Below are 144,179 nucleotides of genomic sequence, written 5' to 3' on the forward strand. Positions count from 1 at the left end.
ATTCTCTCCTGGTGGTCGGACACAGTTCACATCCTGAAAAAAGAGGGGAAAAAAACATTTAAACCTTCCTGCTTTTCCTCAGATTCCCTAGAAATCAGATGGACCCAATCAGCACTTTGTCTAGTGATACGATGATCACATTCTCCACAGCTCCCTGTCATTATAGGGTTCTTCATTAGATGCTCACATGTGCGCTCAACATGCCCAAACCCAATGTGCTTGGTAGGCATGGCAACATGTGGAACTTTGGGTGCGGTCTCCAAAACCTTTTGTTACTTTTATTTCAAATCTTGCCGACTTCTCTGCCAGCACCGCCTTGTTTTGGCTGAATCGGCAGATAATCGCTTAAATATGTGACGTTTAACATATCATTATCTACTGTGTGAGAGGCTGAGTGACACCCCTGATGAGATCTGCGTGCAATTTGTTGTTCGTTATTACTCCAAAAGGCGGCGTAATCAACAGCAGCAACAGTGAATGATCAGGATCTAACAGATAACATGTGCTCTAAATACACAGAGAATTAAATAAGGACTTTTTTTTTCAGTTTCATTTCTCTGTGTTTAGCTTGTTTTCTACTCTCCTCTTTTTTTTTTTTGCTACTTAGGGGATAGTTAATCCCTCCACATCCTCCAGTTCAGCCAACCCAATCTAACGTATTCTCTCTTTGTGTTCAATCACTCTCGTTTTTCTTTTCTTTTCTTTTTTTTTTTCTTCTCCGATGCTCGACAGCTGGCTGCTCTTTCCCTCTTTTTCCTGTGTCGTTTCGCTTGTGTCTGCTCCTCCCCCCATCCCTTGAACACACACTGTTTTTCATTGTTAGAGATGACAGCAATGATAACAATGCGAAAGAACCACAACTCACACACTCACACACACACACACACACACACACACACAGGCCCCGGAGTATGAGAAACGAGAGCAGAAAGAGAGAGAGAGACTTCCTTCAGGTGAACAGATGATATGGATCACAACAAGAGACTGAAACATAAAGTTGTGCACACACTTGAAGTTGTAGTAAATATTAAAGTGAACCAACAGTGGTTAACATATAGAATAAGCTACCTTTAGTTGTGTATGTATCTCTGACTCACTGTCCTGTGTTCTAACAATTTCATTTCCCGTTTTGAAGCTATAAGTTCCTCACATACACACACACACACACACACACACACACACACACACACACACACACACACACACACAACGCTCCACTTTGAGAAGCTGCAGAGGAAGATGTTGACGTTTGCACATCATTATAACATCTACATATGCATGTGTGTCACTCGCATAACCCCCCCCCCCACCCCCTTCCCCTCCATCCCCCACTTTTTTTTCTCCCCCCCCCCATCTCCGTTCTTAACCTTTTTTCCTCTTTCTTACTCGCTGCTGATGCAGAATAACAGGCCTATCACGCTCTGACTGTGGCCTTTCAGAAGAGGGAAATAAGGTAGTCAACCTCAAACAACCCGCCTCCTGTTGACCTTTCTGTGTTGTTACTGACAACCTTGCTTTCAATTGTGGAGCTGGAGGCTGCCACTATAGTCTGCCTCCGGTGTCACTTAGATTCAGCATGCACAGAAAACACGTTAAGTTAATGCCGAATCCACTTGAAGTGTTAGTTTTTTAACCAAATAGTTGTTTCTAAAAAATGCTTGATTCTAACATAAAAATAATATTAAAATAGTTCATGCGGCGCAATAATATTTTATCCCTTTAAATGTTTCGTTTTAGGGATGTTGAGATGTGCCAAACTAACCAAACTCTGTTCACAAAATGCTTATTTTTATCTCTAGTTTTCCTCTAATGAAAGATTGCCTGTTTGTCAGTGCTCTGCCTTTCTAATCATCTTCAAAACTCATCCAACATAAATGTAACATCTTATTTCTGTTTTTTAAGACGTATCTAGATTTAGAAATGTTTCGAAAACTGGAGAAAACTACAAACTAAGTAACTAAACTCTGCTGACAAAATGCCTTTTATTTTTTATTTTTAGTCGTCGTCCTCAGTCAGCCCACGCAGGAACTCTGTTTGGCAGCGATGTAATGCCTTAGCGACGCAGATTAAAACGGAATCGAACATAAAAGTAACAAGTAGGTAACAAAACTCATTTTGGCTGCGGACATTTATTTAGATTTAGTCCCAAACTGTAACAAAACTCTGGAGGAAAAAAAACTCTTTTTGTGTCTAGTTTCAACCTTAGGGAACAGTGTGTCAATACGGATAATAACTGAATCTTACAAATCTCATTTCTGCTTTAAAGATTTTTTATTTTTTTAATTTAGAGGTATTTAGAAAACTTGCCAAAACTAACTTAACTCTGGACTAGTTGTCCTCCTCAGCTAGGCCATAATCCCTCTTTAATGGATCCAACCTAAAAGTAAGATGAAGTTAACACAACTCTTTTTGGCTGTAAAGATTTATATAGATTTAGTGCTATTAATACAACTATCCAAAACCATAAGAAAACTCTTGAAAAAAAAGCCCATTTTTATTTCTAGTCCTCTTATATGGATCCAACATTTGAGAACAGTGTGTCAATGTAGATAATAACTGAATCTTACATATAGGCTAAGTAACAAATCTCAATTATTATTATTTTTAATTTAGAGGTATTTTGAAAACTAGTAAAACTAACTTAACTCTGGACTGTTTGTCCTCCTCAGCTCAGATTCCCCCTTTGGTAGCGGTTTACCTTCATGGATTTAACCTTAAAGTAACAAGTAGGTAACATTTTGGCTGCAGACATTTATTTAAATGTAATGTTGTTAATCAAACTATCAAAAACCATTAGAAAAAACCTCTTTCTATGTGTAGTTTTCCTCTCATAAAGGATCCAGTGTGTTGATGTGAATAATAACTGAATCTAACATATAGGCTAAGTAATTAATCTCATTTCTGCTCAATTTTTTTTTTTTTTTTAAATTTAGAGCTATTTAGACACTAGTCAAAACTAACGAAATTCTTCTGTCCTACTCAGCTAGTCCAGGATCCCCCTTTGGCAGCAGGGTACTAACTTAAGAATAACAAGTCGGTAACAAAACTCTGTGAACATTTATTTGGATTCAGAGGTGTTAATAAAACTATCCAAAACTGTAACAAAACTCTTGAGAAAATGCTTCTTCTTACTTCTAGTTTTCCTCTCTAAAGGAAACATTTGAGAACAGTGTGTCAGTGTGGATAATAACTGAATCTTACATATATACATAACAACTCTCATTTCTGCTCTAAAGATTTATTTAAATTTAGAGGTATGTAGAAACTTGTCAAAATGAATGAAACTCTGGACTAGTCAGCTCAGGAACCCCTTTAGGCATCAGTGTGCTTTAATGGATCTAACCTAAAAGTAATAAGTAGGTAATAGAAGTCATTTTGGTTTCATAAGTGTTAATAAAACTATTTAAAACTACAAAAAAATGCTTCTTTTTTATTCTAGCATCCTTTATTTGGGCAACAGTGACTTGATGTGAATAATAATTGAATGTAACATAAAAGCAGCAAAGAATTAATATTCATTCATTTTTTTTTTGGCAGCTGTGTGCCCGTGTGACGTAGAGGTGCAGCAGGACTTGATGTTCCACCCATCCTCCTTATCAACCTGCTGCAGACCTCTGATGCGGGGCTGTCTGCGACCTGATACCCCCCCCACCTCATCACAGGAGTGCTGGTCCCAGCTGAGACAGATCTCATTCCCACCTCGGACCCAGAAGTTATCACACGCCAGACGCTCGGTGGTTACATCATAAGCACAGGAAGCGATCACACGCCGAGAGCCACGCCACTGTCTTCCTCCTTATCTATGCAGGTATTTGCGTGTTGTGTAACATTTGTGTTTTGAGTGATAATCACATTGATTTTAAGGGTGTGAAAGTTGGACACTCATGGTTGAATAATTTCTAGATACTTAAAAAGACCCACATAAAAAGAGTTTACAGTGTTTTTAGTACCAAAGTCTTTTTGTTACTATACTTCCACCACAGCTCAACAGAGAAACACTAAGAGGGAATTTGATGCTAAAAAGACTGTAAATGTGTCAGATATCACTTGATATGACTAACTCACACTGCTGAAGCTGAATAGAAGCTGATCATCTACTTTTAAATGACTGTGTGCACACACTGTGGATACAGTCCTCCATCACTTCCACTGAAAGCACATTTAACCGTCATATACTGTTCGTTATCTGACCTTCACCCTCATAATTAGCCACATTTCAGAACCACAAGTCCATAAAAGATCCTCATCAGTAACAGATCAATGTGTGGTTAATGCTTAATGAAGCTTTTAGAGAGCAGAGAGAGTTTATTCTTTAGATTTCATTCTTTTTGTTTATGGAGGTCCTAGTATTAATGTTTTGTTGTTTTAAATAAATAAGGATCAAACACTCTCAACAAAAATGTGTATCAGCTGCACAAAAATGGTTTTAAAAAGTTGAAATATTTCCAATTTTTGTATATTCTGGGTCACACTGGGTTAAGTCAAAAAGAATAAAAGTGTTTAGGGTGTCGTTATCGCTCTAAAATGTAAAACTGTGTCAAAATTTAAACCCTGAACAGTACAAGGCTTAAAGGGGAAAACTTCTTTCACTGCTCATCTGGACACCTGACTGTCAACCTTTCCTTTCTCATCCTAGGAACCAAATGTAGTCTCATCCTATGACTCAGGCTCATTAAAACATCACTTTTTTTTTTACACAGTTATAATAATAAACATTTTTTAAATGCTGACCCAAACAAAACCCAGCATGAAAATCACATATGTCCACACCAGGCGTCAGTGCCTCATCTGTGTGTGCCACTGACTGGTGTCTTTCTCTCTCTCTCTCTCTCTCTCTCTCTCTCTCTCTTTGTGTCCCCGGCACCCCCACCCCGCCCCCCAAAACCCATCTAAGCTGTTTATCGCCAAACTCTGCTAATGTAAACCGCCCATCTGTTTTAAACAAAACACATAAAAACACACACACACACACACACACACACACACACACACACACACACACACACACACACACACACACACACACACACACACACACACACACACACACACATAGTCATTTCCCACCACACTATACACCCCGAAAAAGAAGGGATTGCTGGGTATTCTGGTGGCAAGGAAATACACTCCAGATGTGAACAAATTATCCCTCGTACTAATTGCCATTGTGTTCGCTGATGCTGATTTTGGATCACTTAGGTTTGTGTAGATGGGGCGGAGGGAGCGCTTGCCAGATTCTGTGTGTGTGTGTGATGATGATGATGATGATGATGATGTTAAAAGAAGAAGTAAAGGGGAAAAGGTGAATTGGGATGACACTAAAAGAACTATCATGGATCTAACTACTGTGTGGAGCCATAAGCAGACAGCTGTTTCTCCTCAACGCCTGATGAAGGCTTTATTTAAGGGAGCCCATCACTTTCTTCTGTCCTGTCATCAGAACTTCAGAAAGACTGGCTTCCTCGTCCCTGGCAGTGCATCTAATCAGGGCTGATTAGGTGTGTGGTATCCAGAGACATGCAGGGGAGTGGCAGCCATGCTGTTGTGCTTTGCCGGGCTGGGTTTCTGCCATCGGTTCCTATAGGCGTTTCGGTGCCACGGCATGATGTGGCGTTTCATAAGATAGTTAAAAATCACTCCGCCGCTCACTCGAAATAACAGACCACCACACAGCTGTAATCAACCTGACTGCGGTGGCACCGACCACACTGCAATCCAAATAAACAAACAAGGGCATAATGAAAGAAGTCTCTCTTCTTTATGCTGGGAAGTCACTGCACCTCATCCATCTTCAACCTTCCTGTCTCGCTATCATCTATTCTGAGTCCAGTTACTGTTTATTTTACAGCATCCTCAGATGAAAAGTTGCAAGGAGAAAATGAGCAGAACTAGAGAGTGAGGACTTCCTAGTTCATTTTTACATACTTATCATAGCATGAAAAACGTCCTGATATCCATCCATAATTGTTTTTTATGATGAATCGATTAAACGCTTCATATAGAATATCAGAATATAGTGTTTCACAGTGTAAGGTGATGTCTTTAAATGCCTTATTTTGTCCGACCAATGGTCCAAAACTCAAATATATTCAGTTTATTATGATTAAAAATAGAGTTCTCTGATTGGAGAAGCTGATATCAGATAATACTTAATGTTTTTAACAGTATCATTACTTGAATAGACCATTAATTGACTATCAAAATAGTTGATTGATTCTAATCATAGCAGCCCTACTGTCATTTATATAACTGTATTAATGATAGTGTAATAATGCAATGCAGGCCTCAGTCAACAGCTCCAGTAAACTGACAGGAGAGTGAGAAGTGAAGAAGCTTTTTCATATTTTATTATATTATTTTTAGGATGATATATAACTTAATCACTATTAACTCCTATGTGATGTCATATCTTGTTACATGATCATTTTCTATATAAAAAACCCTATCAGACACCCAACTTCATATCCTTCTTTTGATTTCCTCTTAATTTCTTAATTTATTTCTAGATAAATAATTATTTATTTTGATTTTCTAACATTCAAAAAGCTTTAAATTGTTCATTTGTTTTCCTTTAAAACAAGTTTGATGTCATAACCTTCATATTTGTAGTTTTAGAGATAATCTGCTACAAAGGATTAAAAATGTATCAGTAATGAACTTGTGATGTGTTAATATATGCATCAAATATTAAGTCTTAATTCTGATTGGAAATTGCATTGAAATAATTTTCAGCAGTTGAATCAAATGTTTGAGAAGCTTTCCTGTTATAAAGTATAAAGTCTCATATTCAGATGTAATTTACCTGAGTGAGTAATGATGGTTTATTTTTTTTAAATAACATCATGATGTCATTTGAACATTTTATCTTGGGCCTGTTCATTGAGCTACACTTTCCAACTTTAAACATTTCATTGTAAACAGCTGATTCATTGTTTTAATAATTAAGACTTGTTATGGAACATTAAAGAAGGTGCCTTTATAAATGTAATTTTGCTGAGTAAGTCTTTTACAAAAAACTTTTATAAACAAAAGATTTTGTAAGCAAATAATTAATCTAAATGTTTATATTCATTCATTTCCCACGTTTCCTGGGTTTAATCTTAAATTATTGCCATTTTTCATTCCGAATACTTTCATAAATTAATGTTTACTCAAAGATAAAAACTTGATTGACTTTTTAAAGCGCAATCATGATCATAAACGCCTCCCTGCTCTTCATCATAAACCAATTATGATTTTATGGAGTTTAAATGCTTTAACACTCGAGCCAATAAAGTCTCATTCATTTTCTGCGTATCATATTTATCATTTGAGTTATTTTGCATTTAAACCGGACTGCGACTTCACAATAAACCCTCACATTTAAAAACTAAAGTCCGACCAGTGCAGGATGAAAATAATACCTGTAGATTTTACCTCTCAAATGATGACAGTCCTCACACTTTGATGTGTGTTTTATTCGCAGCTTGTATGATATAAAGCTTCTCTATCATCTCCACACACTGTGTTCACCACTGTGCAGCGACAGGTAAAGCCTGACGTGCTTTTGGAGGCATTTCCCGTGAACAACAGGCATTTTCTAACTCCGCTTCTCTTTATTGAACACGCCAAAAGGCTTTTGGTGCTTTCACGCTCGGTCGGAAAAGTCGCAATTATGAAATGAGGAGTGATTACCAAGCGAAATATTAATAAATATAAGCGGAATGATGCATGATACGCTACTGAGTCTTTATTTTGAAGTCAGGCATCAGCTAAATTATAACTTTTTAAACTCAGTTTTGATGATAATTCAATTAAAACACCTAAAATCCTGGCGCTCTAGTTAGACTTACGCATGATTCAAGTTATTTGAAAAATGATTCAACATGCATATAAATATATATGTTTTGTTAATGTCCATTAGAGTGTATCATTTGAATGCACAGACAGGATGTATTTTTTTTAAAATCTGCATCATTATAACATATGAGCAGACGAGCAGCCCTTGAAGGCAGCATTATTGAAGACTCTTGCTCCCCCACCCCCCATACTCACTCTCTGCACAAACACGTTCACCCTGCGGGCTTGGTGGGGCTGTTTGAAGCCTGTGGAGGGGCTGGGAAGAGGTGCCGGGGGGTTAGGGTGATGAGGAAACGAGTTGATGTGCCCTGGAAGTAATTCTTTCACCCCCCCACCCCACCCCCCTCTCCCCTCCTCTCCTACACCCACCCTAACCCCACTATCCCCACTCCCCCCTATCCCCTCTAAAAAATACGCAAGGTGGGAGAAATGGGACCACCACCACCACTACCACCGGCAGCCTTTAACACGTGGGGGACCCTGGACGAGCATCCACATTCCTGCCGATGGGCTGAAAAAAATCCTGCTTTTTTGCATCTCTTCTTCTCCATGTTGTCACTTGCTGACGCTTTAAAAAAAAAGAAAAGAAAAGAGAATGACATTTGAAAAATAATTAAAAAATAATAGAAGGCATGATTCAAGTAAAACGTTTTATACCATGTTATTAAGAGGTATTTTTTGATGATTTAAAGGTTGATATCTTTTGTTTATTTTTTAATGATTTTTTAAAATTAAGTACTTTTTTATGCATAGGAAAAAACTCCAATGTAACCCAAATAAACGTGAGTGTAAGGAAGTGATAAATGATGACACATTTTATTGCTATGAGAATGAATTTCCCCCCGTTTTTCTAAAAGTTTGTAAAGTCGTGGTGACGCATGCAGGCTGATTCCTGATCAGATGAAACGTTTCTTTGGTACTATTTGATCCAAAGTGAGTCAGTTAGTATTTCAAATGAAACAATCCTCACAAGTTACAACTAGAACAATCCATAAGTTTAAACAGTTATTAATATGAAATAACTGTATTTTTTTGTTTGGTTTCCATTCGGTTTCAAGGACAAATAATCAGAGTTCAACTCGTATTAAAACTAACAAAAATAACCCAATACGAATTTAACAGAAGTGACGCAATTTTATTTTGTAGGGTTGCGATCATTTCATATTTAATAATAATATAACTTAAAAGTAGTAAGAAGTATTTTAGGATTAAGTTTGGATACAGGCAACACTATGAAATGTATTTTAATAGTAGATATTATTAGATGGTAATATGTCATGTGTCAAGCTTTGGCTCTCTTACAGCAAATATTTATTATTATGATATTTAAATATAGTTTTTATGAGATCAAATAATAGAATGCGTGTGCAGGTGTATGAAGTGAATCAGTTGCTTGTAACTGGGAGGACTTGCTGCTATAAAAAAACAAAAAAAACCCCAAAAAAACAAAAAACAGTAAGCTGTCCCTGGTTGGAAAAAAAAAAAAAAAAAAAAAAAAAGTTTGTGAAAGTGGCCTGACGTCACACTCCCACAATGCTTACCGCCCCATAACTCCGCTGCAGCCTGAAGAGAGCCAGACACACTCTCAGGCCCCGAATTTAGAAAAATTATTGAAAAAAATCGGGAAAAATAATAAAACGACAGATCGAAGGGAGAAAAGAGCGGGGAGCGGTGGCGTGGGTTCACCCACGGTGGGTTTCTGGTCCGGTCCGGGATGGAAGGTTACCGGGGCTCCATGTGAAATTGACTAATGCGGTGCTGGAAACTTTTTTGGTGGGTAAACTGCTCGTTTTTTTTCTCTCCTGTAAGACCTCATAATGTAGCTGCACGTCCTCATGTGTGCATGTGTGCCTTTTTAAAACGCCTTTAGGAGCTTTCTATGAAACTGTGTGCTCCTGCTCACTGACACATCGATGTGCGCAACAGTTGAATTGTTATGAACGTGTTGTTACTATCGCGCAATCGGACTTTGCGTAATTTTGCGTATTTTTTTTCCTCTTTTTTTGCGGGCGCGTGGAAGGATTTTGAAGGGTATTTAATTTTTAATGAGTCGATCGCCTCCTCTCACTCTCGAGGCTTTTTTTTCTTTTTTTCCCCCTGCTCGATAAATATGTTGCTAATGCGAGTGTGTGAAGTTGTTAAACACGGTGCACTTTGTCCAGCGGCCCCCTCGCTGTTGACGTTTTTGATGTTCTTTGCAAACTTTCAAGCGATATGGCGAGTTTTGGAAGCAATTTCCGAATATTTATGAAGTGTGGCATGCTACTGCAGAGGAGAGGGAAATAGAGGGAAGGTCCCACGGTGTGTGTTAGTCTACAAAAAAACAAAAAAAAAGTTGCTGTTAATATGGAAGCTGTGCATCATACACTTAGATTGTTTAAATGAGGCGTTTTTATGATTGATACGACTGAATCAGGCGACACCTTGAAGCCATTGCTGCTGACTGCATGTGTATTTGTCTCCTGTTGTTTGGTTATCTTACTAATGTGATGTTTGTGGCTGATCGGATGTTTTGTGTGTGTGTGTGTGTGAGAGAGAGAGAGAGAGAGAGAGAGAGAGAGTGCTTTTCCTTGGAAGCGGGTAAATAACAACCCCAAGACCCCCACCAAAACGGGGGTGGGGGGGGTTGGGGTCAGAATGTGGGGGTTCGGTTTATGCACTTGTTATTGATAGCTGACTTGGCTGCAGGGACTTTTTCTTTAAACACATGTATAGTCAGTCTGGACTGTGGAAATAAACTCAAAACACAAGTTATGAAGTTACAAAAACTAACACAATAACAACACAACAAACTGTAAAAAAAAAAAGAAGAAAAAAAAAAAGAAGAAAACTGCTTCAACTTGGACTAATCATGAGTTTGCTGTTTGTGTACTTTCACTATAATATTCCTGTAATATCCAGGTGTTATTATCTAAATGAATACAAGCATATTATAGTTTATTTCCCTGTTAAACAGAGAGCACACACTCTGAATGCACTAAGTGATGTTTGGATGTTCTCATTACATCAGCTTTAAGCGGACATCCTGTGGTTGTACAGGAGCTACACATGTACATAGATCTCCACAAATAGAGACTCCACCTGCGCTGGGCTGATGGTAGAAAATGATGTCTGACATTAACACCACCTGTCATTTCACTGGTGGTCATTTTAAGAGATAAATGTGTGAGATGTTGAAGTAAGAAAATCTTGTTACATGCCTGGTTCGAACATTTTATAAATAGGGGGATGATCTAATTATCTGAATCATTCGTGTGGATAAAAGAGGTGATTTGTGTACGTAAAAAGAAGTAAATGATCACCTGAAGGCTGCAGTTATTAATATAGATGCACCACTAAAACTAACTACTACTTAAAGCCTTTAAAGTTCCTCACTACCTCCAAAATATTGATGTTAAAGTTGCCTAATGTGGAGATTAGATAATAGCGTGTGATGTGAGTTCAGGTGGGTTTTTCCATCCGCTTCACCCCTGCAGGCGACCACCACCACCACCACCACCACCACCACACAATTACTGCTGCAGCAGGTCAGACACAAGCATGTTCCATCAAGGCCTCCAGGCTACATAATAAGGAAATGGAAGTGAGTTTGTCACGAGACAATGCTTTTGTTGCTTGCCAGTCGCCAGTCGTGCAAGTTGAGACCCATGTGTTGATGATGTGTTGATACTCTCTCACTTATAACGGCCGTCGCGAGCGCCGGGGCGGCTCTCCACCGGGGGGCTTCGGCTTCACATTCGGAGCATTAAGCGAGGTTGTTGTTGTTATTGTGGTGCACCTGTTTTTTGGTTTTTTTTTTTAGATGCAGTGACAGACCTACATAGCTTGTCTAATTCGTATTAATAGTCATGCCAAGCTATAAAAGATCAGAGGTGAATTATGAACTCAGTGAGCTGTGATTAGTGGGAAAAAAACCTTTATAAGAACTTTTAAAAAAAATGAATCCATACATATGATTTCTTTTAACTTTCTCTTTCTCACAAACTTTCATCATTCATCCTTTATCTGTTTGTGATTATGGACAGAATTAAAATCACACAGTGCCGCCCTTTGCTTATAAATATTTTTTTTTCACAGTCGTAAACTGCTGATGATTTGTGTTATTTCGGTGCCTGAGCATTCTTCGCTGCTCTGTTCTCCAAAATATTTTCTGTCGGCTCCACTCAGCCAGCTTCTTCTCATTAACTTCCATGCATTGCCTTACATTACTTCCATGCCCCTGTGGTTGGAGGCAGCACGTTTCATGTTTGCCTTTGTGATTGAGTGAATGTGTTTGCCCGTGAGAGCTCGTGCACATGACCGTTTGGGAGATGTGCGCTCAGATGCATGTGTGTGTGTGTGTGTGTTTTTGGGAGCGTGCGCGGTAGATGAGAGCGTGCACGCGTGCCCCTGGTGTGAGCTTGTATATGTGTGTAAGAGAGAGAGAGTGAGAGAGAAAGAGAGAGAGAGAGAGAGCTGTTTTGGGTCTGGAGGGAGGTCTTCTCTCTTCTGAAAATCCCCCACAATTCTTTGCACCTCTGTGGGCAGCAGCAGTGGTGGTGGTGGTGGTGGTGGTGGCAGAAGAGACGGTGGCGGCGGCAGCAACAGCAGGCTGATTTCCATGAGAAAAGAGCATCAGTTGGGTTAATGGGAGGGACAGCCCTCTGAGGGGACAAATGGTAGTTAATAACCAGGGAAGAATCGGAAAAGCTCTGATCCCTTTCTTTGTACTTCTTCACCTTCTACAGACAGGGATGGGATGGGTTGGAGAGGAGGGGGGTTTGCAGAGGAGATGGGTGAGGGAACAAGGGACACTGGGTTCATGCTAGAATGGATGTTTTTTTGCTGAAGGGCTACAAGAAGATTGTACTATTTATTATTTTCTTAGGACAGCGGGAGAAAAAAAAAATGGGCGAGCTGAGAGCCTGAGAACGAAGGGAACGGAGTGCAGGGCATTGCAGAGGGAGGCAGCGAATATATGTGTGTGTGTGCGCGTGCGAAAGGGCTGCAAGTTTGTGTATTTGTGCTTTGTGTGTACTCACTTGTACGCCAGAGTGTTTACATGCATGTGTGCTCAGCATCATGGGACGAAGAGGCAAAGATTTATTTATTTATTTGTGAAAATGTGAGGTTTCACACAGTAGCCGGTCATTCTGTTTACCCAAAGAGAGGGCTGGATTGAGATGCTTGATAAACTGTTTGTGTGGGATGGAAGAAGAGGGAAAGTGTGAGAGAAATTAGGCAGGGATACAGAGATTTGAACATCCAGCCTTACAAAAGGCACAAAAATGACTTGTCATCAAACCTCAGTACTTTTTTGGGATGGATCAAATGTGTCAGTAGTATTGAAACGAGTATTGAAAACTGTCAAAAACGCTTATAACGTATAAAACGCTTGGTCAGATTCGTAGTCTTGTTTACTCAGATAGTTACTCTTATAAATAATATTTTATGTAGCTGAAGTTCTTGTACAGCTGCTTCAGTGTTTGATATTTACCATCCTTTGCCAGTTCTTTGTGAAATGAAAAAATGAGTTTCTTCTAATGAATCATAGTAAATGATCAGAAAGTATTGTTTTGGTGCCAGTATCAAATTTTCGAATATCAAAAAAATTCCTCTGATATCCAGCTCTATTCCCTCATAGCTTGGTTTATTTAATTGTGAGGCTACATCCAACTTAGGAGTTAACATGGACAGATGTTGATTTGTAATTGAAGTAGTTTTCATATATATTATATCTGGTTTACAGTATTTTATACACTACTAGTATACTGCCCGTTCAAAATGTGTCTGTTTGTAGCTTGGCCTGTGGTATTACTGCTTCAAAGCATAGAACACTTAATACTGTTGATGTGGGGTGTGAATGAGTACCAACATGAATGAACCATAACATTCTATTATACACAGATGTTAAGTATTGTAATAGTGAGTCAAGTAAACTAAAAGCTGCATTTAATACATAACAGAGAGCTTTTGAACAATTGAGCGTCCTAAAATAAAGTGGATCAGTCATATTGGATGGTAACATGTGCCCTTTCTCCTTTTCCTAGGAGCATTTTGAATTTTGAGAGGTCATTAAGCTCTTTGAAATCTGTAAAGTTGGACTTATTAAAGGTAAATGTTGCTTATTTAACTGAATGTTTAAATCAAAGGAGGAAGTAGGAGTCTCTCAGTCACTTCTGTTGAGTGTTTGAAGGTTGCTTATTGGTGCTTTAGAGCGTAACCAGCCACGAAACAATAAAAGAAATAGTGTATTTCTGTCATTCATGGGCTTTCTCTCTCTCAGAGAAAGCTTTCCATCGCTGTCTTTCCTCACCAGCACTGTCTCATTCGCTTGCTCTCTCTCTCTTTTTCTCATCTTTTTTTAAAACGATTCAGGAAAGAACAAAACCTAACTTTTACTGTTATCAAATGAAGAGAGGTGTCCTCCCTCGTATCTTTAATGGCAGGGTTGTACAGCTTTGATCGTGACATGCAGTCGAAGAGCCCAGAAGGCTCACTGACTCACTGCTTGTTTATTTAGAGTGTGTTATTATTGATGTCCAAATTTCACGAAATTTGACACTGCGCTTCCTCGGGTCCCCGGCAATACAATTGCCAAGTGTAAAGTAGATCAAATGAACGAGTCTCCAGATGAAAAAGACACGTATACATACAGACTGCCTTATAGTCAGAAAAACTTTTTCAAGTCATTAACACTGCGGATGTAATTCCAACTCTGACCATAATGTGGATTTAAATGGAAGAGTGGCGCTGTCCTTATTTCTGCTTTTTGACCCATGGCAGAAGAAGCTAATTAGCATTGTTTATGATGACAAATATTTTTACATTTTTCAAGAACTGCTCATCCAAACACTTTACACTACCCTTTCTTGGGTCCCCAGTAATACATCTGGCAGCTATGAAGTAGCTCAGATGAAAGGTTTTTGAGATATGTGAGGGACATACATACATACATTCATACATACATTCATACATACAGAAAGACAGATGGTGATTCCATGCTTTGAATAGAGATATGCTATAAACAAATTTGTTGTTGCACGGAAAACTACTGCGTAACTGACACTTACGAATCAGTTAGCTGAAACTATGACTCTTCTTAACTTGTGTTACTGTCATACTATATTTAAGCATTTACAAGTATCCCAATATTTCTAAATTAATAAGTTGAATCCATTTCTCATTTATTGCACTCTGCTACTTTCTCACGTGGCTGGGTATAACCTCTAGCATAAGGTGGCTAATGTTAGCTAAAGTTTGCAAACTTTAGATGGATATCACTGTGTAAGTGGGTCGTGTCTAGATGGCAATCCTAGATTTGTGAGGCTTCAAAATATTCTCGTCTTGCCAAGTTTGATCGTACATCAGCATTTGTAAGATGACAATGGGTGTGATAGCGCTGGGGTCAATTTCTGGTTAGATTTAGGCAGAAAAACCACTCGGTAAGATTCAGGGAAAGATCGCGGTTTGGGCTAAAATGATCCCTTTAAACGTGGTATTGGTTAAAGGTACTACTTCCTTAAAGTTAGACAACCTTTGTTGTCATGGGAGCAATAAGCACCACAACAATAGTAGTGACAGTTTTTTTTTAAAAGTGTGGTTGAAAGCGTGAAACAGTTGGAGAGGGGAAGTGAATAGTGGGCTCCTGCAGCAAAGTCCCATCATTTTACTTTATGCAAGTTAGGTACAAATCTCACGAGAGTTTTTGCATATCTAGGGGTCCCGACTAGACACGACTGAATTACTGACTGTGTGATTTTAGGACTCGTTAGCATCAAAGTTCATTCTTGATTTTGGAAATGTTATTTGACCATTAACTTGAGGCCCATAACTATGTTTTTCAGTTGCATCTCCCGGTCTCGAGAGAAATCTATCTCTATATCGGTTTCATTTGAAAGTCAGCCATTAGCTTGTAATTAAGGGAAATGAAAGGCAACGCAGTTTCTTTGTTTCCATCTTTTACATGACAGCTGATCATACTATACTATACTCAACATTTTCACGTCACCCTTTCACATTAAATGAACTGTTTTGTTTTGTTTAAAGGATGAAGTGCGCTTGTTGCAAAAACACGCATAAAACATCACTCTACCTCCTTTATAGCAAATACTGCGCTGTGTACATTTACTACATTTAGTTGGCAGCCATGACAGAGAGAAGAATGATGCTTTACTGTGTAACAGGACTGATTGAAAACAGACATATGCATGTGCAGCGCAGCATACATACACATACTCACATATACAAAGATATTTACAAGGCTAATTAAAGTAAAAAAAGAACCTTCACATTTTCATTTTTATTATGCATAGGCACAAAGTTAATAATACAGGCACACATGCTCTCATTTACTCACACTCTCGCAGAGGCTTTTTGGACCAGCGCACATTCTGACGGGTCCTGCAGTATGCCGGTCAGAAATAGTAAGAGGATGCTAGATGCTTGAACCACATACTGCCACTTTTCCTTGTGGATCTTTTTCTAGGAAGAGTGGGGCAGCTGTGGCTTTTCAGAACCTAGATCCATCCATCAACCAGCACCCATGGTTTACACCACACAACACACACAACACGCACACACCCTCTTTCCTCTCTCTCTCTCTCTCTCTTTTCGCTTCCCCTCCTCCCTCCTTCCTCCATTTCCATGTATCTTAATTTCTTTCCGACTTCTTCTCTTTTCTTCTCTCTCACACTCGGTCCATCCATCCCTCTATGTTTTGCCCTTCATCCATCCTTCTCTCCCAGACTGAGTTTACAGCCCCCGGGCCACTTCCGCCAGGCTGTCTGCAACAGATTTATTAATAGGCTTTTCTCTCTCAGCAGTAAACACAGCATTGGTTTAGGGGGTCGTCTCTCAGACACTAGACTTGTACTTAACCTTAGGCACCGACTGACTTGGGAATAGAGAAAAATATGTTGGTTTTTGAGATGATCCACAGCTGATTAAGTCATAACGGGAATGCTGGAAACGAACACAAGTAGGAAACAGAAATGACATGGAGTTGAAGAGCTAATAGGATTTATAGATTTGGTGATTTTTCAGGTTTGAACCTGGTGACACGAGAAGACGGGGTGCCATGTCACAAAGGTCATTTGGTGGATTTGATTACATACACGCCATGCAGTGTTGACCTCTTCTGTAATATACCTCAGTAATTGACAAAACAGTTTTCGCCGCATGGCCCACTCAAGTAGCTGATCGGGAGCTTTCGATCATATCACATGATTTTCATCAGCAGATGGAGCTGCTGGGTTTTAATGGAATTATAGATGCTCAAATTTCCATTTTTAACTGAGCACTTTAAGGACTCAGCTTACAAATTGAGATTTAAAAACCTCGAAAACTGACAAAACAATCGTAAACACCCCCTTTAGTTACTGTTGATTTTAGTAAGACAAAATCAGGCTATTTATTTGCCTGTTGTCATAAAATGAGAATGCTTTTAAATCTCGTATATACGCAGTTGATAGCTATGGTGCTATGCTAAAAGACTGAAGCTAAAGCTTCGTGTTTAGCTGCGTGTTTAGCCTTATGTTGTTCTGTTGTTGTGTTAAGAGCTTTTAGGTTGAGCACTAACCATTGTGTTTGGTGAAAGCACCTCAAGTAACATTAGCTGTGGTTGCTGGAGCATAAAATGACCCAAAGCCAATAAAAAGCAGGACAGAGCAGCTAACGTTACCCTAAACTATGATATAGTAGCATCCAGGACCAACTTGTGCCATTGTCAAGTTTTTTTAACTTTCAACTCCACTAAATGGCATTGGAAGTGTTAGCTTTAGGTTTTAAGCTACTTAGCCGGGCATACTAATATTTGTAGCTTACATTAGAGCAGATAAACACACTGTTTAAGCCATTCTTTAAGCTTTTACTCTCATATTTTTGGTTTTGAAAGGCTAATAAAACTCACCACCCTCCCAATTATTTATATATAAAATATGGCTCATGCTATACCCCCATAAATGCTAATTCAGCATGTGGAGATATCCAGAATCACCATTAAATAGACTTCATGTTTCCAAGGTCAAGAATTGTCAGTCTCTACCTGAGTAATAGTTCTAACTTTAAGAAGAAACCATTTGCAGACTTTCTACTGTGAGTCAATGTGATAAAAATCCAAATTAAAACAAAATATGATTATACAGTCTTGATATGATTTCATGTAGAAATAAACTTGCTGTCATTCCCTGTATATAGGAATTTTGTTGAACTGTCCCAGCTCACACGATCATTCCGAACGATGGAAATCCTTCAAGTTCATTCATGTCCAAGTAGAGGGAAAATTAAAGCTTTTTCAAATAGAACCTCTGTGTCAGTGTTTGCCAAGTTGATTTTTTACTGAGCCCTTTAAGAAGTAGTAGAGCAACTGGTCAAGTATCTGCAACACCAGCCAAATGAAACATGATCTCCAGCTCCACTGGCCTGTCACCATGCTGGATTGAATGGTCAGAAAAAAAGGACAGGACATACCTTGAACTATATACCGACAGCCTCGTGGTTTAGTATAGATGAAGCGTGTATCAGGCCTTCTAGAAATGTGACGTAGATATAGAAGATTACACTTTTGAGGAATGACTATTTTTTTTGATTTAATGATTGTGGAGATTGATGTTGAATTGAAGGCTTTTTGTTAAGAATTGTGTGTCAGGATCGGATTTACTACTAAAGAATGAAAGCAGGATAGATGTTTGATGAGATACTTCTAAGATAGTCATTGCTAAATTTTTGAGTACATTAAACTGGTTTAAAAAAGAACAATTTCCCCTGTTTGTAGTGCTGTTTTGTGTATAGAACAGGATACTTTATAAGTTATTATTTCTGCTTGTATACAGCTTCTTAACTTTGTATGCCTTTTTAGGGCTGAAACTTATAATTGTTTTCATTATTGAGTGATCTGTCGATTGTTTTTTCAATTATTGAAACGATCATTTAGTCTATAAAATGTAAGATAATAGAGAATAACACTGATCAGTGCCTCAAAGATATCCCATTTACAGTTTACAGTAAAATAAGATACTGAAAAGCAGCAAATCCTCAAATTTGAGAAGCTGGAATCTATAAAAAAAATTGTTCTTAAATAATGCCTTTAATGATTTAACTAAAGATTGATCAATCACTTAATCAGCTGTAATGTAGGGCTGAACAATATTGGACAAATATATATATATATTATATGACTAATAATGCAATTGCAATATGATTTTCATTATTCTCATTTTCATTGAAAAATATATGAAAATGATTATGGTGTGATGTTTGCAGGGGTCTGTACCAATCAAAGATGGGTTTTTGTGTCTGTAGAATATGATGTGTAGGCCTGAACATTTCACATTTCACTTTTAACAAATATTGTGGCTCCTATGATTTGAAATAATTGCAGTAGGCCATATTGTGATTTCGATATAATTTGGATTAATTGTTCAGCACTAATCTCATTTATTATTATTATGTATTATTTATATTATGTATTATTAACTATTCTGTTCTTTTCAATTAAAGCTTATAGGCACACATGCTGCATATAATCACCCTCACAGGAAGAAATACAATTGTATTGAATATAATTGAATATTGTAATTTAAGTTTATAATTATTATTATCATAAAGTGAAATAAAACAGAAATTCTCTGAGAACATTTTCAAGCGTATGCGACAGTGAACTAGTGCACATGTAGGCAGATGTTTTGATGCTACAGCTTGCGGTAGAGCCAGTTTCACAGGAAGCTGTGTCATACAGAGAACTTTGACTGATTCAAATGGCAAATGATCATGTGACTAAAACTGCAGCTACTGGTTGTTTTCATGATAGATTCATCTGCTGATTGCTTTCTCATTAAATGGATTAATCATTTTGTCTTTTTTAAATGTTATTAAAAAAAATATATTTCAAAATAAAACGAGAGCCCAAGTATAAAGTATGAAGATTGTTTAAATAATTGTTAATACTGCAAAAGAAGAAGTTAGTTAGTTCATCTATAGATAATAAATTGCTGATAATTATGATGCATTAATTGTTGAATCCAGGTATCAAAATACCAAAGCAGGGTGGTTTAATCTCCCTAATAATTGTAATTTACTTTTTAAAAATATTTAAAAGCTATTTATAGAATCCTTTAGACTCTATGAATTCATAAAAAAATCTTCTGTAATAAAGATTATTAGTTGCAGCTTTAATCATTTATATGTTTAATAGTCTGGTTGACAAGGTGACAGAAAACCTTTCCTGTTTTTAATACTATACATAAATCTTTGGATCTTAGCAGGTGACAATTTTGGACTCTTCTCCTAAATGTTGGAAAGTCGAGATCAAGCACGAGAACTGGGATTCTCAAATCTCTGTACTCTAAAGTTGTAATTTATGTCTTTTCATTTCCTCTCTGTTACCACAAAACTGTATCCAGATTTAGTCTCAATTCAGGGATTTTTTTTTTTTTTTGGCCTTTAAGCGGGAATGTTTTCTTGTTTGTAAACTAGGGAAGTGATTTGTTAAAACTGTCAAAAAAGAGCAAAAACCCCTACACTCAATCTGCATAATAAAAATGTATTAGTAGAGGTGTTGTGCTGGTGGAACACACTGGTACACATGCAGAAAAAGGGCCGATGCATGTCAAAGTGTTGTTGAGATTTAACACGTGACTCAGCACAGAGCTATGTGTGTGTGTGTGTGTGTGTGTGTGTGTGTGTGTGTGTGTGTGTGTGTGTGTGTGTGTGTTTTACCGGTAGAGTAATAGCTAGAATATGGACCCGGAGATGCCGATTTGTGAGTCAGCGAATGAGATGAAACCTGATCCATGTGGAGAGAAAGAGATTCATACATACACACACACACACACACACACACACACACACACACACACACACACAAATACAGTAGATGACTGCGGTGCTCCTGACTAAGAGCTGAAGTTAAAAAAAAAGGGAGCGGGGTAAAAGCGGGAGAAAGCAGAATGTAGCCTCAGTGTCTGATGACACATCCCTTCTTCCTTCCTCTGAAGTGATTTTTAATAACGCGTCCGTCACCCCGCCCTGCTCAACAATCCTCTACTCACTAAATAATGCCAAGCAAAACCTCCAACTCTCTTGGTAGACAAAGAAATTTATCCGCAGCTCACACTGAGTGAAATGGACTGAGACGCAGCACGAACGATGGGGAGTTAGAATGATTCTTGGTTTATATATATATATATATTTATACATGGGATGAATTTGAAATGACTGAAAATGAGTTGACTGATTAATTGAATAATTGGCTTCTTGGTGCAGCTGTTCCAGCCAAACTGTCGCTTTTTACCAATAAGTTCTCTAAAGTGACAAAACATTACATTTGAGTTGAATTCATCCTCTGACTTGTTTGAGCTTCACTTTGCAGAATGATCTGATTGTACCTTTGGAGAACTATTTGTGACATCACTACTAGTTGGGAGCAATCGTGGTCAACTTATCAGCCTACAAGTGTGATGTGGGAACTTGAAGCCTTCAGTGCATAAACACTGAAAATAGACTTAACAGCGAAGTAGGAGACATCTTGTGTCCAGCTGTTAAACTTTTGAAATTAGAAAATATTCGCATATTGATTTATTCTGGATTTATCAACGAGGTAGAAGGAGTAGATGTCATTTAAATAAGAATTTCTAACTAGTTAAATTCATTTTTTTTAATGGGAAAAAAAACATTATAAATTGTGTTTTATATATGATTAAACATTTGTTTTAGGGAGTGTATCTTACATATAAGATATTCCTGCTTACAGCATATCACATTATTCACAATCACTATCAACAATGATAGCTTTAGTTAGTCCTACCTAATTCTAAGTTGTTGTCTGTATCTAACGCCGCAAATTTAAAGCCGTGTAGCGTTTGAACTTTCGTTAACTTCCCCATGCGTATGAAAACCACCGAGCTTCCTTAAAGCTATATTAATAGATACAGATAACATACATGGTGAGCCGTTTCATGTGTTAGTAAAAGGACAGAATATTAAACAGCAATATAACAATAATCAAGTTATTACAAGGGAAATGTCCTTTTCAGCTTCTCTACAAAAACAAAAAAAAGTCATAAATGTGCCAAAATGAACTTTCTACACTGATTTTGATTGGTGTATATTCTCATTTCTCATTCAGGTAAATCTTATTATAATTTAGATCCACTGGATTATCATTCTGATAAGTAATACAATTAATATGTAGATATCACATATGTATGTTAGTTTTGCATCTTTTTTAAAAGTGTGGATTTTAGTTTCTTTACATATATTTATTTATTGCTGATATATGACATAAAATGAGAGGAGATTTAAAATGAAGTGTAACTTTATTTTATTTTACAATTCCAGGAGAGCTCTGTGTGCTTAGCTCGACTGATTAGCACCACCATGCTCTTTTTCTTTATCCTCTATCACCTGTTAGCTTCTCTGGTGTCGTCACTTGTTTATCAACCTGCATCCACCCTCTGCTCCTCTCCCCCCTCCTCGCTCACCCTTAAAGCTGTGTTTTGATCAGTTGCTGAGCCCCCCCCCCCGCACTGCATCCCCACCCCTCCATCTCCCCTCTTTTCTCAAGCATACTTCTCTTTCTCATTATTTCCTTCAAGTATACTCCTCTGTGCCATTCTTTTCTCCCAGCTTTGAATTTTTCTCCCTTCTCTCCACTCACCCTCTCTCTCTCTCTCTCTTTTTCTCTATCTGTCTCTTTCTCTCTCACCCCCCCCCCCCCCACCCCCCCACAGCCACTTACCAAATTTAACCCCTCACCCACTCCAATGCATTCCATCAGCTTCATAAACACACACGTGGTACCAAACATGTAACGGTACTTCCTCCTTCTCTCCTCCTTCTTTCCTCACATCTCTGCATCTATTCTCTCTCTCTCCCTCTCTCTTTCTATCTTTCCGCCCAAAGTCTCGGCGAACAACAACAACAAGTTGGAAAAATGAAAGTGGGGTGACAACTGCGAGTCCCCTTTCTACATCCCCTCCAGGGCCAGTGTGAAGTTTTCAGTTTGATTGAAGGCCTCTTTTCTGTGGTGTGCGGTGTGAAAGCTGTCCTAATTGAATGATAAAGTGCCCCGAGATGGAGTCCAGTGAATAGCCAACAATGGCCAGCCTGTGTGTGGTAGAGGGATTTTGGTTCACATCCAGCCTCTGCCTCTCTACTCCGAGAGGGGGCCTATTATAACACTCTCTGCTGGACTCGGTCACGTGACGCTGCCTCGCTCCCTGCTACTCACCCCCTCCTACCCTTTCTGTCTCCCCTCCTCCCCTCCCCTGTGCGGCCTGGCCAATCCAGTCACATCATCACCCTCCTCTTCTCTCTGCCGGTTTGGTTGGATGGTCTCGTTTTTCCAGCGAGTGACTTTTAGTAGCGGCTATCTCTGTGTATGTGTGTGTGTGTCTGTGTGTGCGTATGTATCTATTAAGTCAAAATGCTCTCAGTACTGTTGAGTCCATCCACTGCTGGGAATGTACTGATGGGAAGATGTACAAAAAGTATAAGAAAAGAACATTTTCTGAAGTTTTAAATTTAAAAGAAATCAGCAGGTTTCAAATCAAATTGAGAATCCCTGTTAACCTTTTTAGTTTCTGACCAATTAACATTAAGCATTGCGCACTTCCTGGTTACAGAGAATTGAGCTGTGTTTTTTTCTCCACAGGTTGTTTCATTGGAATAGTTTTTAGAGGTGTGAAAAAGTTGAAGTAATCAATATTTAAGAAAAAATGAAAAAGTTTGAGAAAATCTTATTTACTAAGTAAGAAACATTTACTAAAGATTTGCAGCCCTTTGAAAATTGTGTGTGTGGTTTCATGCAACATGTATTTGTATGGATAGATAGATGTATTTTATTGATCCCAAATTGGTAGATTATTGTGTAACAGCAGCAGGTTATCCAGGCATTGCAGGAAATACACAATCACAATAAAATAAAATAGCTCAATACAAGCATATAAGAAAAAACAGTAGCACACACTATAAATATAATCAAATATTAAATATAAACATAGGATAACATACTGTATACATTAGACAAGTGTGCAAAGAATTTTTCAAAGTAAAGATATGCAAATTCAACATGTGCAAAGTTTTATAGAAATTGCTCTGGTGTGTCCAGTAGGTGGTGGAGAGGGTGGTCAGGTTCAGCGTCCTCATCTCCACTACAATTTCAAAGGTGTCTGGTTTGCAGTCAACCGTGAAGCCGACCTTCTTAATCAGTTCATTAAGTCTGTTGGTATTGCTGGCTCCGATTCTGCCTCCCCAGCAGACAACAGCAGAGTACACTTTAGTGGTCACAGCAGACTGGTGGGAGATTTTCAACATCAGGATCTCAGCTTCCTCAGGAAACAGAGTCTGCTCATCCTCTTCTTATATACAGCTTTGAGCCTCCACCGCACCAACATCCTCTCCTAGAATACACAGGGGTTGTGTACAGTTCTCTTCCTTCTGAAGCTGATCACCATCTCTCTGGTCTTGACCACGTTCAGAAGCAGATGACTTCTTGCAGACCGCTCCACAAAATCATCTACCAATGCTCTGTAATCGCTTAAACACCCAACCGCTACAGAGTCATCATCAGAGAACTTTGAAAAGTGGCACGACTTTAAAACTTCAGAGGGTCCAGCAATGATTTCTACCTGTGGTCTCAGTTGGGCCATTGCCAACCTGTCAGCACGTTTAATGACATGAGATGTGAGGACAACTGGTCGATAGTGGTTGAGGCTAGATCATTGTCTTCTCGGAAACAGGAACCAGTCCATATAACTTTCACAGCACTGGTACCTTCTCCTGGTGCAGTAGGAGGTTGAAGAAGTATTGCGGGTCCTCAGAACCCAGCCGATACCGTCAAAGTCTGCAGTTAGGTGTCTCTGTTAGGTGGGGAGGGTGCTCCTTGTCTCACTGGAGGAAAGGCACTTCAAAGGTTGTGGGTTTGGGACAAAGGAGTTTGACACCAAGAGGGACTGAAAGGGTGAAGACGTGGGCATTGGGGTGTGTGGGGAAGGAGACAGCTGAGGACCGTGAACTGAACCAGTTGCAGAAGGGGTTCAGCTTATTTTCCCTGTTCAGGCTGCCCACTGGTTCTGGTTCCTTCATTGCAGTCCACATATCCCAGCTGTCCTGCTAGAGTTTGGCTTCTAGCTTCCTGCTGTAGGGGTCCTTGCATTCTCTCATCAGTTCTTCCCTGACCCCAGATCTGAAGGCTTTCTTCTTCTTTTTAAGCGGTACTTTCAGGTCACTGTTGATCCAGGGCTTGGAGTGTTCACAGTGATGCATTCTGTGATGCAGTCTCTCCTCCCTGTGTGGCTCACAAAGCACATCACTGTCTGTGGACTCAACGAGGTCCTGCAGTGCCTCATTAGCCTCCTGAGTACGCCTCCTCACAGTCCTTGTGGATACAGGCTGCTGTTGGACAAGAAGAGCATAAGCCCCGTTTCCAACTGAAGTTCCAGGTACTTTGGAACTAATCTCAGGGACTAAACTTGGAACTGTAAAATCCCTGTAGTGCAGTCCTGTTTGCATTTACACCACATCTGAGAAGCCAGGTATATCACGCATATTAGACCCATGTGAATTTTAAAAATAATGATATTAACATACAATGAAACAACAACACAGACTTGTCATGTTCTTTGTATTTACTGCTGAATGAGTTGGATGTAATGCATGAATGAGAAGGTGAAATGCAGAGTAGGAAAGCGAAACAGAAACTAAGAGCGTCTGTCTCCAAAATAAATCATCCGATGAGTGTTTGATGGTTATATATGTCTGCTTTAGAACGCAACTGCCGTGAAATATTTCAGTTATTCACTGGCTTTGCTCTCTCTATTGTTGTTCCTTCTCCTCGATCGACCACCGGCCGCGCTATATTTCTTTCTTGCTTGTGCTCTATCTCTTTTTTCTCTTGCTCCTTTCTAAAATGAGTCGAGAAGCTGACAACAATGCCTTACTTTACTTTTAACATGAACAAGAAATGTCCTCCCATTGTACCTAAGATGGTCCTAAATTGATACTAGAGTATTTCCTTGTTTAATGAATAAAGAAAAGCCTAATCCTAGTACTACCCCCTGAGCAGGGACTTTTTAGGGAGTAAAAACATTTACCAGAAACTTCTTTAGAGCTTGGTCACTCTGTTGGAAACACAGGTAGAGGTTCCTCTAAAGGTTCTTAGTACCTGGGGAAAGTTTCTGAGATTGAAACGTGGCTATGCTTTGGTGTGATCCCATCTGCCAAAGGGGGGGGGGCTGATGTGGGCTGATGTGTAGACAGCAATAACAATGGCGGACTAGAACTCCCTTTTGCAAGTAATAAGGATGCATAGGTGACGTATAGGTGCAAAGTATGAGGAGAGGATCCCAAAGGAGAGAATGGAATGGAGATCCATACAAAGAGCGGCCGCACCTGATTTATCACCGCAGACTGACCACTGCAACAGAGGAAAACGTGTCTGAAATTTCACATCTTAGCAAAGCAGGAGTCAAATCTGCAGCACAATTTTATCAGGCTCAGAGTGAGAGAGAAACTGTAGAAACTGTGAGTGAGACACAGACAGAGAGAGAGAAGAACGCAAAGTAAAAGATGTATTATAAAACTGTACTGGAGCTCTCCACTCAGTAACAAAGCCTCTTACATTTCAGAACATTGAGCTTTCTCTTTCCTGTCCAATGTGATATGAATCAAGCAGCCTGTTATATCTATTATTAATCTCCCACATTGATCTTTGTAACTCAAAGTCCAGAAACCTTTCCAGATGTGTACAACACACATCAAAACAGCCTGGCATTAGATGGTTCCTAGTTGCCCCTAATGCAAATCAGATGCAACTGGGCTAATTTACATCTGTAGTTTTAGTAAAAGTAAAAATTGCAAAGATACAAACTTGTGTGCACCTGTTGGTAATTTGAAACTTCAGTTTTACAAATATCTGCCATGATTTTTTTTTCTTGCATATTCTTTCTTCAATCATCTTCAGTAACCTCTTAAAAATAAGAGATATGTTTACTTCATATAAGATGGGTTCAATAGAGGTGTGATCACCTGTCTTGATGTTGCATATTAAGACAGTATTCTGTAAAGTTTGAGTTAAGAATTGACCAGTTTCTTCCAAAAGGCAACGTATGAACTCTTTTAATCTCTTGGGTCAGTCAGTGCTGATTTAAAAGGATTCATCTGCTGCTTGGTTGTTGTTCTGAAGATGTGAAGATGGACGGTTGATCTCCCATCCTTCCCAGCTAGATGGCAGCATGGCCACCAAGAATCCAATCAATACTTGTACTGATTTATATCAAGGGTCATTCTTACAGTATGTTCATTATAGCAGTGGTTTACAGAGTAGTTGGGTCGGTGGGTTTTTTGTCCTGACAGGGAGTAGTGCACAGTAGGCACAGATGGGGCCGAGGATGGGTGTGTAACGAGGAGCCGTGGTACGGATGCTGGACAATCTGTTAACTATTTTACCCTCCATCTGAAACCTAAACCTTTTCTCTGAGAAGGACAGACCACCCTCTGGCATCCCAGTCATTCAAATGAGTGTGTTTTTATCTCTGGGGGCTGGAAGAAAGGAGGAAGGAAAGCGCTGTGTTAAAATGTGTTAATGAATAACTCCTGAGCTCAACACTCCTTCTGCAGGGACTCCCCGTCAATTCTTTCTCAATACTCCCTCCCAACAAAAACCTTCTTTCTTTCGTTCTTTCGTTCTTTCTTTCTTTCTTTCTTTCTTTCTTTCTTTCTTTCTTTCTTTCTTTCTTTCCACAGTATGTGTTACACCTGTTATGTTTGCTCTCATATGATTTGCTTTCTATTTTCCCCCTGTTTCACGTCTTTATGGTAAACTAAGCTAACCGGACGTTGCTTCATATTTATTGATCTTCTCATCTAATTAACATCTAAGCACTAAGTATTGGAGTAGTGAAACATTTTTATTTTATTGTCTTTGTACTCCAGCATCTTGGATTTGATCATCAGATACCCCTCGTAAGAATCATAGCCCCCCTCAATTTAAAGGAGACAAGTTCAAAAAAACTTCAATGATCATTATGTTTAATATTTGGTTGTAAATCATTTGCAGTCAGTCTATGGCTAACATCTTGCTTTTTTTTTGCAAACTGGGCCTCTTCATGCTGATGACACTATATTTTTGCTTTTGTGAACCCGCTCAGGGTTTGCTGGTGTAGTTCTGTCTTTATAGTACTCTTCTATCTACACCCACAGTATATCCTGGAGGCTGTATCTAATCTGTAGTTGACAGTTGTCAAGTGATTTACCCATCTACATATTGTTCTGTCGTCCCTTATGCTGGTCCTCCATTGTGAGATTTTTTGCGGTTGCTGATCCCACCAGTTGTTTCTTAAAATATACCAAGCAGTTTGGTTTCACTTCAATGCTTCTGTTTTTTTCTGGTTTTCAAAAAATTCTAGTGTCACACTAAAAACCTTTGACTGGTTTTTACCAATCATCCATTACATGATTTATACATGTTTAAACTGTATCATTACCAATTGGGGACATGACTTTTGTCCTTAATCAACTGGTGTGCAGTTTGGATTGTGTCCCTGAAAGTGGCTTAAGTCATACACACACTCACACACACTGCAGTTCATTTTGACTCAATCTGACACACATCGGCCTTCTGCCAGAAATACTCACTTGAGCACATATATCTTGTAATTGTTTTCGGAGTTTAAAAAAAAAAAAAAAAATTATGTATTCACATCTTCAGTAGGAACAGATGGGCTTAGTGCTGAGTGCAACAGACTAAATATTGAGAGACAGATAAACATATGATTGGTTTCAGTCTTTTAATGGGATTTGTTGACAGTAAGAAAACTGCAGAATATCTTCAGCCTCATCCATTTTTATTTTCCACAACTACATATTGGTCACATATAATTATAAATAAATTAGAACACACGATTCAATATCTACAAAACAACATTTCTTTACTTAAATATTGATGTTGGCAAATCATGTGGTCATTGATTTATAGAGGTATTCATTATATTTATACAAAACTGCCAAACATTTTCATAGTTTTATCTTCTTTACTATGAAGATTTAGTGCTTTTCTCAGTTTTCTGTGATAGTAATTTAAATTTGTTGCCGTTTTCTGGCAAAACAAACTATATGAACATGTAATTATTTGGGCTCTGGGAAGTTATAATGTCCATATTTCATTCTCCACTGACATTTACAGTGAAACAAGTTGATCAGGAAGATAATGGACACATAGGACATCAATCAGAAATGACAATAATTGTTAGTTGCAGCCCTAATAGATACCTGTATAGCTGCCTGAGGGTTACGTATTGTTCACATACTGTAGGCTATATTTTTGGAGCCTCCACTTCCCTTGTGTCTCAGACTGAGTGGCAACAAAATAAAAGAATAGTTCAAAATGACGTGCTGTAAGTCGCTTATTCAAAAGTAACAAGAGAGGCTGAAAGATGAAGCTTTTCCTCTTTGTACTTGAACTGAAATTCCCTCACACGTACACCAGCGGCTGCCGTTTTGAACATCTTCTCACTTTTTCTGCCTCTTTCGCTCTGTTCCTGTCAGCTGCTTTCTTTCTCTTTTCATCTCACTCGTGTTATGTTGTGTGTTCTCTCTCTCTCTCTCTCTCTCTCTCTCTCTCTCTCTCTCTCTCTCTCTCTCTCTCTCTCTCTCTCTCTCTCTCTGTCTCTCTCCTGCTTGCTTGTTGCATGGCTGTCATCCGCCTGAAGGTGCCTGCAGCCTCCGATTCTCAGAATGTGATCAAGTTTCAAAAAAATTCAAGGAATGCAAACTGCCCACTGCCCATTTTTCAAGGCCCTGTTTATGCAAGAATGTTATTTTTACAAGTCTCTACCTTTAACCCCCGCCACCTCCACACCCCCTCCCTACACACACACACACACACACACACACACACACACACACACACACACACACACACACACACACACTGCTTTCCTCAGTTCCCCTACCATTACCCTGAACATCCTTTAAAAATACACATGGAAAATGGCTAGGAAGGGAGTGGGTGGGGAGGGGGAGGCATTCACCAAACAAGAAACAAAACAGAGGAAAATTAGCAGTAGAATGCAAGGGGATAAGGAAAGGAGAAAAAAAGTGGAAAAGGCCGTGTGGATCTATTGAAACCTGTAGATTTCTGTAAACAAAAGCCCGTCGAACAATGCCTGTTGTTTTAAGCGGAGCTGACGTTGCCAAACTTAGAGATTGTTTGTTGCTGACCCCATCTGAATCAGAGAGTGCCAGTGGCAGCCGGGGGAAACAAAAGTGTCCCAACGGCTGGATGGAATGGCTCAGACCACAGCCTGCATGTGTTTCAATCAGAGGCACAAAATAATCTCTGCGGTGGAATCTGTGTATCAGCCCTCTTATAGACACATTGTTGTTGTTTTTTTTATGGCTTTAAGACACTCAGTGAGTAGCACACGCTTGAATTTGACAGTATTGATCTCAATTTTGATTCAGTATGCAGAAGAATGGAATGATTCCTCACATCCAGATTTATGTAAAGTGCCAACGTTCACTGACAATACAGCTGTTTCACTTATTTTTCAATGAAATGCTGAACATTAGCTGCTTTCTTTGTCTTATGCGATGGTAAAGTAAATTTATACGGAAGACAAAATAAGCCACAGTAACAAGTTACCTCGCCTCTTGGAAATTGAAAAATGGGAAAAATGATACATTGAGAAAATATAAAATGAATCAATAATGGAATAATAATAATGAAATAACAATAATAATAATATTAATAATTTAATAATAATAACTTTATTTATATAACACCTTTCATACATAGAATGCAGCTTAAAGTGCTTTACGTTTGAAGCAGTAAAACAAGCGCAAACAAATACAGCACGTTAAAACCAACAGCAAAAGTTAAAAAATACATTCAAATAAATAAGAAGAGATAAAAGTTTTTTTTTTTTTTTAAATGAATCTTTAGAAGTAAGTGGTGGACAGATGTATAGCACAGGAGACTGGAGTTTACATCCTATCACAGACCTGCAATTAACATTTTCCCTTTTAGTAACCGACCTTAACCAAGTGTTTTAGTTGTGTAACCCTAACCATGCCTTAACTATAGTTTATTGGCCATAACCACATTTTTTCTATAATGTTGATCATACAGTAGCTGCCATGCACACGTATTGGAGAAAATTGAGACTTCTAAAAATGTTGAACATAAAAAAGATTGAGATTGAATATAATCTGGGGTTGTAGAGTCATTCGATATAGAAGTTTCTGTGTGGTGACAGAGTTGAATTCATAGCATTAAATAGAGACTCAACCATGGCAAATGCAAACCTACTGACTTCAAACTTCTCCACTATTATTATGGCACCAACTTTGATGTGCAGCTAGTACAATCGTAAAACAAACTGGGTAAACTGTGGTTCCATCTTGCAATAACCTGGACTGAAACTCTAATTTCACATATTTATCGAGCTATGTACACCGGTACAGTTCATCAGTTTGATGTTACATTGGAGTAATGTGCTAATTGTAACATATGCACAGTTAATATCCCTATTTGTGTCTAATCAGTGTATATTAGGATGCATACAGTTGTGCAGCGGAGTGTCAAATGCATAATGTTTATTTATGTTATGGGTCAAGGTTAGTTATGTGAAATAACCAGCACTTCATATCGTAATACATGAGTAGATATCCAGGACATTCCTAAGAACTAAAAGCATGAATTTGCTTGATGATTTAGAAAATGGGAGAGCAACAACACGGAGGTTAGGTTCATTGGTGTCTCCACATTGCTTGTAGGTGTGAATGTGAGTATGAATGGTTGTCTGCCTCTGTACTTTATGTTGGCCTTTTGATTGACCTGTCCATGGTATACCTGGGCTATTGTCCGATGTCGGCTCAGATTGGGTCCAGCTCCCTTGCGAACCTAGAGTATAAACAGCAAAGAAAAATGGGTGGGTGGATTTTCGAGTTCAACAATATAGTCCTCTGTGAGCATTTTATTTTCAAGCTCTGTTATATCGTGTCGATGAGCGTCTTATTTAACCACCTGCTCGTGCATACCGCCTGTTAGCGTTTCAGTTGTTTATCCAGAGCGTCAACTCTTCATAACACTGATTACTGAGGTGTGTTGGTAGCAGTTTGGAGATGTAGAAGCTTGTATATCTTGTTTTTTCTAAATCACCAAACCTCCCGTTTGTCCCAGCTGGCATGTCAGCCTTTAACAATAGGCATTAGCTTACTTTAACTGTCATAGGTCCAGAGATTTTTCTTTTTTTTTATTAGATTAACAGTTGTGATTGGCCCAAACCGGACTAGGTGGTGTTGAAAAGATTCCGCTGGTTTCCAGGGTAGCACTTTCCTATAGCTGCTGTGTGTCGTGCAGTGTGTTTTAACCTCTTTTAGCCAATTTTTGTTGGTTTTACGACTGCAATATTTGATTGACTCTCACTGCTCTCATAAGGGTTGTTTCCAGATGCAACAGGCAGCTATTATCACACTGTATGCTGCACCAAACAACAAACAGACAAAGTTACTAATCAGCTGGTAAACATAGTGGAGTATATAGCAGCGAAAGAGCTAGATATTTCTTCGGGAGTTGGTGGAGACCAAAACAAAGCTTAAAGGAGGGTGAATATCAGACTTATATTGATGTTTGGCTGGAAGCATGACTCACAATGAATGTTAATGTCAATGTGCTAGAGAAAAAGAGCTGTTACAATGCAAATGTTGTCTGAAAACACTATCAAACACTTTGTTAAAAAGTGTCTCAACGAATAGTTTGACGAATTAACCGATTTTCTCAAATGCTAAAACACATTCCTTGAAATTACACTCCATTTCCCCAAACTCTAAACAAAAGTGCATAACAGCACACTCATTTTCACAAACTTTCCACTCAAAACCATGTAATCTTACATCTAAACTAAACTTTGCCTTCAGACATCACACCAAGTCCATCGAATACATAAACAGTACAAAACAGACATTACACACTGGTGAGATCTATTCAAAACACTACAGTAAAAAACCTGTTACTGCAGTGATTAATGGCGCTTAATTGAATTGAAATTTAAATTGAATGGAAAAATTAAATGTACTGTAAAAATATGCAGCTGTTTAAGAATGCAGAAATGATGAATGTAAAATGATTGTATTCATTTACCAATGGAAACCAATACAATGCACATAAAGAAATATATCCCATTTAAAGTGAACTGATCCATGGCCTTGTTATCTATCCATCCTGAGATTGGTGTGTGAACAATCTCGACTTAGTGTTTCCACCTTTTTGTGTGTGTGTGTGTTAATTGGGTTCCAGCTGTGATAACTTGAGTTAATGATATTGAACGCTGGTTCTTTCTAAATGAGCCCATGAGTGAAAACAGGGGGATAGTGTTTACAGTTTTGGGGGAATAGGCCTGTCTTTTGGCAGATGGCGTCATGATTTGGAGTGTATAGTTAACAGGACCAGTTATAGTGTGTAAGTGATTAAGAAAAAGTGTAACAGATTTCATTTTTTTTTTTTTAAAGTGTAGGTTGTAGTATTTAGTCTCATCTACTCTAGTTTGTTGAGAGATATGTTCATAATAACAGGTTTTCTGATTTTGGACTTGTTATTACATCAGAAATAAATCTCTTATGGGTATAAGCGAGAAGGCAGCGGTTGAAAAAAGAGTGCATGTTTGCAGTGTCCGCAAAGGTTCTGCTCTTTTCACATGACGGAGAGAGAGAGAGAGAGAGAGAGAGAAAGAGGGAGCGAGAGAGAGAGAGAGAGGGAGGGAGGGCGATTGGCGTGACGCCCGCTGGCACTGTGCCCACATCTCCGGCTGCTGTGGAGCTCCGTGTCATGGCCAGGACTCCCTGCCAGAAGGGCTTTCCCCAGAATCACCCCTGCACACACACACATACACACACACATACACACACACACACACACACACTCAAACACACGTACACACATACAAACACACACACATGCACTCACTGACTCCTTCAATGCGCACACTTGCCGTACACCCAGTCAGGCTGCCCATGTGTTTAGTGTCAACATTTTGATAAAGCTCTGCCAAGCAAACAGTATATCCTGTGCTAATGGTCTTAATGGTCTGACTTGGCAGTTTTTCTGCTGCTTACCAATAAAGAGAATGAAGTGTTGCTTTAACTGGTTTTAATGTAAACATCATAAATATCTAAAGGCCTACAGGCGTTTTAGGGGAACAGATGCACTCGGTTAATGTGACCAGTTAAAATATCACTTATCTAAAAAAAAAAACGTTTTTTGAGGTTTTTACAAATCGAGACTTCATGTTAGAATCATTAATATCTTTTTATATAACATAGAGCATTATATAATAATATAATTTATATAAACATGAGTCATTTCTTGTTACATATATGCTCTACCTACAGTGGTGAAAATGACCTGTGCTGTACTTAAAGGTGCAGTGTAAAGGTGTAAAGAATGTAACAGTAGATATATATTTTTTCCTGGTATTATACACTAATAAAAACATACTCCTAAATATTATATTCCATTTCTGCCAAGTGTGTTCTGTTAGATGCCACTAAATTCCACACACTGGACTTTTTAAAGACCCCTCCGAGACATGTTTTAAGATGTATATCAATGTATATACTCTACTTAGAATCATCATTTTTGTCTAATATGGTCTTTAAGTTTAAGGTTGTTGTAATATTTTGAATGCATTTCACAAGTAACTGTAATATTGTAACTTTTGTAACTAATTACTACTCTGTAGTACTACAGTTGTACTTCTTCCACCATAGACTTGCACCCTTAAAAAGATCACTTCACATTTATATAGAAATGTTTCACATACGAACAAAAATGTCACATTAGTTGATGACGTTTAGCTTACAGTTAACATGATCAGACATATTTTTAAAAACGTGATAAAATCGTGTTTGTCAGCTTTACATGCAAACTTTAACATGTGAAAAATTACAATCTCACATGTGAACTGAAACAATAACATCTAATTTAATATATGACAATGTAACTTCTAAGAACTTCAAATTCACATATCCACGTATCACATATCCTTCCTCATTGTTTCTCAGAGAATGCTCAGGCTCACATGTTGATAGGTGATTGGTGAGAGAGATTCCTCTAAGTACAACAACCCCCCGACTGTTCTCTGCAAAAATTAGCGTTGAGAAATACATCCAGCCCTGTTGCTCTTTGTTTGTGGAGCCAGTTAATTTTCTAATTAGTCTCCACCAAACCCCAACCATCGTTAACTCACGCATGTGTGTTACCCAGATGTCTCTCTCTGATCCAATGGCACCAGCCTGGGCTCGTAGAGAGAGAGAGAGAGAGAGAGAGAGAGAGAGAGAGAGGTTGAGGGCTGAGAAAGATATTGATGATAATAATGACAGTTGTGTTGTCGATGATGATGATGATGATGATGATGAGGACTATCGCTATTATCTGCTAACATGACATTACGCTTTGATGTGGGGAAATGTGTGCCAGCTTTACGCACACACACACACACACACACACACACGCTGGAAGACTTGAAACTTGGACTGCTTATTTTGATAGGTGCTTCCCAAACGCGTGCCGTCTGTGGCGACCACAGCAGGAGACGGAGGAAGGGGAATCGACTAGAGAAAAGAGGGAAAGATGAGGCTCCCTAACGAGCGCAGGCTGATTTCGGGGTGTTTGGACTGGCAAGCAGGGGCAGAGAGATGAGGGAGGAGCGAGGGATGGAGGGTTGAGGAGATGAAGGAGTAGAGGAGGAGGAGGAGGAGGTCAGAACAAGTGTGAGATGAAAGAGGATTCAGTAAAACAATAGGACGTTATTATATGTATTTTTTAGGGAGTTCATTTGATGTATTTCATGGCTAATTATCAACAGCAGAAATGAATGAGCTTCAAATCAATTCACTTTCCTCTTTGAAATTGGAATTCTCCTCACTTTTTATGTAAAAAACAACAATTCTGTTATTGTGCATAAACCATTTTGGCAGATGTGCAAACACTTGGGGTTAGTTGTGTGCGTTTAGTGATTTAAGACGGCCATCTTTTTATAACATCCAGCATTGTGAGGCTTCATCAGGCTGTTATGTTTGTCTTCCAATGGGAAAGTGGAAACTAGGCTAATTGCTAGTTTGCCTCGCTCACTAATGTTTACACTGAATCCCACCAGAAGTTGCTTTTCAGCAGCGTCTGAGTCATCGCCCGCTCCCCGCAAACGCTTGGAAAGTCAACCCAGCTGCTAGGGGGCGCTATATGTCCTGATTCATTAGCAAAAAAATACATTTTCATTTCAGTGTGATTTAAGGTTTTTTGTCTTTTTGCGTGCTGTTTAGATCTGATGTTGTGCAGGCCTTTGAGTTCATGTAGGAAGTATAGGCAAGGACTTTGTTTATGTGTCTTTTTGTGGATGTGTGTGTGTGTGTGTGTGTGTTTGTGTGTGTGTGTCTGAGAGTGTGCATGACCCACAGTCACACTAACAGACACATTCCCAGTGTCAAATAGGCAGCGTGGACTCAGTGTCACCCCCCCAACAACCTGGCTGACCCCTGCATCCTCCTCACCAGCTCAACACAGCACACACACACACACACACACACACACACACACACACACACACACACAGTCGCATACACACACACACACACTGGACCGGATATGTTAGTAGAGCTTTAAGACAGAATACAATAGTTAATGTGTCTCCAACATACCTTCAGTGTTTTTTTATCTCACAGTACAAACATAAGCTGAAGCCCTCTGGCAACACTGTCAATTTGTTCCTCTGTTGTGACCCAAGATGAATGATTGATGCTTATTGGCTGTGACTTCACAATCTGTTGTTCTAGATCATGTTGTTTTGGTGATTTGAAGTTTAGCCTGAAGCATTACGAGTTCTTTTCACTGGATTATCTGTTGATAAAATGTTCCTCATTTCTTTCTTTTCTTTTTCTTTCTGCTCATGATAACTACAGTTCTTGTCAGTCAGGTAGTCAGTTATGTTATTTAATGTGTCATGCACATATTAGTGGTCAGCCAACATGGAACCAGAAATACAGTAGCAACGGTGACACATTTATCAGCCATGCACATAGCTACTTACATAAAGCACTACATTAGGTGGGTTTCTGTACATCTAATTTATGTGCATTTTCATCTAGAATTAGAATTAAAATAGATTTATTTTTTTTTTTAAATCAAAATATTGCAAACTGGTGTTTTCATGCTTGGCTGAGGGAGAAAGGTTGATGGATTGATATAGCAAAATGTGACACAGTGCAATGGAAACAGATTTAAATGTCCAGAATGTGTTTTTTTTTAATAGTTTGAGTTATGGCTGTTACTGTTTATTTGTCACATTTTCATTCTTCTGCAATAGTTTAAAGACCTCTGATTGGACAGTTAAAGCAATCAGCTGTTTGTCTTATTATTAACATAACAACAATGGATAAAAACCTGCATTCATTCTCTTTTTCTTTTACTGAAATGTATTTAAATTCAGGCAAGGAAAGGCAGCTTTATATATATGGTGCATTTCATTCACAGGGCAACTCAAAACTATAGGGATGATTAAACTGTAACAAGAAAATAAAGTATAGCAAAATAGAAAGAAAGAAAACAAAAAGCTAGACTAAAATATGAGAGTGCAGCATAAAATACACAAGCAATAAAAACAATAGCTGTAAAAATAGGTAACATTATGTACAAAAGTAATATAGGTGAGTCTGATATTGCTATTGCTCAATCATCTCATATTTATAATCTTATTATGTTCCAAAGCATCATTGCTGCCTTTAGTTTGTAGGTTATTATCACTGTTGTAACAGTGTCAGTTAAAGGGAAGCTGAGCTCAGAACAGCGGGGTGAAGTCAGGAGAAGGAGGCAGCGCAGCAGTGAAGGTGTTCCTTGGTGACAGTTAGATGAGCCCTGCCTTCTTCCCCCCCCCCCCCGCTCAGCACTCAGACCACAGCCTGGGCTATCTTTAGCCAGGACACCAGGGCAGCCACGCTTCACTGTATGGCCACATCCCGGCCCGATGTGGCCAGGACTAACTGCCGGGATGGGTGAGGGTTTTGGCGTAGCAGGGCCAAACTCATGCGGGGGGGGGGGACGCTTCCTCTCACCACCCTCCACCCCCATGTTCAGAGCTGCACCCTGGGTCAGAAAAACACAAGCAGGAGAGGAACTGAAACCTGGGCGAGGAGGGGTGGGAGGAAGGATGGAGTGACAGAGAGAGAGAGAGAGTGAGAGAGGTTGAATACTGTTGAAATAGACGTGAGGGTTTGAGCTGTGTGTTAGTGTACAGACCTCTCACTCTGCACCATATTTAATGCTGTTTTTCTCATTCTAAAATCAGATTTCAGTTTACAGATCTTTAACTCAATATGGAATCTTTTCTATTTTACACATTGCTGATATTTTCAGCTAAATATGAATATTATTGGTCTCTAACAACACGTGATTAATTAAAAGGTGTTTCTTTGTGGACAGATCAGATCCTATTAAAGAAAAATAGTCTGTTAAACTCCTGATAGTGATCTGATTCATAGATGGCTTCCTGGTGGTCGCTGTTTCCTGTCATCACTTAACTGTCAACTTCATTTTCTATTTGAATTTTTATCTCTTTTTTTTTTTTTTTGATCAATGGTCTATAAAACATCAGTAAATAGTAAAAAGAAAATCTGTTGTAATATGGCCCAGAGATGATTAGTTTTGTCTAAATCCAATGATTTTCACTTAATGATGATATGTAAAACAAAAAGCTAATTCTTACATTGAGCGATGTAGTATGCAGTATTACAGTAAAAGTACTGCAGTATTATGAGTGATGTAGTATGCAGTATTACAGTAAAAGTAGTGCAGTATTATGAGTGATGTAGTATGCAGTATTACAGTTAAAGTACTGCAGTATTATTGGTGATGTAGTATGCGGTATTACGGTAAAAGTACTGCAGTATTATGAGTGATGTAGTATGCAGTATTACAGTAAAAGTACTGCAGTATTATGAGTGATGTAGTATGTAGTATTACAGTAAAAGTACTGCAGTGTTATGAGTGATGTAGTATGTAGTATTACAGTAAAAGTACTGCAGTATTATGAGTGATGTAGTATGCAGTATTACAGTAAAAGTACTGCAGTATTATGAGTGATGTAGTATGTAGTATTACAGTAAAAGTACTGCAGTATTATGAGTGATGTAGTATGTAGTATTACAGTAAAAGTACTGCAGTATTATGAGTGATGTAGTATGCAGTATTACAGTAAAAGTAGTGCAGTATTATGAGTGATGTAGTATGCAGTATTACAGTTAAAGTACTGCAGTATTATTGGTGATGTAGTATGCGGTATTACGGTAAAAGTACTGCAGTATTATGAGTGATGTAGTATGCAGTATTACAGTAAAAGTACTGCAGTATTATGAGTGATGTAGTATGCAGTATTACAGTAAAATACTGCAGTATTATGAGTGATGTAGTATGTAGTATTACAGTAAAAGTACTGCAGTATTATGAGTGATGTAGTATGCAGTATTACAGTAAAAGTACTGCAGTATTATGAGTGATGTAGTATGCAGTATTACAGTAAAAGTACTGCAGTATTATGAGTGATGTAGTATGCAGTATTACAGTAAAAGTACTGCAGTGTTATGAGTGATGTAGTATGCAGTATTACAGTAAAAGTACTGCAGTATTATGAGTGATGTAGTATGTAGTATTACAGTAAAAGTACTGCAGTGTTATGAGTGATGTAGTATGTAGTATTACAGTAAAAGTACTGCAGTATTATGAGTGATGTAGTATGCAGTATTACAGTAAAAGTACTGCAGTATTATGAGTGATGTAGTATGTAGTATTACAGTAAAAGTACTGCAGTATTATGAGTGATGTAGTATGTAGTATTACAGTAAAAGTACTGCAGTATTATGAGTGATGTAGTATGCAGTATTACAGTAAAAGTAGTGCAGTATTATGAGTGATGTAGTATGCAGTATTACAGTTAAAGTACTGCAGTATTATTGGTGATGTAGTATGCGGTATTACGGTAAAAGTACTGCAGTATTATGAGTGATGTAGTATGCAGTATTACAGTAAAAGTACTGCAGTATTATGAGTGATGTAGTATGCAGTATTACAGTAAAATACTGCAGTATTATGAGTGATGTAGTATGTAGTATTACAGTAAAAGTACTGCAGTATTATGAGTGATGTAGTATGCAGTATTACAGTAAAAGTACTGCAGTATTATGAGTGATGTAGTATGCAGTATTACAGTAAAAGTACTGCAGTATTATGAGTGATGTAGTATGCAGTATTACAGTAAAAGTACTGCAGTGTTATGAGTGATGTAGTATGTAGTATTACAGTAAAAGTACTGCAGTATTATGAGTGATGTAGTATGCAGTATTACAGTAAAAGTAGTGCAGTATTATGAGTGATGTAGTATGCAGTATTACAGTAAAAGTACTGCAGTATTATGAGTGATGTAGTATGCAGTATTACAGTAAAAGTACTGTAGTATGCAGTATTACAGTAAAAGTACTGCAGTATTATAGTGATGTAGTATGCAGTATCACAGTAAAAGTAGTGCAGTATTATGAGTGATGTAGTATGCAGTATTACAGTAAAAGTACTGTAGTATGCAGTATTACAGTAAAAGTACTGCAGTATTATAGTGATGTAGTATGCAGTATCACAGTAAAAGTAGTGCAGTATTATGAGTGATGTAGTATGCAGTATTACAGTAAAAGTACTGCAGTATTATGAGTGATGTAGTATGCAGTATTACAGTAAAAGTACTGTAGTATGCAGTATTACAGTAAAAGTACTGCAGTATTATAGTGATGTAGTATGCAGTATCACAGTAAAAGTACTGCAGTATTATGAGTGATGTAGTATGCAGTATTACAGTAAAAGTAATGCAGTATTATGAGTGATGTAGTATGCAGTATTACAGTAAAAGTACTGCAGTATTATGAGTGATGTAGTATGCAGTATTACAGTAAAAGTACTGCAGTATTATGAGTGATGTAGTATGCAGTATTACAGTAAAAGTACTGCAGTATTATGAGTGATGTAGTATGCAGTATTACAGTAAAAGTAGTGGTTTGGTCCTCTGACTGATATATTATTATATATGACATCATTAGATTATTAATAGTGAAGCATCAGTGTTAGAGCAGCATGTTACTGTTGTAGCTGCTGGAGGTGGAGCTAGTTTACACTACTTTATATACAGTTAGCTAGTTTAGTCCAGGGGTTCCCAACCTAGGGGTGGGGCCCCTGCAAAGGGTCCTAAGATAGGACTTTTTCTCTAATCTTTGTTTTTTGCTGAAATATTGGATCATTTGAACATTTATTGAAATGAAACCAAAAAATGATGCTCACAATGATAACAGGGTTTATTGTGCAGGTTATTCATTTCTTTTATAAACATTTTGATGAAATCAATTTGAGTGAATGTGGAAGAAAAAGTTTAAAGTTTCAAATCTGCTGCAACTGTTTCTCTGACTTGTTGCATAGCAGTGAGCTGATGGCGGCCATGCTGCCTTCATCCTGCTGGTCAATGCGGTTAGTAAAGCATGACCTGCCAACCCCCAACCCCCCTGCCCTTCTCTCTCTCTCTCTCTCTCTCTGGAGTCACTTGACTGATGCAAAGACCCCTGACTTCACCGCTGCAAATGAGTCTCATTTTTCCCTCCCTTTTTTCGTCATCCTTTTATCCTTTATCCCTCTGCGGTTTACCTCGCTTCTGTCCCACACTAAACAATCCCCCCCGACCCCCCCTCCCCACCCCCCCCCCCCCACCCTCTTCACTCTCCGTTCTCCCCTGGTGTCCCCTATCTTTGACTTGCTGGTTTACTGGAACTTTCTCCCACACTTATCTAACCTCTTCTATCACTCCTTATTTCCGTTTGAAACCTCCTTGCTCGGGCACACTCCCTCTCTCCAGGTCCATTTTTAAACTGGCACCTTTTTGAAATGAGATTGTAATATTATTTTAATTAATGTTAACATTTGAAATGATGCTGCTGTTGTGCTAAATATACTTTATATGTATTTTTTAAACTTTTTCAATGATAAAAACATGAGGAAATCCTGTCAGGTGTATGCCAACATTTTATTTTATTCTCTTTTTTGTGTGACGATTGATTCAATTGATGAAATCGAAGCGTTGTTGAGTTTCAAATCAGAGGGTCCTGGCTTAAATAGGCATCGATTATTAGGAGTTAAAGACAAAAAAACACAAAACAGCTGTCATTAAATGCACCACAAAATCTGAATTAAACCAAAATGTGACTATAAAGTACTAGAATAACATTTTTAATATAATTATGTAAAACACCTGATGCCAAAAAACAACGTAAACGTCACCTTATATCAACACTAAGAAATAATCTGCACACTTGTCTATTAGAAAAGAGGCAACATGTGTTCTCATGCTTTTCTTTAATGCTTTCCATACATGACATTGACCGTCTCTTCGGTGTTTTAACTCATATGTTTGTGCAACATGTTCATCTCCCCAGAGCACTTCACAACCCCCCTCCCCTCCCCGGCTGTTGTCACCTAAGCTCCGGACGGTGAACTCACTTTCTATATTTAGGGTGTACATATAGTTTGGTCAAGAGGTTTCTGTCGCCGCAGGGTCCTGCCATGCAAACGTTTCTACAGCTGAGGCCGTTAAGTCCCGGTCTGGTCTGGCCCGGCCCGGTTTGGCCTCCGCGAGCTTCCATCAGCACCACAAAAAGCATCCGACCAGCTTTTTTATTTTTATTTTTAACTCTCGAACCCCCCTACTCACATGTTACCCTGCGTTGCTGCAGCGAGGCGTGGAAGGGGTTAATACCAGTCACTCAGCATGCGGGAGCCGTAGCAGGCGGGCAGGCAGGCAGTGCAGAGGCTGACCTCTGACCCCGCAGGAAAGGAATGTGGAAGCTCTTTCATCCAGGACAGAAACCAAAGACACCCGGGCGGTTGGAAAAGCGGCGGTTCAATTCTGCTTTCAGCGTTTTTGATTAGGGGAAGTAAGCAAGAGGTTCCATGTGAAATGTGCTGTGGAGTATTTGTCGTAGAGGCGTCAGCCATTTTGGAATGAAGTTCCAATCCTGCAGTTGCGTGTTTTGTTACTTTGTGATCGCTGCAGTGAGGGTGAAGTGTGATTAGCGGTTGGAAATGGCTGCAGTTGGGCTGTTTGTGCTGGTGGTGGAAAAAAAGCCTGAGTTAGAGAGCAGTGTGAGCTCTGACCTGTAACCCACGACTACCACTACACTCTATGTTTGTACTTATATAACAAACACTGACATTACTTCTCCTATTATCACAATACTTATATAAAGACCCTTTAAATGAGAGGATATAAAGTACTTTTTTAATATAAAATCTGAGTCTAACTCCATGTTATAGTTCATTTCTGTCTTTTATGTCATTTAGAAATGAAGCAGGATCAGTGTGAGTGTTGTTAATTGACTGTCTGTCATCTAATAGGACACGCCGCTCCTTTGATGGATGTTTTTGAAGCAGCTGTAAATATTCATACAAAGAGAAATATTCACATAAATAGGAGTTCTGTCCTATTCTGTCAACTCCAGTTTCCACCACGAGCGCAAAAAGTCTGATCAGCACCTTCGGATGATATTCTGTCCGCCAGGAGCCGAGCCAAAACATCACCCAAAACTTAACAGGGAGCATTTTGTTGTCCCGTATCACCTGATGAAGACAGAAATTCCAAGCATGTGTAGCCAGCATCCAATTTCTCTTCTTCCTCTTCTTCAAAGCGGCGAGGAGAAGAATGTGGCTACTTTTACATGTTGTGCAGACCGCTGGGAAAGATTAGAAAAGAGAGTCCATTTTCACTTTTTAAGTACTGGAACACGAATAGAAATTGTGGATTTTTTTAAGGATTAAGTGGAATTTAAAACAGATTTAATAGAAATACAAATAGAAACAATTCTACTTGGCTCTTGAAACAAAATGATGTTTTAATGACTGATCATTAATCATTTTAGTGAAACATGTTTTGAATAATTGCGCTTCTTACCCTGCAGTTAAGATTTATTAGCAATGCATGGAGGCCTTTCATCTGTTTCCTTAACATTTACACACTGTTTATATTCTACACCCTTGCAGTATGTTTGACCCGGTCTAAGAATCCCCTCATAAAAAGTGTTATACCACATTTTGAAGCACAGGTCTATTTAGAATGTATCATTAGCTGATTCATGTTTCAGAGAGCAGAGAGAGTGTATTTTTTAGCTTTTATACACCAAAAACAGCTACTATCACACAATATCATGTCCTATTTTACATAAGACATGAAAATATAACATAGCAATAATGATGTAAATGTATTTTATGTAAAGTGAAAATGACAAGAACTTTATGGAACTGTGGGGTTTATTGTATAACCATTAGAGCCATCAATCTTCACTGCTACATCATAAAAAGAAATCCTCATAACTACTATCGTATTAAAACTATTAACTATTCATTTAACTAAAACACATGTCAACAGATACGGGTCAAATTTGACCCAGAACAGCCTCAATGGACAAAAAATGTGAGTAAAAGAACAACATTTGGGGTGTTTTTACAGCTGTCAAATGTCAACATGGATCAAATTGGACCCAAACAGTATGTAAGGGGTTAAATATATCTGTTTTTATGACACTTATACTCCTATATGACTTTTAGGTCCCTTATGTCATCGGTATGATATCAGTATAATACCATATCAATGAGTTATTGAAGATGTTCCCCCGTTTACCTTGTGCAGACACAAATGATGGGTCATCTTTCTGTGAGACCAGCGGTTGAACATCTGGAGCTCATACTGTGTATCACAGTTGATCGTAGCTGCAGACTGATGGTGATGGATTTACTGTACAAACAACAGAGAGGGTTGACAGTGAGTGAGTGAGTGAGTGAGTGAGAGAGTGAGCCATGTGGAGCAGGAGCATGCGAGGGGGAAAGCTCAGCCACATTTTCATTGGTTGATTGATGCATAATGAGGAACATGCAGAAGTGTTCCTTTAGATAGAAATAACATGTCAAAAAGCCAGACCTGGTTTCATCTTTAACAATGTGTTGTATTTTAAAAGCTTGTTATATTATCCATTGTGTCAAATATTCATCTGAAAAGTAACTAAAGCTGTCAAATAAATGTAGTGGAGTAGAAAGTACAATATTTCCCTCTGAGATGTAGAAAGTAGCATCACATGGAAATACTACAGTAAAGTACAAGTACCTCAAAATTGTAGCTACTTAAGTACAGTACTTGAGTAAATGTATTCAGTTACTTTCCATCATTGCTGAAGATGAAAATATCACTACCAAATAACAGGTAGAAATGTAGTTTTGACTTTTCAAAGTTTGTAAAAGGAAAAACTAAATCTAACCGCTAAGTGCTGAGGTCATAAATGTGGCTAATTTTTTAGCTGAAAGATTTTTCTTTTCCTTTTCATGATTGGATATAAATACTGTGTCATTTAGTTATTTTGGAAATCAACCAAAGATGTCAGTTCATTTACAAAATGATGGTCCAACAGAGAAAGCTAGGGAGGAAAAAACATTCACTTAATGTAGCTCTCTTGTTTAAGCTAGCTATTAACTTAGCTGTTAGTAGTAGCTAGCTAAATGTTAGCATTGATAAAAGCATGATTTTGGAAAGGAAAATGTGTTTTTAGCAGGTACAAGTGATGTATAGGGAATGATTAGAAGAAATGATAGTTATGTACAGTATGTGTATATTCATATTATTCATAAATGTCTGTTGCAGTGAAGACATGTTGCACAGGTGTAAATCATAAAATCAATGTTAGCTGAATTCCATTTAGCTGCTTCAGTTTCAGAGTTCACTGTCACATTTTTTATGAGCTTTTTTTAAAAGCTTTTAAATGAAAACGTGAACACATTTACTCTCTTTTTTACATTGTTTTGCAGATTGTATTTAATTAAAATGCTAACATTCTATTATGAATATCAGTATTTCACATTAAAAGTCAGGTCAAAGCCAATAAATGTATTTGTCCCAGTATGAAACTTGCTTTCAGGAATTAACACCACTCTCAAACATACAATATGAGTCATTAGCTTTAAAATGACATATTAAGCACAGTAGCATTGTTGGACCAGAGGTGGTATTAGTTCAATCAAATAGATTTAATATGTATTTTATATGATATTTAAAAATGTGCTGTATTGACTATGAATAAAGAGGCATTTAGTGTGGTGTGATGGTCAGAGATGGAGGGTAACTGAGTTTATAGGGTTTTGTATACATAACACAAGCATATAGATACTGCATAGGTCATTTAGGTTTGCTCATTTGATTGTTCAGACCTGAGGGCATCCGTGTGGGAACTCAGCGCTCCACATGATCTGTCATAGTGTGTCCTTTGTGTTGGAGCTCTATATGGTTTATTTCTATAACTTGACGGTGGTGTGGATTCTCTTCATTGTACTATATCTGACTGTCTGTGTGCGCGCGCCTTTGTGAGTGCGTTTGAGCATGCCGGGGAGGGTGTGTACATGATGTTGCATTCGGCGTGACCAGAACTGTGTGTGTGTTGTATGTGCTGTTGTGTGTGTGTGTGTGTGTGGAGGAGAGAGGCAGGGCGACACGGCATGGTTCAGGCCAGGAATGTGCGATGTGGGTAGGCTGTACAATAGAGCCGGGCTCCCTGAGGGTGGTCAATGGGACGGGTGTCACCCCCCTGCACCCTCCCCGCTGGGTGATGACCACCACACAACGCTACAGCTGTCAGGTCCTCTTAACCACCGCTGTAAACACACATACATTATGAGAACAAACACACATGTATGCACAAGTACACACTCAGACAATCGTGGGCATGCATGTGCATTACATGAACACACACACACACACATATGAAATTCATATATAGATGTTTTTGCCACATGTACCAACCAGTGGATACTTATATGTATATGTATGTATGTAACATAACATAAGAAGCATCTCACAGCTCCTTCCTGCATATTTGCTTCTTTCTTAACTCATTGACCTCTCACACAGAAAGGATGCCATTACATTTGGAGTTGTGTGTGTGTGTGTGTGTGTGTGTGTGTGTGTGTGTGTGTGTGTGTGTGTGCATTCTGTCACATATACCCACATGTGTTTACGGTACTTATATGCACTCCGGGTTCACGTGACTGACTCTCGGAGCCCTGCTGACATTCAGTGTCGTGTCCGCTCAACCTTGGACTTAGCTGGTGTGTTAGTGAGCAGGGGTCGCAGAGGTCATTCAGGGTAAATAAGGGAAGAGAGCGAGTTCAAGCACAAGTTAACGTAGGTTGTGGTATAGTTTCATGAAGGGATTTTAAACTCCGAGCTCATTTTTCAAGGTTTAGTTGGTTTTTTTTGGTGACAGTTTTTCACTGTTGTTGTCGGGAATTTGTTGATTTAGGGTGACAGGTAGTTCTAGGAAGGCCTGAGATTGTGGTGTAAACACAGCTCACACAGCTCACCCCCCCCCCCCCCCCCCCCATTATCGGCCCACCCAACTCTCCTCCCTCTACCCTGGGGTTTGTGTGTGTTTCTGTGTTTTCCCAAGGATTACTGGAGCCTTATCCAGTTTCAAAACAAGTACATACATGTACACATGTCCACACACATACACAAGGCTGGCTTTGTGCAGCACGCTGTCACCTGAAGACATGTATGATGAGGGATGAGGCTGGATGATGATGCTTAGTCTTCAACATGAAGGATTTTACAAAGGAAGGTGGTGCTATGCTGTTTCTGCAACTCGGAATCATCATTCACATAACAGTTTTTTTGCCAATCAACTGCTGTCATATCAGTCAGTGTTCAGCGCCCCCTAGTGACCTCACAGGAAACTTGCTTTTGAAGTGGAATTTGCAAATGACACATTATGATTCAAGTCAAGCCAGTTGAATCCCAAATTTGGGTTATTTGTCTACATTATTGCATTGTCTTACTATTTTTTGCGAAAGCTTTAAAATAGAATCACAACGGAGTCGCATTTTTGTCGACTTACCTTCACGTGTCTAATGTCTGCTCTCTCTCCTTGCAGGACAGTAAAGATGCAGAGCAGTATTTCCCACTCACCGCCAACCATAGCTGTTGGGACTGGGTGAGGAGGAGGAGAGATAAAGAGAGAGAAGGAGAGGAGCGACTGAAGCAGAGAGTGAGAGACGGAAAGTGCAACATATGTGAAGGACAAGTCGGATTTGAATAAACAGGTAAACAAAAAAACACAAAAAAAGTGTTCAACGTCGCTCAAAAAACTTTTGAACAGTTTGAAATAAAGTTTTTGTATCTCACCACAGACTTTGGTTCACCTCGATGTGTCTGCTCAACCACTGGCCCTTCCTGTGAGTTGTTGGTCACCTTCTTATTTTGACAAACCCCCCCCTGCCCCCGCCACTTTCCACGTTGAGCCTGCAAGGCAGGGGAGCCACGAGTGGATTTTCATGGCAGCGGCACTCTAGGGCTGCCATGGCAGCTGCTGCCGCCGATGCCTCACACCGTTTTACCGCACTGACGCCGGAGGAAGAGGGACGACGGACTGCCGCCAAGCTGTTTGGGAGTGCCGCCCCGCTGCCACGGACAGAGAGAGAGAGAGAGCGAGAGAGGGGGAAAGAGAGAGAGAGGGAGAGGGAAGAAGAAGGAGGAGCAGAAGAGGTAGGGAGAGTGAGCGGGAACGAGTGTTTGGTGTGCGGGGCCCTGTTCGCCTCACAGGAGAAGCTCCGGCTCCACGTCTTGAGTCACACAGGAGAGAAACCCTTCCACTGCTCGCAGCCACACTGTCCCAAGGCCTTCAGCTCCAAATACAAACTCTTCAGGTACTGAGCATTAATCATGTTACTCAGTTCACATCCTTTAAATACAACATAAGTTATTCTCAAAATTCTCTTTAAATAATCTCTAATCAGTGATTCAGTGTCATTTGTAGTGATGAACCCACCTAACTCAGTCTCACTGCTCTCATAGTGTTATTTTTGGCCACAGCAGGCAGCAGTTTCCAGCCAAAAAGCTCAGAAAACCCCACTATACACTATCTGCTCAGCAACAAACAGTAAACAGACACAGTCGGTGACTAGCTGGTGAACATTGTGGAGCATTTAACAGCTAAAGAGCCAGATATTTCCCTAAGGAGTTGGTAAAGCAAAAACCGAGCTAAAAGAGAGTGAATATTGGACTTACATTCATCAATTGGCCAAAAAACACAACTCCAAATGTGCTCCAAGTTGCTTTGTGTCTGAAGTAAAACCTATCAGCTATATCAGCTTGTAAGTATATGTCAGTGTTGTGTTCACAGCTTGTTGTACTGCCCTGAAGTGGCCAAAAATGAATGCTAATGTTGCTTTGTGTGTGCTGCAAATAAGTAACTGTTTGCTAACACATTAACCAGCTTTATAAGGTGATAAAATGTCCATGTTGTTTTTTTTATAGCTTGTTTCACCCAAATGGTAAAAGAAAATGACTCAGATTAATTAATATATGAGGATGTTTGGCATGTGGTTCAAAAACCCATTAAATGCAACTGACTAGGGCAGTGTATCATTTAAAAAAAACGATACCAGTACCACTCCAAGTACCCTTAAAGTGATACTCATACCAACTGAGTACTTCATTTAATACTCATCACACATTTAGTGCACTTGCTTTTATCAGGTGTAACAGGTGTGTAGTGTAGACACACTTTAGAGCGTTTAGGTGGCATCTTAAACGTGCTTACTCAAATTCGCCACGACTTCACCACCACACACGGGTTGTAGCTGCTGTTTCAGTGGGCCAATCACATGTGGAATTAAATTGAAGAATGCTTGTGTTGATTGGCTGTGCACAAGTCCATACAAATAGTCCCATTTTCTAGCTCTGGGTGTAAAAAGGATCGATTGCAGGTATCGTTCGACGGAGATGTTTCGATACAAGTTGGTATCAATTTTCTTTGGTCGATACTTTAAAGGTATCAAGTACCGATACCCAGCCCTACTGCTGACTGTAAACCACTCCTACTCATTTATGTATATATGAACACAAGGAGTTCATGCCTCATGTTAGCATGCGTCGTACTGACAGACCGATTAACAAATCTGACAATGATACAAGGAATGTGTCATAAAAACCCTTCTGTTCACACTGTTTCTCTCATATTGTCCTTTGCAGGCATATGGCCACACACTCTCCACAGAAGACCCATCAGTGCTCATTCTGTGAGAAAATGTTCCACCGCAAAGACCACCTGAAGAACCACCTGCAGACCCATGACCCCAACAAGGAGGCCTTCAAGTGTGAAGAGTGTGGGAAGCACTACAACACCAAGCTGGGATATAAGCGCCACGTGGCCATGCACTCTGCCACGGCGGGGGATCTCACCTGTAAAGTGTGCATGCAGACCTACGAGAGCACCCCTATTCTCCTGGAGCACCTCAAGAGCCACTCGGGGAAGTCCTCTGGAGGAGCCAAGGAGAAGAAGCACCCGTGCGACCATTGCGACCGCCGTTTCTACACACGGAAGGATGTGAGACGGCACATGGTGGTCCACACGGGCCGAAAGGACTTCCTGTGCCAGTACTGTGCTCAGCGCTTTGGCAGGAAGGACCACCTGACCCGCCATGTGAAGAAGAGCCACTCACAGGAGCTGCTGAAGATCAAGACGGAGCCTCCTGATATGCTAGGTCTTTTAGCTTCGGGGTCACCACCTTGCTCTGTGAAGGAGGAGCTTAGCCCCATGATGTGTGGAATGGGTCCCAACAAAGACCCCATGATGGGTAAACCCTTCCCCAGTGGCGCCCCTTTTCCCATGGGCATGTACAACCCCCACCACCTTCAGGCCATGTCTAATTCTGGGGTGGGTCATCCACACCCGTCCCTGATGCCCAGCTCCCTGTCTGCGGCTATAGGCATGGGCTGTCACATGGAATCCCCTGGACCTATCCACCCACACTCCCATCACCACCACCACCATCACCACCATCACCACCACCACCATTCCCCTCCGCTGCCCACGCACCACCAGCCTCCGGCTCCCCAGCAGCAGCACCAGCCCCAGCAAGCCCCCAAATACCAGCTGGGATCTACCTCATACCTGCTGGACAAGCCCTTGAAAGTGGAGATGGAGAGCTTCCTCATGGATCTGCAGAGCGGCTTGCCAGGCCCAGTTCCCTCTGTGGAGCCCCACAATGCTGCTTCGCCCCCCAAGGATGGACTGGAGCCCACCTCGGGCCTGGCGGATGAGCTTTGTGGGGATCACCTCCTGTCCAAGAGCCCTGCGGTGATCGCTGAGTCTCTGTGTGCTGCTAACATGGACTTCTCCCACCTGCTGGGCTTCCTCCCCCTCAACCTGCCTCCCTACAGCGCCCCCATGAGCACGGGAGGACTGGTGATGGGCTACCCCTCATCCGCGACCCCCTCCTCTTCTTCCTCCTCATCTTCCTCATCTCTCCACGCTGCCGAGCCCCACGCCGCAGCAGTTGCCGCGGCGGCAGCTGCACCTCTTACCTCTTTGCAACCGCAACCTCAGGAGCAGCAGAGCTCCGGCGGGGGTCTGGGCCTCGGACCCCTGCACCCCCTCCCACCAGTGTTCAGCTCCAGCCTTAATACCACCACACTGCCTCGCTTCCACCAGGCCTTCCAGTGAGAGAGCCAGCCCCTCGGCCCAGCCTCAGCTCAGCCTGGATAATTCGGGCTGCGGTTCTTTACAGGGCCTGATCAAACAGTTGGAGAATTAGATTAAATAAATACACAAATGAACACATTGAAGCCTTAAATGAAAGCGCACAAAAGCTTTTGATTGAGCCTTAAAAGGAAGTTAAAACCCCTTTGAGTAAAAAGGAAAAGGTGAGAAAAGAAGTTGAAACAGCTTTTATTTGGGCTTTTTCCCCTTTATCCTATAGTTATAATGATGTATTAACCCATCTTTTTTTTTTTTTTTCAAAATTTCCATTTACCCTTTTTATCCCCCCTTCCATTCCCTATTTAGTAGTATAGAGGGCAGGATCAGTAGGCCAAAAGGCGTGGTACTGCATACTTTCTAAAGTAATAATATGAAGAAAAAAAAAATCAAAGATACATTTTTTAGTGAAGATTATCTGTCTTGTTGTGACCCAGAAAAAAATATAGTTTGAAGTGGATATTTTGTTTTACTTTTATTTTTTATTTTCCAAATGTAAGAAAGTGGTAGAATGTGTCTCATCTTGAGTTTTCGAACCACGCCCCCCCCCACCCCCACCCTCTGATAACCCAACCTGTCGTCATTAGTGATGGAGAGGAGAGAGACCAGTGAAGGAATGAAGAGAGAGTGAGTTAACTCTAAAAAAAATCCTTCTCTTAGGCGGCTGGGCCAGAGCCACAAAAAGCAAAAGCGACCCCTGACTTTAAAAAAAAAAAAAGTGCTCTTTTATTCATATAAGAAAAGTAAAAAAAATTAAGTTGGATGTCCCCTTTTCTTTTCTTATCAGCTGTAACTGATGCGCTCCTAGAGTCAGGTCAGTTTTAATGTCAATAAATGATAAAACACTCTTATCAGGACTGATTAGAGTCACACAAACATGGCCTTGCTTTTTTTTTTTTTTAAAGAAAGAAAGAAATGTGAAAAATGATGTAATATCACAAAACCTTTCCTCAAGAGAAGCACTTTTTTGTTTTCTTTTTTTAGCAGAAGGCACTTCACCTTTTAGGATCCTCCTCCAGAAACATTGAATTTTCTTCCCTTTTTGAAGGTTTTCACGGCTTCTAGACTTTCTCCTAACTCACCGCTCCTCCTAAGACCCACCTGGTTTTTTTTTATTTTCCTTTCGCGAAGGACTCTCCTTCCTCCAATATGTTTTCCCTTCTAACAGTTATCCTTTAAAAAAAACATAAAAATGTTCCTGTGAGAATGATATATAGCAGCTGCTTCTTCTGCTGCCTGACATATCTAAAAAAATCTATATTTTTTGGAATGAAATACAAACACATCTTTTACGCAGTCTTTTAAAAAAAAAAGATGTATCATCATTAGTAATGATGAACCCTGACATATGTGAATGGCAAAATAGAAAAAAACAAAAGATTTACAGTGACAGATGAGGAAAAAAAAATGTGTTAAAAGAATGTTATTGCAGTGTACGAAATATCTCAAAATGAATATTATAATTGCTTTTATCTCAGTAAGGTGTATTCTAGGTAGACGTATTAAAACTAAGTGATGATGTTTTTTTTTTTGATGTCTGGCAGGTTTACATTTTTTGTGTATCTTGCATTTTTTTTGATCAAACAATGGATGAAGTATTAGCTTTTTCCCTTAAGCTTTCTCTGTCATATCCAATCTTTACCTTTACATGTACTTGAGTTTAGTATAGAGGAATCACAACTGTGGATGGGAAATATCTACAGCAGGCTGTTAGTGGCTTAATAATCATAATTAGGATTTGATAGATAGTTTGTGTCATAGGAATGCTGACATGGATAGCCATTATCCAGCTGAATACCCCCCCTCCCCACCTTCACCCTGCTCTGTGATGAAATCCCACACCGATTTCAACTCAGAGCTCAGAGGTTTCCGACGTCTTGGGAGTCCTTTGGAAACCATTCACCACCAGCCTCTTTAAAAAAAACCTAAAAAAAAAAGCCCAAAGTTAACCCTAAGCCTCAAAGCGAAATAGGTGCTTTTTATGTAATGTTCTGTCTGTGGCACGACCGACACAACCGGCATACACGGGGGGCCGAGCTCCCGCAAAACATCTCATCATTCATTTTGCGTCTAAGTGTTGTTCCGGTCATTAAGACCCCCGCCCGGCCACGTTGATTTAAAACCAACAAGAAAAGAAAAAAAAAGAAGAAAAAACATATTAAAATACATATTGCTGCTTTTAGCTACGGTTGTGGATGGATGACAACTGTAGACCACTAGAAGATTTTCAATTTTTACTTTTTTTTTTTTTGTTTGTTTCGTTTGGGCAAGATGGACAGTGAGCTGAAAACATGCACAAACCGAACCGACAAAGTGTTCATCAGCCCCCAACAACCCCCCCCATCCCACCCCACCCCCCCTCATCCTCCTCCTCCTCTCTCAGCTGCTTCATATAGAGTCAAAGGAAAAGGGTCTGAAAATACAGCGATATCCGGAAAAGAGACGCGGTCACTGAATTTTTTCCCGGGCTTTGACATTCAAAGTACGAGTGACAAAACATGACTGACCGCATGACTCGGGGTTGTCGCTTTTAGTCATATATTTGTTTTGTTTGTTGTCATATGATATATTATTTTCTGTTTGTATAAAACAGGACCTCGAAAAACAACACAACACATCACCTCATTTTTATTTTTTTATTTTTTCTTACCAAAACCTGGGGAGAAGAAACTACATTTTTGCACAATTGCTTGTTACAAAATGCTACAAGTGCTATACGCTTTTTTTTTTGATACTGTAGGATATGAAACCCCCCCCCCCCACCCCCCCATGATGACGAGCAGCCATTGGCGCCTGTGTGTTCGACAGGTGAATATTCTCCCATAAGAGGAGCAGATAAAGATTCAGCATCAGCACTGATGTAGAAAAACAGTTTCCCTACAGTCTGACTGTATAATCACGACGTCATTGCTAAAATCTTAGATTTTATAATCCAAGTTCTGAACTAATTTGAAATATAATTTACTCTTATTAGTCTTTCCCCCTGGAAAGTCATTATTTTGATGATGACTCATAAAGTGGTTTGCATGATCAAATTTATTGATCCTAAATTAATTAGCTCTCGGCACCTTTGTGAGTATTTACAAGATATATTGAAAAAAAAAGAAAAAAAAAGCAAGATTCAAATTTGATCTTTATTATGAGCTTGCAAAAAAAAAAAAAAAAGGTAGTTTTTAAGAAAAACCCTCTTGGCTTAAGCCAAAATTTGTAGCAATCAAATTGAGCATTTATATTTTTGTAACAAATATTCATGTAGTCCTTTAAAAAAAAAGAAAAGGTAAGGAAAAAGCTTTTGGCATGTATTCAGTTTGTCCTCCCTGGGTTTCTGTGAGCTAATCTGAATTCTAGCACTTTCAACCTTTAAAAAGAGAGTATTTTTTCTTTTAAAATTTCAGCTTATATGTTCATATGTTTTTAATTTTGTATTGATCCTGTATATGTATGTGCCATTAGTTTGATGTGTAGACTTTATCAACCTTTATGTATTTCTCTTCTCCAAAAGAATAACAGTATTTTTGATAGACTTTTCACTAATATCCTTCGACATAAGAGCCCCCTGCCCCTTCTCCTTTGAAACTTTTTTTTTTTTTTGGTAACCAGCTTTGCCTTCTCTATCATAAATTTATCTAATCAAACTCTATAGCCGGGTGCTTGAAGAGAACAGCAACAGCATGTCTGTTATTGTGTGAGGTGGTGAAAAAAGAGATGTTAGTCATTAGTATCAAAACCACAACCTGCTATTGAAATGCTGTTGCAACAGGGAGTCATCTGCATACCATATGACTGAAAAACATGAAGTTAAAAGTGACCCCAAAATAAAGCACTTAAACATCACTGAACTCATCCCCGCCAAAAGGAAAAACTTTACGCTGATATGAGTCAAACGTGTGAATAGTGCCATAGTATTGCAAACAATGACAGTGCTTGTTTAATTGACTATCAAACGTGGCTTTAAAATTCATGTAACTAAACAGATGATTGAAGTGAAAAGGTCTGGATGTGTGGTCAGGTGGACAGATCTTATGCCCGTTGTACCAAAATAAAAATCATCTCATGCTTAATCAAAATGTTGACTCACTAATGTTAAACTTATAAGACAGTAAGTCAGAATTATGACTCACCTAATCAGAAATTTGAGATACTAAGTGTAAATGATGGTTTACTAAGTCAGAATCATGACTCAATAAGTTAAGAGATGCTCGAAACATTGAGCTACTATTTATTTCTTACTTTGTAAGTCATAACTTTGAATATAAGAATTTTCCTCAGTATTTCATAATTTAGACCAAGTCAATGAAAATGTTTACTATCACAATTTTCACAGTATTTCATAATTTAGATTTTTACTTGCTCATTATTTTGACTTAGGTTAAGTCGACATTTTGACTTAAGATTGTGACTTAGTATCCCATCATTTTTATTTTATACAGTATGTCAAAATCTAAATTTACTTTACTGTTAGTATTCTTATTTTTAACATGCATTATTTTTCATCAATTGTTTTATTTTCCTGGCATGCTCGAGCTTCCGTAGCTCAGAGATAACACAAAATGCTGATTGACTCTGAAACACTTGATATATATAAATATACATATATATATATACATATACATATACATATAAAGTGGATCCTCTCTTACCTCTGACAGTAATGTTGTTCTGTTCTTTGGCTCGGCTGTAGCTCCATTACCTCGACCTGCACCTACTAGGGATGCACTTATCCTCACCTTTTCCTCTTTACTAGTAGGTGCAGAACACAAACATTTTAAGGGAATTTGCTCATCAGTTTAAGCCTGAGAAAAACTGATTTGATTTTAATAATGCTCTCTTTCTCTCCCTCTCTTTTTTTTTTTTTTTGCTTTTACTAAGAAACTGGGTACTGTCTGATGCAGACAACATCCACATGTAGTTTTATATATTTCTAGCTTATTGTAAGTCTTGCATTCCAACCTCTTTGTGTATCTCGTTTAGTGACATAGCCCATTTTTATTTTTATCACTTGCTATTTCAGCCACTTCTGGAATAAAAAAGGTGAAAAAAAAGGTGAACGAAAATAGAATATTTGCATTCAACTACACTATTTTATATAGCATCAACTACAGGGAGAATTATATAAATGATGTGCTTCAGAGAAAGAAAGAAAATGAATGCTTTTTTTGTTACATATCTCACATGCAATCAGTTGCTGCAATGTAAAAGTGACAGATTTGTATATTGGTTGATCCAAAGAGATGATGAACACAACAACAGAACTATTGACTTATTGTACAGTACAGTGTATCTTTGAGTTGTCATGTGTTATGTTGAAATGATTAAAAGACAAACCAGTGGTTTCATACCTTCTTTGCATTATTTCTTTTAATTCTTTTTTAAGTTTTCCTTTTTTTTGTTATTACAAAATACAAAATCCACAACAAAAGAAAACAAAGGGGATTTTTTTTTGTACAGTTGAAAACATCTTTTAGGCTGATTCTATGATTTCGGACCCAGTGTTTGACATTTGAAGGTTTTGAAACCCTCATGTTTGAAAATGAAACAGCTGGGTTTTTTAATTTCCTAATCATATCCTGTGAAGTTTCTTGGAGAGAACTTTGTTATCTGGTAGAAGTTATAAAGTAAACAACATTCTGAGACAGTTATTGTAGGTAGAGCTTAGTTAGCAAACTTAGCTAGTGTTGATTTTCAGAGGAATTTGAATTTCTGCTCAATATAAATGGAACTTTCAATTCAAAACCTAACTGCAATTTTTGTGTGTATTTCAACAATTCTATTTACATTTTCTACTACATTACATTAAAACACGTAGAACATGTTGGCCATTCATCAGGCACAACAACACTAAGGGCCTAATTTACTAAGATCCCAAATAAAGGGTACTAAATTACGTGTGCAGTGCAATAGATTGCGTGTTTAGTTTGCGTGCGTTTTGCGGGTGATCTACTAAGAATAACTGTAAATGAAAACAGGTGCAACAAGGTGCAGACAGCAGTATTTAAATGAGGGTTTTGTGTCTTAATCATAGACTGTATATAAGAAATGGACGTAACATCCATGAGGTCACCCATTGGTTTGTGGAGTGCTGCTTGGAAGCCAATAGTTGCGGATTTGGGCAGCGCCATCTTGGACATTTCAGGTGCATGCCGGGAAAAATAAAAACAGGGATTCTACTTATATGGACATCAGGAGGAGCATGAGGCGCCCTCCTGAACCTGTGAACCAATCAACCTGTCAATCACAACGTAGCCACGCCCTAATGCATACCCTGCTTTATCGTCAAATATAAAATCAGGGAGGCCAAAATGTCCCAAATGAACATCATACTGCATTGAAGAAGGCTTTAAACTAGCGATTGAGACCATAAACACATTTTGAAAACGTTTACTGAGGTTAGAAACCAAGTGAGAAGTTGGTGAATTCTCCATTGACTTGTATAGAGACGGAAGTCCTTTTGACACCAAACGGTCGCCCCTGGTGGCCTTTTGATAGAATGCAGTTTTAAGTTACTTCTGCGTTGGCATCATTTCAGAGGACCGGAACTCCCCGCCTGGTTTTAATGGAGAGTTTGGACGAGCAGTAAGCTGAAAAACCGACATATGGGAGAGTAATTGTGACAAAGTCAATGCTGTTAGTAAAACCAAAAATAATCCACTCCAAAATTATTAACGCGGGTGGAAAAAAAAAAGTGCGCACATTTTTACATACACAAATCTTTAGTAAATCAGGCCCCAAGTCTGCAGCCTTGCTAGCGGCCCTGTGAGGCTACAGCTAAATGACAAAGCTGCTAAATGCTAATGCTAATGCTTAGCAAGTATAAACATTCTTCTCGTTAAAGGGGAGTTTTTCCTTTCCGCTGTCTGTTTGCTCATAGGGGGAATGTTGGGTCTCTGTAAATGAAAGAGTACAGTCATCATTTTAGTATACTAATTAGCGAAGGTGTTTGTTCATAAACTATATTGGAGACAGTCTAGAGCTGCTCTATGTTAAAGGTGCTCAGACATAACTTCTCATGATTTGGCGCTATATAAATAAAATTGATGGATTGATAATGTATACCATATTCATCATCTTTGTATCGTTAGTGGTGCTAACATTTGCTATTTAGCGAAGCTGATAATAGGGCTAGATTAAATTTAAGGGCTCAAGTTATTACAGTTCAGTTTGAGGGGGACATAAGGTGATATGTCAAATTTAAAGGTAAGGTGCTTTTACTTTTCAAGGGGGCAACCACAAGCTATTTTACCACTTCCAACACCCATTTCAGTTATCAAGTTACATGTTCTAGTTTTCATGTTTACAAGTTTGAATGTGGGTGCAAAATCTGTGACTTTTCAAAGGCCTGTGTTCATAAAATGAAAATGCAGGAATGTAATGCTGGTTTAAATATGTTCTCTCAACATAATGAAACAGGTTTGAGTAAAATAGGATTAAGATGAACTTGTAATCTTTCAAAGAGTTATAATGTAAAGAAAATATGACATTTTAATAAGCAGTCATCTGACACTGCTGGTTATTGTTATTGTTATAGTTCACAATAACTAACATCAACTGCCAGCAGTGTTCTCTGGTAGATGTGTGTTTTGTAATTAATGGAGTAAAGTCATTAGTAGTTAAATGAAATGTGGCTCCATATTGGAGGGATGAGCTCAGCTCAGCTGTGGATGTAGACAGCGAGCTCTCATAATATCCTCCATCAAAATGACTTCAACCAACACTCCTCCGCGTGGAGAGGAACCAGATGAGGTGGCTCAGGCATCTAGTTAGGATGCCTCCCGAACGCCTCCCGGGTGAGGTGTTCAGGGCACGTCCCACCGGTAGGAGACCCCGGGGAAGACCCAGGGACATGCTGGAGAGACTATGTCTCTCGGCTGGCCTGGGAACGCCTCGGGATCCCCCGGGAAGAGCTGGACGAAGTGGCTGGAGAGAGGGAAGTCTGGGCTTCCCTGCTTAGGCTGCTGCCCCCGTGACCCAACCCCGGATAAGTGGCAGAAAATGGATGGATGGATGGATGGATGAATAACTTTGATTGCATGAATCTGGATGTGATCATTACCATATTAATAGTAATAGCAATGAAGGAAACTTCAGTGTAGTTTTGTGTATATGACACCATGTCTACGAACTGCAGGACAAAAATCAGTGAGTGAAGCTGAAGATTATCATCCATCTTCCTCTCTGCTCGCATCATTTCTTTTTTTTTTACTGATATAATGATGTTACTATTCAAACAAATATGTCTTAATGGAACAGATTCCTTTAACTTGGCTTCACAACAGGACCAACAACAATGTTTTAAAAACCCTTTCCTGGAGGAGCACCAGCAACCTGATCCAGAGGAGATCATCTGTCCACACTAAACAATCTTTGCTCTATCTTACGTGTTACATCAACCTCAAAATCATCAGGCGTGATTCATCCAGAATCCTCTTTAGAGAAGAGCTGCAGAAACAACGCCAGAGGGCAGAGGAGGAAATAAAGAAGAGAGATGAAGTGATCAAGTCTCTTCAGCAGAGGGTCCACACTCTGGAAGAGGACATAGAGAGGACAGCTGCCTCTGCTAATGAATCCAGCTGGCGGGATAAAGTCAGAGATCTTGAGGTGCTCCTCTGTGAGAAGGAGAAGGAGATCAGCAGGACCAAAGCAACCTGACATGTGAAGCGCTCGCTGAAAAACTCCAACAGCAGCTGTCTGAGAGGAAGGAGAGCTACCAGAAAGAGCTCTCGAACATGAAAGAGAGCTTCAGGAAGGAGCTCTAAGAGAAAGAGGACACCTACAGGAAGATTTTGGCAGAGAGGGACGAGAAGTACTGGAAAGAACTCTCTGAAAAAGTAGAGAGCTGCCAGAAACAGTTCAGAGAGAACAGGACTTGAGAAGGCAGCTCTCTGAGAAAAAGAGTTTCCAGAAGGAGCTTTCTGAGACAGTGGAGATGTCCAGAAAGGATCTCTCTGTCTTCACTGAGAGCTGGGAGAGGAGGGGACAGCTGTGGGACAAAGAAAAGCGAGAGCTGGAGGAGACGCTGCAGACCACAAACCAGACGTGGATCCAGAAGGAGGCCCGAGAGGAAGGAGGAGATCCAACGTCTGAAGGAAGAAAACCTCCACCTTCAGGTACGATGTCTCAGCTCATCTTTTACCCACAAGGGTCGAAACGTCGTGTTTGTGTTTATTTTATTGGCACACCTTCTTAGGTTGATTCTTTTTATTTTTATTTCCTGGTGCGCAGGAGGCGCCAGCGTTGAGACCAGGGAGATGAGGGGTTCCAAAGGTGAAAGGACCGTGCTCCCCGTCCCCTTCGGGAGAAGGGCTCAGGTCCCCTACCCTAACCCCTAACCTTACCTCCACCTTTACCATAACCTGCACTTCTTACCTCTACCCTTCCCTTTCACTTAACCCTTGCATTAAAATTCACAAAGTGTGAGTGTCATGCACTTCTCTTTTATTCATTTATATTTTAAACTGTGACATTTCTCTCTGACATGCTGTCACACATCAAGTAAACTAAGCAGCTGTTTGGGGCCCGGTGGTGTTCAGAGGTCCTCTAAATGAATTGAGGCCCCTAAAGTCCCCTGTAACTGATAAATGATTATATTAGATTGTAACTGATGAACATCACTTTACTGTAGAAGCTGGTTCAGGCACAGCTAGTTTGAACTTTATAAACTAGTTTCATTGTGAGGTCAGGGCAAGTCCAGAACCACAAGTCTGGCTCTGGGTGTTCTGGGCTTAACCCCAGATCTTGTTAACTCCTATATTTCCTGTTTTTGAACCACATTTCATGGCAATCCATCCAATAGTTTTAAGATTGTTCACTCAAAACCACACATTTCACCCTTATGGTGACACTAGATAAAAAGTCAGGTGATCACCAAAATCATTAAGACTCTCTGGGTACCAGATATTTTATGACAATCCATCTAATAACTGTCTAGACTTATGATCTCAGTATTCTTAAAATCTTCTTGTGGCGATGCTTACACTCTGAGGTTTGATGTCTGAACTGGTTGAAAAAAACAACAGTCTGTGTGTCATTTCCCTCGAGTCCATTCATCCATCACATCCAGTTTAGGAGGGTTGAATTTCTTTTTTGGGGGGGAGACCGATCGTCTTGATCTGAGCCAAAATGGTTTGACCAGACTCCACAAGCTCAAGCATTGTTCTCAGTTTCCCTCCATCGGCAGTCACCACATGACAGGATACATGATTAGAAAGAATGAGACTAAGCATTAGTAGTCTATGTGTACTGCAGAATGTCCGCTACAGTGGGGGTAGGTTATTATACGCTACTAACCAAAATGTCCGTGATTCTCACAAAATAGAGATCTGATTTTGGGAATTACCGTAAATTCCACCCCAAAATATCTTGGACCTGTGGTGGCTTGTGGTAGTTTCAAACCCTCATACGGGACCAGGGTCTGGATTATGTCTCAGAGGGCTGCATCAGTAGGCCTGCATACATAGCTGAGTGTCAAGACTGCCCTAATTATAGTACTATGGAGTTAAACCTATACTTACATCAACTGAGCTGACTCTTACACATACATTTACAGGATGCCAACTGTGCCGTAACTTCAGAATAGAAACTTTTTTGGGGTTTTTGTAGAGTTTTATTCGAAGGAACCTGGAGCGCTTGTAAAAGGGATTTAAGGGGACCATGACTCCACAACACAGACTTCGTAATTTGATAATAGCCTTCCAGACACTGAACGTTTCAGAAACAGAGAGAAACCAGGAGTTAACACCTTCACCCACACACACGCATCACATTTAAAGAGGTCCTCCTGTGATTAAATACAGAACATACACATTTGAAATACTCAATATCACATTTTTGCTAGCCTGGTATTGTACACGCTCGTCTTCCAACCTCCAAACCCCTCACAGGCTTTATGACACTTCAGTCTACACCCACGCTAGCTGCTATATGTTTGGAGCTAAATGCTAACATCAACATGCTAATATTCTTGCTAACGACTGTGTTAATATTATGCTAATGTTTAGCAGGTATAATGTTTACTGTAACATTAGCACTAAACACTAAGACTAGCAAACAAATCCTAGGAGGATTGTTCTGACACCTCATTTCATGACAATCCATCCAGTAGATGTTGAGATATTCACTCTAAAAACCACAATGTGAATCTCATGGTGGTTTTAAAGGAATAGTCAAGTCATCATTTAAGTCAGTAGGATTCGTCTTCTGGGGAACATGAACGTAAATGCAAATTTGAGTGGAGGTCTATCCATCCATGGCCCGATCTACTGACCAACATTGCTATCCCCCAGAGCCACGCTGCTACGAGACGAGACACGATATTGGGTTCACGAGATCGAGACACGATATTGGGTTCAAGAGACGAGACACGATATTGGGTTCACGAGATCGAGACACGATATCGGGTTAACGAGATCGAGACGAGAGACAATTTTTAAGAAAACTTCAATGAGGAAATATATGACTGTTCTTTTATTTGAAAGTCACAAAATGCAAAATAACACAGGTGCATTTTGAAATGTTTGTAAATCTTGTAATGAATGTCACTTCAGTTCTACTTTCTAAGTATGAATTATCATAAGCAATCTGCAAAATGCAAGCACTGTAAAAGCTTTCCCCATATAGATATTTTATAGATAGATAATTTTATAAATTAAATAAATTATATACAACCACAAATACCAAAAAGTGAATTATAAAGACTAGAAACAATTCTAGTATATAAATATAAATGAAATAAAGAATCAAATTATCACAAATTATAACATATTGCTAATAAAAAAACACAGAAATAAAAGTAAATTGCACAAATCCTGTATCACACTAATACACAAGCAGAACAACATATATATTGTGTTATAATTTGGTAGTGTGACTCATTTTACTTTTTGCATCACTAGGCTTCCATAGATGTGCTAGATTCCCTGCTCCTCCTACTTCAGGCTCTCAGTGTAGAGACCTGAGGTCAACTTAACCCTGCTCATCTCATCTCCTACTGCTGACTGAGATCTTCTCAGCAGGTAGAAGCTGTAACAATCCACACGTGACATTATAAAAATGAAGACATGACGTGCAAATGAGCGATAGAAAACCGATCGTCTTTTTTTTTGTGCACCCTGAATATTGCTTCACAAGATAACATTTACTTTGACGAGAAATATCATATCAGAATCTCGTCACACCCCTAATTAAAAGATCCCTTCCTAATGCACTTACAATGTAAGTGATGGAGGACAAAATCCACAGTCCTGTATTTAAAAGTTGATCTGAAGCTAATATGAAGCTTCAGTCGTCCAAATGAGTCAAATCAAGTCTTCTATGTTTCAACATTACAGTGTTTTTAGTGCCAAAGTCCCTCTTTTTCTTTTTAAAGCTGAATAGAAGCTTCACATCTACTTTTAAATGACTTTGTGGAAAACCTCTTTCACTGTTCATATGAACTTGACTGCTGGTTTAAGACACTTAAAAAATTGTGAACCGGTCCTTTAATAAAGTCCTGAAAGCTGAGTAGTACTAACCATGACATCTATTTCACAAACACGGTGGAATCAAATTTTTTCATATTCAACTTGCCATCACTTTATTATTTTGTTATGGTACATTTTGTAATTGGACATCTTGTAAAAGAAACAAAGAAGAAGAAAAGTAACAGAAAACAAGCTCCTTTTCAAAGTCATCATGAGCATCATGCTTTTGGCTAAAACGATGACGGGAATCATTACAGAGAGAGAGAGCGCCACAAACAGCGAAACGCAACGATACAAAGCTGTTTTTCTCTTTATGTACATTTGTAAACCTCTCATTCATTCATACATACGCACGCATGACTTGGGGCCACTTAAAAGTCTTATCTGTAAAAAAAAATCCCCCCCTGGCATGTGTGCATTTTAACAGCAGGAGAAGAGTGTCGCTCTGTCGTCACATGCGTCAGGGCTCAGTAACTCTTTAATGTAATACAGATGGGGGGGAGGGGGGGGCAGAGGGTAAAACAGGAGACAGTAAAGTATCTGAGTAATGGTCAGTACATGAAGACGCTCATTTGAATTGAGGGGAAATTCTCAAGCAGTTTGTCTAGTTTTGGTGGCAGGAGAAATGTGTTTTTTTTGCTTGTCTTGCTCTCTCAAAGCAGATTATTAACAGCTTAATTAAGGTTTGATTATGAGGCGAGCCATGATGAAGAAGTGGGAGGATAAGTCACACAATCAATCATTTTTGCCCCTGGAGAATCAGGGTTCTTCTACTGTACTGTAGGTCCCCTCTCTACGCAGCCCTGCTTTACTTCTGTGCAAACAAAACAAAAATGTCGCCCGCTAAAAGACTGATGGGAGTAAAGCACCTCAATCCTTCATGAAAAAAAAAAAAAATCAGTTTGATGGTAACCATAAAGCCTGCGATGAATGCCACTCCGAAAAACAGAGAGCGCGCTTTAAACGCTGTGTGGGTTTAGTCATGTGGTTCAAAAAGCTCCTTTAATCATATGACAAGAGCAGCTTTGTCATACTTGATGAAATGTGTCTTTTCAGGTCTGTGCTGCTTGCTAGAACTCACTGCTTAGAACATTGTCTTTATATAAGGACTTTCAATCTGAGGTCCTAACGTCCACTGTATACTATAATGCCATTATTTGATATTGTACTGCCAATACAGATATCCAACAGCAGCAAAGACTGAGGACTATGTGAATGTACAGCAGGTTTTGGCTTTTTATGGCAACTTATTTCAAGGAATAGTTTGGCATTTTGGGAAATACATGTCTGTATGCTTCATATGAAGCTATTGCTAGCCTGGCTGTAGAAAAGGGTAATACATTACTCCCATGAGCATCTCTAGAGCTCATTACTGAACACCTTATATCTTGTTTGCTTTAGTAGAATTGGTAGAAAAAGAAAAACGGTACGTTGTTTCATTGTGCCTGACTGCTTCTTAGACAAGAATCAAGAAGGTTGCTAAAATAACCAGCCGTAAAACCACGTCATTGTTTTTTCAGCAAACAAGATGCGTGTTGATTAGCGAGTTTTAAAGGTGCTTGTAGGGAGATTGTGTTAGCTAGGCTAGCTGTTGTCTTCATGCTGGTGGTAGCTTCATATTTAGCATACAGACATGAGTGATATCGATCAAGAAGTCTTAACTCTGAGCAAGGATGCATGTATGCATGTCCCAAAAATGTCAATCTATTCCTTTAACGTCATGATTACGATGTATTTTGATGAATACATATTGTGGAGTTCACACTGCTTGTCTTTTTAAAAAAAAGCCCTTAAAGGATCAGTGTGTAGGATTTAGTGGCATCTAGTGGTGAGGTTGAAGATTGCAACCACATAAATACCCCTTCCTCAACTCATTTAAGAATGTAGGAGAACCTAGTCGCCCAGAAAACGACAACAAACATTTTTAGAGCCAGTGTTTGGTTTGTTCGTTCCGGGCTACTGTAGAAACATGGCGGTGCAACATGGCCGCCTCTGTAGAAGAGGACCCGCTCTCTATGTAGATATAAAGGGCTCAATCTAAGGTAACAAAAACACAAGGAGTCTTATTTTCAGGTGATTATACACTAATTAAAACATACTTATGTACCATTTTTTGCCAAGCCTGTTTAGCTAGATGCCGCTAAATTCTACACACTGCACCTTTAACTCAAGCTGCTTGTCAAGCCACAATTATATATCAGGCTCCAGCCATGTTCTAAATGCATTTACAAAAATGTCCACACATGTACATACTGAACGTTCCAACATCCAGCTGATAAATGTAATGAAATACCAAAAAAAAAAAAAAAAAAAGTAATTCAACTGAAAAAAACCTGTAATGTGAGAATATGGATATCAGTCTACACAATATGGGCTGTACCGATCGAATAAGAACACTGTGGATTACATTTTAATGCTCTGCATCCTTTGAGACCCAAGCGCTATCAAAGATGACATCTACCACCACCACCACCACCACCGGTAGACACATGTAGAGGTGAGCTTGCTGGCTTTCAGAAATTATTTGTCATACTGTACACAAAAAAAGGTTTCATACATTAGTTTCAAACTTTCAAAAGAAACAACCGAAAATGGTCCTTTTTGATATGAACCTTCACAAACCGTTACGTTGCACATCTTTCCATTAACTGCATAGTTCAGCAGGCGTTCACAGCACTGCTAAGGCTACACTGACGGCATGGTTAATAAACAGAATCATTTACTGCTGGAAAAGCTTCTGACACACACACACAGACACACACTTGTTGTGTTGTAGAGTTTCTAATACATTGTCATTTCTGTGCTGACTGTGTGGAGCTTCTCCTTCTCTCCAGCTCCAGCAGCTTCACCAACAGTCCATCGCTTCAGGGCAACGGGTTCACATCATTATTCAGAGCTGTTCTGGATCATTTAGAGCTAATGGAGCAATATTTTGACATTAACAGAGACCGTTGTTTTGGAAGGAGAAAAGTCCTATTTTGATTAGAGTTGTGGTTAACATGGTCACACCAGGACATGGAAACTGAAGTAAAAAATAATAGAACAATTTAATTGATCCTTTCTTGTGTTACAATGTGGAGCTTCCCAGCATAATTTCATCCATATCAGTTAACACAACAAAACTGAACACCATAACCACAGTTAGACTCCCCGATCCTTCCCTGATCTGTAAAGTCTCTGTAATGAAAGAAATGTGACATTTGAAAACAGAGACGATGGAAAGAGTAAAGACAATTTATGTAAGGAAATCAGATGGAGAAAAAAAAAAAGAAACTCCCGAGAGATGATCAAAAAGTAAATTAAGTCCAAGATAAATCTCGTGATGACGAGAAATGAAAACCTGGATAAGTTAGACTCAAAACACAAATGAAAAGACTAAAAAAAAAAAAGTGCAGAAACCATCGTTAGACAAGCTTTGGCCCGCTGTGTTGTAATGAAGGTCAAACAGCAGAAGACATTAACTGTCCCAGCAGAGGAAAACTCCCTCTGTGTCTCTGTCCTGGTAAGAGGAGGGAGGGGGGGGAGGAAGGAGAGAGGCGAGGGGGGAGAGAGACCCTTTGCTGTTCTTCCCCATGAGGCCAGTGGGTGGGGCTGATGCGCCGTACAAAACACCCCTCTTATCCCCTCGACACACAAGTCAGTGCTTGTTGGACATAAAGAATAAAAAATATATATATTAAAAAAAATAAAACAAAACAGAACGTGACGAAAAAACCCAAAAACGACAGAAACAGCAGCGACTCAGTCGATCTTGACCGCGGCGTAGATTTTCCTGATGAACATGTAAGCGGCGTAGAAACCGATTGTGCCTGTTAGCAGCCAGAAGGAGAGGACCATCAGAGCCGTGTAGCCAAAGTACAAGAGGGAGGGGATGAACTCCACGATGTCCAGCTGCACAGAGACACACACAACACAGGAATCACTGCTTTGTACTGTGGATTTAAAAGGAAACTCCTCCCTCACTTTGAATCCCTTTCAGAAGTGGAATATGTAACATGTTAATGACGCATACTTTAAAACTGAAGCTTTTGGGAGTGAGCTGGTCAGCTGGTCTGACTATTACTCTGCTTATATTTCTTTTCTTTTTACATCATAACTAGTTGGGAAAAAATCATGTGACCACACACACTGAGAATGAACTTTTCAGCAGTTAAACTTTAGGAACACATTCATAGACTCTGGGTTTGTCAGAGAGGGATATGGACAAAATGTCATTTTAAGGATTTATAACCAATGAATTAAACCTTTTGTGGAAATAACATGTCAGTCACAAATGATGATGATGATGATTATTTGTGAGTGTTTTTTATCTATCTTTAAACATAAATCTGTCTTATTAATGATGTATTGTTGTTTACTAATTGCTTTTCATTACTTTGTGCAAAATAGATAATTAGTAAGAGATACAATTATTATAGCACTCTTGATTAATATAATAGTACAGAAATATGAATGGCTATCACATTTATATAATGAGGTACATGTCTGAAAGGGGTTCATGAGTCAAAATTCAAAACCACTGGATCCTACATTTCCCATAATGCAAGTCAACGACATCCTTTATTAGATCTGATAGACAGTGCAGCTCTATCCAACTCCAACCCCATCTCTTAAATCTGAAACCCAACTCAAAATAGCTGTGATGACATCATCAGGGTTATTTAAATTCATGTCCATTTCAAACTGTTTATAACTGCCATCACTAATTATATCATTCCAGGAGTGCTATAAAGACACTGTATGTATCACTGGAATATGCATCATCCCTGCTGGTCTATAATAATGTCTCATTAAAAAACATTGACTTCTGTAATTGCTGATTTTGGCTGCAGTCAAAGTTTGTTGTGGACACCTGAGACAGTCTCAGAGCTTTTACCTTATTGATAAAGTAGAAGACGGCGTAAATGAGGACATAGAACGCTGAGCCTCCTGATACCAGGAAGGTTCTCCACCACCACCGGTAGTCCTGTTGGTGAGGAGAGACAGAGAAAACACAGAGCATGAGTGAGTGTGTGTGTGTGTGTGTGTGTGTGTGTGTGTGTGTGTGTGTGTGTGTGTGTGTGTGTGTGTGTGGAGCAGTAGGTCTGTAAACTGCAGGACTATGATTGCACCAATGAAATGTTTCTAGTTTAAAACACCACAGCACTTCATTTGCACTGCAGTAAAATATATCACAGGCTAAGTAAATCTACTACGCCTGGTATGTGATATAGTATATTGTTATTTGAGGATATGATGAACTACTTAGAAACACCATCAGTTTGTATGTGACTTGTATTAAACATATTGTAGGACAGTTTTTTTGGCATGGTGCAAAATGTAAAAAAAAAAACAAAACTAGTTCACGGTTCATTTCATCACTCCTGTTCCTCCTTCTTTCTTTCTCTCCTTTCTTATTTTTAGGATAAACATGTTCTGAGTTTTGAAACTACAGTTACCATAATGCTGATACAATACGGAAGTAAGGACCTCACGTGTTTTATCTTTTAACTTGTTGTCTACACAGGAAGTGAGAATGTGTCATGGCATGTGATATTTGAGTCATCAAAAGCTGAAGTGTGAGTGTTGGCTGTTCAAAATGTGCTGATACAACACTTCTTTCAGACTGCACAGTGCAGCCAGTGTGCGTGTAGCTGTAGAAAGGTTTGACTGGGTTACTTTTACTGGAGGAAAAGTAAAACATTTGATGATGATGAATCAACATCTCGAGTTAGAGGGAGCATCTTTCTTTCTATGATTTCAAAGTGGATTTAATGATGTTTTACCTTAACAACAGAGGAACATTGATCGTTGTTAGACTGTGTACTACATCTGTGCATTCTGGTTGACAGAGTAATGATTTTGAGATTAATCGACACAAATTCTGACGCAAATTTAATCACAGACACATTACAGCTATTATAGGTATACATACTGTACTGTGCCAAAGTTCAAGGCACTTTAGATGAGAGCTCTCATATCCTGATAATGATATCTATCCTGATATATCACACATTTTAATTGAATGAACTTAACTTCTGGGGCTTTTACTCCCCAAGCTTTTATTGCTCTTACACAAACATAATGAGTGTAGTTGTCATCACCTTAAGTTCTTCACCTGGTTCACTGTGACACGGAGGGCTCAACCTGCCCCCACTGAACCATAGAGAGTAGAGGAGAGCAGTAAGACCATAAATGACATCTAAATACAGCAGAGACTCTCACACTCAGCTGAAACGAGCGCACACAAACTTAGTAAATAACATTTATAAACGGTCTCTGCTGTCATTTATAGTCACCATCTCTCTGCTTCTCTCCTCTTTCTCAGAGTGGACGGGCTGAGCTCTCGGTGCAATAAAAGCTTCGCAAGTTAAAAGCCAAGAGGAAGAATTTATCACTGTAATCTGCACAGAAGATGAACAGACTCCAAATGATGAAAAATACTGCTGTACAGAGTGTGATTTGCTGCACAACAAAATAAAAGTCACACAGCCCTACTATAGATGTTTACATTCTTATCTATTAGTACAACACTGATTGGGAGGGTTATTCTTCTAGCCTGAACAACACTAACCTCTGCACACAGCTGGAAGTAAACCATGACGATGCTGATCTGAGAGCAGGAGACCACCAAGATGATGAAGACCAGAAACAGGAAGCCAAACAGGTAATAGAACTGATTCTCCCAGATGGCCTGTAGGTGGTGACATACAATTAATGGAGAGTTTGTAGTTTTTAAAATGGGGTTATATGAGGTAGTTTTTCATAGTAAGTGTATAAACTTAAACGGTGCTGACACAGATTTACTGTAGGTTATACACTGATTATGGACATATGAAAGAAAATACACACACACACACACACACACACACACACACACACACTAACAATTGTACAGAATACTGACAGTAGAAGTGGTTTGACATGGAATTAAAAATAAATGTAGTTGTACTCACACTGAAAATGAAGAATAGCTCAATGAACATGGCACCAAATGGCAGGATCCCAGCCATGAGGATTCTGATAGAAAGAAAAGAAAACATGCTTCGAGTTGTGTTCAAATCCTCCATCGCAACTAATCAACCAGCCAGGTGACTGTCTGAAGATTAAAAGCAGTGTGTAGTGTAGTGTGACTGATCAGACACTCACCCTACAAACTTGTTCATGTACCAGCGCTGCTCGGGGACCTGCCGAGGGATCTGGTTGGTGCGTACAGGGTTGTCGTACGGCTGTTTGCGGAAACCGAAGTAATAGCCCAGGTAGACCAGCGGCATGGAGATACCGAACCACATACACAGCAGGGCCAGCATTGTCGTGAAGGGAACCTGAAAACGACGACAGAGAGAGAGTAGTCAGGAGACGAAGCAAGATGTTGAATTATCCCTTTTTGTTATGTCACTTAATAGATAAAAACATGTTAGCTTTATCTCTCTATACTTTCCTGAGTCTGGCTGTTGTCCTCTGCTAAAAGCTCATTGGTTATTACTAACAGTGTGGCTCTATGATGTGTTTTTATTAGTTTTTTGACAACAATGGAGCAATAAAAGAATATATATCACGCTTTGGAAACACATACCCTAACCCTATTTTAGGCTGTTCTTATTTTATTCATAGATATTCTTAATTTTATCTCATATTTGTGTAATATGCATGTTTATAGATATGTAGTATATGTTTATATGTATTTTAATATATGTGTATGTGTTTACATAATTGATATATTAGTATATTAATGTGTATGTGTATATACTGATATATATTTAATTCAGTGGGACCTGAGTACCTACATGGCTGAATGACAAGTAAAATCCTTGAATCTTGAAGATTTTAGGTTGTTTGCCTTTTCAGGGGATTTACTGATACCAATAAAAACAGAATTTCCCCAAACTCATCATCAGGTGTATGAGTGCTGTGGGATTGTTTTCATTCCCTTGTTAAACATGTTCAAACTGCTTTACACTTTGATTTTTTTATTAAAACAAAGTGACACAATTGGCCTGTTACAGCTGTTACATTAAGTGTTTCTGTATGATCCACAACATTAAATGGAAAACTTTTAAAACCATGCGCAGAATGCAATTTAATCTCTTATTCATCATTCATTCAGAAAAAGACTGAAAACAAATAGAAACAATAAGGCCTGATTATTTACTAGTTGTTGTTTTTTTAATCCTACTATTTTGAGTTCATGAATTTATAGGCATTGTTGTGAATTTTATTTTGAAGGTTTGCTTCTATTTCCTGTTCTCTGCTGTCTTTCACAGTGCAGAAGTCACTGATGATATAAGTTATAATATTACATTATAAAACAGGTTCATGTTGCATGATAACACAGTGCTCTGTCTGTATTCAGGACATTATATTGCCTAGATGATGCTAAGTGTGTTTCATATTTTATTATCACAAGAGTGGTTAATGCAAGAGACTTTATTTGACTATTTTAACTATTTAGTTACTGCTGGTTATCAGTAACAACTTACAGAGATGATGTATTTGTTTGTTCTTTATTACATGTAAATATATGCACCATTAAACTGTACATGTACTGCTATTATTTTGCCAGTAAAGGAGTTAAACTAAACAGTGCATCATGTGTTATTGGTACTTCCCAGCTGTATACCAACACTTCCTGGTATATAAGGAAATAAAACAAACAAATTCTAAAATCTAAATGTGCTGATTGGCTCCTGGTTACTGTAGCTGCAGTAGTAACATTGTTTGGGACAGATCTGATGCAAAACACTTTTTAATACCTTCTTTTTTGAGGGAAATGAATTCAGTTCTTTTTAAAAAAGGTTTTTCAAGACCTGCAGACATCCTGGCCTACATGCATGTGGATGATGACACTCACCGCCCCGGAGGAGTGTTCTCCCCAGATGAAACAGTTGAGGACGAAGCAGATACTGAAAACCACTGCAGGATACAGAGTTGCTGTCTGCAGGGGAGACAAAAGAAATACCTCCTGTAAACTGGCTGTTCAAATAAACACTCATGTACAAATATGCTACATGCCTTCTTTATGCTGAAATATATATGCTGAGTGACTATACAAACAACATTTTTTTTTTTTACACAACTTATTACTCACACAAAAGGCTCCTTTCTTCCACCGATGGCCTTTCAGTGTGCGGTACAGTCTGCCGGCGAAGTAGCCACCAAATACACTGCAGGAGAAAAACACACACAGGAATAAACAGAGTAACATTCAAGAAAACAGTACGACACTGTATTTGAACACGTTAGCTCTTACTGAGGATCAGAGAGATGAGTTTGGATCTTACCCCATGAACATGAAGAGGAAGCATGAAGTGGTCATCAAGGCTCCTCTGCTGGAAGGAGACAACATGCCCAACATGGCAACAACTATACGCACACACACAGACACACAGAGAGAAAACATTAAACTATTAGAGGATTTATATGTCTCAACGGAAAGTCATGTTAACAACTGATACAGTATAAAGTAATGAATATTTATTTAAGTGCAATGCAACAATATAAATATCAAAGTAATGTTACAGCGTTCCAAATGTGAGATAATCTATCATAATTCTGTAGTTTAGGTTGATCAGCAATGCACAAAGGAGACACAGTGGAGGCAATCTGAAGCAGATGCTTCAACTAAGTACATCACAGATATTCAGTGTATATAATCAGTTTCAGATAGAGCTGCTGTGGTTGCCGCATTGCCGTGGTAACGCAATCATGTCACGCCCACCACAGATTCAAGCTGATCACGACTTCACTGCTGAGTGAGCGGCTCAAGTGATGAGATGTTAGTTTTCTGTAAATTATTGATATTCACTAGTCAAACTTTTTTACACATTGTGCAAAAATATATGAATAAATAAAAACTCTAATTAACGTAAAATATTTGTTTACTGCACTGATACCCTGACTGACAAAAATACACAGATTTCAGCAAGTTGTGAGACTTTGTGATTGAATCTGGTATTTCCCCTTTTTTTCTTTCTTATTAGGAAAGTGCAGAATAAGAAACAATCAAACAGCAGCTTCTCATTTTTAGCCTGTGCTTTCATTACAAACATCTCCAAGAGCAGATGATATAACCTGTCTTTAATTAACACTCATTCCCCGACTAACATGGCAGGACTAAATGAAATGATTGTGAGCAAGAATACTCTGTCACTCTGTAAGTCATGTCTATATCCCTGTGCACATCCTCCCAGTTCAACTAAGTTAATATAAGTTGTAGGGCTCAGACTCTCTACTGATGATCTGACAAAAAGAAAACCAGACTCACAGATGACAATGAGGATCATGCAGAAGAGCTGAATCCCTGAGCCCAGCAGGGAGCTGAGGATCATGGGATACTGAGGCGGCCTGAAGACATCGCCGTGGACATTCTTCCATCCCGACTCCTCCATGGTGTCCTCCTGGTTGAATTGGAGAGAAAAATCTGGTCAGGTGCCTTCAGTAAACTGATATATTATACATTAAGAAGCTACAGCTGATTCCAGTAAGACTAAAAAAAGCTGATTTGTTGTTGAATTATCAGGTTTTTGATAAGAAATCCTGTTTTCTGAGCTATAGCATAATTTTCCTGGCAGTTTTTAATAGCTGTCATTAGTGTTTTCTTCATTATTTAATTTCAATTCGCTGCCAGCCAATCAGCTTATTTTGCCACAGTTTTCATCAACTATTGGATGAGAAATTTGGCATATTTTTAGTTTTATTTCATTTTCTGCATCTTGTTTTTCTCTCAGTGGGGGAGTTGCAAGTTAAACTAAATTCAAATGTATTCAAATATATACAAAGAGGGTTTGTAAAAAGCATTTATATATAACGATCCCTGTAATGAGTAAATACTGTGTATTTTCTTACAATGTCGTCCTCTCTGTTGTAGTTAGCAATGTCCTTTCTTAAGGTCCTGATAATGATCATACTGAGGATACCTGAGAGAGAACGAGCAGGGAAAGAGAAGGATGGCAGTCATATATATGTCATATTACATTGATATGCATGTATAGGAGATTGAGCTGAGCACGATGTGTCAATGATCAAACATACCGGACAGGAAGAAGACGACCACCACAGAGTTGACGATGGAGAACCAGTGAATCTGAACGTCGCTCATGGTCAGGTAAGTGTCCCATCGAGATGCCCACTTCACCTCGCTCTCCTGTTCACGTGACACAAGAGGCTCAGTGTCATTCATGTACATTTATCTAGATTTGTTCATCCTGGAAAAATCAAACAGCTGGGACCGAGTTTGATATCAGCATTTTGGTTCGAAACGAATAAAATCAAACACTAAAACTGTATTGGCTGAATATAAGATGGAGAGTGTTTAGTAGGAATTGAGCCATATCGTTTTTTCAAGGCCAATTCCGATACACATTAATACTAAATCAAGATAAACCAACGATATTCAATTGCAGTAAATGTTAAGATTTTTGTGCCAACATTTACAGCAATACAAACCCCAACACATGGCTGCCTTTAAATGAACACATGTTTAATGGGATGTTTCTTTATAACTACAGTCAGACTGATACTGGATTTTTGGGTCTGATGCTGATATTAGGAAGTAACACATTTCCAAATGATATATTGGCTGATAATCACACAGAATATATATACATATATTCCAGCTCTGTAATATATACATAAGCACACTTTTTATTTCAAATGTGGTTACCAAACACTTGTGATAAAGATATGTAGTGGAGGCATGATATTGTACAGTTTAAGAATAAACTTTGTCATATGACATAGGTGCACTGAAACAGTAAACATCACAGTGAATTTAATATGTATATATTAAACTTGAATTAGGAAAAAGGACTAAATATACTTAAAATGCTGACGATATAACTTTAAAAAAATATTGGCACATATTGGACAGCATCAACACCAATACGGATATATCTGTGATAGGCCAATAAAATGTTTTGAGATATATCCGTCGGGCTCTATTTATAACATGTAATATCTGCACAATGCATTTTAAAAAGTTTATGATATCATTAGTGATGATGTATTACTAACTGAATGGACAGCAGGTAGTAAACTTTGAAGATAGCACTGAACACTGATAGCTGTAGCCTACTAATTATTAATGTTAAGTTTGGTTGGTCAAAGAGCAAAAGCATCATGGTACAGGTAAGTGTGTGTGTGTGTGTGTGTGTGTGTGTGTGTGTGTGTGTGTGTGTGTGTGTGTGTGTGTGTGTGTGTGTGTGTGTGTGTGTGTGTGTGTGTGTGTGTGTGTGTGTGTAACTGCAGATTGTGTAATGAGAGGGACTACAGTGCTCTTGACATGAACACCCAAAGTTAAGTCAATGACTTAAGTGGGTTACTAACTTTACATCATCACTCCGTTAATTATGTTGGTATTTTGTGAAATAAAAGGCGTAGGAGGAGAAGATTAGTGTGTAAGTACTAAACTCTATGGCTGTTACCTCAGGGTGTGTCGTGTGTGTGTGTTTGTGAGAGAGAGGGGGATACAGAAACTAAACTTACATTACAGCATAGAGTTTTGTAACTATGACAGTGTCTTATACCAACTAGCGTTACTGAGTGAGTTGAGGTTAATGATAGACAATTTCATGAGCAAAAATGAACTAGTTCCAGTTTCTCAAAGTGAATATTTTCTGGTTTTCTTTTTCTTCCAAGATAATAAACTGTATTAGACTGTTGGTTGGTTGGACTATTTTAAGATTCGCTGACATTCTGTAGATCCAACGATTAATCGATAATTGAACACAGCCATTTTGGTGGTTTTAGAACTGATTCAGGTTTACAAAGTGTTATGACATGTTTGAAATAACAGAATCCACACAAGCAGTCACTGACCTCCCAGTGAACAGAGTAGGTGAAGAGGACTTCATTCTCCCTGCTGGGATCAATCTCCTGAGCAGCAGAGCCGCTGGCCTCAGGCAACGTGCAGGTCTTGTCTTTTTCCACAGCCTTTAAATCTGAGAATGAATACAGAGTGAGTGCCAGCGCATAGAGACAAACCACAAACTCCTCAAAGAGTGTGTTGATACTTACCCTCTACTTTTACACTTTGGGGTACAACCTCGAATCGCACCACCCTGTAGTCGTGGAGTTCTCCCTGCTCCAGCTTCTCCCTGTGGAAGTACAGGATGAAGGACAAGTGGTTGTGCAGGTAGAACTGGGAGGGAGAGAAAAGAGAAAGACAAAGATTAGAACACTTCATGTAGAAACACCCCAAACATAAATGCTTTCATGATGGGAGGTGTGATCCTTACCTTGTTGTTGTCGACGAAGCCCAGTCTGTAGCCGTGTTCAAACTGGATATCTTTGACCGCGTCCTTCCTCTGCTCCTCCTCTCCTCCTGCCTCTCTGTAAGGACTCAACTCTAATCTGGTGGCAACTGGCAGGTTATCTGCAATACTGAGAGGCACAGCCAGATGTTCGGTTAGTTTAGGTTTAATTATTGATCGTTAGGAAAAATTAAAGGAAAAACAAAAAAAGCAGGTAGTGATGCTCACAGGTGAACATAATACTCCTCCTGTATTCGCTCAGCAACCAGCTTGCTCTCTTCTACGTTGAGCTTTTTCTTGTTGCACACCATCTCACATTTCCTGTCCTTGTTCATCTCCACATTGTAGAGAGTATTCACAATACGGTCCCCACGCAACACCTCACCTACAGAACAAATACAGCAAAATACACACTTTTAAAAATAATAACCTGTAATATTCCATTGCTTTTTCTGATAAGTATGAGTAGATATTTGGAGAAAGTTTCCAGACCACAACCCACACGTCAGGAGTAAAGAGGAAGACGCTTACCTAGGTTCTCTCCCTTGTAGAAGACAGAATCTGGCCTACAGAAAGGCAGGGAGTAGTATTCATAAGGAAGCTGGGTTCGGGAGCTTGTCAACTTCACAGCCTGAAAAACAAACGATGTGACTGAGTGACAACTTGGCAACTTGGTCAGTTTAACTCTGGAAACTTTCTAACCGTGATCAGCAGGAGCAGTGTTTATACCAGAGTCTGTGAAACAATCCCTATGAAGGGCAGGGTTCAACTCATAGCTGCCCTAAAAGCTGCTAAAGTCTCTAAGAGTATTTCATACTTAACCTGTGCCAGTTTGTTTGGGTTGCTATGTTCTCACTCTGGTCTGCTCTGAAATCCACATTTTCGAGCTGGTCTCGGTCCAGACCAGAGCTCCAGAGTTCCAGCAGTCTGACTCTGGTTTGTGGTTTGTTTGTGGTGTGAAAGCAAAAAACGTCCACAGGATGAATTCAAGGGCTTTCACTACTTCCAGAAAGTCAAAGTAATGATGTCGGGTCCTGGCTAGACTCTGGAACCCAGTTCAATGTCTTACTCAGTATTTATTTCACTGGTCTTTATGAGAAATTTAAACATATTCCTGGAGTCTACTTACTTAAATTCTAAGACAAATCAGCTCCACTGCAGCACTTGCTATCAGAATGTGTCAAGCTTAGATGTTTAGTCAACAATGGGCTTATAGGACATTCTGTTTCTCAGGACACTAAACAGTGAACAAACAATATTTAAATGTGTCTAAACATAGTGCAGTTCCAATGCTGGACATACTACAAATGTTAATGGGATTTTGAATGAGATTTTTTTTTACCTCCTGAGAACAAGTTTAATTTGGGCTCTCCATTAAATCCATCATCTGATCATGGAAACTGTCGAGTCATCTGTATAAGTGAGCTATTTTATTATGTCGGCATAATATTTTGGTAACTGAGGTAAAATATAAGTACGTGAGTGTGGAGATTTTCCGTAATCTATAAGCAAAAGTGTTCGAACAGAAGTGTGCTGTGCTGACCATGACTTTCACCAATACTATCCAATCGCCTGTCAGATTGGATAACTTACAGCTATTAGTTTGTTTGTAATAAATCAGAGTGAGCATGAAACAGAAACAGACCAGAAACTAAAAGGCAACAATGTGTCAGTTTTCTTTCCTTTGTCTAAATGAAACTACAGGTGTGAAAGCAACGTGATACCTGTGTTTTTTGGTGTAGGAGGTGGACACCTACATGATATAATGCAACTGTGTTCTTACCTTAATATCTACTGTTTCACTCTCATGGAAGTCTCGGGGAGCCACTCCGGGAACATAGAAGGGCCGCGCCACAGGCAACAAGGACAAGAGCAGCAAGGCCCACCACGTGTCCTGCAACACACACACACAAGTTGGTACAGCTATCCTTGCTAGGACATTGGATTGACCTCATTCATTGCAGACAAGCTAAGTCAAACCCTACCATAACCATGCCTAAACCTAGGAAACACACACACACACAAACACACACACTTTAGACTCATACTAAATGCAACTGATTTGTAACAGAAGTGCTGTCCTCAAGCTGTAAGAAAAGAGACTAAGCAGAGTCAGCGGCATCTCTTTGAACAGATACCTTCAGGCAGAACAAACCTGACACTAAATCCTAAACTACACACTTTTCTCTTCTATAATGTCACTAAATACACACAACTGTGTCAAAGTTTATTAATTACAGGTTTACGCCCCAACTGTAACAAAAAAAAAAAAAGTATAGTTAACTTTTAGGAGGAAGTTTAAGATGAAATGAAAATGAAAGAAAAAATAACATTACAGTGACTCATAGTCACAAGAAACATAGTCAGGACTTATCTATGATATGTTGGGTTGTACTTTGAGTTGTAAATGAATGAATTCTTAGTACAATATTACTACAGAAATTACAGAGGATCCATTCAAGCTTATAAACATCTGCCAGCTAACTTCTGAGACCAACAAAAAGGGACTAGATTATTTTCCTCATCAATTAATAGGTTAGTTATTTGTCTTAATTAACTGATTAGTTGTTTTGTCTATAAAATGTGTGTGAAGCTTCTGCGTTATCCTGTTCCCGAAGTGCTAAATGAACAACAGCTGTGCAGTGAGATCCTGTGTGTGGATACTGAGGGAGCTACAGGGCTGCAGAGCTGAGATTGGAGCACAACTGCTGTCCAGGTGATTCAGCAGCAGAAGCTTTCTGGCAGAGATCCAGAAGAGAAACCCTCACATGACAGCCAGGCTAGTGTTTGCCAGGAGGGGAGTGTGGGAGACCGAGTTCTCCACATGCCTCGGCTTACAGAGAATCCCCAACATAAAGATGAAGCAACACACAAACTGTGCTTGATTGCGATAGCGTTAATGTAATTGAGTTCAAAGCAGACTTTAATGGACTTGTGCGGGATTGAATGTCTTTATAATCTGCCTCTCATTCACCTTCATCTGCTGATCTCTCAGCCTGGTCTCAGCTTTTAACACAACAGTTCATTATTAGTGCTGAAATGTTACTCTGGCTTTACACTAGATATGGAGAAATCTACATTTATCCACCATTCATTCACTAATCCCTTGTGTGCCTTATTTTATATTTGTGTAACTAATGCAGTGCCTGAATGGGCTGATTGTTTGGCCTCCTGCTGCTACTTCAATACATAGACAAATGAATAGAGTTGATATGAGGTGTGAAAGAGTATAAGGACTATTCTAGAACATTCTATTATACACAAATGATATAGGCTAAGTATTCTTTTTTTTTTTTTAAAGATTTTTTCGGCACAGACGCCTTTATTTAACAGTACACAGACAGGAAACAGGAGAGAGAGGTGGGTGTGACATGCAGCAAAGGACCTCCGACCAGGATTCGAACCAGGGTCGGCTGTGTGTATGGCCTGCGCTCTAACCACTCAATCACCAGTATTCTAATCGTAAATACAGTACATGTCCTTTCTTATTTCAAGTAACGTAAGGGCTGCATTTAAAAAAATTATAATGTGGATTATATAATTTATCCTGCCTTCAGTTCAGATTTCAATAGGTATGTTTGCTCTGGAGATTTGTGTTTTGTCTGTTGCGGTGCTTTACAGTCGCCATGTCTCACAATATATGAGACAGACAGGTTTTGAACCGCCTGTTAAAATATTTGATCTATTTTACACACCTAACTTCACTTGCTTTGTATTGGGCTCTGAGCAGGTGGCCTATGCTCAACCATTTACCTGAAAACCTCATGCGTCGCTGCTGCTCTGCTAAACACTATATGGCTTCTGTTTTATCGCCGTCTACTTTTCTCTCTTTAGAGCACTTTTGTCTGACTCGGGTCACGCCTTGTATCTAGTCTCTTCTTCACATGCTGGAGTCAGTCAGCATGTCAAATTGCACATAACTCTTAAAAAGATACTCCCTTTTTCCCCCCCAGCAATGCACCCGCCCTTTAATTGGATGAACAGTTAAAGTGGTACTTGAAGCACATTCATTCCTTTAGTAGATCGATACAAACATTATAAATATCCATAACTAACAGATAACAACTGAATCTAAAGGAAATAAATCACCAAAATCAGCTGTCAGGTAAAAGAAAACATTCAAATACACAGTAAAACTCTGCTCTACTAGCGTAGTGTGGAAAACATGTCATGTTGGACACTGTCCTCAGTCACAGTTCTTTACACCTTCGAAACATTCTACATTCGTTCAACACTAGCTTCACTACAGAAAACAGAAAGCTGTGTCCCATTTGAAAATAGGCTTAATTTTGCAAATCCTGCTTCTTACATTCACTGAACAAGTGCAACTTTGATCTTTTTCTTTTTTTAATCATTGAACTTGGATTAGATCCCAACAGGATTACTGTAACTCTCTGCATTATTGTGTCTGAGTCAGTACAACTGATCCAAACTATCCAAACAGCTGGAACACTCACGCCAGCCAATAGAAGATTGTATATAACCTCAATTTCAGCATCTCTACATACAAAACATATATTTATGTTATTCTTATTACTTGTGTTTTACTGCACTTCACAAATTCAATAGATTATCTTGTGTGCAGAAAAAAAACTGGTTATCTCTACAGAAACAACATCACCAAGACTATGGTGATGTCATTTATAAACACACATCCTCTTCAACCCTCAAACCTCTTAATTCTGTATATCACTCTGCCTTAAGATTTATTTCCAGATGTTTTTTTGTTTTTTTTAAACCAATAAACGCCTTATAGACAAATCACTGCATTACCTTTCAGAACAGCTCTGTCACCCAGATGAACTTCAACAATTTCTTTTTACTGACTGGCTTTGATTTCATGTTCCACGAGTTCGGTCTAAACTTGGAAAAACTGCTTTTAACTTCAGCGCACCTGGCACGTGGAACAAAAGGCAGCACCTCCTTAAAATAAACACAATCTCTCTAATCTTTAACATCCCAACATCTACTTGTAATTGCTTTGTATAATTGTATTTTATTTAATGTATTTATTATTTTAAATGTATTCTTTTTCTCTTTGATTTTATTTTTTTTGCTATTGTTTTCCCTTTCTGTCTTTCTAATTGTCTCTATGTCATTGTAAATGAGGGACACCATAGTATAAATAAAGGTTTATTACTTATTACTACTATTACTACTACTATTACTAAATCTTTTGATACTATGTCTTTAGTGCAGCACAATGTAACTGGACTCTACTATATACAGGGTTCCCATACTTTACCCATATTTCCCATATTTTTACCAATAATTTTCAAAACTTTTCCATAACTATTCTATAATATTTTACCCCATTTCCATGACTTTGAATTTAAGTAGTTTAACAAAGGTTTAACAAAGGGCCCTCCCCCAGAACATTTTTAACAGCATAGATCTTATTTCCTGTATTCTGTTGCCTTTTAACAGGTGTTTTGACACTCTGATCTCACTAAACGATGGGTACATTTTATAATTACATCCAGAGGAAGCGTAGAGATTGATGATTAGTATATTCATATTAAATCAATCTACTGATTTTTGACATGGTAAAAGTGGGAGGGGCCATGTTAATGCAGCCTGTCTTATATCTGTTATCTTTGATATCAGATCGAGCCATCCCTAATTCAAAACTTTTCCAAAACAATCACCTAATTCCAAACCATTTCCAGGCCTGGAAAAACAGTGTTTAATTTCCTAACTTTTCCAGGAATTTCATGACCGTGGGAACCCTGTATATATCAAGTTCTTCTTCTTATTTGTATTATTATTATTATTATTATGAGCCAGCTTGGGTGTCTACTAATACTGATTCGAAAAAGGGGGGGGGGGACTTGAGGAAATAGTGATTTAGTCTTTAAGAGACATGATATTATTTGATTATTAAGGTGTCATTTCCTGTTGTTTATTATCAAAAGTCTCGATATGATTATGAATTATCAATACTAGGAAGCATTAAATAATGGTGGAGTCCCAGGTGAGAGTTACGGTATGGCAGTGACAGAAGTTAGCAAGCATGACTTGACTTCCACACCACACACACTAAGTTACTTTATCAGACAGCAGCAGCACAGACAGAAAAACAACAATGACAGTTTTTAAGTAAGTTACGTAGTGTTTATGTGTTGTGCTGCTGTCATCCTGACATCTTACACAGCTGGGAACTGATGCTGCCTGGCAGAGCTGCTAACTGCTAACCGCTACGCCAAAGTTCTGCTAGCTGATTTCTCTTGGCTGTACATTAAATGACAGTCTAACACCGGAGTAAGTCGTCATTTGATCTCCGCCAGCACACCCTAATAAACCAGAGAAACGGTACAAATTAGTTTTACGAGCCACAGCTCACCGACAATCAAGCTAGGTGTATGGAAGCTAACTACTAGGCAGTTAGCTAGATCGTCAACATTCAAAAAAAGCAGCTAACTCCACTAACACGGGAGCTGGTTAACGTTAAAATGCTGTTTATCGAATAATGTAGACCTATGCTCTACTGAGGTTACAGCACTGCGCCTGACTTCACTTAGAAAGGACAGTATGAGCGATGTGTAGTTTGAGGAAAAAGAGTTCGGTTCTCCACTCACCATCGCCGCGGCCGCCATTTTGAATACGTGTCATTCGTGACGTCAGTAAAATACAGTGTGTGTGTGTTTCAATTAATCCATTTCTGTTTATTTGACATTCAGAAATGTCGCACTACTTATTAACTGAGTGAAATAATGAATTCTACCATGATAACGGGAACGACTGCTAATATAAACTAATCATTTATCAGTTTAATAAAATGTTTATGGTGTTTTATCCCACCTTTATGTGAATGTTGTAAGTTCACTTGTTTAGCTATCGTTCTAAATGACTAGTATTAGCATCACCTTCATTCATAAAAGTTCCTCAAACTTATATAAACTAATAGTTTATAGGTTTAAGAAAGTGCTAATGGTGTTTTATCCCCCTGTCTTTTGCTATAGTTTGTATAAGTGAATTTTGTAAATTCACTTATTGTTTAACTAGCATATACTATTGTTTTAAATGACTAGCATTAGCTTCACCTTCATTCATAAAAGTTGCATTAACTTAGCTTACTCAAATTTTCAAAATATTCTTTTTTATTTGACACCCAGAAATGTTGCACTAATTAATAACCCAGTAAAAAAGATGACTTCCACAATGATAAGAGGAACGAATAGTTTACAGGATTATGAAAGTGTTTATGGTGTTTTATCCCACCTTTATTTGGTACAGTGTGACTTTCGGAAGTCCACTTGTTTAACTAGCATATACTATCATTCTAAATGATTAGCATTAGCTTCACCTTCATCCATAAAAGTTCATTTAACTTAATTTACCCACATTATCAAAATACATATTATATATTTTTATTAATATTTTTTGCTCTTGTGTACACAGTTTGGATATGTTTCTAAAACATTTTTATTCGAACATTTTTACCAGTTGCATTCAACCAAGCATCTAACAAAATATGCAATACGTTTTTATAATGATACAACAAAAAGCACAAAAATATTTGTTACCCTCTGATTCTATATTGCGCATCACCTCTCTATATAAGCATTTCATAGCATTTTTTTTTAGATATTGCTGCTCACAGTTCTTTCTCAATGGATGATACCAAATCTGTCACATGAAATCTTAAATACAAGAGAATATTTCCATCGACGAATTTGAAATTTTGGTCCATAAAACACATTGTGGAACCATGTGAATCAAAGTAGTGAATATGGAATTATTATCGTACGATTTATCAATATTTCAGTGAAAATCATAACATACTAATGTGGACATAATGATGTTGCATCATTCATTTCCCCCATATCACCCACATGCTATCATTTCAACAATAACTGATTGTGCAAGAACTATTTAGCTATTTCCAGCAATGTGAGAAACACGTTAAAACAATGTAGAATAAAAATAGCAGAATCTTGAGTCCTGCTTTAAAAAATCTGGAAAAAGCTTTAACTTTTTTTGTGAAAGATGATTACATTTGAGATACAATAATATTCAGACCAGTACTATTTGCACAAATAAATTAATTTTCCAAACAGAAAAATGAAGGCCAAAAGATGTGAAAATCTCCATGCATTCCTTTTCCCAAACAAAGGCTAAATATCTATCTAAGAATCAACAACCATTATCAGTTAAGTAAATTACTATTTCTTTGTGTACACTTGTGTGTGTTTATATATATACAGAGCTAATGGAACAGAAAAGAAATGAAAGCAACACCAAAAAACAACCACTCCATAAGGCACAAAGATCGGGCAATGCGCAAAGCCACAGCATAATGGAAAATATCTTTGAAATATAAATAGAATGATTTAAGCATAATCAGTCATACATCTTGAACGTTCCACCTCCACAGTACCTTCTTTCCTTTCACAATGGAACACTTCAGACAGGCAAGTGGAATTGGACAGTTTTGCTTGCTTACTGAATTGGTGATAGAAACACAGTATTATCAGAGCCTTCACATATTTCACTGTGAACATGTGTTGTGGTTATAGCTTCCTTTGATAAATGCACAATGTGTGCTGGAGCACAACAACTCAACCCATCCTTTTCCATGTGACTGCTTTCAGGTGGCCTACTATTGTTTGTCTGTGAGGATGGCCATCTATGTTTATACTTGCATAAAAATGGTATAATTTTTTGTATGAGACAGTCATGTTTATATGTACAGTATTGCCTGCTACATCCTTGTCATGTAGAAGACCTTTGAAGGATTTAGGGACTGTACAAAAGTTATAGTCTGGGTCAGGGCAGAAAAATGGGAGGAATTTGTTTTCTTTCCTTTTTTCTTTTTATTTAGGATAGGATAGTCAGATTTTTATTTATTTTTTTTAAATTTCAGTCTTCCCTTTTAAATATATTAGTAGCATCCCAGTCTTGCTACTGTATCCTTGGTCTTGACAGCATCAGGGCTAATCCAAGCAAACCCTTACCCATCTGCACCTACAGTATAAGGCACAGCAATGCACCTGACCTGGTACCCACAATTATCTTTAGACAGATATACTGTTGTGTGTTTATAAAATGATGATACAGTGACCAACAAAATATGCACAATCTTTGGTATAACAAAAGGAGTACAGTAAAAGTAAAAATAAATTACATGAAACATTTTTTGTGTGTGTCACTTTTAAGACGCTGCTGATACTAACACACATATATCTGTATATATGTCCGCTAAATTTGCAAGACAGCTGTAGCCATATTAGCCTATGACCAAACCTTTAGAATATCATCAGACATCTGTTTTGCTGTAAGCTAAGTATGAGGTAGGATTGTATTTTTTGTAATATCAAAAATAGTAATAATAATTGTTTTTATTGTATTTGCATATCGCTTTACTTAATCTCAACTGTGGTTATGTTACTTTAAGTATTCTAATTCAAAGGGCCTAGCTTCTTAAAAAATAAATTATACGGTTCAACCCTTCCCAAATAATTTGTGTACAGTCCCTTGTTAGTATACAGTGTGTGTGAGCAAGTGAGACAGAAAGAGGCAGACAAGGAGAGACTGTGTGTGTGTGTGTGTGTGTGTGTGTGTGTGTGTGTGTGTGTGTGTGTGTGTGTGTGTGTGTGTGTGTGTGTGTGTGTGTGTGTGTGTGCTCTTAACTGCACTATAACTTTTTTGAAACTGGACTTGCTGGTATATATGAAAAGGACAGAATTGTTATTCTAGAAACTGTGTAAAAAAATCTGTCTGTGGAAGGTGGAAGTCTCATGGCTGCTGCTGATACTGGCTCTCTGTAGCTGTGTAGAAGTCCTCCAGGACACTCTGCAGGTAATCGAAGGTGGGGCGGTCCTCTGGCTTGTTCTTCCAGCACTCCAACATGATTTCATAGAGTTCCGTGGGGCAGCTTTCCAGGCGTTGCATTCGGTAGCCCTTCTCCAGAGAACGGATCACTTCTGGGTTGGTCATACCTGGAAACAAGTGCAAGTCATTGCGTTAAAAAGAAATCTGTCGAACCACAACCTTTTAATGGCTCATGTGGTGACATAAGATGGCACGCAAGCACTTTGGCTCTCTAGGTATGGTAATGTCTGTCGGTTCACTGCTTCCACATTAAAATATGTCAAGAGCTATTAAACAGAATCATGCCATGAAACTTTGTACAGGCACTCATGGCCCCTAGAAAATAAAGCCTACTAACTTTGGTGATCCTATTACATTTCCACTAGCCACCAGTAGGGTGACTTTTTTGTTTTTTATTGAAATGTCTCAATAAGTACGAATTGGATTGGCATGAAATTTGGTCCAGATATTCATTGTGCCAACATGATCAATGCTACCAACTCTGGTGATCCCCTGACTTTTCATTTAGCACTACCAACAGGCCAAAGTTTTAATTTATCCAGTGATCTCAACATCTACTTGATTGATTGGCACTCAAAATGTTATACAGACATTGGTTCGCAGACTGTGGTACTATGGCGATCCTCCCATCCTGACCTTTCCTCTGGCACCATCATGAGGTTGACATTTGTGGTTTTGAGTAAAATGACTCAATGATATACTGTCATGACATCTGGTAGTAATATTAATTTCATTACTTTTCAGGTCAAAATTTGTATTTGTCAAATACTTTGGTTTATAACAAAATACCTGCATGACTAATGCCATTCCCATCAGTTTCAGCTGTGCATTATGTTTAGTGCTAATCCGTTAATTAGCATGCCAACATGCTAAAACTGATTTCCATATAGATTTTCATCGGGCCCTCAGGCCTTCTTCAAGGTCAACAGTAGTAGCAAGACACAGGCACAGAAACACACATGCTTAACACATTAAACATTAAACATTAATATTAAATGTGCTTAACATTAGCATGTTAGCATTGTCATTGTGAGCTTTTTACCATGCTTCATTTAGGGGCTATCCATAATACCTTGAGAAAAGCTAACTCTGTAGAGGGCTATGGTGATTAAACAACACAAGAAGAAAACTTAAGACCGCCCTCCACACCTACAAGAGGAAAACTTAAAATGGCCCTCCACACCTACAATGTTCGCCTTTGTAAATTGTTTCTATCCTACCTCTAACTTCTCTGATGTCTCAAATTTACATGTATTATACCATTTTTGGAGGGCCACTTTAAACTGAGGGCAACAGAACTGAAGTGAGTGGTAGTTGAGTTGTAGAAATAGTGCAAAAGTGCAAAATCCCTGCCCTTCAGAGTGAATGTGAATGTGGCTAATACTGCATCAACTTTGAAATGAGTGCATCCCTTACCTGGGTATGGTGTGCGTCCATAGCTGATAATTTCTGTCAGCAAGACGCCAAAGGACCAGACATCTGATTTAATGGTGAAAGAGCCGTAGTTGATGGCTTCAGGGGCCGTCCACTTGATGGGGAACTTAGCTCCTGGTTAATGAGGAATATTGAAAAAAGTAGTCAGAATTGAAACATTAGTTGGCTCCTAATGACACTGCAGCAAAATTTCCTGCTCATCACACATCCTCTCAAACTCTTACATCTTACTTTTAATGGGGTAATAATACTTTTTTGGGGGGGGGTAAAGCCACATCAGACACTAATTACTGTACTGTCTTTTCATATGTCTGAACATATCTGGAGGGGATCTTTAAAATACAATTATTCATAGTAAAATAATTATGAAAATGAAAATGTTACATTGTTGTACAGTGAGTAATTTCCACCGAACTGAAGACACATTGACTGCTCCCATTTCAGCACTTTTCGGTCATCAGTTCCCCAGTCACTTAATCACTTATGCTGATGACACCTGGCTATACAAACTTGTGACGGTGAATAAATCGCATCGCACCTTCCCTGGCTGTGTACTCATTGTCTTCGATGATGCGAGCCAGGCCAAAGTCAGCAATTTTGCACACTAAAGCCTTGTTGACCAGGATGTTGGCGGCTCTCAGGTCTCTGTGGATGTAGTTCCTCTGCTCAATGTATGCCATGCCTTCTGCAATCTAGAAACAAATCCATGTAAAAAAGTCAAAACATGGTTCCAAATAATAGCTGTCAATGGCAACAATACAAAACAGCCTGAAACAGAAGTACTACATTTTAGTAAATGGATTGACAAATGTATCTGTTGGTTTTGTGTTCCATTTACTAATAGTAGATGTCCATGGCAATGACACAATAAAAAAAGGCTGAAACAGGATACTTCTGTGCTAGCAACATTTCCTTGCCGCTCTGTTTCTTTTAGTAAATGGATTGACAATTTCTCTGTTGGTTTTGTGTTCCATTTACAAATGCCATTACATACATATGACCTGGAATTAGTCCTTGTGTTTTTAGCGTTTACTGTTTCATGTGAGCTTTCTCCCTTTAGCAACCTTTGTATTAGCGCCAGATAAGACCAATCTCTCTCGCTATCTGATGAATCATTTAACATAACAAAAATCTGTTATGGTAGGGTTGAATCAAAACAGGCAGATCTAACCTTCCTCCTCTTCCCTTCCCTATCTGCTGTTTGTGTTAGATTCAAAGCAACTCTTGCAACAAGGCGCTAACGCCCCCTCCCACTCTCACACACAAACACGTTCATGTTCGTGTCAAGCAAGCTTTCCACAAGGTGACTGATTGGTCATAGCTCAACACAAGCAAGCCTGTGTCACCAGCATGTATATGAAAGGCAGGAATTTTATTTGCAGCTATAAATACGTTGAGGAATGATGTTGCAAATTTAAAAATTGCATCACCTATATGAAATGAGTGATACAACTTGTTAAAGCTGCTGCAAAAAGCAACATTTTTCCATTTTATAGCAGCTTTCCTTTCTGTGTTTTTGGGTTCTAGCTAGCGGTGTGGCATTCATCCTCTTGGGACATTCACACTCCCTCTGGAATGAATCCAGCAGACTGGGATGATCCCCTGACATTTCCTCCACGTCAGTTTTCATTTATCTAGTAAAATATCAAAACATCAACTGTGTAGAACCTTGAACTACATTGACCTCTATGAAAGGTGCTATATAAATAAGATTGATTGATTGATTGATTGATTGATTGATTGATTGATTGATTGATTGATTGATGGGAACCATTAATTTAAGTTTGAGTCAGAATTCTGGCTTTTTTCACATGTGGTCCTCGTCTTCGGAGGACTCATTCCATGCAGTGTAAACTCTATTTTCCACACAGTGCTGTCTGTGTCTACAGCTGCTATTACTGTTCCTATTCAAGAGTTGGCACAAGTTGGCTTGGAACTGCATGGGCCGAACTCACAAGGGCCTTGCCTCTGCAGCCGGATTGTATTGGCTGGATCAGGTTAACAGATCTTGACACTGTTTCCTTATGCAGGAATTTAGCTATTGTTCAATATTATTTCACTCTGGATAAAGTTTTAGTATTTTTCTGGCAATTAATACTGTCTGTTATTCTCTGAAACACCACACACACGCACACAAAGAATTCAGTTCTTGGTTTACTGGTGTAGACAGTCAGGCATGCAAAAACAAACATAGAGTATCACCAATAGCTGTGGGTCAAACATACCAAACTGTCTATTATACCACTGGGTGAGTTGCATCTTTTTAAAAATGTTTTAAAGTAGAAATTCAATAGTGAAAACACTAGCCAATAAACAGAACAACAGACTGTTGAACTCAAGAAATGTGAGTGTGAAAATTCAAATAAGTCCCGAATGCTTGAGACAAACAAAAGATTCATTGAAATAAAACACAAAACATTCGTCAAACAACTAGAGGATCTGGTCTGGCAGGCTGTCATGTATGGAATAGAGGACTGGCACTAACTGCGACTGAACGAATCTCACCTGGGCAGAGAAGTCGATGAGCTTGGGGAGCTGGACACGGTTGCCCTCATCACTCTTTAGGAAGTCTAATAAACTACCTGTAGGCACATACACACAAAGATGTTAACAAACACAAACTACATACAGTCCATGCTGACCATATGCTATAAAATATTTGTGACCTGGTGGTACAAAAATACACTCAGCATTAATAGACATGTATTAACAAAGGTTCAACCAATAGTTTTTAATGTTATACCAAATACATTTGAAGTCCATTGCAAATAGGGAGTGTAGGTAGACTCCCTGCAACTTCGTTAAATTGTATTTTTCTTGTACATTTAATATGTTGTTTAAATTTACAGCAGTGGTTCCCAAAATGTTCTATCTCAATACCCCCACAGGCCTGTCAGATGAACTAAATGACGCTTCGTCAACATCTCCCGTTATGTTTCGTCTTCATTTGAACTGATTTTAAACTGCATGTTAACACCATTAATTATACAAAAGTTGATATGGTTACGATATTTTGTTCATACAGTTAAATTGTCAGTGTTGTGCTTTGGTTTAATCAAGTTTGCATTTGTACTTCAACCACTTGCGTTTCAACCATTTATCGATTATTTTTCCGCTATTTTAACTATTTACACATTACTTATAGCAAGTATACCAACATACTTACCACTATTTCAACCATTACCATTAACCTAACTATCTACGTACATCATCTATTTATGTGTTACTTTTAGAAAACTATATTCATTACTTGTACCTATTTCAGTCATTTATCCTTTACTTTCAGCTAACCATTTAGACAACTCTGCTTGCTTTCTACCTAGTGACCTATGTAACCTGTGTATACCTTTGTAATCAAATTGTAATTTCACTTTTTTCTAATTAGCTAACCTACTCCACTCTTTCCATACCATGGCAACTGAAAAAGTACAAGTACCCCTGGTTGAGAACCACCAACTTACAGTATGTTAGTTTTAGTGTAATTTGATGTAGACCAAAAATTGAGCATGTGACGTTAACACGTGTTTCACTTGCATATGCATAGACATTCAGGAATGCATACAAACACATACCTTTCTCCATGTACTCAGTGATAATATAGATAGGCTCCTCCTTGGAGACCACAGCGTTGAGTCGGACCAGTTTGTCGTGCTGTAGAGTCTTCATCAGGTTGGCTTCGGCCATGAAGGCTTCCACTGACATGCTGCCAGGCTTCATGGTCTTCACGGCTACCTTCGTGTGTTTATTGTATGTAGCTTAAAACAGAACAATAATTACAATTAAAATGAATTGCTGGCCTCCTATACCCATGCATAACCTGACTCAGATCTATCTTACCCATCCAGACTTCTCCGAATTGCCCGGCACCGAGCCTCCTCTCCAGTTTGAGTGATGATCTTGGGATTTCCCAGGCGTCTTTCTCCCACGGCTTCTCGGGTTTGGGACTCAGACATGCGCTGGTCAGAGATTGGCAGAGGCCATCTCCCTGCTCTGTAATTCAATTAAATACATTTTACGATTAGTTTCAAGTATCTTTATTGTGAAGCATCCATGAAAAGACAGCTGGACAAGGTGATGTTATGCTTCTTCTCATGTACGAATGAATCCAAACACCTAGGAAAAGTAACATCTAAATAAATGAGCTTTAACTTAATACAAGAACTCTAATAAATAAAAATATTTAAAAAATATTGGAGTACAATACAATAGAAATGTAATGATTTTGTGGTGATGTTATTTTTCTTTTTTTAAAATACAGTACAATCTGTGCTCTGTTTTCATTTTTTTAAAATATCAAACATAAATTTGGCATAAATACTCACTATGATAATAACTCTGATAATGTTTCACAGAAGTTAAGGCATTAAAATTGGCCAGCAGAGGGTACTGTGCATCTGTACAAGCAGCATGATTAATGATGGAACACAGACTGAACCAGAGGCGCTTTTTAAATAAAACCATTAAATAAGTACAAACTTGAGAAAAACAAATTCCAATAATATCTGTGGGAAGAAAGGAAACTCAACTAGACCACAACAGAAAACTGCTGAGAGGATGTACAATCATTCAGTGACAGCAGTAAACTCACTTTTGTAATGGCTGACCAGCTCCTGCAGGGTGGTGAAGGTGATGCGGGGAGAGATGTAGAATCCTCCATTGTCCAATGTACGGATCTTATAATGTTTAACTGTGTCACCAGCAACAGCGTCGCTGTCCCTGACAGACAGAGAGTAGCTGCCTGTGGTTAAAGAGAAAGAAAGCAGTAGTGACCATGTGACCTGTGGGGGATTTTTGAAACGCTGATGCAAATCTTTCTTTCAGGGGACAATGGTAATTGCTGATATTTTAATCTGATATATCATTTAAAAATCTTTTATCTTTGTGAATGTTATTTTTTTCCCCTCATTTGTCACAGTGACTTAGATTGTAAATAAAATATATTTGAAGAAGAAAGAAAAAACAGATATGTACATGTACACATATATATTTATTGAAAGTATATGTAAAGAAAAAACAAAACAAAACTGTAGATTTTGATAAGATTCATCAATCTCAACTTTTCTGACTGCTTGAGCTTCAAAGCAAGCAATTCTCATGGCGTGTCATTATTTTCATATCATTTTTGACGCGTCCTTTGATATACAAATTGTGCCTTTGAAGAGAATACTCTTTACTTTACACTCCGATTTAACCGTCACAGATATTTCTCGTAACTGATTTGGAACAGAAGTAAAGTGTCATCGACATAGAGACGGCGGTGAGCTATCTTTGTAAGAACACGCAATCTCCTCTTTTTGTTCTCACTTCTCTTATCTTCTTGAGTAAAAGACGATAAAGCATCAGGGTTATCAGGGTTACTTTTTCATACTGGAAATACAAAGTACTTTTTATTTGAAGTAAACCGGACTTCCTGTGTAAAATTGATGGCGTGCCTCAAATATCTGTTCAGTTGGAGGAAAACTATTTTTTTGAAGACACTGATATTGATATAATATTGTCACCTTTTAAGTTGATATGGCAAACTTGTTGGCAAGCAGTCATGGTGCAACAATTGAATTCATTAGGAATCTTATGCCTGGCCACCTAAATCTTTATATCATGCAGTATCTGACTCTTTTTGTTGCTAAATGCTAACTTTGTCTGCTATTTGGTGTGTGGCAGATAGCATGCAGTGGCTTCATCAGCGTTTTTTTTGGTTTAAAATTAGCTCTCCCCTGTGTATGGAAACTATGCTGATGACAGCGGCGACCACAATGATAAGTTAAAAGATGTTAAGAAACCTCCTACAGTAAGTTTAGGGTGATGATTATCTGTTGTTTCATCACTACCAGGGGCAGCTGTAACATTACACATTGTCATCTCTTCTATTGTTAATCTAAACATTTTGTTTACAGCAGCTTTGAAGACAAATTATTAACATTAAAAGTATTACATGTTAGTTAACCCATGCATGTAGTACTTACTGTACTTGCTATGCTACAGATGCAATACAGGACTTTATTAGCCCCATATCAAAATGATGAACAAAATGTAATACTGATAGAGCAAAGTCTAAAGCATGTTTGTATGGTACATTTCAAAAAGACAATTATGTTTTCTATTTTTAAATATATTGCTTGATTACTGCCTGTACATCGCTCTATTGCGATTTTTGTCACCAAAAGGACAAACAATGAGGTTTTTTTAATGTGCTTTACTCACCCTTGGTGGTCTCACTGTCTCGGATCATGTAGGATCCCACTTTGTTCCCAGGGGCCAGCAGCTGCCTCTCAGCATCTTTCCTGCTCACGCCCTTGAAGAACCACCTAAACAACAGGAAACATCAGTTAGTACAAAAACCTCTTAACGGAAAAACCTCTCAGGACAAGTCTTCATTTTCCATTTATGTTGTGTGCTGTGTTTCCTTATTCACCTTATTTGACTTTGTAAAAAAAAAACCTACAAAGTGCCATTCAAGTATGATACGTAATACAACTATTAATAGTAATGTAAATCATAGTGTTATATAGTTACTGCAACTGGTAATAATATGTATGATTATGTAAACTTGTGGTAATCAATGAAATGATTGTAGTAGTGTGGTTTCAGTGTTGTTGCACTTACTCCTCTGCCTCCAAAGTGTCTTTGGCTACATAATTACTGGGGATGAAGCCTTCCTGACCTGAGCTAATTAACATAGCTCTCCACCACTCCCCCGATCTACAGAGAGAGAGAGAGAGAGAGAGAGAGAGAGAGAGAGAGAGAAAGAGAGTGTGATAAGGCACACAACAAGTGTGAATATTTCTTATACAGATGTGACAAACCACATGCTTTACTTAACTCTAAATTTAGAGTTCACAAACACCTTTTTACTCTTGTAACTGAAGCAAACAAAAGAGTATGCATAATGCTTGTAATGTCGCCGTTGATGCTCTACTCACTCCTCTAGGATTCGGAGTTTATCTCCCTTCTTGAAGCCGAGGTCTCCGTCATGAATGGCCTCATAGTCATACAGTGCCATGGCAATGCTCTCTCCTAGAAAAGAAAGAAGAGCAAAATGCCTTAGAGAGAGTTTTCATGTTTGTTGTGCACATGACTAGATATCTCTTGCATGTTGTTTTTTTAATGCACGCGCTGCATTTAGGTCTGAAGTGCATCTTTGTTGACGTGAGGTTGCTGACCAACTGACTTCCTTGTTTGCTTGATAATGATAGCAGTGTTCTTTTGAGCACTGGAGGCCTGTGTGGTGAGTGGGGCTATCGCTCTGTACCCACACACAGACTCTCCTTCCTCTCTCTTGTGTCTGCTGTGTTGAGTTTTAGAGAGTGTTGCATTATGTCTCATCAGTACTGACTTAGATAACGACTGTAAACACGTTTTCCTGGTATCCTGTTAGATTTTGGTGTCGACAGTATGACGTTGCTTACAATCGAATGACCTAACTAACCTCTGTGTTCCTCAGTGGGCTACTTTAATATGAGATGCAGAATGAAGCACATGTGCTTAAAGGTTACAATACATACTGTGTAGGTGTAAAGAAAGATTGTGACTCACCATCTGGCACGTTTGCATTGGAAGGCATTTTGCTCTGTGGGTAAAAAGACAGAGACAAATATGGTGGTATGAGGCAAAAATAAGAAGTCATTCCTATCAAAAACTAATTAAAAACTCCATATTTGTTGACTTTAAATGAGAAAAACAATGTTCTTAAAGCTACAATAATTAATTTTGGCCACTTGGGGGCAGCACAACAACCTAAAAAAATTAATATTTTATCAACATAAAAAGTTATTATGGTGAACGCATAAATATACACATCCAGCACACACAGATCAACATTCAATTGAAGTCATGTTTCTGTTCCCCTGATAAATGTAAGCCATATATTCACCCCCTTTTAGCTATGTTTTGGTCCCATCAACTCCTGTCTCTTTAGCTGCTAAATGCTAGAATTTCTTCACTAGCTAGTTGCTAAGTTTGTCTTTCTGCTGTTTGGAAGGTAGTATATAATAGGTCTATTAAACCCCCCCCCAAGAAAACATCTGCCTACTGCATCTGGATACAGAGTTGGTGAGAGAGGTGATACAAAACAGTAAAGTTGGAGCACTGTAAAAACCAAAACAATTAGCTGAAAGAGGCTAAAATGCTCCTTAAAGCTGCACGGAAGTGCAGAGTTGGACGGTAATTATTTGTGGGTTCATCACTATAAGCACCCACTTTCACATTATACATATTTGTTTTTTCTACTGTTATTATAAAAATAGTGTTTAGTGCACCTTTAAGGTGGTTGCCCAGCCTCAGCAAAGCAGGATTATTTTACCTTCTTCTGAAATGGCATATTATTAGATTATATTTCAATAATATACTCTATTTCACATTTTAAAGCAAAGATTATGTAACTAAAAGCACTTTATAGCTCAAGTTTTGGACTGAAATTCAACTAGAATGCACAGATAACAAACTGGTAACATTTGAAAGGAAGGGAGGAAGGAAAGACTTAGTCATATCAACTTTGAAAATCAGGATGTTGTTGACAGTTATCTTCACTTTAAGTGTTTGGTTGCATAGTGGTTTTGCTCTATTTTAGAAACAGTTTGTTTTCAGAAGTTTCAAAGGTATAATAAGACTGAGCTGTGCAGCTACCAAGCAGTCAAAAAGACTGCCTGTAAATTTAGACCTCTGTGAGATAGTATAATACAGTATATATGGGCTGAAGAATGAGTGTTGCCTAATAGTGAAGTTTTGATCAAACGTATCTTGCCTCAGTGCTCTGGCTATGCTGCTTCTGTCACTTCCTCTTTCTTCATTGAGGGTGAAAGACACATTACAGTCAGAACACAGGAAGCAGTGGCCAGAGGAACCACACAGAGACAGCGCACTGCTATTTTACCCATGGCAGATCAAAGTTTGGCCAGTATGCAAATACACAACAAGCTACAGGAACATTTTCAGAGCGAACATCAGTCACACTTCTATCCTCTTTGTAAAGCACGGGGAAAGTAACTCCCACTGTGTCTTCGTCTCTATTTTGTAACTCTTCACACTTTCTTGCACTTTGGCTTCTTCATTTCACACTCTTCATGTTCTTTACTTAAAGCCTGGTTACTTTTGCAGGTGTGTCAGATCTAATTAAAGATCTAAATTCATGTGTAGTGCTGTACTTAAAGTTCAACTAAAATCACCTTTTAGTCATCGCTTTTTGCAGTCTAATGTAATGTCAGTATGTTTTTTAAAAATTCATTATTAGTAGTTGTGTATAATAAGGAAGAAAATAGGGGAAATATCAGGTTTGTTAGGGTGTGTTGGCGTCTGCTGTTGAGAATGAGAACAAGCAACGTCATGTGGCAGAAATGTTTCACTGGCAGCATTATTGAAGATTGAAGACCACAACATCATTTAAATGTACTGTAGTGTTATTTACAGGGACGTAACATGTCCTGCTAGTTAGCTAACTAGCTCATAAACTGATGTAAGCAGTGAATGTTAGTTTGACAGCTCATTCATCAAGCTAAGGTGTATGTTCATGATTTTAAGGTAGACAGGAAGGACACTTAATTTAAAAAGCTAACGTACTGTTGCTGCTGTCTGATTGGCTGTATGGAAACAAGTTCTTCCTCAACACAGACAGAAGAATATTCCAAAGAATTAATGTAAAGATGTGTGGCACCATCATCAAACAGACCTCTCAAAGGAAAATATATGACATTTGACTGCATGTGAACATGCAATTTAATGTGTTGAAGTTTAAGTTCTACTTTCTGTTCCCCTTTTTCTTTACTTGACTATTTCCATTTGATGCTACTTTATACTTCTACACCACTATTGTATGTATAAGAGGAAATTATATCATTTTTACTTCCTTACATGTATATGACGGTTATATTTACTTGTTACCTTCATGATCTTACTTGTTTTACATGAACAAAAATATAATAATACTTATGCAATGCAATACACTTCTAAAGATGGCAGCAATGGTTTCCTTCCCCTTACGAAAAACCTATGTTTAGTGTTTGCACATTGTCACATTTGAGACCCAAAAGGCTGAAATTCTGCAGTATCTCCAAAAGCATTTTTTAAGAGGAAAAGTGTGAATGAATATTTCTCGATGTGATTACATTACTGCTTACAGCTTTGTTTCCAGAGTTTCCTGCAGTGGGGTCTTTGACATAGTGGGCCGTCTGTGTGCGGTTCTGCAGCTCATCGTTACCAGTCCCTTTGCCGAGAGGCTCCTGCTCCTTCTTCGAGCCCACACAGCCCATAGTGCTCTCTGTAGGAAGACAACAGAAGAAAAACAGCAAGACATGAAGGCTATGGAAGCCAGCAGGAAACTTCTATTGAGATATATGAAATTAAATATTCAGAACGTATTTAAGATCCCACCCATGTTTAGTACTGAATATATAATAAGAAGAACCCAAAAAGGGTTTTTCCCATAGGCTTACATTGTGATAACCCTAACCCTAACCCTTACACTGTAATTCAGTAGATACATTTTTCTCAGCGTCACAAAAACTCATTTCACTATCAGAATTTGATCCGTTTGGTCTGATCACATTTTGAAAATCCAGAAGAGCCACATTTATTACATTGTTTTATCCACTTTCGAGATGGCTGGAGGGCTAAACCGGAAGTAGCCTACTATGCAGAAGAGTAAGAACACTTTTTGGCTTCATGCACCACTGAGCACCTTACATAGGAATGAACGCTGTATCTAGCTCTCTTTATACATCCTTGCATTTGCTGCTAGTGTTGCCATGGCAATAACGTCCAAATCTAACGTTGTCACATCAGTGGTAATCACCCATTCAAGCATTTGTAAAATGGTGAAACAGACACGTCGACTACATTAATTATAGTTTTCTTACATTGAGGACAAAAGAGAGCCTGAAAGTTTGCTTAGAATAGAAATCACAGCTTTCCCTTCGACTTATTTAGCGATGATGAATGACTTGTACAAGTTGCTGATGTGTTAAAAAAGTTAGACACATTACATATGTCTATGAAAGGAATGGGGGCAAAATATGATTGAATACTCAGCCATTCAGGAAAAAATATTGCATTGTAGGCGAATCACGCTTCCAAAAATAGGCTCAACAACTAAAGACCAGAGGCAAAAATACACTCAAGAAAACTGTTGTGGTACATCTCACTTAACTTGTAGGATCGTTTCAACAACTACTTCTCTGAGAAACGTGTAGGTGATGACTGGGTATGCCATTTAAACCTGTTTAAAAAGCAATTAGCTGTAATTCAAGCTTTCTTGAAATGAATTTGAGCCCTTCAAAAATTTGGGTCGCGACTTAATGACTTAAAAATGTGGCTAGACCAGTTGAGAATCAGTTCACCTCTGAATTCTGCAAATTATGTACTGGTGAAATATTATGCGTGAGACACTACTAGAAGTAGACACAAAACTAGATAATTACTAGTGTCACAGAGATATCTGTGATTCGCGATCATTATTTGTGGTAATGCAAAATATATAACAGGTCACTACTGAATTATTAAAGGCATTAGAAGGTTAGTGATGACCCTCACTTTAATTTGAGGTTAATTTTGTAAATTTAGGTACAGCAGCCATAATCTGCCACTCTTGACAGAGATGGCAGGTATCTTTACATATTAGTTTGTTTTCCTTTTGACGATAACAGAAACATATTAGTTCAATGATACTACAGAATAAATCCAAGCATGGTTTAGTAGTTCTTTTTACCCCTTCTGACCTCAAGTTTAACCTCTCTTAACTGTTTGTAACATGTGAGTAGTAAGCTAGCAACAAATCTACTCACAACAAGTAACAACAAGACTGAATTTCATACAAAACGTATTGTAACGTAAGATACCAACTCATATAAGCTTCAGCTGAACTTCTGGTGGAATAGTTCCAGGTTTTTTAAAAAGATTTATTGGGGGATTTTTTTGCCTTTATTTTGATAGTAACTGGCAGAGATGCCGACAGGAAACAGAGAGAGGGGCCTGCAACATAGGTCAGATTCGCTGCGATTATGTGGCATGCGCTCTAACCACTCTACCACTAGGGCGCTCCAGGAAGTAGGAATTTGAGCACATCAGTATAGTATTAAGACAGACTTCCGAACCTACCCTAAAGCCTTTTTTTCTTTTACAACCTGAAATTAAGACCATACACCAGTCGAGGAATCACTGTTGAATAAAGCAAAAGTCAAAAGATTTGGTAGCCATTTTTGAATGAATTTACTATTTTGAAAAAGGAAGTCTTCGTGAATTTTTACATTAGCCACATGAACAGTCCATCATGTTGCATACTTGCTAATGTGCTCACCAGCTTTGGTTGGGCATTATGCTCTGATGCAAGGGCGCCGGAAGTAGAGGCCCCAATTTTCATCAAGTCATTAATTACTGTATCACCAGAAAGGCCCCTATATTGCAACACTTGTGGTAAAAGGACATTTCAATCATTCCTGTTCACTCTTAAGGTAGACGAAAGGTTTGATTTATTGTAATATGATTTGGGGCTTGGCTGCTTACAACACAAGGACAATGCTAACACTCCTTTTGCCTGCTTGCTTTTACTCAGTCGCGGAAGTGTCTAATCTAATCCTGCTAGCACTATTTAGCTTTACCTTTGGAATTATACTGCCACCTTGTGGTGCAAGCAAGCTATAGTTACTCTGCGAAATTTTAGTGACAGCCTCATGTCTATCTACAGCTGCACATACACAAATACACACATACACCAACACTTTTTGGTGTTTTGGTGCCCACGCTCAGATCGGTACCTTATCCTCCTGTGACCTAAGAGCCTCACTGACGCAAGTTGGAAACTTCTAGTCACTTCCGTGAACGCGTCTGAAAGCTTTAACACATATTAACAGAGCTGAGACATTCTCTCTCTCAGCTGACTGTTACTGTAGATGTACTGCATGTCTCTAATATTGGGTGGAGAAGGCGTGAAAATGCCATATCACATGATTTTGTTAGATACTCTTCACTATAGGCGGAAGACTGAGAAGACAAAGATGCCTTACAGTTTACAGCCTGCCAGATGACCAAGACAGCATGACTTTTGGGATTATTAAAACTCTCTCCCTTCACATTGTTGTTGATTTCTCCCAACTTGATGCCAGCAACACAACAGCGTAGTTACTTAAAGGACTTCCTCTCTACTTTGCCAGTAAAAGCATTTCTGCACAAGCCCTCTTATTCATCTGTAACATCAAGGGAATGCTTTGCTTTTTTTTCCTGAGTATCAGACTGTATCCGTGTATGTATTTACATGTAAATGTGTATGCAGTTATATGGAACAAAGTTTAACAGAAGTGAGAACAAAGAGGGAGTCTGTGATGGGAGATAGACGCCGTTTTATTGCTCATCTCATCTCATCGAGAGAGAGAGAGAGAGGGTTGCACTGTGTAGTCTATCTCACTTCAGCTCAGAGAAACAGATCATGGCACATATGCTGAATGAAGGAAGTAATCTTTATCAGCAGGGCTAAACAGCAGGACTCTGTTACAACACAAACAGATCTACTATGGCTATAGAGGTCTTGTCACCTTGAAAGAACACCTTGAAGAAAAGAGGACATTGATATTCTTCTGAGGATACACTTTTAAATTAGTGGCGACACAAAAACGCCAACACTCACAAAATGTTAATGTTCGGTGGTTTATTCTACAATTCACAATCTTTACTGTACATAATCTCACTGCCCTAAGTGGAAAATGTTTTAGCATTTAGACACAGGAAGTTCCGGTGTTCTTAAGGGCAAAAGTAGTGACGTTGAAGTATTTGCTTCCTTTTTCTCTTTGTTCCAAACCTTGTTCCTCTTTCAATTCCTAATCAATTATTTTTTTCAATTTTTCTTTTGACCTCTATTTAAAACTCTTCCAAATAAAAACAGTGAACAGACATCGTGTAATATTTTTACTGAAACAGAATGGAGGTTAGCATGAGGCTGTTGGTAACACATTGCCCCAGTTTGGCTCTGTTAAAACGTAGCTGACATTGATCCATCTTTGTTGTGTGTAACGGAGTGAAATACATATCGAAGTCAATTTACTCTGCTCTCAGTGAGTGGAAACAGGACAAAAACATGTCTTCTAAAACTTGCAACAGTGAGAACTATTCCGACTCCATTGTGGTGACCAGCAAGCCACAGCTGTGAACTTAGGGTAGATAAAAAGCGTCGTAAAGCTACATGATGCTTCCCTGATGCACATACATACAAATGAGTAGATGTTTGTTTATTTACTGTAAAATGCACATTATAGTACCAAGAAAAATATTACAATAAGTACAATTAGATTTCTAGTAGTGTACATCTTTTAAGCAGCAGATTTGGGAGACTAATGAAAAATACATTAATTTAGTTCCACTTGATACTTGCACATCCTTATATTGTGTTCTGTTTTCCTGTGGTTTGAATGATGCACAGCACTTAATACGTGTTAAATTTGATATATTTAGAGGTCCAGATGTGCGTTAAGGCAACATAACACTCAAACTTCCTGGCACAAGTGCAGACTGTGCCGTCCATTCTGGCAGTAATTCAATTCAATAGAGATTAAAGCTTTTGTTAACACAGTATCATTCTAATTCTTCAGAAGCTGTACGTTTCTATTCATAGTGGCTGTAAATGGAGTTAGAAAGTTTGTTGACATTAACCTACGCATAGAAAATTATTTGTATTTTGGTTATGTTAGTTAGCATTATGAAACAGCTAGCCTAGCACTGTCTAAAGTTAGCAAAATGTGCCTACTAACACCTAAAGTTCACTAACTACCATGTTATATCTCATTAAACAGAAGACCAAGAAGTTATGGTTTTACATGCAGAAGTAGTTCTCTCTTCTGGGGTAGTAAACTTTGAATTCTGACAGGTGAAACCCTCCTTTGCGCGTAAAGTGGAAATGCAACTAGCTTGCTATGCATTCATTGTGCTAAACAGCAGATTGGGAAAAGGGGTGTAAGTCTGTGTTTAATGGAGTAGTATAAAGAGATGACACATGGGTGTCTAGGGTAAAGGCATACAGAACACCATAACATCACCAGAACATCAAGTATAGACTGAGCTGATACTCCTTGCCACATGTCTGCGATCATAACAGAGAAAAGTGGATGATCAGCAGGGTGGATGCTACTCTTTTACTGAGGGAAGGCTCCTTTAAATGATACACGAGAATGGGCGCTTGAGTGAACAGAGCCCCATTAGAGCATAAATCCTGTGTGAAATTTTAAAAAAAGACAAAACTTCTCTGAAAGTGGTTTGCATATCAAGACTCCATGGTATTTTAAAAATGGATGGAAGATAGTAAAAGATTGTTTTTATGTACTTCATCATTCTCCTCCCCTTGCTGAAACACTTGTTGGGGGATATGAAAGATAAATCTGTGAAAAAAAAGCTTGTGCTTTGTCTATGCTGACAGTTTCAGTTCTGTGTTGGTTTTCCACTCCTTCATGTTTGTTATCAGCGTCTTTTCAACCTTCAATCTTGAAAAAAGAACCATGAATCAAATTAACATTGGGGTTATATTGGTAACGCTTTATTTTAAGTCCCTCTATTTAATGTTCATGAGCAGTACTCAAACATTAACCTAATGGTTTATAACATAGAGTGGTATACGAAAAAAAGTATAATACTGTGCATTTATAAACAATTACAATGTTCTTATATCTGCTTATAGGTAAATCAAAGGGTTATACACAATTTATTAAATGTTTGCATACTGCTTATAAATGCTAATTAGGGTAAAGTAAAAGGTAAACATGATATTACATTTAAATCAATTAATTTCAACTACTTTCAACTGTATTTTGTTCATCCTGATCCACACCATCAGTCTATGAGATCACATTTAGTTAGTTTCAAAGTAATGTCCAAAGAAAGATCATATCTAATGGTGGAAATCCCGGTTTAATGTCATCATCCAACACTGCCCACCAAATATCCACTATGTTTTGAATCCATTCAAATCAACAGACTGACTATCCAACACATTTTTTTTTTTTTTTTTTTAAACTCCCTGAGATTGTAATAGGATTAAAATTGTAACCAGCAGAGTGTAGTTTTATATCTTTCTCATTTCTGTTGGATGCAACAGTGTCTTGTATTTGTTCAGATCATAAGAATAATGACAGGTGCAGATAACCCAGAGGCCACACTGAGCTTCAACATGGCCCCAAAGAACCAAATTCAATGATACGTTGTTGCCACTGTGACCATAGGTGGGAGGGAGTTATCTGCTTTAATGACATAATCCTGTTTATCTGTGTCATACTAACATGTAGTATAACAGTAATCTAGTAAGTGAATATCCTAATGTATGTCAGTTACACAGCTTCTATGTAAAGTGTGCTATAATTAGCCTTAGATACCGCAAACTCATACCAGAACCAAATTAGGCTGTCGCAGCAAAATATCCAGAGTGCACTGACTTCAGTAAGGGTGCATTTTATTGCTTAATTCAAATTTTCCATTTGAAAGAGGAATTGGGTTATGTCTTCTTTCAAATATTGAATTGTCATGCAACTGTATGAGAAAAGCACCCCATCACCTCTGAGGGGGAAGTAGTAAGTCTGCATTTAAAAAAAAGGTGATAGATCATGTAGTACATTGTTTTATGTATTTTGTGATAATATCCAATTTTGACAAGCAAAAATACGCAGAATTTTACACCGAATTTCAATTTAAGAAGAGTTAACTTCTTAAATTTACACTACACTCCAAAAACATTATTCAAGATATGATGTTGCTGTCACTCCTGTAATAATCTAAGGTCAGCGTTCATATAAAAGCCCAGTTCAGAATGATCAAATTATATCCTGCCATGCAAATGAGCCCCACTGCAATCATCAGCCTGGGTGGCTGTTAATCTACCAAACTGCATAGATACGAAGCCACAATCAGCACAAGCTTGATTTGGCCCCATAACCCAACAATGACAAACATGTCTAAATATATAGTTGAATATTGTTGTATATGTTATTTACCCTAGTTATAAATGTTGTGGCTGTACATGCAGCGAGCAGGTACCAGGACAGTTCAGAAGTCAATATATCCACACTGTTTACCCGTTGTCCCCATAAACTAATTGAAGCTAGCCACTTTGTCTGTTGATGTCAGCATGCAGGATTCTAATACACTGTATTCTACCACCACTGGGAGACAGCAATAATTCATGAGTATTCTGTTATGAGGAATGATTGTTACCCCCCCCCCCCCCCCCACCAGATGTAAATTTTGTGGGCTGTGAAAGGCTGCCAGGGTGTGTGTGTACCTGCCTGGGACTGCCTCAGGCCATAACAACATCACCTGGCAGCCTGGCACGCGACCAACAGGACATTATAGAGGGAAGAAGACAGAAAGACAGACAAAGAAGAAAGAAAGCTCACCACTTTATATTCTTATTAAGTTACTTATCAACAGGAAATGGCAGGGGTCACTGGACTGCAGGATGTCTCCATTTCACACACAGGCACACACACACACACACACACACACACACACACACACACACACACACACACACACACACACACAAGGTAAGACTTGTAGCTCATACCAAAAAAATGATATTGCAGGTTGTATGAATTTCTATTTGAAATTAAAAAACAGTTATAACTCTCCGTTCCCTCTTACCGCCACAATTTTGGGGTTGTCTCATTTTGCCATCTTACTTGTAGTTTGTTGGAAAGTCGATAACAGTTTTGGTCTTTGTGCGTTCATTGGACAGACCGGTCCAGTACGTCCTAGCTTTACGAGGTTAGCCACCGACAAAAGAGGGGAAATTAGATGCTGAATGAATTTGTAACTGACTAATTACAGCAAAATTGAGCAGAATACAGCGTGTTATTCTTGCAGTTTCTTATACAATTAGATTTGACTGTAAAAATTCTAATTATTTTTCTTCCTCAAAGCAAGAAACACTCCGCCGACCAACCATATCATTCAAAAATCCCCTCAAATTTTGGGTTGCAATTACAAAATTTGGGGTTAAAGTTGCTGAAGTGGCAGTAGTAATGCAAGCATGATAAAATCTGTGGAATTTAACAATGACCACCAGTATGTTGCAATACTGTAAATTCTCTCTGAAGGATGTGTAAAAGCTGCTTACACATACACGTCTTCATACTCTTTAAAATACATTTATGTCTGATGCAACATTTTTTGGAGCATATTGACCAATGACCAGGACATGATCTGAAGCTTATCATATCTTACATATCTAAAACAGAAACTTAATGTGATGTGCAGACACTGGAGGACCACTGAAGAGAACAGAAACTAGTCTGCTGGTTTCTAGATGGACAGTCTAAAAATAAGTGACACACAAACACACACGCCTATTTGTATAGCTATTTTAACGCAGACATTCTTTGACATAATTCATTCCCTAGCCCTAACCATCACAACTAAATACATAACCTTAACCGTCACCCGATTCTAACCTTAACCTTATAACCAAGTGTTAACACTCAAACAGACCTTTGAAGGTGTGTCAGAAAGTGAGGACCCCAGAACGTCCTCACTTTGCAGTGAAAACTCAAAGTTCTCATAATGATAGCAAAACAAGTGCACACACACACACACACACACACACACACACACACACACACACACACACACACACACACAGCCAAATTACGACAATTAATCAACTTTCCCCACTAAACCAACCTACCACTTTTCACACTTGTTCTGCAGTCTGATCTTGTAGTTATATACAAATGATTTATGACTTGAGTACTAAAACTTTTATAGGCGGTGGTTGGTTCAACTATTAAAGGTGAAGTTCTCCTTTTTTGAGAGCACCCTGAGCATCCTTGTTCTAACACTGCATGAGTTCACGTAGCTTTACCGTTACAATTCCCTTCACTTCACTGCCTCTGAGTATCACTAATATATATATATATATATCATGTTTTTCAGACTGTTCGGCTTCTGCTTACTACCAACTAGCAACATCATATCAAGAAGACACTTACCGCGTTTCAGCCAATCACTTCGTCGATTATTTCTGCGCTCGTAAAAATGATCTTCTAGAGTCTGGTGACCGTGTTAAGAATATTCCTCATTTCTTCCGTGTGGCTTCCATCCTTTTTTTTATGGTGGATTTTGTCTTGAGGAGTTAAGTTGACGATGGGGCTGGGGCAGCAAGGCGCAGCGCAATGGACTCGGACGAGGAAGTTTGAGCTTTGCGCATCTGACTGAGTTGATGAAAAAGAGGAACAAGCTCTCAGCTGCCTCCACACCAATCCTACTCTTAGTTTCACTGGTTGAAATAGCCGGCTTATCGCTGCCCCCCTCCCCACCCCCTCCCTTCACCCCTCCTCCCAGCTGCCTCGTCAATGACACTTCAGTTGAACTGGCGGAAGAGAGAGATTGTGTGCCAAACGCAGAATTTAAAAAATCATCATATTTATTTCAGTAAAAGTAACTGTGGTTCAAATTAAGGCTTATACTCTAGCATCAAGTCATTTAAAGTTTTAAAATGGACATTTATCTGTCCAAAATGCCAAAAACATAAGAGGGGGGAGGCCTAAACTGCTCCTGGCAATGTTAGATGGATGAGTAGATGGACGGAGGGGAAATAATGGATGCCATGTATGAGTGGACAGATGTGAGGGACACATTTGCATGTTGTGCAGGACAGCTCATGTATTCAAATGATGGGTTGACAGCTATCATGCTCAATGCATCCTCTGGGCGGAGGCAGGCAGCAGAGGCGAGGCGTAGGCGGTTCATCCCCGGGGCCCACAGCAGCAGCTCGGCAATAACACATGAGAGAAAGCTTCAACTCGTAATCCTTAATCAAGAGTCAGGATTAGACATCGAGTTCCCCCCCCCCCCCCTCCCTGAAACCACTACAGTGATGGAGAGAGGGAGGGAGGGAGGGGAGGCATGTGGGTGTCAGGGGATGAGTATAAGAATGAAATGAACGAGATGAGAAAGAGAGTAGGGAAAAAAAGAAAGGTATATTGTAAGAGTTTTAAAAAATACTGAGGGATAATACAAGATAAAAATGAAAAATCCAGAATGCGGGCAAAGAGAAGGAATTGGTGTTGAGCAGCGGTTCACGGCTGCAGATGACCTGGTGTGCCTTGGTGTGGGTGCAGCCACAATGAGCCTTTTACTCTGACATACAGGCAACAGTTTGTGGCCCTCTGTATTCAAACTTCAGGGGGAAATGAGTTCCTCATTTACCCGGCTGAAGATCCACAGATTATTTATTACACAGGGAATTGCATGCAGCACACCTGACAGACAGACTGCATACAAATCCACTCACAGGTGTACTTTACTACTGCAGTCATTACACATGCAGTCATTACTATTACACTGTGTCAACATTGAATTAAATAGTTTATTTCTCATTCCTGTATGATATCATAATAATAACAATTTATTTTATTTATAGAGCAATTTTTAAAACAAAGCTACAAAGTACTTTACATGCTTCAACCAGGATTTATTTTTTTTTAAGTGTAGGACTCAAATGAGGCAAATGGAATAAAAATAATAATTTAGTAATCAATAATAGCCTACAAACAAGAGGAATAAAATACCTAATAATAAAATAAGATAAAAACAATATGTTTGGAAATGAAACAGTGTAGGGCTGCAACTAAAAAATGATTTTCCATTGACTATTCTCAATTTATTTACAAAAATGTTTTTAAAAATGCTCATCAGAAGTTCCCAGAATCCACATGGTGACATCCTACAAATGTCTAATATTTTAGTTTAATCCAAAACCCAAACACTTTACTATCATATAAAAACAGTAAATATTCATCTTTCCCCCCTTTTTTGTTGTTGTTGCCATTTTTGCTTAAAAAATGATCAATTATCAAAAATAGCTGCAGATTAATATTCTGTTGATCAACAGTTAACCATTTTAGCTCCAAATCAGTGTGTTATAGAATTAATAAAAAATACTTTTCAAACAAAATATATGTTTAAAGAAGTGATTTTAATGATGACGCTGATACTGCTAGACTCAGATCTGTTGATATCTAGTTCTAGACTACTTATTATTGAATTAGAAATGGTGAAAAAACAAAAAAACAAAATCTGTCTAAAACAGTTTAAGTTTCTATCTGTCACTTTCTGCGATTTGAGAGGTGAAGCATCACCGGAGCAACCTGATTTGAACCTGATTTGAATTTTCAATAAAATATAATCAAATGCTCTTCTGTGTTGCAGAACCTGTATGAAAAAAATGTATAATATGAATCTGTTTTAAGGATTGGATTATTATGCTACAGCAGGCTAACCGTGTGGCTGACTTCCTGTAACAACAACCACAGGACTTAAGACCACGAAAAACTTTGGATGGTTTCCACTGATTTCTACATCCCTGATCATCTCGCCACAACTGCTTTGCATAATGTCCTGAACAAAACTTCAGACATAATGTTGCTTCTGTTTCCCAGCACACTCATCATTATTCACCGAGGGTTATTCCTGTGTGTGTGTGTGTGTGTGTGTGTGTGTGTGTGTGTGTGTGTGTGTGTATGTGTGTGTGTGTGTGTGTGTGTGTGTGTGTGTGTGTGTGTGTGTGCGGTAGCTCTTATATTTGCATGGACTATAAGAGCTGCAGAATCACAATCAAGAGGCAACGTTCAAGAACAGAAATTTATTTCAGCATCAGAAATAGTGCATTCATACAACGAGTGTGGAAGAGTGTGTGTTATTTAAAAAGCAAACATATCTTTTCGGACAATTTAACAACACAGCGTTTAGAGTGATAGATGAGCATACTGTAAAAGCCAGAGCACAAGGGTACACTTACAGTAGCGCAGTCAATCACACTTTAATTAACAGAGAGATGCGAATGGCAGGGAAAAGCTACTTTGTCCACTGACCATTGACAGTACTGTACATAATGGACTCAAATGGCATTAGAGAGACATGATAGAAAACAGAAGAAATCAATATTACAGCATTAGGGCTGCACAGGACTGACATGCAAAGTATAATAAAAAAAGTGCACGCTTTGGAAAACAAGGAAAAATAACAACGTTTATATTAAAATCACATCAAATGTAACTTTTCCTATTGATTGTGGTTTCCTCATTTAAAAAAAATTACACAAAATGACCACACTGACTTTACAAGGCCGCATTATTAAACCGACCGCACTTCTTCCATCCGCCCGGCTTAACACAAGCGTCACAGCTGCGAATGGAAAGTTAATACTTGCAAAATAAGTGCATTCTGAAAATGAAAAAGAGGAAGAGGAACATGTTTTTCTCTCTTTTTTTTGTGTGTCTTTTTTGGTCACTTAAGACGGGCTGATGGGGGAGGGGAAGTAGGGACTTGTGACAAAAATAGAAGTCCAGTGAACAGCAATGCCAGGAAAGTGAAATGTTACATGAACTGTACATGATAACTGCTGTTAAAAGAGGAGGGCATGGCCGGATCTACCATATTGCCCCCAGGGGCCCTTGAGCAGGGCCCCTGGGGGTACTAGTGCAACCTTGGAGGATGGATGACAGTGGTGATGGTGGTTATACTAACTGTATTGGCTACAGTTGTGAAAATCTGTTTTGACCAATCAGCAGCTGATAGCAGACTCAACAGAGATCACACTTTCATTTATTGGCCTGATTATAAGACAATATTTGAATCTGGAAAAGATTAAAAAAATTGGGGTCGTCTTACATTCAAGGAGAAGACTATTCCATGTTCACAAGATTAGATATTCTTTCTGAAAGGAGACAGTGTTGCATTATGGGTTGTTTGTAGCCTTAAAGGACCATTGTGTTGGATTTAGTGAAATCTAGCACAAAGGTTGTAGATTGCAACCAAATGACGAACAATTCTTATTTTCAGGTGATTATACACTAATAACTAACTAACTAACCTACTAATCAATATGAGTAATATTATAGTATAAGTAATGTTTAAGTGTTGTGTGTAGGGTTCGGGCACTTCTTGGACTTCACAGCGATCATATTTAGGGTGGCTGTGAAAATGTTGCGAAATGGGCTTGTACGTGTTGCAAAATGTGTGAATTTTTACACGAGTGTGCCTCTGTTTTTCCACTAAACATTTGCAAGCTGCTAAATAGAATGCTAATGTGTATTAAAAGATATTAAGTTTGATGTTTTCCTCTCATTTTACCGTCAGTGTTATTATTGTTAGATTGGTTGATGTGGAGTAAGATGCTACATTTGAATATCCTGAAACTTACTAGAAAATTATTGTTCCCTCTAACAACGTTCATCCACAGTTTAAGAACCATTGGAGCTGAACTAGATGTCACCATTGGGAACACTAATGTAAAACAAAAAGTAAACAAAACACAATTAATGCTTCCAAAAATAACTACCGTTTACTGAGAAGTTTCAGTGTACTGCATGTCAAGTTTTTAGGAACTACAATAACTTTTAAAGGTTCCACTTTCAGCATTTCTACATCAGTAGACAGTTTCATTTATTTGAAGATATTTATAGATGCATTTACTGACTTCTGATTGCATAACGTATGGGATCTGTCTCTATTTGGTGTTAAATCCAATTAAATTGTAAAAAGTAATATTAAAGTTTGTTGTAATCTGAAACCTCACCACTCGATGCCTCCAAATTCTACATACAAGGTCTTTTAAAGAGAGACTGTTTTACGGCATCAGATAATGGACACTGTGTTCTGCTTTTCAAGCAGTGACAAGCACGGAAGTAACAGAAATACATAACTTCCAACCTATAAATACGCATTATTGTCTCCAACTTGAATGAATTTGAAACAAATATAATCTATTCTCCCATCTTTTATATTCAATACTCCTGTGAGCGCACGAGGCCGAGGCCTGATGTTTAAAAATGCTGATCTAATCAATATTTTATGTTGAAGTTGCTGCACTCATTTTTTTAATACTAACAATCATTAGATGACTACGTGTAATGTGAAAGGTTTTGCTCATAGTTCCAAACACAAAGAAAGTTATTGCCGACTTTGCAGTTCTTCTGAACTCTGTGGAGGATTTTTAGCATCTTTCAACTTATTGTTTTGGTTGTATGGCTCGCATCTTTACTGATTTGGTTCACATCATCCCTCTCATCGGTTAAGTTTCCAACTACAACAGGAAACTGTTTTGAGTTAAAAAGGTCTGTTAAACCAAAGGTATGATATCAGCCCAGTACCAAACTAGTGAGAAGATTTAGACCTATGTTTGACAGAGTCTATGTAATATTATCCTTGTCCTCTTTAGCTGGGGCTCTTCACAGTTCTCATTGTGATCTCGACCTTCCTCCCGGATGGATGTCTGTGAGGAAAGAAAAGCAAAAATTGTTCCAAAATTACTTTTGGGGAGCAGACAGCGACATTAAACTGAAAAGAAGAAAGCAGGGAGATGGGACAATAGTTGAGATAATGTGAGTTAAGTGGGAGTCATTTTCAAGACCTAATTGCGCTCTTGAAAATTAATTTGATTCATAATCAGGATTTTGGCTTATTAATGCATATGATATTTCTTGACTGGGTGCAGTAATACACAAACCTCTCTAAAACCACACATTGCTCAAACAAACAGGATATAATGTGTTAATTAGTGAGCTTTAGAGGTGCTGGTAGGTAAATTAAGTTTTTTTCTCCCAAAATCCACCAAGGAACTTGTCAGTGTACTGTTACACAATCTCAGCCATTAAAAAAAAGGTACATTGCTTTGCAGTCTTTCTATTTAGAGTTCCTTTCCTGAGCTCTCAGCTCTCAGGGAAACCACCGCTTATGTTTGACTGTGTTAGTATAATCTTTATATCAGCATTTTGCACCGTGCACAACCTTAAATGTACTCTTGCAGTGTTTCATTACTGGGTACTTAATGAAGGAAGGAGTAAGTCTCCTGGAGCTCTCTCTTGATGACAGATTCTGTCAGAAAGAGCTGCAAGAGTACATTTAACAGTGAGTACAGTAACATTTTATTGTTTTACAGATATTTTTTTGGGACTTAGGACACCCAGCTTGACAAAAACTGTCAAGTCTGATCACCATGACTACAGAATCAATTTAAACAGACAAACATGGGCGTGGTATTGATCTTTTCATCTAGTATGGAATATAAAACACTGGAATATGAAGTCTGGCACAGGCATTAATGTTCCTTGCGGCTTAATTCTGACATGACAGGTTCAACCTAGTAAGATTACTGTTATGACTTTTACATGAAAGTGACTCGGGCACTTACTTAGACATGAGAGTGACATATTAAATTGCCATCAGATTAATGCAAAGTCTTAAAGCAGCTTAACTAATGTCAAACTGTCCCTTAAATAGTATATGTGAGTCACATAATTCGTAAAACTTTTTTTTTGATGTGATTGGATTTGAAGATCGACCAAGAAAGAAAGATAGAAAGAGGACTGGAAACATGAGCTGATGCCTACTGTTTGTGTCAGAGTCTCTGTCGGTTTCTGTCTCCACAGATGCCCTCTTCCTCTTGTAGCCCCGGTTGCTATCCTGCCCTGATTCATCCTCTTCCTCGTCCTGCTCGTATGAGCTGCTTCCTGATTCAGCTGCTGGTGACAATTTCTGTGATAAGACATAGAAAGAAGCAAAAAGCATTTTTTTTTTACTCCAAGACTTAAAACTCACCTGTTACAGTTCTCTAAGATGTATTACAGGTGACAGTTTTAGGACTCATCGTTGTATGTTATAGGGTTAGATAGGGTTAGGGTTGAGGTATAACCTATATATAACTGTAGGGTGGACATCACTTACCACTGCAAGACAAGAACAGTCTTTTTAAAAATGTATAAAGTCATCCATACCATACCATACCATACCATACCATACCATACCATTCCATACCATACCATACCATACCATACCATTCCTTACCATACCATACCATACCATACCATTCCATACCATACCATACCATTCCTTACCATACCATACCATACCATTCCATACCATACCATACCATACCATTCCATACCATACCATACCATACCATACCATACCATACCATACCATACCATACCATTCCATACCATACCATACCATACCATTCCATACCATACCATACCATACCATACCATACCATACCATACCCATTGACAAGAATGCATTACCTTGGAAATCTCTTATATAAATACAGGAAAAATGCATTCACCTACTATGCTTGCCCATGAACATTGTAAGATTCTGTCGGACAATGTATTATATAATGAATACTGTTTTTCTTAATGCGTCTGTTTTATCCATGTGTCATTTTTCTTGTATTTGTCTTTTTCTTTGTGTTATTTTTGTATTTGATAAGTTCCTTGTCTTGTGTTGTATATATGTTTGTTATAGGTTTGTTGGTTTTACACTTTTTACGCTTGTTTTGGTTGTATATTTGCAGGACCACTCTTGCACCAATACCACTTTTAGTTTACAGATGTATAATGTCTCCCCAGTCCACAATCTGATAACATTTTACAACTATGAAAGACAAGGGAAAATATTAAAGGAAACTGAATTTAATGCTTTTTAGGACATTTCAAGACCTATAGATAGGCTGTTAGTTAGTAGTGCTATTGTTGTAATGATTTGTAAAGTGTGAGACACTTAATGCATCTTAAGTAAATGTTGAATTGACTTGTGTGTCTGTGTCTCTTACCTTGCCATTTGCTGATAAGGATTCTTGCTTTTGCAGAGCAGTATTCAGAGCCTCCAGCACGACTACTGTTAGAGAAACATGACACGAGGGAGTGTAAATCACCTGCTCACAGTAAATGTACAGATTCCAACACGCATACGAATCTAAGTCGTTTACCTGGACGTAACGATATGGTGAGGACGGGCACCTTCTTCCCGTTGTTTTGATCTGTCTTTCCATTCACCTCCTCTTTCTTCTCCTGCTTACTGATAACCTGTTGTGACAAGACCATTGTACCATGACCGTTGATTTGTGCATTCACTTAACCCACATGTCCCTGGCTTTTTTTTTGTTTTATTATTGACCTGAAGTTACCTTGTGGTTTTGACCATTGGAAGGCTCTTTCTCTTGTCTGAGTGGTGATGTAGAGTAAGTTGAGCGGGTGGTGGCAGGTGAAGGTGATGATACTGGTACGTATGGAGGAGGAGGTTTTGTCTTCACATTGTCAGGACTCTTCCGTAGAAGAATCTCTCGGACTAAGGGCGAATCATCTTTTGGTGTTTGGCCCGAATTGGACTTTCCTCGATCCGACAAGTCCAGAGGCCCCTCATACGTCTCTCTAAGCCCTTCTCCAGAGATCCCCTCAGCCTTGGATGGTGGGATTTCCTTTTTCTCCTTGGGTTTAGTTTGACTCCCCACGTTCTCTGACATATCCCTCAACCTGAACAACACAGTTGGCTCGTTAGCATGGGGTTGAGTCTTGCTCTGCTTGTGCCAGTGAGACCCTGACCCCTGCCTTCGGGAGCTGGTATGGCTGGCGTGTTGGCTAGTCGGGATCAGGTTGGGAAAACGCAGCCGATTTAGTTTGGGAGAAGGTTGCACCAGCATGCCAGTGCCTGCAGCAGCCATAGACATCCAGTCAGAGGATTCAGATAAAGGCCAGGGGAGAGTAACAGGGCTGCTCTTGATCGGTTGAGGACGGCAGGGGACAGGGGCGTGGAGTACATGTCTACTGGGATTTGCTTCTCCACTGGTTGAGGAAGAAGAGTTCTTAAAGGGGAGAGCTTGACCAGGAATGGAGGATCGCTGGTCTGGTCCTTCCATACTTTGAGATCTAAATTAGGAGAGACAGAAGCCAGACAGAGAAATGTTCAAATAAATCCACACAGGTCATGGGGCAAAGCAAGTGTATTTGTATAAAACCTTTCAGCAAGGCAACACAAAGCTAAATACATTATAAGATTAAAAAAGTTAAATAAAAAACAGGATTAACCCTAACATACTGTTCATATTCTGACCCTTTACACAATTTCCCTCATAATTCATCTCTATACGAAATTCCTAAACCACAAATGTATTTATTTATTTTATTTTTCAATATAAATAATGAGTGATTAATCCTTAATGGAGCATTCAGAGTGCAGAGAGAATGTATTCATTTAGAAGTTACAATTTGATTATGGAGAAAAATAGCCATTTCATATTCAATTGAATTTTATTCATGTTGAATTTTTGTATAATCTGATTCACTTTGGGAAAAGTAGTCTCAGTCAAATTTAAGGCTAAAAGAAATGTGACTAGTCTCTGAAATGTAAAAATTGGTTGAATTTGATCTGAACAGTATGTTACAGTAGATTAAAAAAATTAGCTAAATTTGAAAAAATTCTGTAGGTAAAACAGCAGAATTAAATTTACAGTGAGTTTTATACATAGATATAAAGATTAGTTTAAAATATAGAGGGATGGTTTGACTCGATTGACTTTTTTCGATTTGTTTCTGAGAGTTACATAAGATAATAAATACAACTCTCATGTCAAGTTTGTTTCTAAGCTACTATGATAGTCCCATACAGTGGCACGACACCCTGCTTCCTCTTTCTCACCTCCTGTCTCCAACACTGGCTGCACTATGTTCTGCCTTCCAGGATGGTGGTGTGGAAATGGACATAGGCTGGCACACCTCCTGTGAGAGTATAAAGGGAAGTGAGCAAAACAAATGACCATACTTCCATCATCATAAATGAACATAACATACTTTTTTACTTTCTTGTCCAGAGTTAGATGTGAAGATTGACTTCCTTGTGCATTAAAAATGAAACTCTTGTTCTCTTTGGATTAAGGTAGGATAACCAATTCTCCTTGTTTTTATTATTTGTGCTTAACTAACCGTCTCCTGGCTCTGGTTTCATGTTTAATGGACGACCATTAATCTCATCTAAATCATGGTAAGAAAGAGAGCCAGAATATTCTCCACCTATTCTTTAACATGCACCAGAGAGGATGTTAAAATTAAATGGATTGGATGCATATGACACTGTACAAAAAAGTAATTTCCAGCTGATTTATAAGCTGATTTAGACACTTACAAAGTGATTGATTACTCCTCTCAGTTGTCTGTGTTCATTTTTCGCTTCTGTATGATCAAAAACAGAAAAACATGAACTCTTGTTAGAATGACAGTGTGATAATCGACAAGCAAACAAAAGCAAAAACTTTTTCTCCCATCACCTTTTATTCACCCTCACCTTCAGTCTTTTGTTCCACCTCAGTTTTCACTGCAACATCGCCATCTGCTGGCCGGCCAGTGGCCCAGCTGGTTGTCTGAGCCATCAGGGCCAAAGGGTTACAGGAGGGTGAAAGATCAGGGGAGAAGTTCTGTTTGACCTCCGTGATGGTGATGTTGCTGATGGGAGAGTGGCGACTCTTACCCTTGCTACACACACACACACACACACACACACACACACACACACACACACACACACACACACACACACACACACACACACACACACACACACACACACACACACACACACACACACACACACTTAAAATTTAGATTTATTCTAACCTGACCCTAACCCTAAAATGACACACACTCACACAAATGTATAATCATAATCATCTATAATAAAACAACATATACTCACTCCCGTGCTGCTTTTAGAGTCCCAATCTCCTCTCTAAGTCTCCTGTTCTCCTTTTTAAGGCTGCTCACCTCTCCCGCTGCAACACAGATTAGTCATGATGTGCAAAGCAGATAAGGAAGAGAACATTTATGTTGACTTTTCTGTTTAGTAGTGATGCACAAGGACTGATAAAAAAGATGTGACACAAGATAGATAATAGATGTTTGGATCACTGATAACAAAGACATAGATAGATAGAATACCTAACATAGTGATGTGCTGGAGGCTCTGCATTTGTGAGAGTTCAAATTCCTGTTGTCTTCTCTTGGCCACTTCCTGAGTTACTGTACATCTGTCACACAGCCCGGCCCTCAGCCTGCACATGTGGCAGAAAAAACCCCATCAGAAACAGATATTTTAACTATGACCAGAACTCTTTGTGTTTCTTCAGATAGTGTTTCCCTGTTGTGCTGTGGTGGAAGTACAGTAACAAAAAGAGGAACTTTGGCACTAAAAAAACTGTAATGTTAAAACATATCTACTAGATTTGACTCATTTGGACGACTGACGCTTCATATTAGCTTCAGTTCAACTTTTAAATACATTTTTATGCATAGGGAGGACTGTTGATTTTGTCCTCCATCACTTACATTGTTTGCACATTTAAAGGAGATCTTTTAATAGTCAGTATGAACAAGATGAATGATTACAGCTAGAAGAACCTCTTTCAGTGTTCATATGGACATCTGACCTCTTACAAATTATAAGTTGAGTTTATAAAATGAATTACACATTTCCATGTTGAGGCCACACACACTTAACATGCTTCAAATGTACAACGCAAGGTGGAACAAAAATAGAACGTAACATCAGTACCTATTTTCCAGCGTCTTGATGTTGTCTGTGAGTAATCTCTGCTGTTCTTTCATCTGCTGGTTTCTGTTGAACAGCTCCTCCATTCGCTTTGTATCACTATATCACACACACACAATAATTCCTTTGTCAAAACATTATGCCAGTAAGATAGTATGTCATTGATGATGTGACAACAGAGGAATATGTCTTCTGCTCTTTGGCTCCCTGTTGGACCCGGAAGTTGTAATTCCACAGTTTGGCCACTATGTCAAGTGCAATGCTGTCCAGGGGGGCTTGAGCAAAACCATGTCCCAATGTTGTTGGGTTGGCAGGTGTTTGTTTATAGTGAGTGTATTAGAGTAGGTCAGCCCTAAAAGTTGGTTTGGTTTTGGTTTTTAAACCTGCAGGAGTTTCTGAAGCCTTTTGTAGCATGTTTTTCTGGGTCCGTGCAACTTCGGACTAACAAAAAATGGAGCCGTTTTCTGTTTGCTTATGGCCACTTGGTCTGTGTACCCTTTGGATCTGTGTACCCTCCGTCCAAAGCTGTGTTCAACTTGTTTCTACACAATAGAAAAAATATACAAGCCAATATTTCCCTTTTCTGTTTTTTGTGTGAATAAAAAAAAGAAAAAAGAAACCCAGGTTCTTTTTTCATCTTCATATTGGCAACTGGAATAGAAATTAAACCAAAACCAGAACGACTTGTTTTTCACTTTTATTGTTATATCTACAATATATTATTTGCCCCTACTGCATCTCTGATGTTTAGATGGATGGATGGATGGATAGATGGACAGATAGCACAGTAATGTCATTCCAGCAAAACTAAAAACTGTAGTTATGAATTAGTCTGCAGGGGAAATAGAAATCAACTTTTAGCTTCTGAAAGACATTTTTTAGAAAGCTCTGACTGAAGCTAGAACTATCATCTGTGATCTACAGATTTTTGGACTCAACCACTTCCATTGAAAGCACATTTGAAGGAGATCTTCTAATAGGCAGTATGAACAGGAGGAATAATTACAGCAAAGAAAATCTCTTTCAGTGCTCATATGGGTGCGCGACTGTTGTTTTAAGACCAACTTCAAAAAATTGTGAACTAATACTTTAACTAGCTAATTGATGTGGGACTGAGCCAAAGCAAGTTGAGCAATGTTTGGGTGTGATGCGATTTTTGGACTGACGCCTAAGGAATTTCAGATTGACTAATAGACTGTCTAGAATGAAGTGACAATATCTCCAAAGTCCACCTCAAGTTACAACAAAAACAACCCGCTCATTTGCCAGTTGCTCCTCCACTGCTTCTTGGAAAAAACGAAACAAAGATCCTACGACTAAGTGCTTGATTGACCGACTTGTCACAACATGAGCTTCCCTACAAGCTGAACATGACGTGATCGAACGCGGGGCCAGGTACAGGACCAGCATGCTTTGCTGAGAGACGTCAAGCCTGAACATGGCTCGAGCAGTGGCTCAACTTGTGCATCACTAAACCTGAATATCTAGTCAGCGTTTTCTAAACATGATTATCTGGAGACATCCGGGAAAAAACTCCACTCACCAGCCCTTCTTGTTGGACAGCTCGTGGACTTTGGCCTGCCACCCTGCAAGTCAGAAAAAACACGACACACACGCTTATGAAGATTTTCAAATTCTCTTTGAAAAATGTTTTCATCACACCTGCATGACTTTTCTTATGAATTGCTGCTGTTTTGATTATTTCTTACTCACCGTCCACTTCTCGCTCGTGGGCCTCCCTCAGTTTCGGGAGAAGATCGCTGAAACTCGGAAACTCCATTGTTATGGCGATCGCCTCTGACCTCGACAGAAAGTCTGAATGTAGAACAAAAGAGTTACACAGAGACCGTTTTTTAATACTTTTTACACTGGATAAAAAGTTTAATTCATGATTCATAAGGTTCTGATAATCTGTATTGAATGTATTGCTTGTTTTGTGTTGCTTACTTAACTAGGACTCTCTGTATTTTGGTGAATTTGCTCGGGAAGAAACTCGCAAAAATGTACTACACCTTTCAACCAGGTAAAACTTGGAACTTTAAAGGCAACATATAATACACAAAGTTTATATTTTAAATTTGGGGGACTATTCGAAAATTCTTTAACGTTCAAATGTTCAAACACATTGTATGTCTCATGCCTCTATTCACCCTCTATCTCAAATGTTCCATTTTAGCTCCTGTCTCTTTAAGAGAGCCCAGTCTGCTCTGATTGGTCAGCTCCTACGGGCCTGTGCAGACACTGCCCACCACCAGCATGGGTGTGTCATTAGGGTATGGATGTAGCTGGATATGGTGCTAGTTAGCAATGCAACAAGATTTTTTGAAGTGAAAGGCGAAATCACTTAATTGCTATTGGTAGAAATAAACACAAACAAAATAACGTGTTAGTTATAAATATTGGGGTGGAAGGTGGGATTCAAGAATCCATATGTCATATATTGCCGGGGATGTGACTCCTGCTTTGTGCCCCATAGTAATTACGCTCCTGGTCCTGGTGGCCAATATCGGTACTGCAACAAATAAATTCCTCTGTACAGCAAACAGATTTCTTTTTAGTCTTTCTGTCGTCAGTTCTATCTGTCTCATGTCAAACAAATCCCCAATCAGCCATTCATCATCTGTCTATTCATTCATAACAACAGGAGAAAGGCAAAGGACAAAACACTCTGCTATGTTTGTAAAGGTTTCAGCAGGACAAGCAGGTGAATAAGTGGAGCATGAAGCTGTTTGTTTCTTACTGAGCGGTGACAGGGGAGTGTAGGAGGGTACAGCACAGTCTCACATCAAAATCTAAATATGTAACAGCTATTTATTAGTTTGACAACAATGACTTGTGTATTTTTTGGCCTATTCTTTTCTACTGGCCTGTGTCCGCCCACATTAGGATGCTGTCAAGTTTCTGTCTGCAAAAAACAAACAAAAATACCTAGTGGAAAATGTAATATTTCAAGATAGTTTTCATCATTACAGCCATTATTGTCAAATATGTTTCATGCTGTGGATCAACATAGCAATTACACAATACAATGTGAGACTAGGTGGGAAAGTAAAGCATGTAACAGATGCAATAGATGTATTCTTGGCATCCTATATGTTCCTGAAAATGTATTAGATTAAAGCAGCACAGAACAGGTAATACACTGACTGCATCTGGAGACGTTGAAGAACTGTGTGTCCAGCTGTATTTCAATGCCAAACTGATGAATAAAGAATTCCTTGTCTGGTCCCAGATAACAGGTGATTACAGTACAGGCAGGAATAGGAAGGATAAACTTTGATACAGGAAAGCAGCAATAGGAACAACGTCATAAAGGATTCATTATGGATTCGCTGAGCTATCTTGCCTTTTCATGACAACAAATTATAGTTTAAACCGGTTTACATCAGGCATATCTCAATGGACTGACACATTCCAAGGTCTTCTAATCTTTACTGCCGGACAGTCAGCACCATCTCTCACTCTCTCTCTCTCTCTCTCTCTCTCTCTCTCTCTCTCTCTCTCTCTCTCTCTCTCTCTCTCTCTCTCTCTCTCTCTCTCTCTCTCTCTATTTTCAAAGGTTCAAGGTAGAGTCAGTACTTCTGGAAAAAGATTGTTGATATTTGACAAACAAATCACACCCCATCCCTTTGTGCTCCAGTGCATCTATTTACTGATTCATTGATATGGTTAATAAGTTCAGAATATATATGGGTCAATTTTTCATTTTTCTTTGTATCCATGTGATTTAGTCAAATTTAAAGGGGTTAAAATGATTTGAAAATAAATGTATGAATAACTTTCACACATTCTTTTTTCATGGACCCAGCATAAAATTATGTTTTTGAGAGAATATATTAGAGAATTTTGAAAAAAAATGTCTAAGTGGTGTAACCATAAAAACTTTGTATGAAATAATTAAACTTGCCGAAAAACACAAAATTCTCAATAAAACACCATATCAACTAGTTTGGCATGATCTTACATTATAACTTTTATATTAAATAAAGGTAATGGAATACAATTGTTTAATATTAATCATTCTTTTGTGGTTACACCATTTGACATTTTTAAGAGCATTCAGTCTTACTTTTGGGAAAAAATGGTGCAAATGTCATTTCAAATTACATAAAATCAAAATGTACATTTTAACAAACCTGATGCTGCTTTTAAGACAATTTTTAAAAATGTTTTTGAATTGCTCAATTGTCACTGACCAAAATACAACTGTGTATTTGGCTGATTTAAACAGCTGTTTGCTCAGATTACGCTTCACTAAACGTGACAGAAACATACTTCAGTTAATAAAATAGAAGTGTATCTGTTTCATCAGAAAAAAACAGCACTAATCCACCATTCAACGGCTGCTGGAGACGGGAGACTGTCATGTCCTCACACAGACAGCTGTTCCGATGTTCCCCCTGTCCTGTGCACAAGCATGAACGCTCCCTGTTGATGATTGGCTGTAATAGTGTTATGTGGCTCGCTGTAAGCCACTTTGTTAACTTGCATTTAAAGAACCAGTGCTGTGAATTGACCCTGAATTTTACAAAAAAGTGTATTGGCGTAGAATCACTGACTCTACCTTTAATGCTTGTTTTTGAGGTGATTTGAACAATGATTCATTGGTTTTTAGATATTACACCTTTACACCCTGGAAATGAGCCAGAGTCATCAAGTGCACAGGTATTGTGGCCTGAAGGCATTATTATATATCTTGTAACATACAGCACAGTGCACTTTGCTGGCACTGTACTTTCATAAGACGTCCCCGGTATTCAAATGGGAGAGCACATTTGGTTGTTATATCGAGGAAGATTGACACTGGCTAGACTGGTCCTTCCAGGTGTGGTGCTTGAGTTGACAGTTTGTGATTCAAATACATGAACAACTATTACATTATACGCATGAGTGCACTTCTATTATATCGAAGTACTCATATCAATTATTACAAAGTGACAATTAGAAATCATTTATTGATTGAAAGTCTTAATGTAAACAAGTGACTTTGTTGCCTTGCAAGCTGAATATTTAAATTATGAGCATTTCCAGCTCTGTGTATCTATTATGGGACTCCATTAGAGTAGCTTTGCATGATTTAAAGTAAAAAAAACTCCTTATTTATCTCATGCTGGCCCTTTATGGCTTTTGTCTCAGGCAGTCTTACCAACTTCTGTCTTTAAGGCCCCCCTCCTGTAGAAAACTCTGTTCTGATTGGCCAGCCTTCTGGAAGCCTGCCAAGAGGCTTTGAAATGACTAAATAACAGGAGACTTTTATTGTGAAGAAATGAAAAGAAATACAATTTAAAAACAGTTAATAATGCAGGGAGGAATAGTACAGTCAGAAACAGCCACAGTGATGATGATGTTTGATGAAGAGCTGCACACCTCCAACTGGTAAACTACTTATTTTACTTTGCCTTCACCCGTGTAATGAAGAAACACTCACAGCATGCCAGCTTGGGTTTTTTATTTACTTAACCTTTATGTTACCAGGAGAGACATTTAGAATAGTGTCTTATTTACACTGACGGCCTGGCAACTGACAGAATGTTAGCAGAAGACAGAAGACTCATGCTGTCCAGATGATCATATAAAGACATCTGTCACCAGCTGATTACAACTTTAGCTGAAAGTAGAAAAAATATAGAGATGGAGCATTCAGAGCATTTTGAAGCTGGTGCTTTTTTGATCACCGGGATTACTTCTACATACGTTCACTTCATTATTTAACACTTGTGCCATGTTTAACATGAACATCCAACATTATAACATCATGCATATGACTGTAATTAAGGAAAAGCATGATAGGCCCCCTGTTAATATGTATCACTTCTGCTCTCTGTGAATCTGATGTATAAAGAATCCCTCTCTGGTCAGTCTGGTATCAGGTCACTGTCCTCACACTACAGGCACTATTGATATTCAATAGTCGATATTAAATATCGATATTACTGTATGGAAAGATCTGCAACCTTACATGATAATTGAAAAAGAGAGTCAAAGTTTTTGAGAACAGCAATAGTTAAAAATACTGCATCACTGATGGATTCAATATTTCATTTTCTATTTACGCCTTAAATGTTATGTCATCATTAAATGTTATTAGAAAGCTAATTAAGGATATAAGGAGACTCCTCGTCAACTTCAAATAGGCTATTTCACAGTGTTTCATGGTTTATTAAACTGGTTTTATTTTCTAAGAGAGATAAAGTGTTTTTCATACAGTAATCTTAGAATAAAAACCTTGTCTTGCTGCAGTGTTACGATTACTGTCTTGACTTTGACAAAAAAAAAAAAAGCAATGCGAGTGCTTATTCAGACATGAGACTGACAGCTTCAATTACCAGTGTCTGCAGAGGCTGCCTAGTGTTTGCAGCATGCAGCTTCAGTCTCCCCATCAGTTTCTACACAGCTTGTGCAGAGGCATGGTAGTGAGTGTAGGTTCACTACTCTCACAGCCCAACACACAATCATTGTAATTACACATATACAACATACTGTAGGACCAGGGTTATTACAGTTAATGAAAACTAAGACTAAAACTAAAACTATCAGTTAAAAAAATAACTTAGTTAACTGAAATAAAGATAAAAATGATTTTGACTGTGTCCTGTACTTATGACCTATGCTAGGGAACCTTGTAAGGACACACACATTTAGCTGCAGTTTTCTAGTGACCATCTTCAGTGTGTAAGCAATGCTCGCATATCCCTTTTTTGACACGGGCCGCTGGTCGCAGTTAGGCATGTAAAGCACGAGCCAAGATACACCTCATGTAGACGGCTGTATTGATTAAAATAGAGGTGTATCTCTTCTGTTTCAAGTGTGTGAGACCTACACCTTGACCCTTACATGCAGGGTAACATTTGACCCATTTTTACATTTGAAAGCGGTAAAGAAAAACAAAACACATTTCTTTAAGCTGGACTTTCCCCTAATGTGACCCACAGTTTGCAAAAATAGGAATAAAATACATCATTTTAAACATTTTATGCAGCTAATACATATTTTTATAGATGCAAATGTACAAGTTTGACCTGTGTTTATTAAAAAAATATTAAAAAATCAGTACTTAAACGTACGTTGTGTTCATTATATTCTATAATTGAATTGGTGTAGAGACTGATTATGAGTCAGAATATGAACAGTATATAACGGTTAAACATTTTCTGAACACACATGTCATTATATAAGAAAACAGCAATGAGAACAAGGTCATAAAAAGGGGCATCTGTGGCTCTTCCTAGTTATAAACGACAAACCAGAACTCAAATTCAACCACACACACACACACACACACACACACACACACACACACACACACACACACACACATACATGCACGCACAGTCACTTTAAAGCACCAAACAAATGCACTTTAATGCTATTTTCAGTTTTGATTCGTCAGAGTGCATCACAGTCTCTCTCTCGACATGTCAGGATATGTCAGACAAGTGGCTGTTCACATCACCTCGGCAGTGCAAGAAAAGACCTGTCTGCCTTCATGTGCGTGCTTCGCTATCTCTAAGATCATTATTTACACACACACACACACACACACACACACACACACACACACACACACACACACACACACACACACACACACACACACACACACACACACACACACACACACACACACACACACACACACAGAAAAGTATAATTTCTATCTATGTCGTTACACAAATATGTAAGCCTGGATGCCACACGCCTATAGAGAAAGAGAGATATACATTCTGTGAGTGTAGATAACAAACTGGCTGCACGTGTTACTGCTCCAGCTTTGAATATAAGCTTTTCTCAAACACCTCCCATCCATACTGGGAGCTTTCCTGTTTGACTTCAATCAGATGTGAGTCTCGCTGGGTCATTTTTGATGTTCCGACCTCATTCTTAATATCAGCTGATTAAGCTAGAGTCACTGTCTGAGTTACAGAGCTTTCAAAAAAAATCCCTGACTTTTGATTGACACCATGACTGACAATCACATCAGTACGTTATTATCATTATTACATTATTAAGACAATTCGATGCAGTCTATTACAGTTGTTAGTGAGCTCCACCCTACACGCACACTCACTCACACACCCACACACACACACACACACACACACACACACACACACACACACACACACACACACACACGCTCTTATAAATACATCTCCAAAGTCAACAATCTGAACCTCTAGGCATATATAAAAGTGGTTCTCAAGTCGTTCTACTGTGCATTGTGTTCTCTTAATTAAAGCCCTCTATTTAACTGTCGGCAAGCAGCTTTTATTAGACTGCGTGGCTAACATTTATATAGACTTCATCCTTTATTGTGTATTGTAAATGTGCCTGAGTGTATTTTATAATAACACAGTGTAAAGAAAGCAACTGACCCTAAAACTCACCACACACACCCCTTCCACACACACACACACAGAAAGAGAGAGTGAGAGAGAGAGAGAGAGAGAGTCGGTAATGGGCATGATAAGGTCTGATAAGGCCATGAACATTTCCCGTCTGCCAGTCTTTGCCCTCACTTCCAGCACCTACCCCACCTGTCAGCCAATCTGCTGAGGCCTGCAGGGAACAAGTCAGCACTTAATCAATGGGTAACTCACCTCATACAGCCAAAAGGTGGTGGTGGTGGTGGTGGTGGTGGTGAGGGGAAACTCTCGCCAGCCACACACTTGCCGGGGCACCGTCTCCTTCAGACTTCAGGGATGGACTGAGTGATACAGAAGACAGAGGAAGAGTGAAATACAGACAGACAGAGCGATAAAGTAGAAAAAAGAAAAAGAAAAAGAAAAAAGAAAGAGAGAGGAAAGAACAAGGTGAGGGAGAACGCCCCACACCCTCCCATCTCTCATCTCTCCACCCCAGAAAACCGGTCGGAGCGGTCGTCCCCTTGAGGAACACAAACACAGAGGCCTGGGCAAGTTCTCCCTTGATATTCCTGTTCTGCCGAAATCCCACATAACCGGCTCAACCGGCTCATAAAGCCCTGAGAGGATAGAGGGACAGAACTGACTGAGAGAAAACATATAAAACAGTCTTATGCCAAGCCCTGCAAATGGTAATTCCAACTGATCTCAAATCAGAAGGTGAAGGGAAGGTGTTAAATGATTTTTATCTGATTATTAAGCAATATTTATAAATGAAGTTAAACAACTGCTATCATAAAGCTTTGGAGCATGACAATGAGCCACTAACCCTCACACACTGTTCATATTCAGACTCTTTCACAGTATCCCCTCATAATTAGTCTCTATCAAATTTCTGCACAACAAACCATTCATGCATACGTCATCGGTCGCTGATAATAAGCAAGATTAATCCTTAATGAAGCTTTCACTGAGCTTGTTATTCAGCTTTTACACTTGTCGTGTATGGAGAAAAACATATTAAATGTGAAGAATGGGTCAAAAAATAACATGTATCAGCTACACTCCAATGTTTAAAGGAGAAGTCATCACATTTCAGGCTGAAAGTAAGAAGTATTTAGAGTGTATTTACTGCTTTTGAACAGTATGTGATGGTTAACCCAATCACTGAGTAACTGTATAAGTGTGTGACATAGAGGTGGGGTGTGTCCTTTGTTCCAGGTCGCTATAAAGACATTAAATCTTGAATGATGTGCGTAGGCAGTCGTCTGTGTGTGTGAGAAAGCGACAGGGCGCAGTGGACGTAATTCGATGGCAAACAACAGACAATAGCAACAGCGGGTGTATTGTCTCCGAAAACGAAATGTGATGTAACACCGATGTGGAAAAAAGCAACTTCCTGATTCTTGAGCTGGATTCCTCACGACCGGCTTAACCGGACCGAGGGCAGCATCTTCATCGTCATCCTCATCTTGAAACTGCCGCTCCCTCCCAAGGCAGGTACCACAATGGAGAATGGACATACAATAACATGTTTATGTGTTACGTGTCTCTATTGTCGTAAATCATGTCAACCTATAATGTTACCTTTAGAACAAAGCGGCCACGAAGAAACAAATAGAAATGTAAACTTTAATCCTTCATATGAATTAATATCTCAGCTTTACTTCCACCTCTATGTAGCTGCCCTCATATCTCTAATCATAATAGAGCAGAGAGAGTGGGTTATTCAGTTTACACATTTTTTGTTGATGGAGGAAAAGCTTTTACAATCACACTATATTAGTCCAACGTTACACAACAATTTCAATTAAATGGGAATAAACAGTACTTTTGAATGGTGGTTTTTGAATTGTTGCACAAGTATGGATCAAAAACTCAACAATAATGTGTATCAGCTGCACAAAAATGTTTTGAAAAAGTTAAAATAATTCCATTTTTGTGTATTCTGGATCATATAAGGCAAAGTCATCAAATTTTGGGCTAAAAGAAAAAGTTTATAGATGATTTTTTCTTGTCTCAAATATAACACTGGGTCAAATTAGACCCTGTATGTAAGGGTTAAATAAGCCCCAAAAACTACAATGACCTGAAAGGATAGAAGTTTTACAATAGTCAGTCCAAATGAACACCGAAACAGGTTTTTCTTGCTGTTCATACTGACCACTACAAGATTCTTCAATGGTGCTCTTACAATGGAAGTGATGGAGGACTAAATCCACAGTCTTCCATGTTTCAACATTAGAGTGTTTTTAGTAGCAAAGTCTTTATGTTACTATACTTCTACCACAGCTCAACAGGGAAACACTAAGAGGGAATCTGATGCTAAAAAGACTGTAAATGTGTCAGATATCACTTGATATGACTAACTCACACTGCTGAAGCTGAAAAGAAGCTGATCATCTACTTTTAAATGACTGTGAGGACACACTGTAGATGTGTCCTCCATCACTTCCACTGAAAAGACATTTTAATCTTTTAATAGTTAGTATGAACAGGAATGTGTTGTTTTAAGACTAACTTAAAACATTATAACCTTGTAAAAGCAATTCAGTGGTGACTCTAATCCTATTGTTACCTGCAGAGCGGTGCCAACCTGTTTCACTTCCTTTGTTTAGGTCACAGGAATGCAACATGAGTATGAGAGGAATGATCTCATGACTGGATTCTTTACACGTTAATAGCTGCACGTTCCGTGTTTGCTATTCATAGCACATGTTACATACTGTCTGCTATTGTTTTGTGTGTGTCTTTGAGTACTAAGTGTAGCTGAGCTCACTGACTGATTTGTGTCACCTGTGTGACGCTGTGGGCTAAACCTATACCTATTATTTCTATTCTCACTCCTTCAACTCACCGGTCCAAGACCCAGCTTTAAGTTTCATCTTTTAGTTTTGTGTTTTGTTAATAAAGTCTTTAACCTTTTTGATATCATAATCTTAGCTCACGTCCCTCGATGTGTCGTGACTCTTGAGCCAGCATGAATCGGTGCTCGGTCCTCCCCTGTGTGCTTCTACATTCAAATCACAGACACACAAGAAGCACGCATTTAAGGAGAGAGAGAGATATGACGTGAGGTTGAGTCTCCTGGATTATGGAGACCCAGATCCAAGATGTCTGGAAGGAGGCACTGACAGCCAAAGGGAAAGAGAGGGTGAAGCAGAGGATGGTACAGTTGCACAGTTTGAGTAAATGTGTGCCTTCGTGCCTTGTAAAACATTTGAAATTCTCCATTCACTATTCAAATGGTATTTTTCAGACAAGGTTACATATCAATTAATAGTAGGAGTGGTGACTTGTTTCTTTTTTCTCTGTGCTCTCCTTAAATCTCAGTAGCACTACTCAGTAGAAATATTCCCAACAATCACTAATTAACTGGTAATAAAAAACACAGGCCATTCAAATGATAATGCGCATATTAAGACACTGTTAGTGAAGGGTTGAAGAGAGGGAAACTGTGTGATGTGCATGTCTAACTGATCATTTTAATTGTACAGTTTAATTTAAGATTGGATGTGTTTTATCTTAAATTACATAACTCAATAAACATATTGCTTATGATTAAATGAGTGGTTCTGAAGCTTTGTGGTGTGTAGTTGTGTCTCCTTGTCACATTTCAGATGTCAGTTGTGAGCATTCAAACCAGAGAAGTTTCCCTCAAAATGAAATCATGTGAGCTGATTTCATTTTTTCATTTTTCCTCCCTTGTGATTGGTTTATCGGTCAGTGATAAATAAGTGTTGGCAAAATGAACAATTCAAAAATATGTTAAAACCAGTTTTAAAAGCAGCATCAGGTTTGTTAACATGTACATTTAGTATTTTTGTTGGTTTTGTATCATTTGAAATGACATGTTCTCCATTTTTTTAAAATCAAAATTAAGACTGAATGCTCCTGAAAATGTCAAATGGTGTAACCACAAAAGAATGATAAATATTACGTATTTATCACCTACAGTGTATTTAAGTGGACTTATACTAATAATTACTTAATTTAAAAAATGTACATGGTTCCTGATCTCCATGGTTACCAGATGAAATGTAATATTTAGAACAATTGTATTCCATTACCTTTATTTTATATAAAAGTTATAATGTAAGATCATGCCAAACTAGTTGATATGGTGTTTTATTGAGAATTTACTGTTTTTAAGCAAGTTGAATTATTTGGTACAAAGTTTTTATGGTTACACCACTTAGACATGTTTGCCATAATCCTCTAATATATTCTCTCTAAATGGATTAAAAGCAGAAATTTGATGCTGGGTCCACAAAAAAAGAATGTGTGCAAATTATTCATACATTTATTTTCACATTTTAACCCCTTTACATTTGACTAAACCACATGGACACAAAAAACATCTTTGACCCTTATACTGTGACCTTTTACAGGGGCCATGACCTCAAGTCCAGAACCACAATGAAAATAGTTTACAAAGTTCAAACTAGCTCCACCTGAACCAGCTTCTACAGTGAAGTGGATAGGGTTAGGGTTATCCCTAACCAGCTGTTAAGTTTACCTGACGTGTGACAGCATGTCAGAGAGAAATGTCACAGTATAAAATATAAATGAATTTCTCTTTGGTTAAGGGAAGGACAAGGGTAGAGGTAAGAAGGGAAGGTTATGGTAGAGGTAGTGGAAAGGTTAGGGGTTAGGAGGAAAGGTTAGGGTAGTTAGGAGTAAAGGTGGAGGTGAGGATATGAAGGATAGAGGGGTGGAGAGAGGGAAGAGAGGGAAGGGGGTTGAGGGAAGACGGGAGGTGTTGCTGTTGCTGTTATTTCTTGAACCTCCTCCTTGAGAAGCTCTTGTTCTCCTTTTTCATTAAGAGCTCCTGAAAAGAGAAAAACATCATTTAGATTTCACTTTCAAAGCTCTCAGTAATCTAAAATAAGTTGTTAGAATGTAAAAGATGAGCTGAGACATCGTACCTGAAGGTGGAGGTTTTCTTCCTTCAGACGTTGGATCTCCTCCTTCCTCTCGGGCCTCCTTCTGGATCCACGTCTGGTTTGTGGTCTGCAGCGTCTCCTCCAGCTCTCACTTTTCTTTGTCCCACAGCTGTCCCCTCCTCTCCCAGCTCTCAGTGAAGACAGAGAGATCCTTTCTGGACATCTCCACTGTCTCAGAAAGCTCCTTCTGGAAACTCTTTTTCTCAGAGAGCTGCCTTCTCAAGTCCTGTTCTCTCTGAACTGTTTCTGGCAGCTCTCTACTTTTTCAGAGAGTTCTTTCCAGTACTTCTCGTCCCTCTCTGCCAAAATCTTCCTGTAGCTGTCCTCTTTCTCTGAGAGCTCCTTCCTGAAGCTCTCTTTCATGTTCGAGAGCTCTTTCTGGTAGCTCTCCTCCCTATCAGACAGCTGCTGTTGGAGTTTTTCAGCGAGCGCTTCACATGTCAGGTTGCTTTGTTCTAGAGCAGACTGCGTTTGGCTCAGCAGGGCCAAAGTGTCGATGTGAGCAATTGTACGTGCGAGTCTTTTCTCAGTGGTCCTGCTGATCTCCTTCTCCTTCTCACAGAGGAGCACCTCAAGATCTGGAGAGCTGGATTCATTAGCAGTGGCCACTCTCCTCTCTATGTCCTCTTCCAGAGTGTGGACCCTCTGCTGAAGAGACTTGATCACTTCATCTCTCTTTTTTATTTCTTCCCCGGCCCTCTGGCGTTGTTTCTGCAGCTCCCCTCTAAAGAGGATTCTGGATGAATCATGTTTTCTCCTTCAGAGAGGAAAGCTGCTGATTCATGGAGCTGATCTCCTTTTAGCTGTTGACGTCTGTCTCCAAACCTCACGTTGGCTGCCTCAGTGTCAGATAGCTTCTTCTGTAGCATCCTCTTCTTCATTGAGGAGCTGCTGTCGTTCACTTGCCCAGGTCTGTCTCTCCTTCAGGACCATGAGCTTTACAATGGTCTTCATCTTGTCTTCCATCTCCTTCATCTCACCCTCCATATGTCTCCTCATGTCCTCCATCCCTCTGTGATAGTCCTGTGCAACATAAACAGAGAAATACATGAAGACATTTATCTGACTGGATGTGACAAATGATTTTATGAACTTGTATTAACTTGTAAATCTAAAACAAACTGATAGAAGTATGTTTATAGGAGCTTCAGACTGAATATGAAGCGATTAAAAACATGCAGAGTTTTGTGTAGAAGTGCAACAGTGAATAAAATCAGTCAATAAAGTCTCCTGGTTTGCACATCTTACCCTGTTGGCTCTGATTTGGCCTCACACACACCTCCACGATACTTTATGGTGTGAAATAGTAGCTTCAGGATTCAGTAACAGTCAGCTGAGGCTGTTGGTCTCAAGCTCTGGAAAAGCTTCATGTGTTGGTTGAAGTCATTTTGATGGAAGATATTATGAGAGCTCGCTGTCTACATCCACAGCTGAGCTGAACTCATCCCTCCAATATGGAGCCACATTTCATTTCACTACTAATGACTTTACTCCATTAATTACAAAACACACATCTTTTGGACAAACACAACAGTGATCCCTCCATCCTCAGGGCTATAGGTACTGATCATGTACCACAAACTATAAGGGGAGGCAATAGACTTAGACAACTTAACCAACGAGAGAGATTTTGGATCTTCAAGTTAAAAGCAACCCTTTATCCGGGTCTCAATGATGATTTAGAATATTGCCATTTTCTGTGAATACATGCATTTATTGTTTTCCATTGTGTTTTTAATGTTTGATTTTCTTCTTCTGTAGTGATTCCTACTCCCCTGGAGAGATACGAGGCCCCCTGCTGTTCACCTGTATTTTGTTTTTGGTTACCCTGTGTGGTTCTGGCTTCCTTTGTCTGAGTCTGCCACTGGCTAATTGTTGATTGTCCACACCTGTTGGATGTCACTTGTTTTTTAACCTGACTTGTTGCAGATTCATTGTGTAGAAGTACAGTTTTTAACATGTCCTGCCCTTAAAATAAAGGCATTCTTTTTTTTTCCCAAGATGAGTGCCTTGGTGTCTTCCTATTTTCAAGCTTCATGTGTTGGTTGAAGTCATTTTGATGGAGGATATTATGAGAGCTCGCTGTCTACAGCCACAGCTGAGCTGAGCTCATCCCTCCAATAAGGAGCCACATTTCATTTCACTACAAATGACTTGTACATGTTTTACTCCATTAATTACAAAACACACATCTACCAGAGAACACTGCTGGCAGTTCATGATGTTAGTTATTGTGAACTATAACAATAATAAACATATGGGGCACATTGTGAGGTCTGTGTAGAGTCCAGAGCTCTGGAGGTTAGAGAAGGTGAAAGCGGTTGGGGGTTCAGCATTACTTCCAAAAAGTTGAAAAGATGAGTTTTAAGTTCGGATTTGAACGATTCAATGGAGTCAGATGTCAGCTGGGAGATTAATCAAGGGAAAGGAGCATGTCAGCAGCTCTCTGACTGCTGGGGCTGATGGGAGCCCTGTGTGAAGGTATGAGGGAACAGGTCTATTTTGGGTTTTACAATCATTACTAGCACCTAAAACTGTCACCTAGTGTGGATTTTGTATCAATGAAGAGAAGCTAAAATTGGTGTAATATGGCTGAATTTTGTGCTACAAATTAAAGTCAAGTCTCCTTCCAATCAAAAATGTGTAGCCTCAGATGATGTGCAGAATGATGTAGATATGAGTTTGTTTTCACATTAATCTGCAGAAGAATGCAAGTCTCTCTGTGCTTACCTTAAATTTCAGTTTAACACGTGTACCTTTGAGCATGATTTGTGAAATCACAACTAATTCGGAGCCAGTAATGGCCCAGTATACCAACTAAACAATGTGAAGCTTCTACATACACTAAGAACTGACTTTTCAGTGAAGTTGGAGACATCTTGTGGCCAGCAGTTCAACTTTTAAACTGTAAAATACTTGCATGTTCACATATTCTGGATTTCACAGTGAGGTCAAATGAGTAAATGTAAATTTAAAGCATTTTAAAGCAGGCATTTAAACTTTTTTGTGAGAAATCATCATCATCTCAGACACAAATTATTAATTAAAAACAAAACATTCGTATTGAAATATGTCTGGAAGGTATCTTTAAAATTCTACCAACAGAATTCTCAACCTTTAGTCCACTGACGTTTACAAAATGGATTTGACTTGAATGCCCTCACCTAACACTGTAATGTTTATTTTAATCCACTAGAGGGCCCAGTTGAACCTTGAAGCACATAGAGGATCAACAGGGGTGAGGAGAGCACTATATCTTTGAGGCCTTTCAGTTTTTGATGACTTTGCCAGACTCCACTAAGGCAGTGGTGGTAATGAGTGACTCCCCACTGAGGGAAGTCACATGTAAAGGGTGAGACAGTTTCGTGATTTGGAGAGGATGAGCAGGTGACCATGAGTTTACTATGTGCAAGGGGCTCCTGCAATGTATCACTGTTTTTTCTCTTCTTCAAATACTCACTCCTCCTTAGCATATCTCTTAGTCTTAAAGCTGAACACATTTAAGTTTAATGACATCTTAAAACAATAAAATAATTCATAATAATATCAGCATCACACCCATCAGGTGCTCAAAGTACACATTTTAATATTTCCATGTAAGAACTTTCAGGAAGAATGTACAAATTGCATTACTGCTTGTACATACAGTAGTTTGGTAAATGGAAAGTGCAATATTTATTTTCCATCTAGTCTTAGGTTGCGCAGTCATGAACTGATAGCAAAGAAGTGCTGTGCAATTCTGTTCAGCACAGCCAACCCAACAGAGACATGAGTAACATGAACAAACACAAAAGCTACAACAGCACAATCCTATCAGAATATGTGTGTATTTTACAGGGTGAGTCTGTCTCAAGAGCGTTCTGGTACTATAACACAGACCTGTCTGTGGCTGTATGAATGTGGGTGTGATAGTTTGTCAGTGTATTTGCCTGTCTGAGCTGACACATTCAGTTGAATCTGTTCTTGAAATAACATTTTTTTTTAGTATGACTTAGACATTTAATCAACTGTAAGGAATGAAACAAGAACATTTATTTATGGACATAATATACACATTACAGTGCTCACATTCATTAGCAGGACTGGATTGCACCCATTATAAAGTTGCTATGTGAAGTCCTTTTTACCTTTTTAGTAAGACCTCGCTAGTTTCCAGGTAAAAGTATGGGATGTTTTAGATAATAGTTATATATTGATAATTTGTAAATAGGTTGCCAAGAAACAAATGCTGTGCTAGCATATCCAGAGTGAAGGGTTTTATGTCTCAAACAGACCAGGAGAAGTTGATTCATGCTTTCATCTCCAGTAGACTCGACTACTGTAACGGTCTTCTGACTGGACTCCCACTAAAAAGCATTAAACAACTGCAGCTCATTCAGAACGCTGCAGCTCGAGTTTTAACCAGAACAAAGAGATCAGAGCACATTACTCCAGTTCTAAAGTCTTTACACTGGCTCCCAGTCAGCTATAGAATATATTTTAAAGTTCTGCTACTGGTCTACAAATCACTGAATGGTTTAGGTCCAGAATACATGAATGACATGTTAGTAGAATATAAACCCAGTAGAGCTCTGAGATCTACTGACTCAGGTCAGATAGTGGAGCCCAGAGTTCAGACTAAACATGGTGAAGCAGCTTTTAGCTGTTATGCTGCACACAACTGGAACAAACTACCGGCAGAACTGAAATCAGCCCCAACTGTGAATATTTTTAAATCCAGGTTAAAAACACTTCTTTTCTCCTGTGCTTATTATTGAGCTCTTTCAAAGCACTTTAAATTTTAATCTTTCATTTGCACTCTATGTCCTTTTAATGATTTTAAAGCAAATCATTATTTTATGCTGCAATCTTATTTTTAATACTCAATATTATAGTATTTTATTCTCTCTTTCTATGTTTCTGTACTTTGTTTTTATTATTAGTGTGTGTGTGTGTGTGTGTGTGTGTGTGTGTGTGTGTGTGTGTGTGGGGGGGGGGGGGGGGGGGGTATGTATGTGTTGGATGATTGGGTTTTATTTTTATTTCTCAAATTCCATGTTTTTTCAATTTTTTCTGTTAAATGTTTCTTTTATGTAGAGCACATTGAGTTGCCACTGTGTATGAAATGCGCTATATAAATAAAACTGCCCTGCCCTGCCCTGCCCTAGATGTGTGGATCATCCTGTTAGAGCTTCCACGCTACAGAGGTAATATATTAGCTTTGTCACACCTATGTGATAAAGCTAACGTGGGTTACACCTACACATTTATTGTATTTACCATACAACTAACCTCTACCTAAAAAATGTGTATGTTTTATTTTGGTTTTAAAAATTGTATTTAATCTTTATTTAACCAGGAAAAGTCTCATTGAGATTAAAAATCTCTTTTACGAGAGCATGACCAAGACAGACAGCGGCACAATTAACAGGGTACATAACAATATACGAGGAAAACAAAGAATGAATTACAGAATCATAAAGTATCAAAAATATTCAACATCAGGAATGAAACAAATGAAATATGAATCAGTCAAAACATCTACAGACAGTCTCCAAATCATTTAGAATGACTTCAAATTCATTCAGCTCCTAAAGATTCAGCTAGTTTTGCAACTGATTACAAGCAGATGGAGCAGCATACTTTTTCCCAGTTGAGTACAATCTTTAGGGACCGGTAGTAGGAATGAGTCCTCGGAGTGAAGCAAAACGCTTGGGGGGGCTCTTTCATATCATCAGCCATCAAGCTATACAATACCATAGCTCCCAGTAGCTCCCACTCCCACTAACAAGACTGAGGCTGCCCTTACTGTTTAATACCAGGAACATTGCACACTTGTATATAGTATAAGGAATTTATGTATATTATAGATTTATATAATTACAGATTATTTTAGAAATTGTATATTGTATTATTGTATTTATTTTATTTTAATTCAATTTTTTATGACTTCACCAATTCACCATCCAACCTGATCATACAATGAGCAATAGTGCAACATGGCCATAGACCAGCACAAACATAAAGGTGGCAGAAATAAGTCTTTTTTTTTGTCTTCAAAGGAAAAGGAAACCTGTTTCTAAAATAAAGGCCAAATTTCAACTGAATTTGTTTAACCAATTGCTTAATGTGAGACTTAAAGAGAGAGAATCCTCAATTCCTAGATATTTGTATCGAGATACAGATTCAAACTCAGAGAGCTGAAAAGTGGCGGTGGATGGAAGGTTCTTTTTTTCAATGCTTCTTTATTGATTTTTTAAATTGAAAACAAACAAAACATACAACATCCCCCCATAACAGTCTAACACACAGTTCACACGCTTAAACCTTGTATGGGCACACCTACTACCACATATACATACACATACGCTCATATAAAACTATTTGTGCATTCATGCTTGCATCTATTAAGAGTGTGATAAATAAGTATTCCAAAAATACTCCTAATTAACAATATACGAATAAGTACTAATGTATATATATAATATATAACATATGTAAACCCATACCTACACAAATACACACACATTTATACATATATACATATACATATAGATACATTCAAATATATATATTAATTAAGCATTAAAAACAACAAAAATTAAATAGAATTAAAACAAGGACAAAATAAACAATAATAAATATGGAATGTTCAGTGGTGTTGATTGTGCATTTGAAAACATCAGCATTCAAAACAAGTTTTAAATCACACAAGATAGTTAACAAAGAACCTGGTTTGGTGTAGTGTCAGAGCACTAAATCACAGTATCATCCGCATAAAAGTGGACATTTGTGTTGGAAACACTTTGATCGAGACTGTTAATAAATACAGTACAATGAAAAGGAGTTATCAGGACTGATCCCTGAGGTACACCCTTTGATACACTAAAAGAGGAGTGGTCCTAGGATTGATCCCAGAGGTACACCCTTTGATACACAGAGCTAGAAGTGATACCTTCTGACCTATTGCCTGCACAAACTAGATCATTTTCAAAACAACAGTTTCTTCTGACAGTCGAAACACTGATAAGTCTTTGCTTCAATATTGCTTGATCAACAGTATCAAAGCCTTAGATAAGTCAATGAAAAGGGCTTTACAGTGATGCGTGTTTTTCTGTTGTGTTTTTTTCTTGACCCAGATTAAAAATCAGATAAGACATTATTAAGAGATAAGAACTCTTTCAGCTTACTGAGAATTTCAGAACCTTAACCAGGACAGGAAATTGAAGATTGGCCTATAACTGTTTAGGACTGTAGGAGAGATTAAAAATATGTGTCAAAGGTGGTGCAAATAAATCAGCTGATAGCTTTATAGGGAAATGCTCCAAGTTATCAGGACCTGCCAACTTTCTAGTGTCTAAAAGTTGGAGGCTTTATGCACCTCAGGAACTGTAACTGGGTTCAAACTAAGACTGACTTACTATGACATTACCGTCAAAGCAAACATTAGGAGAATTCTCATGAATAACGCTGAGAGAGTCGAAAAGGAACAGAGGCAATGAAATAATAACATTTCAGCCTTATCAGAGCTTTTATGTGAGTCCTTAACAATGCACGGAGGAAGTTCTGTGCCATTTAGTATTTAATTGTCTTCCAAATTAGCTTTGGCTTTTCTAATTGTAACTGTGTGTGCATTGTGCAGTTGCCTGAAAAGCAGCCAGTCTGAATTAATACTTGTTCTCCTGGCTTTTGCCCATGCTATACTGCACTCATGAAGTGAGTTAGATAAATCTGGAGTGAAACATGCATTGTTTCATACTCTGGACTTCTGAGGGAAGCGCGCTGGTTGACAATTTCAGTAAAACCATCATAGAAGAATTTCCAGGCATTTTAAACATGAGCAATAAGGTTAATTTTCTTCCAATCAAACTACACCAGGCCTTCAAAAACCCTTGTTCCATAGAATGTTTTGTGTCGTGTTTTACAATGATGTTTGAATTGGTTTGGGTCATTTTTGTATTTCTAACTGTGGCAGCAACACAGTGGTCACTAATGTTATTTGTGAATACAGAAGCAGCTGTGTATTTATGAGGAACATGGTTAAGATAAGATCAATTAGACATTATTTCAGATTAGGTAAAACAGGACTATCAGCAATCTGAGAGACATTTATTGAGTTACAATAAGTAGATAATAAGATATTGGTTGAAGCCCGTTCCAGTTTAGATCTCCAATAACGACAATTTCATTAGAATTCAATCCCGATAGAAGAAGGATTAGAAGGCAGAGCACCACTAACTGCTGAAGTTGTCAATGACAGCAATATTGAGAATTGTAGAGACCTAAATCAAGATCAAGAGCAAAACATTTTAATTGCTTACTGACAGATTTAAGTTTCAGATTTAAAGAAATAGCATCAGTTGAGTATGTCCAAACACACAAATCATATCAATTAAAGCAATTAAACTATGTCTATTAAAATGATGAAACCAGCCACTCCTTGCTTTGAAATCGGGTGGGGTAAAAACCTATGTCAGAATCTGGGCCTGGGTTGGGTTGGGTGTTCCCTGAAAACAGCAGCAACAAAACAATGAAACACCTCTGCTTCAATTGCCAAAACAGCCTTCTATCAGCTTACATATGCAGATTCAAAGCTTTTATGTCCCAAACAGACCAGGAGAAGCTCATCCAATGCTTTCATCTCCTTTAAATTCTAATCCTTCATTTACACTGTGTGTTCTTTTAATGATTTGAAAGTAAAAATTGATGCTGCACTCATATTTTATGCTCTATTTTATTTTAGTTTTTTATTTTCTTTCTATTTTTCTGAACTTTTCCCTGATATTTTGTTTTTATGTAAAGCACATGGAGTTGCCTCTGTGTATGAAATGTGCTATATAAATAAAACTGCCTTACCTTGCTTAAGTGATTAACTGGAGGATTCTTTCAACTTTTTGACTTCTATCATGAAATCGCCAAGACAGTTTATAGATATGGTAAAATTGACTTACGGAGCCATGATGATAATAGACATCATGTGACATCATGTGATTTTCATGTAAATGCTGAGTGTGTCATCAAGACAGTATTATAATGACAGTATTTGGTCAAGATTAAAACATCATTTAGGTTTAATTGCAAGTTTACATATTTGTTAGAATATTTGTATACTTTTGCTTTGCAAAAAATCACATTTTCCCAGTTGTAATTTTGACATGGATGCTTGGAACTATAAATTATGATAACTCCAAAATGACAAAATGACTGCACTCAAGCTAACTTAATCTAATTGGGAGAGAGGTGAGTTTGATTTTTGTGGAATATACTGTAGCCTATGTAAGAGTTTTGTGTGGAAACTGTGAAATAGGACAAAGAGCAGCTCAAATGATCCCCAACTCAACCAAAACCATTGTATTGTATTTCTTTATTATATAAGTACAGATGACAAATATAATGTATAAATTATGTTTCAGTAGTTTTATATTTCCCCCCCACCGAGCACAACCATCAAAAGGATAAAAAAACCCAACCCCCCCCCCCCATTTTAACCTGACCACTTCAATAAAAACTAGCCAAGCTGCATAGAAAAATGCCCAATCTGGCAACACTGGACACAGCTACCCTACTAGAGTCATTCACCTGCTTAGAGGGGGCGCCTGTGAGCCACTTAAACCACTCTATACTGGATGTGTACAGGCTCCTCAAAATAAGCACTAAATATTCGATAGTGTTGTATTTTGCTGGAAAGAGATTAGCTATATTATTGGTCGCTGAGGCTTCCCAAGCAGGGTGAACAATTTAAATAAGTTTGCATTGAGCCAACCAGCCTCTCTCACAGCTCTCTTTTTGGGTCAACACAAGGTGCTGTAAGTTACGACATCAACGAGAGCTGCAGGAATTTGAACCCGTCCTTAGACTTGTTATGATGTTCGTCCACCCTCTCTCACATGTTCTCTCTACCCCCCCTGCACCTCTTATTTATGATCATTACCTTGACCCGCACCAGCCATCACTAAAACACTCACAGGCTTGTAAATCATCCCAGCGGAGTCGTCGCTCTTCTCCTTCTCTCTCCGTTACATAAACAGCATTTAACAAATCTGTATAGGAGGCGATAGGTCTGAGGGGAGCTAATCAGAAAGACATTGTCACTATCTCTGTGGGAATATTAAAAAAATGTTTGGATATCTTGTTTGGTTTGACTACTTAATCTATTTCCCACCCATGAGGGAAGGACTGTAAGAGAAATACTTTAATTATCTGTGGGTTTTTCAAAAGGGAAACATTCCCAAAAGGAAAGTGTGCAGTGTGTGTGTATGTATGTCTGTGTGTGTCATGAAAATCTTCAGCTAATGTATTGACTCTGGGCTCTGACACAATTGTGGGCTTGTTCTTACTCTGTAGGCCAAAGCTTAAATCACTGTTAAGCCTGTCCAGAGTATCATGCAGGACAGCAGTATAAATCAACCTGAGACTAAATCACTGTGAGCAGGTAGAGGGGCGTCCCACGTCTTGCTCAAGGGCACTCCAAAAAGGAAACACTGACCAATCAAATTATATTAAACTTACTCCCCCCCCCCCACACTTTTTACTTGTATAACAAGGTGTATTGATGGTAAGCATAAGGTTCATTCTATATAAAAGATACTAAGATTTTTATTTCTATACATTTCTTAAGTGATTAGGGTTAGGGTTATTGAAGGGGTATTGAAGATAAGCATTAAGAAAAGTGTAACATGCATGGCTAAAAATATAATAGTTAGACACATGTGCACACACACACACACACACACACAAACACACACACACACACACACAAACACACATACACACACACACACACACACACACACACACACACACACACACACACACACAAACACACACACACACACACACACACACACACACACACACACACACACACGCCCAGCAGATAAGACATCAAAGCAGCGGGCAGATTTACAAGACACTGCAGAGGGCCTTTAAAAAATACTGCTGCATAAATGTTTATGCAGCTCTCTCTATGTCAGGCACTAGGGGGAGGAGTGCATGGCCGTGCAAGCGCGAAGACCAGACGTTTCAGAAATGAATGGCCGCCTATGAATCTGATGGAGCGTTTGCATTTCTGCGAGGGAGGCATCGTAATAGCTTTTAAATGGCTGACAGCGTCCCAGCTCGTAGCGAGGCCCCCGGGGCAGCTTTGACAGGTGCACCCTGGAAACATTTGAGAATACAGAGGTGGTGGTGAGAGTGGTTTTTGTGTGTGAGCCCTATTCTAGAAGAAGAAAAAAGAAATTCCAAGAGGCAATGCAGGTGGCTTTTTTTTTTTTTTTTGCACGAGTGTCCATCAAGTAGCATTCATGCTTCCACACACTGGCTTTTAAGAGGCTTTGTTTTTGTTATACTGCGCTACATAAAACCATAAACCGTAGCACACAAATCAGCTACATTCAGCTCATACAAAATCCTTGAATATAAATGACCCACCATCCCTACGCCAGCATCAGCCAGCTCCATCTCTGGCTGTAGTGAATGACCTCATCAAACAAGGGTGCGAAGACTTCCTCTGCCAAATTGCCAGTCCTCATGGACAGACTGTTGATCTCCAGATAAGGTTGTGTGGAGTGTGCGCGCATGGAAATTCTTGCGGTATTGAAACCTCTCCATTCCACCACCCTCATATACCTCCCTCCTTGTGTGTGTTTTTAGAGTAACAAAATTTTGGCAGAACAGATCCAAAGAACTCTTTTGTCTCTCTCTTCGCTCAAATCTCTCCAACAAACCCTTTCTTTTCCCATGCTACTCACTCTCAACCTTATCTCCTTCCCCCAACCTTCATTCATCCCTCCATCCAACACTTTGTTGTTCCAGTGAACCAAATATTAAAAGTGCTGCAGTCTATATGGTCTCCACTGGTGTTTTTTGGGGGTTTTGTTTTGTTTTTTTGTTTTTTTGCTTTATAGCTAATACATCATATAATTGTTTTTTTTTGTTTTTAATCAAGTGAGCAGATCAGTGAGTCATACAGATAATTATGTTGTCTGTTGGTATCATTTAACAACCATATCACTACATAAATGTGTGTGTGTGTGTGTGTGTGTGTGTGTGTGTGTGTGTGTGTGTGTGTGTGTGTGTGTGTGTGTGTGTGTGTGTGTGTACCCGGTACATGTGCGAGCAGGTGTTTGTGTGCACGTGTCACTAAGCCTC

The 144,179-nt window shown here is 38.7% G+C and overlaps 4 protein-coding genes across 4 annotated transcripts; 1 reads left to right on the top strand and 3 right to left on the bottom strand.

Annotated features, from left to right (window-relative positions):
* The first annotated feature begins 9,264 nt into the window (after positions 1–9,264).
* Positions 9,265–51,797, top strand: plagl2 (pleiomorphic adenoma gene-like 2). The gene is made up of 4 exons (XM_062426927.1): positions 9,265–9,612; positions 47,854–48,022; positions 48,110–48,625; positions 49,953–51,797. Exons 3-4 carry the CDS (start codon positions 48,279–48,281, stop codon positions 51,424–51,426), a joined length of 1,821 nt encoding a protein of 606 aa, XP_062282911.1. The 5' UTR covers positions 9,265–9,612; positions 47,854–48,022; positions 48,110–48,278; the 3' UTR covers positions 51,427–51,797.
* A 12,198-nt stretch (positions 51,798–63,995) lies between these two features.
* Positions 63,996–83,742, bottom strand: tm9sf4 (transmembrane 9 superfamily protein member 4). The gene is made up of 18 exons (XM_062426979.1): positions 83,722–83,742; positions 78,927–79,037; positions 77,675–77,774; positions 77,372–77,528; positions 77,129–77,273; positions 76,908–77,031; positions 76,710–76,831; positions 74,925–75,036; positions 74,739–74,809; positions 74,158–74,290; positions 73,175–73,256; positions 72,982–73,057; positions 72,745–72,828; positions 71,043–71,218; positions 70,850–70,913; positions 70,468–70,587; positions 68,791–68,880; positions 63,996–67,805 (listed from the first exon to the last, which is right to left on the bottom strand). Exons 1-18 carry the CDS (start codon positions 83,737–83,739, stop codon positions 67,656–67,658), a joined length of 1,935 nt encoding a protein of 644 aa, XP_062282963.1. The 5' UTR covers positions 83,740–83,742; the 3' UTR covers positions 63,996–67,655.
* Positions 83,743–84,497: 755 nt separating this feature from the next.
* Positions 84,498–107,600, bottom strand: hck (HCK proto-oncogene, Src family tyrosine kinase). Its single transcript, XM_062426568.1, has 13 exons — positions 107,356–107,600; positions 98,521–98,660; positions 95,945–95,978; positions 95,332–95,425; positions 95,015–95,110; positions 94,613–94,716; positions 93,000–93,149; positions 92,249–92,401; positions 91,984–92,166; positions 90,917–90,993; positions 88,950–89,103; positions 88,394–88,525; positions 84,498–87,084 (listed from the first exon to the last, which is right to left on the bottom strand). Exons 2-13 carry the CDS (start codon positions 98,650–98,652, stop codon positions 86,882–86,884), a joined length of 1,512 nt encoding a protein of 503 aa, XP_062282552.1. The 5' UTR covers positions 98,653–98,660; positions 107,356–107,600; the 3' UTR covers positions 84,498–86,881.
* A 4,954-nt stretch (positions 107,601–112,554) lies between these two features.
* Positions 112,555–120,521, bottom strand: rbbp8l (retinoblastoma binding protein 8-like). The gene is given in 14 exon segments (XM_062426573.1): positions 112,555–112,640; positions 113,758–113,902; positions 114,978–115,042; positions 115,134–115,230; positions 115,332–116,070; positions 116,840–116,919; positions 117,323–117,369; positions 117,482–117,659; positions 117,835–117,837; positions 117,886–117,965; positions 118,132–118,244; positions 118,745–118,840; positions 120,285–120,327; positions 120,455–120,521. Coding segments are annotated over 14 exon segments (1,788 nt in total). The 3' UTR covers positions 112,555–112,605.
* Positions 120,522–144,179: the final 23,658 nt, after the last annotated feature.

This window comes from Scomber scombrus, chromosome 10, assembly GCF_963691925.1.
Source record: "Scomber scombrus chromosome 10, fScoSco1.1, whole genome shotgun sequence".
Lineage (NCBI taxonomy): Eukaryota > Metazoa > Chordata > Actinopteri > Scombriformes > Scombridae > Scomber > Scomber scombrus.

What these genes read in the sequence shown, in the direction of transcription:
- plagl2 (XM_062426927.1), top strand. Translation starts at nt 48,279, where the DNA reads ATGGCAGCTGCTGCCGCCGATGCCTCACACCGTTTTACCGCACTGACG. An exon ending in TCCAAATACAAACTCTTCAG is followed by an intron (nt 48,626 to 49,952) that starts GTACTGAGCATT and finishes TGTCCTTTGCAG; the next exon opens with GCATATGGCCACACACTCTC.
- tm9sf4 (XM_062426979.1), bottom strand. An exon ending in GGAAGAAAGGAGCCTTTTGT is followed by an intron (nt 72,829 to 72,981) that starts GTGAGTAATAAG and finishes TCTCCCCTGCAG; the next exon opens with ACAGCAACTCTGTATCCTGC. An exon ending in GAGAACACTCCTCCGGGGCG is followed by an intron (nt 71,219 to 72,744) that starts GTGAGTGTCATC and finishes CGTCGTTTTCAG; the next exon opens with GTTCCCTTCACGACAATGCT.
- hck (XM_062426568.1), bottom strand. Translation starts at nt 98,652, where the DNA reads ATGGGCTGTGTGGGCTCGAAGAAGGAGCAGGAGCCTCTCGGCAAAGGG. An exon ending in GAAACTCTGGAAACAAAGCT is followed by an intron (nt 95,979 to 98,520) that starts GTAAGCAGTAAT and finishes TTTTACCCACAG; the next exon opens with AGCAAAATGCCTTCCAATGC. An exon ending in AAACTCCGAATCCTAGAGGA is followed by an intron (nt 95,111 to 95,331) that starts GTGAGTAGAGCA and finishes CTCTCTCTGTAG; the next exon opens with ATCGGGGGAGTGGTGGAGAG.